At 39.1% G+C, this 121,896-nt stretch overlaps 3 protein-coding genes across 6 annotated transcripts; 2 read left to right on the plus strand and 1 right to left on the minus strand.

Moving 5' to 3' along the window:
- Positions 1-33,801: 33,801 nt before the first annotated feature.
- On the minus strand, positions 33,802-35,732 carry LOC306892673 (zona pellucida sperm-binding protein 4-like). The gene is made up of 8 exons (XM_079453868.1): positions 35,314-35,732; positions 35,043-35,230; positions 34,878-34,975; positions 34,651-34,808; positions 34,361-34,553; positions 34,150-34,297; positions 34,001-34,073; positions 33,802-33,936 (listed from the first exon to the last, which is right to left on the minus strand). The coding sequence occupies exons 1-8, from the start codon at positions 35,645-35,647 to the stop codon at positions 33,866-33,868; spliced, it is 1,263 nt and encodes a 420-aa protein (XP_079309994.1). The 5' UTR covers positions 35,648-35,732; the 3' UTR covers positions 33,802-33,865.
- Positions 35,733-44,897: 9,165 nt separating this feature from the next.
- slc25a36a (solute carrier family 25 member 36a) lies at positions 44,898-65,709 on the plus strand. The gene is made up of 7 exons (XM_079453276.1): positions 44,898-45,433; positions 49,782-49,946; positions 52,254-52,331; positions 55,329-55,429; positions 62,092-62,158; positions 62,299-62,588; positions 62,760-65,709. Exons 1-7 carry the CDS (start codon positions 45,393-45,395, stop codon positions 62,951-62,953), a joined length of 936 nt encoding a protein of 311 aa, XP_079309402.1. The 5' UTR covers positions 44,898-45,392; the 3' UTR covers positions 62,954-65,709.
- A 1,172-nt stretch (positions 65,710-66,881) lies between these two features.
- On the plus strand, positions 66,882-120,299 carry spsb4a (splA/ryanodine receptor domain and SOCS box containing 4a). 4 transcript variants are annotated; one of them, XR_013786424.1, is made up of 4 exons: positions 66,882-67,476; positions 92,643-93,514; positions 119,139-119,316; positions 119,654-120,245. XR_013786424.1 is itself a non-coding variant. In XM_079452627.1 (3 exons), the coding sequence occupies exons 2-3, from the start codon at positions 92,809-92,811 to the stop codon at positions 119,264-119,266; spliced, it is 834 nt and encodes a 277-aa protein (XP_079308753.1). In that variant the 5' UTR covers positions 66,882-67,476; positions 92,643-92,808; the 3' UTR covers positions 119,267-120,299. The 4 variants fall into 4 exon arrangements, 3 of the variants coding, with proteins under 3 accessions (XP_079308753.1, XP_079308755.1, XP_079308754.1); XM_079452627.1 differs by having other exon boundaries at positions 119,139-120,299; XM_079452629.1 differs by lacking the exon at positions 66,882-67,476 and adding an exon at positions 79,310-79,405 and having other exon boundaries at positions 119,139-120,294.
- Positions 120,300-121,896: the final 1,597 nt, after the last annotated feature.

Genomic DNA, 121,896 nt, shown 5'->3' on the forward strand with positions numbered 1-121,896 from the left:
TTGTAACTCTAGAGTCTGACTTTAAGGTCTGTCTGTTCTGAGAATAAACTTAGTTTATGTATGTTGAATAGATAGTTCACAAAAGAGCGTACGTTTACATAATCTAATGTCTTTTGACGATGACTGTCGGTCTTCCGTGGAACACGAAATGAGTTACTCATAGCAGAATGTCCAGTCTGATCTTTTTCACATAGTAAATGGTTAGATATTCAAGGACCTTTACTATATAAATTTCACAATGTTTAAATTGTTTTTCGACTTTTTTATTTTTACAGACACGTGGGTGAAAAGATGAGGTGGCTATAGAGTACCATGTCAAAATGTTATTAACTCTTAACTTTTGCTTTTGTATGATTCTTCATCCACGCTGATGTGTTAGTTTAACATCCAAAACCAAATTAAAACAAGATAGATTTCTGTTAATTTGATAAAGATGGGATTTACCTCACTGTAAATAAACTACTACATTCAACAAAAGATGAACTTATAAAAGCCAACATGCTGTAAATTTCTTCTTGGTGGGAGAGCAGCAGCTCACGAAATGCCAAACGCTCTAATCGTTTCTCTGGGGAAAAGCACTGTGCTATTTAACACAGCAATAGTCTTTCAACATATAAGACCCAATTTCCCACAGCTGAATGGCCCACGACAAACATTCGTGAGTCGTCCCCGGTGACGTAGCGTTCCAGACTTTGGAGTTTAATCGTGCTGCAGAGCTGTGTCTTATTCCCCAACAGGTGCAGCTAAACCGCACCAGCCTCACCCAACCATGGGACCGGTGTGTGCCAGCCCAGTGTGTGCCAAAGGCATGGTGGATGTGCCCGCTGCGGGGACATTGTGGAGCGGTTCCTGTCGGCTTTGCTGGCTCCCGTGTGCTGCCTTGGTTTGAGCTCCCTGGAGGACGTGCAATCATCAGCAGTTAGGAAGCTTCCTGTGCAACTAAGCATCTGTTGAAGCCGGCACAGACCTGCCAGGGGAAGACGGTAGGCACTGATGCCGGGGAGGTGGGGTGTTATGGGGTGTGTATGTGAGTGGAAGTGGGTAATTACGAGTCCTACGCATCATTAAGACCCCCAATCTGTCTGACAAGGGCCAGTTTCACACTCACTTTGGAACGGCTACACGCGTGTGCATCGTGATGTGACGCGTTAGCAGTGTATACAGTAATAATCCATGTGATGTGATTTATGAGTGTTCCTTATTTAAATGCACTTTTAAAGCTTTAGAGCAGTTCATTAGTAATTTACTGTACAACCCTTTGGTCCGGTTTCATTTTTATTTCATTGTTAAATGTTATACAGTATACTGTATATACTTGTTTTGTTTTGTTAATTGTAAAATATTTGTTTAACCTCTTAATTCGGTTATAAATGAAAAAGTTGTAACCCGCGTTGGATCAACATTGTTTTTCAAAGTGAGCAGAATCTCTGAGCTGATAAATTGCATGCAAAAAAAGCAAATGGTGACCATACATTTTTTTTTTAATCTTAGTTTGTTCTTCAAAAGCTGTCATATAGAGCTCAGAAGGCTTAAAATAAAGCGCTTTTAGTGGGATTGGTGCATGGTAATTTTTGTAATGCTTTCTGGAGCATTACAGACCTTGGTCACCATCCGCTTTCAATTGATCAAAGGCATCTGTTATGATATACTTCTGGACTTCCCCTCTGGCCTTCCACAGACGAAATAAAGTCATGCAGGTTTGTAACAACATAAGGTGTAAATGACAGAACTTTTAACTTTTAGGTGAACCGTCCCTTTAATCACAGGACACTAAAAGCCTGTCATACTGCAGCAGTGATATATCTGGAAAAAGTGTACGCTTTATGCTAATGATCATCTAAAACCACCTCATTTTGCGCTGATGTGGAACTCTGCCAGCGGCGACCGGTTTGTGCCTGTATGTTGAAAGAGGGCAAATTATCCCACCCACTGCGTTTACTGATGATGGAGAGAGAAAGCGAAATGAAGGAGAAACTTGTGAGATAGTAAATGTAACATTACTTAAATGAGCAATTAGCTATAAACCCAATCACCGGAGGCAGTCATCCAAACTTACGGCTATTCCATCAGATCAGAGTATATTTGTGAATATGTAACTGTCTGTGTGTATGGCTTTTCTATCTTTTGAGTGGAAAAGGCACAATGACAGATTCTCTTGGATGAAAAGATGATGTTTTCTTCTGTCCTTCCTTCAAGCCAGTCTCGTTTATATTATGTCGATTTTCAGACAGCCTGTCTGTCTGTGTTTTCGAGGGCGGGCTGCGTGCTACGTTAGATTGCCGTTGATGTGTGCAGATAATGTTTACCCAGTTTATAGTGCCAGATTTTCGCTCTCTGCTCTGACTCTACACGCACCAGTAACCTTGCAGACTAAGTCGTCATCGCACCAGCTCCGATATCGGCCCATCGCTGTGATCTTCTGGCTCCACGGCTACGGCGGCCACAGACAGTGAGGTTCTTGCTCATGACGTTTTCCTGTTCTGAAATACAGTGTGTTCAAAGGGCTGTCTTGATTTTCAAAGACATCATGCATCTGATCCTGGTTTAATGGTGTGGTTTAGTTTGCCCAAATCTTGCATGACATGTGTGTGCTGGAAACATCCAGTATCTAATAATGAGTATGCGTAGGGCTACGACTAGTACTTATTTTAGCAATAAGCGATTTTTTTTGTAAAGAATTATTAATGTAAAGATAAAAAAGTATAGATAAAACACGCAATACCTTTTCAATGATGCATGTGTTCAATACATCTTACGATTTGGACCACAAACTTGCAAGTACTCAAGTACTTTAGTAACATTAGAAGTATGTACACTCTTAGAAATAACCTAAAAGGGTCTATACAGCAATGCCATAGAAAAAACATTTTTGGATCCACTAAGAACCATTCAGTCAAAGATCACATACTCTTTCTTAATTTGTTATATTCTAAAGAACCTTTTATTGCCACAAAGAGCCTTTTGTAAAACAGAAAGGTTTCTTGAATGTAAAAGGTTCTTTATTGATGGAACAGAAACGATGGAACAAATTTACAGAGTGTGCTTGTAGCCGCTAGGAGGCTGCTCAGGTAGCAGTGGCAGTAGAATTTGTCCGGTTAAGAGTTGTTCTTCCACTGAAATAATTTTAGAGACATTATTTTGAGGTAAAAAAACTACGAAGTCTTGCTTTAAAACATCCAACATATTAATTATTTCCAGGAACGAAGGAACTAAGTTAATCAAATTAAATAAAAAGATTAAAGGTTAACCATGTGTACAATAATAGCACATTTATACTAAAGCTTTTGCTGTGGATTTGAATCTGCAAAGTTCGGACACCACAAACGCTTATTTAAATATGGTTTTCCAAACTTGTTTATAGTAGCACACCACACCGCTTCACTTCAGGAGGATGATTCAATTTATATGTGGAAAACGAATCAAATCTGTTTACTTTCACTTATGTTCAAGGATTATATCAACAACTTGTGAAAACTGGCATAAAGAGTCAGCATTCACACTGTGTAGCTTTCTACAGCAGAAAAACACATGTCAATGCTTTCTACTGGAAAAAAAGTGAGAGAAAAAAGCCATTGAAGTGTTGGACATAGAGGTTACCAACAAAAACAATACCGGTGAGTGATTGCACCATCAAGTCTCACAGACATTAAAAGTTCATCTGTCATCGGGCAGGTCTGCGAAAATTATAAAAATCTGGAAGCCATTGGCCACACAGCTGTTGAGGAGAGAGAGCCGGGGCTGAGCGCTCGGTCGGGGCCTCGAAGTGGGTCACGAGAGGGCCACCAAAATAAATCAGCAGTCAAGGGGTCATTACCACACAAATAATCCTATTAAAAGTAAACCGCAAGGATCGGCGCTCACACACCTGGGGCGGTTCAGCCGCGTGTTCATTACAGTTAGTGAAGTTAGACGGCGACTGGCGTGAACGAACAAATCTCAATGTACAGCTAAACACAGACATCTATTCATAGACGCATAATGCACTTGCTCATGCTCAGTCGCAGACACTCTCGAGCCCATATCGTATTCAAAGCAGTCCTTTTGTGAAAAAAAACTAACTGGCCAATTGGGTCTTTAGAGGATGCAGTCATCCATATTTCCACGAACAGCGCATACCGCCAGGGTACTAAATCCAGCAGAGCGCGGCTGTGCAATATGAAGTATAATCCATTTCTATTGTGATGTCCTCCAGGGGCCGAGGGCGGGATCATTATCTAATCCAAATCAAGGAGGCCAGCCTCATATCAAATTTTCAGGCTTGAAACTGATACTGTCGGTGAATTAATAACTAAATATTTGCTTGAGTCAAAGTGGGCTTTGACAACAACCTAACACTGGGGGTTGAATTTGTTGTCAATATCTGAAATGTTTTTGGAAGTAATTTTGGAAGCAAATAAACTGAAGTGCAGGCCTCTGTTTATTCAAAGTCTTTGAAGGTGGTCTTGTGAAGCAATATGAAAAGATATAACCAAATATTTATGGCACTTTAAAGATTTAAGTGGTGCAATTGGACTTTTATTTGAGATCTCATTTGTGATGTAATCCTCCACACATCAAAGTAAATTGTTCTGTTATCAGTTAGCTGACTTAGCCAAGGATCAACTTGATGATTTGTTGCATAAAACAATGTTCTCTCTCTGGTTCTTTCTTTTTCAGATTGACCCCGAGTTCCTCTGTGTTCTGTTGCGGTGGAGAGCTGGGGGAGACCTGATCTGCTGATATTTCAGTGTGGTTGGCAAACATGTTATCTCTCTCCCCAGTAAAGACCAATGAGCTCATGTAATTTAGATTAATGGCAGGGGGGGCTTCGATGTTTGGGACCCTGCCTGAAAACTCCCTTGAACACAGAGGATCAATTCTCTCTCTTCCTCTCTCTTTCATCTGATCCCAATAGCCAGGTTCTAGGTTTTAATGTCTGTCTTTTACTGGTTTGAAGGGATAGTTCACCCCAGAATAAAAATTCATACTCACCGTCATGTCTTTTCATACCTGCAATAAACAACGGTTTATGGCCTGGTTTAACAGACAGGCCTTAAGGCTAGTCCCAGACTAAAATGAATGTTTGACCTTAACTGAACATAACTTGCCCTGAAAAAAACAGATATAGCTTAATTCAACTAAGGCATATTCTTGGTTTAAGCTAAGCCGTGTCTGTGAAACCAAGTTTATATGTACCAGCTCTTTTAGCTTTAAATGTAACAAAACAGTACCAGTTAATGGATAATTGACCCAAAAATATCAAATATTTTATTTATCTCATGTCATTCAAAACCTGTATATTCTTCTGTTTATTCAAAAGAAGATATTTTGAGAAATGTCTCAGTGGTTTTGTGTCCATACAATGATCACAGCAGTCAGTGGTGTCCAATATTGTTTTGTTATCAACATTCTAAGTGTAAATGTTTCCTTCTCCACATCTCTTTCGTCCTCTGTGTTTTTCAGAGTCCACTGGCGTAGCTTGAATTGAGTGTTTGTCAAAAGCGCATTTTATAATCAGGTGAAAATGCACCACAGAGCAACACACCTAACCGCACTGCAATAATATGACACTTCCAGCCGGACAATCAGACTGTTCGGAGAGGTCACCTTTTGACATTTATGCATCCCATTATTATGCTTATGTGCCTCAAATATCAGCCCTGAGATTAAGGTGCTTTATCGCAAAATAACCCTCACCTCACAGGTGCAGTTAATGCTTCACGTGCTGTTGTCATTGCAAGCTCCACTCACACACGAGAGCGCCACTTCAAAAAACGAGTGGAAATGCTCTCTGACGTGCTTAATGAAGCCACATGATGTGAAGAGAGACTGCGGAGGAGAATGGAAAAAGAGTGTATTTTCCTGTTCAACATTCCACATTCTGCACTGATTGGTGCTTCTGTAAATAATCCGTATGTGAGAGATCGATGTGTTGGCCCCGCATCACCAAATGGCAACTGTAAACCAGGAAGGCCCTGAGGGGAAGCTTTTTCCCATCAGCGCAGCACAGCCCAGGACAAAAAGCGAGATTTATTTTCCAGGAGGAAAAACAAGGAGCGGGATTAGCTCCAGATCTGGGGGCCGAGCATTAGGAAACCAAGACGGGGTGCGATAAGATCGAGAATGGGAAAGCGACTAGGCGGGCGGGGGCCGCGCCTTCATCTCCTGTCCTGCTGAGATTGATCCTGATGCTCCCTAGAGATTCCTGCTACAACTAGGGTTCAAAGATCAGTGCGTGTATTGGTGACCACCTGCACAGATAAACAGCAGTAAGACTGAGGCTGTGTCTCCCGAATTATAGCTCCTGATGATGTGGACCGCATCAGATGATGTACTGCATCACTGCAGTAAAAGCCTAAAGTACAACTTGGTATATTCATATAATTTCAATTAATGTGCACAGTTTATATAATAGTGAATAGAATATACAGTGTTATACAGTATATTTCATCATGTCTATGCAAAGTCTCCATAAAACATTTGGAACACAGTAGTGTAGTGTCAGGTGGTAACCAAATGTTAGATTGGATAGGGTTAGATATTAGGGATCCACCTACATTGATGGTGATCAGCCAGCAGTCAAAAAATTGTAATCTATGCAAAAATCTCTCTTTAGCATTTAGTTGTTTTTCAACACCAATAAGATCGATTCACACACATGCCGTTCCTTTCTCTTTCTGTGGTGCGGGTTTCTCTACATTATGGTGACCCAAAGGGATCATTAAAGGCTAAACCACCTTGCTACCAACATGCCAAATGATGCTTTTTTGAAAATGTAAAAATGCAAAAAGGTTTCTGTTAGGATTCTCACGGTGTATAAAAACAAACATGATAGAAAGAGAGAGAGAGCAAGAGAGAATGTTGTCGATGTGTCCTCGGTGCCGCTCATGAGAACTGCGAAGGAACAGTCCCCTCTTTACTCTCTTCCATGTGGAGGGAAATACTTTGGGTTCGTCCCTCCCCTAAACTGTTCTGCCAAACACATGAAAGAGATGAGCACCACTTGTCTCTGTCTGCCAAAAGCTTCTTACTCTTTTTCTCACTGTCTTTTTCCAACCCTCTGTTCTCTTTTACGCTCTCCCTCTCTCTCTCTCTCTCTCTCTCTCTCTCTCTCTCTATCTATCTCACTCTCTCTCTCTCTCTCTCTCTCTCTCTCTCTCTCTCGAGCATGTGAGTGAGTGAGAGGTCGGAATGCTGGAGATGTATAATGACAGTGTCCTTCAAAAACACAAAGGCTCTTCATGTGAGCTAATGTCCCACCATTTCAGGCAGACAGCTCTGAATAAAGGGCCTGCTCTCCACAGCCCTCGGCTCACTAAACGCAGTGCGGTAAAGCAGTACCTCCCGCCTTTGAATGCAGCTGAGGAACACAGGGGAGAGGGGATGGTGCTAGTGATGAAAAGCCCTGTGTGATTGCACATTCGCTGACCTCACAGACAACAGCCTTTTATTATATACTTTTAAAACGTCCTTTGAGAGATATGCAATGCTGGAGAGACAGTATATTTCCCAAGAAGAGAAAGGCATACGTGAGATCTTGTCTCATTGCTTTTGAGAAAAAACTAAGATATTAAAGAGTCCAAATGGGGGATTTTTTGCTTAGGTTTCCTGGTTTTTGTTATGATAAATTGATACTGTAAAATCTGTGTCTCTTGGATTGGTATTATTTAGTTCTAAAGAGCAAATTTTCTGAGCTATGCTGTTTACACGATACTCTTATCAAATCCAAACAATTCACATGTTTATTTCCCCTGAGACATTTTAGGAGTTAAAAATAACTCCAGATACTTTAACTGGATATTAATAAAGTCTCCCGAGTTATGAATTGGATATTGTGGGTCCTCTCATGTCACGCTTTAATGAAGTGCTTCCCCCCTCCAATTATATCTGTGGTTTCTAATAAACCCTTGAATCAAATCCAGTATTGTGATATTGAGATTTGAGCAAATGCAACAGCCGAACAGGTGTGGTCACATTTGGCCACCAGATTCTCCTGCGACTGAGGCTCCGCATTTGTCTGGAAATGCTCCACGTCCCAGTTAAACAAATAGCGTAATTTGGTGGCTAACGCAACGGCTCTGCTTTTAACACAGATGTCCACTTGACACGTCCCAGCATTAACAATGGTCCACCCCAACATTAATGTCCTCTTAGTGCTCCCTATAGCTTGAGAGGCTGTCTGACCATCACAATAACTTGCATGCAGGTGATGGAGCTGAAGAGAGAGAGCCGTGATTAAAATGCCTAGCGGTGTCCGTAGTGGTTTATTAATGGCTTTTATACTTGGCTGAGCAAGCTTGCACCCTCTGAAGTCTGCTAGATCATACAGAAAAGGCTAGAGAAAAAAAAGAGAGTTGAAGAGAAAAGGTGGACCGAGGGAACCGTGGTTCTTTGATCAGCATCCCTCATTAGTGCTCTTGACTGAATGCGAGCGTAGTGAAAAGGCCAGGCTGCCCACGTTGGTCTGGAATCTGGCAGTGCTTGGATCACCAGAAAAAAAATAAAGCACAAATAAATGCTCTCCTCTATGCCATTTGCCTCCCGGGTGCTGAATGGGCAGCTGACACAAAAAAATATACAGTACATTTAAAAATTGAAATTTTCAGCCAACTGGCTATACAGTAAAAGCAGAGAAAGCTAAATGTGAGAGGATGATCTGGAAAATGGAGGCGAGGAGGTACAGTGGATAGCGGGACGCGTCTCCAAGCGTCTTTCATCTCTCTCGTGGCTGGTCTCCATTCCTCCAACAGAGGCCACCCACAGCTGAGCTACTGGACACGACAATCACACAGACACACAAAGAGTTCCTCAGAAAAAGCTAATACTCTTTAATAGCACTGTTTTAGGAGTAATTGGAAAAGGAAGTGAAGCGATTGCTGGCGTAAGAGAGGACCAGCTGGATAAAGAAGAGCTGAGGGGGTAAACTGCAGCACAGATTACTGTCAAGATTAGGGGGAGACTCCCACAGACTGACCTCTAACTGTTATTTCAGACGGCAGTCTGTCTGATTTTTGCAGAGTAGCCTAGACGCTTCGGTTTATAGACTTGCATGTAGGCCAGATGGAAGAAATAGTACAGGAAAATACAGTACATATGTTTTGTTTTGATTCACAATTTTTAATCGCTAGATACTAGAGACGGTAACCAAATAAAATCGTAGCAGGGCTAATGTTATTTTACATAAGCTAATTATTTAAAAGGGTTTTACTTGCTTATTTGAAATGATTCAGACCCTGCATGAGGAGTTCCTCATACTGTACAGAGAGTCAAAGTTCAAGAAACAAAGGAAGAAGAAATAATAGAAAACAAGAAGGTTAGAAGATCGATAGTTAATTCAGCAATATTAATTCATACATTCATATTCAAGTATGTGTGTTTAATTATTCAGTATTCAAGAACGCATGTTGATGTTTCATTTTTACACTGCAAAGATTAACCAATTGAACTTCAAAAGTTGAGTTCAAAAACACAAGTCACTTGAATTATATTAAACTCAACTTAATTTTACACATCTGTTTAATATAATTTAAGTTCAAGTGACTTAAAAAAGCCAGTTTAATTTAGCTTAAAAATGTAAATCAGCTTTTGAACTAGCGTTTCTTCAAGTTAAACTTTTTTTTGTAAACTGTATTTTTACTAATACTAGTGCAAACTAGTGTGCTAACTGTAAAAATAATTCTAAAAATAACTGTAAAAATATGCAGCACAGTATGTTTTAATGTTAGAGGCTGTATGAAAACGCAATTTAAGTAAGTAATCTGAACTTTAGATGACAGTTCAATAGAGATCTAATGCGCTTCTAATGTATTCTAACCACTCCAGCAAACAGGTCTGTCTGTTTTCCCAAAGCAGAAAAGACATACTGCTCCATTGCTTCTTTCACACCTCTGTAAGATGCAGCTGCAGGAAATACAGAGAGAAAGAATCCCCACACACACTTACCTATAGACACACATACACACATATACATTTACACCCACAGCTGCTTCCACAGCTTCAAACAGAAGCCATTACTGTCTATCTGCCTCACTGACAGGTGAGCATTGAGGGCAGGCCTGAGTGGAGATATACTAATGGGCCTCTCTCTCTCTCTCCTCTAGACTGGGCCGGGGCCATTGGGCTTTCTGCTTTTAGCAGTAGTGTTGCCCAATTAGCTGCCATCAGTGTATACATCGCTCTCCTGACCTCACCAGGCTTCTTTATGTATTGAGCACTGATATATACGAGGAACTACAATTCCCAGAAGCCCATGTTTATCTTATGCTTGGAGTTAATGAGGTCTGTGATTTACAATACATGTGTGGTTGAGATATATGCTGTGTTCCGAAACTTAGTGAGCAGCGTTTTAAGGCCACAGAGGTGTGCTTAAAAGCTGTTCAAAGAGCAGAAAAGTTAAGTGTTGCTTAAACATCTTTTATCCATGTTGTATGGCAGTATCACAAACATAGTATTTTTAATACTAAGAATAATACATATAAAAATGATATATAATTATTAAAATTATCAAATTAAAATAATGATAATAATAAAAATCATTTAATAATCAATCTAATGGAAAAATATAATAATACTGATATTAATCGAGCTGTCAATTACTATTTTGTGGCAAACATATGTCAATTAAGCCACGTCAAAATAATATCTATGTAACCTGTAATGTTTTGTTTCAAACAGAGATGGCGATATAGAGGCAAAAGTTACAGATTGCAGCTCTAAAAGATTGATAATAATTTTGATAAACATCAAAGGCTCGCAAGGAAGAGAAGACATAAAAGAAAAACACGGATGAATTAATAACAAAAAATGCTTCCTGATATTCTACACAAATTTGGTGCTATAGCACTAAACGTAGTTCTTTGCTCGTAATCTTATGGGAACCCCTTTTAGTAATATATATCACCGTATAGTTCTTCGACGGTTCTATATAGCACTGGAGTCCTCCCAAAGAACCGCTGAAGAAACACTGAAGCACTAAAATATGGTTTTATACAGCACTAAAAGTGGTTCCCCTATGATTACGAGCAAAGAACCACTTTTAGTGCTGTATAGCCATATATTTTTTTAAATGTATTGTTGAATGTAAAGCTTTTAGTTTCTGACTTGCGATTTCAAGTTATCAAGTGAAGAACAGGCTGGAATTCACGCATGAAGACTTTCCAAACAAACCCACCAAACTCCGACATGTCAGAACGAAAGCAATCAGACACATCAGACTCCACTCAGGAGAGCTTTTTCGGGCTGGGCCTTTAATGTGATGCATTTCAAAGCCTGACAAGCCCAAATAGCGTCTGCATCTCTCTGCCAGCTGTCATCACCTGTCTGCACAGGATGGCCTCATCCAAAGTTCAGAGGTCAGCCATCACCCACGAAACAGTGAGATGACACAGGAAATTGTCAGCGCAAGAGAGACGGCGTCTGTGGAGAGAGATCTATCACAAAAACGCCATCATCTCTGAGTCGGAGCAGCAACAACAGCATGGGAGAGTCTTTTTTGTGTGCTAGGTGACACTGAACCGTCTGGCGATGCACGAAGGAATAGTTTTCCTAATTTTTCACGAGATTCTCATAAATCTGCCATCAAAAAAGGAGACAGGGAACCAGTTTTAAGGGAGAGAGAGTAGAGAAGAGGTAGTGAGGGTTTATTCTACTATGTTGTTGAGTGATGACAGTGTGCATATGTGTGGAAACATGAGACAGGAAGAAGCAGTGACAGATAAGAACACAAAGGGAGAGAAACAGCAAGAGAGAGAGAGGAAAAGGTTGAGGAAGAGTGAGGTAGCAAGGGAAAAGGGGATAAGTATAAAAAACAGGCAACATAAAGTAACTTTGCACATAGACCACCAGACATGAAATCTCTTGTTTTACCTCAAGTATCTCAAACAAAGAAATTTATACAGTTTTGGAACAACCAATGTATATTTATTATTTGCCTAATCTGTCAGCAACAAAAATGTACACAGTGCTTAAGGTAAACCCAAAAATTACATTTCTGTCATCATTTACTCACCCTAATGTCTTTCCAAACCTGTTTGACTTTCTTTCTTCCGCAGAACACAAAAGAAGATATTTTGAAAAAGGTTGCAGACTCACACGGCACTCATTCACTTCTATTATATGGACACAAAACCAATTCAAGCGAATGGGGACCAGTTAACAACATTCTCCAGAAAATCTCCTATTGTGTTCTGCCGAAGAAAGAAAGTCCTACAGTTTTAAAATGAACAGAGGGTGAGTAAATGTTTTTGGGTGAACTATGACTTTAACAAATTAATAAGACAACCTGTCATAAGGAGAAAAACCTGTTTAAAACAAAAATTCTTATATTTTTTTATTTATTAAAAAACTGAAACAATAGCCTTTTTTCAAAAAACTAATTTGAACCGGCACATTCAACTCAGAAGTTAGAAATCAATTAAGCGTAACATCTCTATTAAAGACTAAAAATTAGTTTAGCACCTACATAGATATTTATAAATGTCTATACAGGACGCTATGGACAGCCACGGAAAAGATTAAGAGACGCTCCAAATTTTAAACCCAAATCATCATTTCTAGATGTTTTGTGTTAATTTCAGTCCTGTTTCTGTTGAATTTTAACAAACCTCTGCAGTGACATAAAGTCATCCAATAGTAATGTGAAAAACTGACAGCATGACAAGACCCAAGAAAACGGTAATATTGAGCTTATCACATAAAAGACAAATTTTCAACTTTTCCAAAATACATGTTGTATTGCTTAAAAGTGAAAACGAACTTGTTTTCTTTGCAGTATTGAGGTCTGACAAAATACAGAGCATATTTTCTGTTATTTTAACCTGTTTCTCCCTTTTTCATTTATATTTTCATGCAATATATTTATTTGACATTTTTAAATCAGTAAAACGGCCAGTGAAACGGTCTCCTTGGCTGTATGAAATATATAGGAAAAAGAGCAAAAGTAAAGGAATAGAAGGGAACATAAAGAGAGAAAGAGAGAGAGATGCTGGAAGGAGATTGCCCAAAGCAGGGAAATTAGGGGCACACTTTGCCTGTGGGCTTTGATCATCATCAAAGGATCACAGCCTGAAACATGGAGGAATAAGCAGGACAAATATAACAAATGTCACTCTTGTCTTGTCTACATGTGTGTAGGCTATGAATCTTTTCACAGGTGAAGCTTGCTATATTTGTGGTCAAAGAGGAGATTCTCTTCCCGACTGATTTGGAGAGACACTTGAGATTTTCTGATGGTAGAGACTGTAAACCCCTTGTCCTTAGCCAACCCCCTTCCAAAGACCTAGTGGAGTGTGAAATAGATCCAGGAGCCCTCAGGTGAGAATTCAACCTGCCGGAAGGAAAAGTACATGGGGAGAAACTTGGACAGTAAATAGCCTCATTATTTATGGGCACAAACACTCTGTTACCGTGGAGCGATGCGTATATGGGGCTTGGGAGGCTAAAAGCGTCTTAGCAGCATGTGAATGTTTGCGAAGACATTAAAGGCCTCGTGTGAGTCTTTTAAACGGGTGAGAAAGCATCAGATTGTTTCACAGTTTGTGGACACAGATGGTAAAGTGCAATGGTCCTTCCTGGAGCTCAAAAACAGTCCGTTTCCACCCTACAACACTTCAGTTGCTTTACAGCCTCTTCAGTTACCTCAAGAGCCTCTGAGACCTCACAGATAGCCTTTCATGATAAAAAGTAAATGCGATCGCAGATACTTCTCCTAGTCTATCAAGATCTCAAAGAATCTTTGAGAGGTGGTGTTGTGTGTTGAATTTGATCAAATTTCCTACTTTTACCAAAGTATTGGAGCATGAACAAATCGAATATCCTTTGAATAAAAAAATGTGTCCTTCTCCGCTGGTGCTTTTTCATTAAAATAATGAAATACATGATGTATACAGCTAAATTAGTCGGTTTATGACAACAAAAATTATTTTAAGTCATGTAAAATGATATGTCTACCACTTTTTTGCAATTTGCATCGTATCAAGCAGCTATACTGGAAAAGGCATTTTTAACAAACATAGTAAAAACGAAGAGAAGGGTTCCACAATGAGATTACTCAGTTTTTTATTCTAAAATCATGTTTTTATTATGTCATCATGTTTTTATTGTGTTTTATTGTGTTAGTATGCTGTATGTTTTTTGTTGTTGCTAAAATCAAAACAAAGGAACTGCATTTTGATATTCATTGGAATGCAAAAAGTCTAAAAACTGAGCTATCTCCTTTTGGAACCAAACTCTTCAAATATAGATTCCCTTATTAAATAATATAACATATAAACAACTAAAAAGAAAGTGAAATACATTCACAAACACATGCTGTATATGGAGTGAGCAGTTAGTTGTAAATCGCAACCTCACCACTAGATGCTGCTCAAATTCATACATACGTATTAACAATGAACAATAGGTTGCAATTGTGGCATCAGGAACAGCCATGCAATAGTTGATATTGACTTAAATATGTTTCACTCATTAATGGATGTACATTAGGTTAAACATATGAGCCAAGATCTGTTTCTCTCAACCAAAAAAATAAAAAAAAAAACAAATCCACTTCAAGTCTATGTAAGGCGAGGGACTGATCCAGCAGCACGGGTCGGGTCCGGTCACTGCAGGGTGGAGGCTCCTCTGGCTAGCACATCACAGTGAAACAGCATTTTACTGCTCTCATTGTTCTTTGCCTGTTTTTCTTTCCCTATTTTTACAACTGAAGCCCACCTCCCAGACGCTAACCAGAGTAGAATTGGCTCAGCCCAACAACACCCAACGGTCACATCACTTCAGCTGGGAAGAATCTAACAAAAGGTGTGGGTGGATGAAGGCACGCGGGGCCACACTTCCACCATGATGGGATCTGGAGGGTCTGGTTCATTAGTGGTGCTGCTTTGAGAGCCTCCAGTCAGGCAGACATCGCTGAAGATGAAAATCGGCATATGAGTTTTGTGTCTGAGACCATGTGTGTGTGTGTCTATAGAGTTGACATACTGTATATTGGTAAGACCCAACGTGGCAGCCGTTTGAGTGGAGCGCAGAGGAAAACATGTCATTCCATAGGAGGGAAAATAAACATGGTGAACGTTTGAGGACAGACAGACATGCAGAACTGTCGCCAGACATGTGAGCGGTGCTCAGACAACAGGAAGCCATCTTTACCCAGACACCCTGCAGCATAATCTAGCAGCCCCATATGCAGAGACCTGCCATGTGACTTTAGGCTATGTAAACACACCCGTCCTGGTGTCTGCCTGTGGTTAGATGTGATTATTAGATCATTATTGCCTGCTTTTACATGCCACACGTGTCTCACGTCCTGCATGTTATATCCAGACATGCATATGCTTTATGTGCGCTTTAGCTTTGCAGTGTTTGAGTAGGTATGTCAATTGATTCGAATTGTATTGAATTATTTACATGATATGCAGAGTACTTATATTATTAAACAAATTAAATAAATGGTTTAGTGTTTATGAGGTGCTGAAATTAGCAAAGATCACGAGTTGGTGTAGAAAATACACTTCCCTGTATATTAACTGTTTATAATAATATATATAAATACACACACACACACATATATATATATATATATATATATATATATATATATATACAGTATATACGTATATTCCAAACTTTTGACTGGAACTGTGTGTTTGAAAATATATTTAATTGTACTCAAAAACGCATATTTTTTGTTTAAAAATATAAGCACTTGTTTCCATTATGTGCAAATGAGTTTAATATAATCCATTATATTTTCTAGTAAATTCTTATATATTTCTGGGTATGGAAAATCTGTGTTGATACAACTGAAGAAAATGTGACTTTTTGCACTGCGGCCGACATCAGCTGACAGGCTTGTCGTTTTTGTTTTTTCTCAACTCACATGAATCTTTAGAGAAAGAAATAAGTTGTTTTTCTGACAGCCAAGAGCCCTCGGTGGAGCTTTATCCTGAGAGTAAGCAGGCCTGACCTTAAGCATTGGCACAGAATTCCTATATCCTTCCGATTGCTCTGGCAGAGGAATTTTTGTATCATTTGTCACCAACCATCCCTCCATCACTCTCTCTCTCTCTTGCTCTTTCAATCTCTCACGTTTAGCCTGGCTTTCCTTCTACACGGCTTTATAGATTTAAAATAGCAAATCCTTGTCTGTGCATGTCTCAGGTCTTTTCCTCACTGTAATCTCACACACACAATTGTCTGAATGTTTTTTGCTGGATAAGAGCACTTGTATCTTTATACACATTGTGTAATGCTATATAGAATAAAGTAAAACATTTAAGCATTTGACTTACAGCTCTGGGTTTACATCAGTATCCTCTATTGGATATGTATATGTATGCATATAAGTGCATATAATCATGTGCTCTCAAATGGCTCTAAATGGCCTGTTACAGCATGTGTGATTAGTGGTGCTTGCTAAAGCAAACATCACTGTTATTATCTCACAAATGTATGCTTTTTCTTCTCCTGAAAGTTTACTTGCGTTTAAAAGGAGCTCGGACAGATCATATTTCAGGGTCGGAATATTATATACAGATGTAGGGTGGGCTTTTTTGACCTCGGCTATTCAGGAACTCCATAGCAATATTTCTGCACCTGAATGTCATACAGATATGGAGGTGGTGTCTTTTCACTTATTACAACTTTTTCTGAAAATCTGCGAAATTGAATTTGTCTACTCTTTAAAGCAACAGCAAAGTCCATACGATGTGACGTTTCCAGCACACCGTTTCTGTCCGTGCCTGTGTAAATAAGTCTCGTCGATACGTAAGTAGGGTTTGATCTTCAAGCATGTCTCCCTCCGAAGCTGAAGCTCAGCCGAGGAATATCTTTATCAGTGACTCCTGAATTCTCATCTTACCCCTGCTACTATAATGCATTCTCTCATGCTCACTCGCGTTCTCTCCCCTGCCCTCTCTGAATGCTTTGAAGCTGGCAGAGTCCTTGAAAACCTCCCTGCAGACTGTTCATTTGCAGAATTCTAATAGAGTTCTCAAACCCCAGAAACATTCCTTCAGTCCATCACTTCAGAGACTCCCAAATCTCAACATTGGATATACGCTGTAAAGGTCTGTGACCTGTCTTGCGCAGAGATACCAAGGGAGAAAGATTAGCAAGCTGCAGGACAACTTTTCTTTTCATGAATCTTCAGTCTTTGCTTTCTCTGTAAAGCCGAATTAGAATGGCACATCAATCTGAGAATGACAGGCGGTGTCCTTGAGATGGTGTATTTCTCTTCTCTATAAAAAGTGCATTTCAGAATTACATTTAGATGAATGTCCTCGTAAACTAACGCAGGCCCTCCAACTCCGTAATGGATAGCTGATGTAATGAGATGAATATTCTTAAAATGCAAACAGGGAGAAAGTGAAGTTAAAGTTCTGCTGGCGGCCTGGAAATGAAAAGCTGATAAGAAAAATGTTAAAGGCTTAACGAGAAGAGATGGAGATAAGGAGAAAATAATAGAAATGAGAACGACATGAAAAGAAGAGAATATCTGCTCAAATGTTTACATACCACCTAAAATATGTGAAATGTTTATTATTGTTTTTTCATCTGATGAGATGAAATGGAGAAAGACATGAGACAAAACAAGATGAGATGAAAACGATAAGATTACCTGGAAATTATATTAAAATTTGACAAACGAGATGAGATGGAGAAGAGATAGAGTTGAGACAGAGAAAGGACATAAGACAAGACAAGATGTTACAGAGAAGAGAAAGCGATGAGACAAGATGAAATGGGTGTGCATGAGAAGAGATGAGATGACACAAGATGAAATAGAGAAAAAAAGAGAAATAGATGGCACAAGTCAAGATGGAGATGAGAAAGTGATGAAACAACACAAGATGAAATGGAGAAAAGAAAAACAAAATTGGATGAGATGAGATGAGATGGAGAAGAGAAAGACATAAGACAAAACAAGATTAGATGGATAAGAGAAAGAGAAAGAGAAAGAGAAAGAGAAAGAGAAAGAGAAAGAGAAAGAGAAAGAGACGAGTTGGGGTGAGAAAGGAATGAAACCGTACAAGATGAAATGGAGAAATTAAAGAGATCAGACAACACTATGAGATGGAGAAGAGAAAATAATGAGACAAAACAAGATTAGATAAAGAGCAAGACCAAATGAGACGGAGAAGAGAAAGTGATGAGATCTGAAAAAGATTCAACAACCACAAGATAAGATGGACAAGATAAAAAGACGAGAAAAAACAAGACTAGATAGACACAGTGAGGTAACAACAGTACATCAGATCTGGCTGAAGGAACATTCACACATTTAGTCTGTTTGCAGCTCAGTGGCAGGTGTGAGGAGGAGTTTTTCTCTGTTTCACACTGACTCTTCACCACCACTGATCCTCACTATGAGATGTGTACAGCAGTGTGATGTGGCCCAACATCAAATCATTTTACTACCAACTGGCAGAGTGACTATTTGTCAATATGATGTGTGCAGTGTATATTTTACAGTGCATGAACCCTCTTAACTTGTGAAATGACTTGGCTATGAAGGAACCTGTGAAAATGTACTAATTTATGTACCTGAAGTGTGTTTGCTTTGTCTCTCTTATCAGAGAGAGGCGAACGCTGATGTAATATTCTTTGATCCTCTACAACCCAGCACACACAGATGCTCTGTCATCTCTTTGAGTACCAGCATCCTGCTGAACACACAAGTGACTCTTTCAGACCAGAATGAAGTTAAATACATCCTCAATACGCTAGCCTGACTTTAGGTAAATAAATACCAGAGCGTATTCCACAGGGGACCGAATAGGTACAGAATGAGATAAAAGAGAAATGAGGAGAGAGAGAGAGAGAGAGAGAGAGAGAGAGAGAGAGAGAATAAGTAATCTTGTGGAATGGTATCCAATTGGAGGAGAAGGAAACCTTTTCGGTTCTTCTGAAAATCCCTGGCTTTGTTTACTGCCTCTTTGTAGCCGGGTATGGAAAAATATACATCTCTTCCGTCACAGACTCCCCGGTGGGCTTCTGTTGCTCCCCGAGAGGAGGTCCTGTTACAGGCATATGCCCACACTCATGATCTTCACAGAGCCCCACACCTGTTCTGAGAATCTGCGTCTATTTGTTTCTGTGCACATGCGGATGGGAAATCTCACCCACTTGAGTTGAGCACTGTGCTTAGTTTCTAGTTGTCAGCCATAAAGCGTTTAGCAAAGAGATTTCACGCCTCAGAGGGCAAAAATGTCGGTCTGCTTGCCATATGGAGCACAACATGTCAACAAACTGTAGATGTCTAAAAGCTTCTAGCGATAAAAGGAAAGTTTGCTTTTCACTTCCCAGAGAAATGAAAACTTTAATATATTTAAAATAATTGTTTTTCCTAGACAGCAAAATGAGACTTATTGTCTACGCCTCTATCAAGAGGAAGAAAATGTTTCTTGGGGAGGAAAACATTTCAGTTTCATAAACTGTGCTCTGATTTGCCAATACACAAGAGACTGCAATGAGAAGATTTTAATAAGTCCTTCAAGAAAAATAATTTGAAATTTAATTTACTATAACAATGATATCTCAACTACTGTAAACTGTATGTTTCTCATTTGTATTCTATATTTATTTCTTCTACTAATGAATTTAAAGGGAATCTGAAACATGATCAATACTGTACTTACATAAATAAAAAGAATGAACAGAGAAAATGAATGCTATTCAAAGGCTTGCTTAAGCGTGTATAGTATTCAATAAAACGGGTGATTAAGTTGAAAACATCCTTTCAAAACAGCATGGTAGAAGATCACAGGTCATTTTCCAGCCAAGCGTTGAGGAATGAGAGTGATTTTTTTTGCTTCGAAACAAATTAATTGAGCATACCTCTGCTTTTCATTCCAGCGTGCAGAGAGCCTGCGATGGAAATAAGGAACAATGGCAATGAAACCCAATCTCCAGGATGCCTGCAGGTCCTAGTGTTGAAACGTGTAGCCGGCCCACTACTTTGGCCCACTGATCAAGCAGATGAACAAGTGCTGGCTTTGTTTGGAAAGAGAAGGGGGAGTTGAGATGTCATAGGAAGCCATTGGCACACCGAGGCATGTGGGGTAAGTTAGCCGGAGAGGTTTGAGTTTCGCTCCTAAGTGCAGTTGTTTTGCCGTAGTTTCACCATGTCTGACCATAGCGACACTATTGTTTTGACAGATCAACACATCTTTTTTTGTTTATCAGGTTTGTATGCTTAGTAAATTGCTTTGCTGATAGCAGTGACAGATAATGCATCTGTTTTTTAATGCAGTCTGTGTTGGCTGTGAACTGTTTTGTTTACATTAGTCTTTGTCTATTATGTTTGTTTTTTCCACATCGCAATTCATAATGTGATACATATATCAGAACACCCTTGGTTCCAAAGAAGTTAATATTATGGTAAACAGAAAAAGTACAGCAGGTATTTGATTATTTTTCGTCTACGAGACACAAATGTGACTGGAAATTCACTTTGTTGAATCCTCTTGCTTCCGTAAGGGCTGTCACAACACCATAAACATATCTACCGATACTATACCAACTGAATTATCACCATACCAGGTAGTATCACAATATTTTGCAGTGTTGATGCAATTCGTAATTTAAATCGACGTAAATTTACAAAATGTTCCGATATGGTAACACAATATCACAGCAAAAACGTAACTTTTTAACGATGTGGCGAATTTCGGCTAATTCATTTGAATGGAGAGGCTCAGAGATGACGTATTTTTGTATGCTGACCCAGAAGTAAGTGCCGCGCTGGTTCACTCGACCGTAAAACTAATCACATAGACTTTTGGAAGATCGCAAAAAATGAGCTCTGTGATGAACAATGTTTTATGATGTTTACACGTTTTGTCAATCAAGATAATCTTTACAAATTAACACAACATTTGTTACCTTCCTAAAGCGGAAATACAATCGGCACAAGTAAAAGCAAACGCAATTCTATAAACAGACTACACTTAAGGTCGCTTGATATCAATGTCACCACCACCAGGCCTCCAAACTCTTTCAAACGTATTAAAACGTAAATGTTTTCCCCGGTAAATTACTCCGCATCTATGTTTAAGAAATTTGACCCCATGTTGCATCATTTGTGAGCTTTATATGTGTGATGACATCTAACATCGCCGCCAAAGTAAGTAGTCGCTTTTAGCAACCGCCGTTTTAAAGACACCATAAGGCTTTAAAAATATCACAAGCGGGTTATAATTGGTGTGTTTTATGTTACAGAGTAAGACGTGAAAATATTTACAGGTTTTGTTTACCCCAGACCTTTTTTAGGGTGATTAACTAAAAAACCCATTAAAAAAAACCTATAGACTTTGGAGGGATGGAACCGGAAGTCCTAAAAGGCCTACTCGCTTCCGGGTTTTGCCTACAAAAATACGTCATCCCTTCGGCTCCCTATTGGTACAATCTCATTCATATTTTTTTGTATGATTTGCTTTTTGCACAATTGACATTACTTTAGGGGTGGGGTTAGGCTTCAGTATTGCTTTTTTCTAGTAATCATACATTTTAGTAGAACATACAAATTCATACGTATTACCCACCTCTTCAAAACCTCTGAATTTTTGTTAAGTCTTAAGAATGACTCGCTGCACCATTTGTCTGAATTGTTCAAAACAAGGATTAATTTAGAAACAAAACATTGCTATTTGTTGTTTAGAGAAACAGAACGATTCTCCTTTGTTTGGAACTTATTTAACAGCTGTCCTGTTTTCACTTTGGTTGCTAGGAGAGGGAAGGTAATTGTGTAGAACAAAAACACACACGCTATGTCTTATGAGAGCTATAGAGAACCTGCAGCTCAAACATATTTAATAAATATGCCCCCACAAAAGACTGATTAAGAAATTATTAAATCTGTGTAAATTAATGTTGAAGAGCCTGAAATATTTCCAATAATGCGTGCCAGCTTTATAAAATAATTGTGTGCCCACCGGTTAATGTGCTTACGGCGCAGTATGAAGAGCGTAATTCACACTGCTGGGGAAAATGGCATGACAAATGGAAGTGACAAGCAGCAATGAAGGTTAGCATGGCCGGTGATACTGAGACACAGCACAGGGAGACAAGAGCAGATTTACCTTCACTCAAACTCTATCTTTTCCCTTCATCTACCGCACCGTGAAATCTCTCTTTCTCTTCTCGCTCGCTCTCGCACAAGCACGCGTTGGATCGTGCAGATCAATACCAGTCTTTCCAGTTTGCTACAGTCCATCGTATTCTCACAGCAAGCTAAAAATGATCTGATCTCTGGCATCTCGCTAAAATCACCGGGCACTTTTCTGGAAGCTGTCACGCAGCCACATCTGTTTGGTGTTTACACTTTTAGCGTTTGGAAAATGGAGCTATGAGGTCTTCCTGAGAGACTGCAGGGTCAAGGGCACAGGCTCACGTACAAGCATCTTGTATTTGCCCCTGTGTTTGTGGGATTTAAAGGAGTCTTTTGTGAAATATTCAAAGTACGCCTGGGCCGAGTGATTTTTTTTGTGTCTTGTAACAGCAGGGCGCTCTTATGAGGTGTAGCATGGGAAAAGACCAATGCTATCACTTTGAATGTGAAATTAAGTTTGTTATTTTTTACATTTCGAGCGGTTTTGGTCTGGTGTGTTTTTTTTAGTTAAACAAATATTCAAATTACACTGTAAAAATGTTTTGTCAGCTGACATACAAATGTGCTTTATGTGGCAATGTCCAAGCTATCTGGTTTAATACAAGTCAGAAATGTAATTGAAAATGAACAATTCAACCTGACTATTACATTACACTAATAAAAGGTATGGATTCGATGGATCATATCGTCGTTGTCCTTCTGTAATCTTGTCGAAATTCACAGCGTTTCAGGAAATGGAAAAAACACTGTAACTTAAATGAGTGAATATGTGTTATCAAAGTTGACAGGCACATTTTTAAAGTGTTGACTAATAATAATTATTTAATAAATTAAAAATCATTAAATATGGAGATACAAGGTTTCAGAAGGACAGGAGTGATATGTTAATTTTTACCACCTACAATTAAAAAAAAATTATAATAGTATAAAGGTTTGAATATTTATTGAGGGTGTGTGTGTGTGTGTGTGTGCGCGCGCGAGCGCGTGCACGTGCGTGCTTTCATTCATCTACAGTAACATTCTAAAAAATGCTGAGTTATTTTAATGGTTTGGTCAAATCATGACAAACCCACAAATAGGTACAGAATACTGAAACTATGGTTTGTGTATCATATTTTTCTGATTGTACCTTAATTTTGCCTTGTCTTTTGGGAATTTATTCATAAAGCCAGGGCAATGCTCTGTAAAGCCAACTACAATGCGTTTGTTGCAGACGTAAAATCCTTATTTGCCACTTTTATGAGTAGGCCTATGTCTAGATCACTGAATGCCAAAGCTATGAAGACTTCTTGGAAACATAATATTTGAAATTGTAACCTCATAGTTGTAATTCCTATTGCTTACTTGTTTGTTTGATTTTGTCCCCATTGCTATTATTATTCTATTCGTCTTTCGTGTATTATATGTTAAAAAAAACAGGACAAACCCAACCATTGTGTTATCAATTACTCTAATAGGCCAAAATGCTAGGTTTCCACCCAATGGTTGGGTCAAAAATTAACACTTTCTGGTTTAATTTAACTCTACAGTTTGGGGCTGTCCTTTTTTGACCCAAACCATGGGTTAAAAATAACCCGATATTTTTAGTGCAGGGCAATGTTTCATTTTCTATTATATTCATTTCTATTATATCAGAGGCGGTCGTACCTTCTTTTTCTCCCTTCAATCATTGCTGGTACTGGCAAAGTTGTGTTTGGATCAATATTTGATTCAGTAGTAATTTGTTTGACCTATAGCTCACACCACATTCGGACTTAAGTTACCCTGCAATACCTTACAAGGTGTTTTACAAATCACAACATAATTCCACAGAATTTTTGTGGACTTGACCAAATTGAGACATGTTTGCAATTGTAATATTTTATCCCCTCTCATTATATTTGGCATACAGACCAATATTCCTCCGGTCGTTTTTGATTAATCAAACTCTCGTAACCCACGTTTTGTGTAAAATGCCTGCCACTTTTGACTGCTCCCAGGCGCCAATTTATCACAGCACTTACACCTCTGGCAGTCCGAGTATCAATCTACGCAGAGAAGAGATTTTTTTGTCAAGGCAAAATGCACTTAAACTTTTCATAGATCTGCTTATGTTTTTCCTCCTTAACAAAACTTTAACGAGGTGTGGAGAGTCCAGGAATATTAGTCAGAACGAAAGATCTCCTCGAAAATATGGCAGTTAAGTCTCGGCATGGCAAGTTAACGATTGAGCTAGTCCAGACCACAGACCTGCATGCACAAGGTCCACCCTGTTACGTGCTGTGTGCAATTTTCAGAACCGAGGCTGTGAAGTTACACAACAGAATAAAAATAAGCAATTCACAGAGTTTCTTTCCAGTCGTGAATAACGTTTTAAAATGACGCCTGTAAATTGAAAAACTGACTGAGGGAGAGAGAGAGAGAAACAGAATATGTATGTCGTAAAACATTAAGACGCCAACATTAAAGTGTCACCAAGGTAGATTAAGGAAGAAAAAAGTAAAATATCCATGATCGTTAATTTTGATGACGTTTTCTGGAAAGCGTCCATGAGCTCCCAGACGTCGACTTCTTTAATATCTGGAGGAGGACTTTAAACTCCACAGAGGAGCAGGATGCGCATGAGAAATGTTTATTTACACTTATTCAATCAAACAACCTGGGAGGAGGGATGTCTCTTGCTTGTATATCATGGGGGGAGGGTTTATGTTACATATATCGTGTCGAGAAAGTACAAGCTAAACTGAGATACGGCGTGAGCCTTCACAGAACATTCCTAAAGGCTCTGCGCCATGTTACGATAACAATCAAAGAGTAGTAACAACTCACTCCCACAATACGTCTTCGCGTCTACCTCCAGCGAGCTATTCATTCCCCTCTGGCCAGCGGACAGACCGAGAGAGGGGGTGAGAGACGAAGGCAAACAGATAGAAAAATACATTCGCCGACCACAACGGGCCCTTGTAAGAGTCGACGGGCTTGTTTCTCACATAGATTTTAGCAGGCAGAGGGGGAGAAAAAGGTGAATCTTGTTTTCATTACAGGAGAAAATTGAACTGGCAGCTATTGAGCTCCATCAATCATGAATTCCATCATGGGCTGTCAGGGTTGAGTTATCACCCTGAATGGCATTCCCACACACACAGAGGGCACCGGCTCGACTCGGCACACAAACCGTCATCTGTCTCTTCCTCTGCTTCCACCGTCACCTTTTTTCACTTTTTATCTCCTTGCCGTACAATATGCATGATATTTGCCCATATGGTTTCCTAAAGTACAGAGGTCTGCTGGGAATTTGCCACAACAAAGTTATTGAATGTACAGCGGTGGCCAAAATTGATGTCTGAGGGGCACAATATTGTACAATATTGTACTCAGGTTAGAATAAATATATATCAACATATGGTACGGTGGAAAATAAACAAAAAACTCAACTTTGAAGGTTCAAAATTGGACAAAATTAATTGGCAAAAAGGCAAATCAAAACAATGTATTTGGAAATATCAGTTTTGTTAATATAGCAAAATAACTAAAATTTCAATGGAAATAAAACATACATTGACAACAATTTCGACAGTTATTAATATTTTTGTGGTAATATTATAGTCATTGTCGTGGACTGTTTCTTTATAAACTTTGCATGTGTTGTGTCATTTTCTGACAGCAAGGCAATGGCTGTTGTTCGGTTACCATGTACAAATTATCTTCTTTTATATTCAGCACAAGAAAGAAAGCCATAGAGGATTTAAATGACATGAGGGTGAGAACATTTTTAAAAGAATTGTTTTCCAGTCACAAAGCTGAGCTTCAGTTTAAACTACAAACACACCAATGCAACATGTAACGTGTAACATTCCCCCCCCCCCCCCCCCATTTGCAAAATGAGAAAAAATGTCAGTGTTCCAAAGTTGGACATCACTTTTGACCATTACTATAATGTTTGGAACCATGAATGAATTCATGTACTATATCTATATAGTGAATATATTATTTACAGAGGTATTAAAATGTTATACCACTGTCCAACCGTGATACTTTTACCTTTTGCTCAAATAGGCTGTTTCATTCTCTGCTTGTGTCTGCTGGTATCACAAACTTGGAAAATGGTTTCGATAAAAGTTCAAGGAAAGATAAAACAGGAAACTGGCCATCAGTATATTTAGTAGCATATTTAGTAACGTATAAGTAACGTTTCTTTTGCATTCCACAAACATTACACTGGAAATCATCAACTTGACCCAAAGTAAATGAATCCTTCTAAAGACATGAAAACGAAATGTTGGGCAGTGCCATTGATTGACAGCTAATTCAGACTCAGTCAAACAGTGGGGAGTGAAGTTTTCATTGGAATCTGATTCTGAACAATAGCTGGCAGGCAGTTCACGTATTGCTGCGTGGAGGTAATATTCGATGTTAAAGACACGGTTCAGTCCGGTGAGACGCACGTTCCCTACACCCATAAATAAACAGCAGCAGTCTGTAGTCTACGATCTGCTCCATCTTTTTCTCTTATTACCAGCTAACATCGATTTTTTTCATTACTTTTTTCTTCCCCATTTGCCCTGCGGGGCAGGTGCGTGAAAAAAATATGAAACGGAAGGATAGAATTTGCCTCTCTATATGTCTCTGTGTCTGTCTTTGTCTCTCTTTCTCTTTATTCTCTGCTTTTATCTCTCAGTTTTATCCGTATTTTTCCCCCTCCTCTTTTCTCTCTAATCCCCGCTGGCTCCGTCACCACGCGTTTGTGCATCTGTGTGTGTATGTGAGAGGCCCAACAGCCCTCTGAATTGAGTCGTATTGATTTGAGAGCACATTTTATTTCAGCGATGCATCAGCCAAGATGCACAGCATCAAAAGAGCTGAGGGGGATGCTTTCATGTCGATAGACAGGGTGTGTGTGTGTGTTACCGCCTGAGATCAAGGTTTCTGTACGTGTTTGTGTTTGGTCAGGGGGAAAAAAGATGCACAGTGTGAGAGACGCAATGGATAGTAAAAAGAGGGCATGCACTTCAGTTTTTAAGAGAGAGATCAGAGTGATTTTAGTAGCTCCGTCCATTCCTGTGATTATCTGCTGTTTATTTGAGCTTGTGACTGATCCCCGTTTGCTTACTGTCTATCAAATAAAGTATTTTAAGTTGGGTTAAGTACATTCCAGGTCATATTATGTTGGAAATAGTATGACAAAAGTCTCTGGATTGTACTGATGTCACCTTTAAAGGGACAGTTCTCCCAAAAATGTTCATTCTGTCATCATTTACTCATCATAGAGTTGTTTCAAATCTGTATAAATAGCTTTGTTCTGATGAACACAGGGAAAGATATTTGGAAGAATGCTTGTAACCAAACAGTTCTTTGCCCCCGTTGACTACCATAGTCGGAAAAATTACAACAGTCAAAAGTGCCCCTGAACTGTCGCTTTCCTACATTTGTCATTAGAACAAAGAAACCTATACATATCCTTTAAGTACTGTGTGCACATTTATGAGTGACGGATAATGGAGCCTATCACAACTTTTTTAGAATACACACACATACAGAAGATGTTTCCCAGAACATCCACCAGGTACAGCGTGAATTCAAGATCCACTACACTTGGTTGCACAACTAAAAGCGTAATAGTTTGTAACAAACCCATATTTTTTGTGTAGGGTTTCACATTTACTCTGGACACTGGCTATTTTCTATTTAGTCTAATCCATTTATTTATTCTCTCACATGAACTCACACTTTTGTAGATTTTTAATAATCAAACTTTTCTGGCTTTTATATATTTTGTTTCAAAACAATTATGTTGCATTACGTGTAGAGCTTAAGTGTGTCAGTGTATTGTTTTTTTTTTTGTGTAAATAATTTTATTCTTGAAATGATTTTCAGAATAAAAAATTTCACAAGCTTTTCCAAAACCAAAGAACAGCAGTTTGTGACGTTTATTTTTTCCACTGTTTGAGTTGGGAATACAGATCTGAAGTGTCCCCATCTGTTTTCAAAATGGAGAAATGTGAATGTTGAGAAATGTTGACCGAAGTCATAATGAAATATTTCAAAGAGAAACCACACATTTTGAAAAAAAACATAACTTCCACATTTTCAGTCTATGAAACCACAAGTGTTCATTTCAATTTCTTTCTTTTTATCTTAACCTAATTTCTATATTTCAGTCACTAATTTTATTTTAAATTCTTTTCATTTTAATTACAATTACATTGTATATATTTTATTTGCACAGTCGAGTATACCAGATTTCACTACAGGTTGTGGTGACAAATAAACGTCTTGAAAAATATGAGGAAAAGAGACTTTATTTTATCTTTGTGACATTATCTGATAAGAAAAGTCATTTCAGCGGCAGAGCAGGTTAGGACATTCTGATAAAAGATTCCAAACACTTCCTTTGGAGTAACATGCACAGATGAATTGTTCACAATTACAACCAAAAACATGTAGAAAGCAAATAGTTTATTTATGCTAATATTAAAGGAATGGTTTAGACTAGTGCTAATGTGAAAAGGAGTATCAAAAAACGAATTACAGTGTACTTAAAAAATATATAAGTTCCCATCAGCAACTGAACGCATACTTAAGTGTGTGAACTAGGATGCACTGAGCCTCAAAGATGTTGCAGCCACAAGGGATCAAAGTTCTCCAGCATGTATCAAGAGTGTAGCAGCATGTTATCAATTATACACGAGGGCGAGAAAAAGTTAAATAAAATCATTAAAAGAGTTTTATCTGAAGAAGAGCTGCTGTGATCTTAAAGTATGCTCATATAAAATTCTGATTTTAATTGAAAAACAGAACTCTTCTCGCCAAGTTGTTTGCATGGCAATGCTTACACAACACTTCAAACACACATTCTGCATGGCGCCAATGAGGAACAAACGTCATTAATCTATCAGAAATAGCCAACTAAGCGTTGTGGCATTACTAGAGTCAGGAACTATTTGACAAAGGGGGGGAAGTTTAGTTATTTTGCCTCATGCAGGTCAACATCACACAGGAGATATAACACCCTGCGGACTCATACAATACAATCGGGCTCATATTCTGACAGATTTTGACTCCTGTGTTGAAATACAGAAAATTAAAAAATTCATTTGAGAGAATTCGTTTTTGTCATGTTGAATGCCGAGCTGGCTGAAGAGTTCTTTGATTTTACCAGAAAGTGGGTATTTTATTCCACCGTGAATTGCTTTAAGAAATGCAAAGCATGATGCTTTGGCAGCTTTCTAACTATTGTCAAATTTCTGTTTACAGACTGTTGCATTGCATATCACCTATTTACTATTAACTTCAGCACTCGGACTTGACAAAATCATTAGAAGTCCAATTGCGTACATGTAAAATGGTAAGCACTTAAAATACTCTATTTAATATATAGGGCCCTTATAAAAGACACAAAAAGTGTCTGGACTGGAGTTTATCATTTAGAGTGCTTGTCTAAATGACGATCTGTTGCAGAGGGGTGAGAATACCAGAAAGATGAGAGTGGAAAACTTAAGTGAGCACGGACTCCTCTATGCTTATGGCTCTCTGCTGCAGAGGGGGAGGACTGTAGGGGGCTTCATACCATGACTGTTAGATCTAAGAGAATCGAGTCTGACCCAATTTACAGAGGACGGAGAAAGAGAGAGAGATTGTGGGAGGGGTGAATGAGGAAGAGATTGAAACAAAAGCTAGGCTGTGAGAGTTAAAGAGGGGAAATATAGATTTCACCATGCTCAGATTATAACACACACCTGCTTAAATGCTGTAAACTAAATATTGGTGGTGAACATGCAAAACAAGTTCAAGGAAGGGTGGGATGATAGATATCATAAGGATAAACCATAATTTTGGGATGAGTTAGATGCTGCTAGTGTAAAGTTGCTCCCATATGACGTCACAGGAATAAGACACCAATATTTATTATTTATCTGGGGTGGTAAAACTCCTCAATGTATCAAAGATCTAAAATAAAAAACATTCCAGCAGAAGTGAGCTGCTTTAAATGACATTTACGGTCAAATTGCGACACCGTGTGGTTAAAGAGGATATTATGACAAGAATGATAATATCGACGGGATCAGAGGTGTGCACGGACCTCTGCTGGTGCAGGGGTGCAAGCAAAGCCGATCCTTCCTATACGCAGACTACCCAGGGTGCGTAAACCACCAGCGGGCCCCTTGAGTCATCAAAAACACTATTGTACTACTATATAACTAAGGATGCATGATACTAAGCTCATGTAGTCGCACTCATAAAAGTTTGTGGAAAGCACATCATTTTTTTCATAATGTGTTTGAGTTGGAGTTGTTTGTAACTATGAAGCTATTCCATTTTTATTAGTCACACTGTGTTTTAAGACCCACTTGTGTGGTGAGATGCTCACATTGTGTTTTTTCCAAATGTTATTGTCTGCAGGACACTTACTACTAGCCCCTCTTAAGTCATAACATCAAAATGCCATCAAATAATTATTTATATTCCTACAGAATAATGCAAAGAAGACAAAGACTGTGTGGAAGCTGTCTGTCCTCACAAAAAGGGATGCTCTGGATGTAGACATGAAATATTTTTTTTTTTAAAGTTGACAGTTAAACCTGAAAAAGATTAAAGAAAAATTGCAATAAGACAGTGACACAGGACCTATTGATTCAACACTATTTAATAGTATGCTTTCTCTCCCAGCAAGCAGCTTCAACATACAATTAAATTATTTTATTTAACTGAAGGAAAAGTGAAAAATTAATGCCACAAAAAATTCTAACTCTGCCTGTCACCAAAAATCTGCTTATTTCCCCATTAGTCCTCCATGACAAATATCATTGGCAGCCTCTCTCTCCACAGGCAGTAAATATACAAAACACACAAGGCATCCCATTTTACCTTGCCATGTTTGGAAACTGTTGATCTGATATCAAATCAAAATACTCTAACACAGATGTATGACAACAGACAGTATATTCATATATTATTGTGGTCTATAATTTATTTACATTTTATTAATAATGTTTAATAAAGAGATATAATATCGCATCATGAGAATCAGAGATAATATCATAACATTAACGGCCGGTCAATGTTAACTGACCTCTAGTTAAGCAACCACTAAGGCTTAGCCTGACAGTTAGCCAGCCCTGGACCAGACTAGTTTCCCAGCATAAGTGGCTATAGTAACCGAGTTGGAACTATTTTAAGTTTGCTTTATGAAACCGAGTCGGACTTGCCAAAATAAGTCTGGTTTATTTTGTAATCTTGTTTTATGGAACATAATGGGCATTTTGCCCATTCACCCCTTCCACCAGGGGGTCCCCTCTCTCCTTATGGATATGAACTCTTTCGTTTTTATCAACACCCGGACTAAAATTCACACTACATTTCCCATAAGTCATTGCCTGAACTCATTGTTTAATCACCTCCACCTGTGTCTTGATCTGTGCGGCACCTCTACCTATTTAAACCCAGTCAGCTCAGTCATACGTTGCTGAGTATTATGTGTCAAAATGTTACAGTGCTACCAAGCCATTGTCTGTTATGGCTGCCTGGGATTTCATGTGTTTGACTTTTGCCCGCAATCTGTTTGTGATTTTGAATTATCCCTAATAAACGGTTGCGTTTGGATCCGCACCCAAGTGTCTCTGTGTTACACTGTGACACCAAGTTTAGCTGTTACAGGTTTACCAATGGAAGAGGGCAAAGATTGCTTTTTTCTAATACTAAAATACGAGACGAAATGTTTTAATATTTCTATTTTCCACCTTTTTTGTACAGTTATTGCATAATATAGAAAACAATTCTAATAAACCAGCACTAAAAAGACATCAAATTAAAACAACTTATCAAATTGTCCATGAGACAGCAGAAACCATCAGACCTACAGTATGAGACCGGTAAAAATCTTACGTGACAAGTTTTTTCTGACCCATCAGATGATAACTGCTTTGATGTCTATTGGGAGGTGAGTTTTGTGATGTCACAACCAGGTGGCACCTAAGGGCACAAATGCGAAATGATGAGAAATCAACAAATGTGTGTATGATACATCAGGACTAGATTGGGGTTGGACCACTAGAAACTTCCAGGCAGGTGCGTTTAAGGCACGGTCACCACACATGCATGAGAGTGAATGGTCCATCAGTTGTACCCTTCAACATCCATCATCCTAAACTGCCTTTGAAGGTAATCAGATTTGAGCACTACAGTTTGGAACAGACCTTCCATATAGTGGATGTGGCGGTTTCCATTTTGACAAGCATCTCTGATGTGGTTTTACTCCATTTGGAAGACACCCCTTGACCCGTTCAGTACTGCTGTAAAAAATGTGTACTCCAGCTTGAATCCTCCTAGTAGCATGTAAGCTAACATAGCCTTGTAAACTAACAGTTTGTGCATGATGACAAAATGTTTATATCCTCTCCAATTTGTAAGTCGCTTTGGATAAAAGCTTTCACGCCAAAAGCCGTCATGGTTTTAATAACCACTGTTATGCAGATGACATCCAGCTATAAACTGCTTGTCAGCCAGATTCTATCCACTCGATGACCTCATTATCTTCATGGGTCAGTGAGTCAAGTCTGAATACAATCTAATTTTCTAAACTTGGGTAAAACTGATTTTTTTTAACCTTGCCATTGACGCTACTTCTATTTTTCCATTGGCCACTGTTAGGAATTTTGGCATCACTCTAGACCCTTTACTAACCTTGGATGCCTACATCCACAGACTTAGATGCTTTTTTTCAGCTATGTCGAAATTGTGCAACTTCACGCATTACATCTGACTTTGAATATTGTAACTTCACTGGTTGCAGCTCACTCCATCTCCCGTTTGCAGTGCATTCAAAGTTCTGCTGCCAGAATGCGAACTTCCACAAAATATGCTCAGATCATCTATTTTATGTCATCTCCACTGGTTGCGGTTATCTTGAAGTTCAGTTTATCTTCAAAGGGTGGCAGGTCTTTTTCAGTCACGGCACCCAAACTTTGGAACTCGCTCCCATTAGCACTTTGTGAATTTAAACCAAAGCCTAAAACACTTGTTCACTCATCACTATCAGTTATAATGTCAAGTCCTCTGACAGTCTAACCTGGATAGCACTCGAACGTATTGATTACTATCATTTGCATTATGTAGTCATCTTTTGGTTCACCTCTTCGTCTATTGTATTTATTTGGCTTACCTTTTCATGTTGTCTTCATGACAGTATGCAATTGCATTGTGACTTGAGCCAATTGACACCTGGTAATTTCATGCAGACACTCATTGAAGCAACATTCTGTGGCAGTTTACTTGTGGTCATAGATCCCATCATCGAGAGCGCAACTTATTCTGCAAAGGCATGATGCCTCGAGAGCACAAGCGTTTTGGAAGAAAACATGAGTCATGCCTTTGGAAAAAGCAAGTCACTATCATTTTGGCAGAAGTTAACATTTTGCGAGTGAATAAAAGCTCGGATTCATATCCGTTCAGCGGAGACGTTTGTGGTCAAGTGTAAATGCGTCAGTTTTAATGAAAAGCCGATCAGAGAAAACGCATGAAGTGACTAGGTGCCTTGATTGGGCAAACGTCCAAATGCCCATTTATTTAGTAATGATTGAGTTTGTGTCCCTGGGAAAAAGTCCTTGAACCTGGGAAAGGCGGTATATAAATTAAACATTACTGCTGTAGAACACTCAAAACCCGCAGTTTGCAAGTTCTTAACCTCACACTACCTTTAGTTGCAGTTAATAACCAAACAACTTCACCTAATCCTAACTGAGAAAACCACAGCATGAACAAATGCTTAAGAGTCCAATGACTTTATTTAAAAAAAGGCAATGCAATTTACATTGTAAAGATGATCCCTCCACTGGAAACCAGGGTTTCTTCACGCCGCTTGTCAGCAACATCTCTCTCTGGAACATAAGAAAGTGTCAGGACGACAACAAACAGAAAATATAACCAAAGTGCAACACATACTATTCCTCGCACAGCTCGGTTCACAGGATTGCGAAGCAGGGTGGCACACCGCTGTACTACAGTGAATGTAGATCTGACAAACAAAGAATTTCAGCAACCAATACAAAAAGGCAATATAGATTATATTGAAGGCTGTAAGGAAATCATACAGTCTCCTGCAGAGGGGCCATTGACGCTGGATCCACAAACGTGAACATCTTCACAACAAAGCGCTTGTAGTGGGTTGGGAACTGAAGACCAGATGAGCCAAATGCAGAAACCAGTGTGGTCAGGTAGCGATCATCCTGGTAAGGGCATCTAAAACAGAAGTGACATTCAGGACTCGTTCACAGTGCAACAAATGCTTTGGTTTCTACTCACCCATCAACTAGAAGATCCCACTGGGGTAGACTGAGAGGACTAGGGGTTGATGTCGCCCAACAGCGCCCCAACATCAGGACTAGATTGGGGTCCGTTCTCTCCAAAATGCGCACCTCAACAGACACAGGCTCTCGCAGGACTTTTGTGACTGGATACTCATCCTCACTGTAGTAGGACATGTACGCCTCATCTCCTAAGGATTAACACTTGAGTTATGGTCTCTAGCTAGTTTTTGCTACAAGTATGACTCATTTCGAGAGGCATTTGTTTGAAGACTAGCACATCACTACCTTCTACACAGCCTTTAGTGACACATTGGCCATTTGCCAGTCGAAGTTCCACCCTGAGGGGTCCAGGAGCAGCTACAGGTGGAGGTGGTGGAACAGTGTTGACCTCCACAACCAGAGCTTCCACAGCAGTGGCAGAATACCTACACTGGAAGAGAAGTCTACACAAACAAAATGAGACCTTCTGACATCTGTTCAAGGATTCAGTCATGAGAAAACAGATGACCTACTCAAAATGACTGTCCCTTGTGATGGAGCCAAGGGGTCCAATCCCCACTTCATAGGATGAAGTCATTCTGTTTTCATACACCACATAACCATTTTCCTCCTGCAACCGGAAACAGGATTGACAATAAATCTGTTCTAGACAGCAAAGTCACCAACAGCAAACTCACCATCATGCTGGTGCCACAGGCAGTGACTGGAAACTGATATATGGCAAAGGAAGGTGTGTGATCAACAGGACTACAAGGTGCTTCATTTCCACCCAGCAGACGGACCGTGTCCAGACTCAGACTAGGCAGTGTGACATCTCTAGCCACCACTAACACAAACTGACCGTCTCTTATACACTGGACAGTAACTGTAATGAGAAACAGAGGAAGTAGTCAGTTATCAGAGAGTTATCACTTGAAAAGAAACGCGTAACTGGTCGAACGCCATTACCTGACATCCCATAATAACACTGCTTTCCATTAAAGCAGCAGTTTATAGCTTCACACTCAGCACCACTGATACCAGGTTGTCCACACTGGATCTGCTCATAATCAGCTACAGCACACTTGTCAAGAGGTTCTGACTGCACCACCGGCGTCTGAAGTGGAAACCTCTGAGAAAACTGTTGTTCAGTTTGCAGTTCAGGTAAAAAAGTCTGTTCACTTTGCTGGAACCCAAGAGCTTGTGGACTATGAGCTGGAATCCCTCTCTGTGGAACCGCTCTGCAAACAGAGCTCAGTAAAAGAACAAGTATGTGCCTCAGTAAATTTCTGTTTCCAGCCATTGGTCTACAACAACAGATACACTCCTTGTTAGTCTGAGACACTGTTTCTTGTTTTTGTACTCTGTAGATACATTAGTGATAACGAGAACCCCTCATCTGTAATTAACATTTATCACAGTCCAGCTCTGCACAATCATTAAGTTAAACAATAGATTTTTGGGGGGGATTGGCTCTTTCCAAACAACACAATGAATGTAGTGAACATCTGTACATATTTTCCAACACTGAGGCTTCTCCACAGACTAATTCCTGCACATAAAATCAAAATGCAAGGCTCCGTCTGAAATATGTTACTGTGATAGTACATACTGAATTAGATGAAGTACACACCTATCCAGGCACGTGTGCAGATATGGCTCAACCTGTGCAGAGCACATGTCCTTTTTGCCCTTACACTCTAAAGTGACCTTTTATTTTTAATTGTTTACCCTTTACCTCTGTCTGCCTGTTGAATGAGCTTGTGACTAAATCTTGTTGAAGGCGCTCTGTCTGTAAAACCATGTTGCACCACCCCACCCTATCTCTTGACCTAAATTCAATTCATTCCTTGAATGTCTTGCAAGGGTCATGTTGTTGTTAAATAAATATCTTGTTGTTTGAACAAGTACAGCGTTACATCTACATTGTTAATTTTTATGTATTTGAGGTCATTTGAGACATTTGGGACTGGAGAGAGTGGGCTTTTGCCTGCACTTATAGTAATAGCCTGTGCACACAACATTTCATATATTAAATTTTGGCCAAATGTATTTGACAACAGGAAAACAGCACCCATATAACTACAACTACGTAGTAACCTGTTGATTAAAACTGTGATCTCGCCATTGATGGACACAATGCACATCTGCAAGCATTCGCTGGTCAAAAACCTTGTAACGTTAACTGCATATGATTTTGACACAAAGCCACTGAGGGATCCTTGTCACCTAAGTAAAATATATCTAAGAAATAAAAATGTTTATTTATGATTTATGATACACTTAATGTATTAATCAATCATACCATATTCGCATGGTTAATTCATGTTCAGGCTGTAAAACCTTGGATTTGGAAAGGGCTTGAAACCAGCTTTTTATATGACATCAAAACCTATAATATGTACCATTTCACCATGTGATGTGTTTTCCAGACTTTTTCAAGATAACACGTTAAATATATTTTTGGAGCACATGCCCCTCAAAATTTCTGTGCACGGCCCTGCACCTATCAACTAATATGTTCTATGTAGTATGTGTGGGTGCGGTATGAATATATACAACATCTACCATGTTTTCATTGTCATGTGACCTTCAACCTCCTAAATTCAAATGTGAAGCGTTGTTGTATTACAAACTGCACTTTTCTTCAACATCTGTTGTCAATGTTTTTCTGCACTGCTATTATATGCTTTTTTGATCTCTCTCTCTATCCCCTACAGAAGGGATGAAGCAGATCCCAGTCAAATGGACCACATCAGAAGCAATGATTTACGGTACAGACACATTTACCCATGAAACAAGAGTCATCACCGATCTGCCCTACTGTATGCCTGCTGATGTTTTCATTTTGTATTATGTCTCACGGCTGTCATCTGGTGTTGGATCAGGACGCTCCACCATGGACGTGTTGGGTTTTGGAGTGTTGCTGTGGGAGACGTTCTCCAGAGGAGTCACTCCTTACATGAAACCATACAACATGACTAACCAACAGACCAGAGAAGAGATCGGGAAAGGTACAACTCCACCGTTCATGACTTCACGTGCCACACACGTGCTGTCCATTTTTAATTACATCATTCTAACGTTGTGTCAATGTTTGCAAAGCATATGACACCGGGGGGAATTCCAGAAAGCTGGTTATGTGACATACCCGGGTAAGTTTAAGGGTAGGTTCGCTGATAACCTCAACTTTCGGTTCCAAAATCAGAGGTAACTCTCTGAGTATGAAAGTAACCTAACTCTGCTCTGGAGGGAGGGAGATCCTGTAGACCAGGGCTATTCATTTGGCGGCCCGCGGGCCACATGCGGCCCAGAAGCAACCTCAGAGTGGCCCCGCAATAGAAAGTATAAAAGGGAAAATAGGGTCGCGTCAGCGATATTTTTCTCCCCACTATGGCCACGCCAAGACCCGCCCTTCAATAGCATTCACACACTACTATTGGCCAGGTGTCCATGTGAAATGCCTAACCCCAACCAATCGAGCTGCTTCGTAGGGCGGCTCTTGACGTGGCCATAGTGGGATTGGTAATTTTGCGTCCCGCCAAAACTACCAACACGTAAACAATGCAGAGCGTGCTGTGCCGGTAGTAGCCTACATTACTATCAATATGTCTTTCTCAACACTGAAACGTAAAATTGACAATGAAAACCGTCAGTTTAACCCTGCCTGGACTGACAAATACTTGTTTATTTTACCGCCACATCCAAATGCCAAACCGATGTGTTTAATTTGTAATGAGTGCGTTGCAGTAAAGATAACAATCTGCGGCGGCACCACATTGAGAAACACCAGACTTTCCGCAGCAATTTTCCTGAGGGATCTCAAGAGAGGGCTGCAAAAGTGCAGAGTTTGATTGCATCTTACAACCGGAGCAGTGTTACCATGGTACGGTCATTTACAGCCCAAGAGAGAGCTACCGCAGCATCCCTTTCGTGTTTCCTGGATATTGGCAAAAAAGAAAAGGCAATTCACAGACTCTGAAACCGTGAAGGACTGTATGCTGGCCATCGTGGATGAGGTGATAAATGACGATAAAATTAAAACGAGCGTGGCATCTGCTATAAAAAACGTACCCCTGTCAGATACTTCCAACAGTCGGAGAGTTGAAATTCTTGCTGCAGATGTGTATGAAACTCATAGCAGCGGCGAAGCAGCTCGTAATGACACATTTTAAAACCAACACAAACAAATTTATTGAAAAACATGTAAGGCTTACATGTTTTTCAATAAATTTGTTTGTGTTGGTTTTAAAATGTGTCATTACGAGCTACTTCGCCGCTGCTATGAGTGGCCCAACTAACCTTTCTCGGTTTGAAAATCTGGCCCAACTGAATTTGTAATTGAATAGCCCTGCTGTAGACCAAGGGTGTTTTTCACAACTGGTTTTACTTGACCTTTGTGCCGCATTTGATACCATAGATCATGCCATACTGCTAGATCACTTACAGAATGATATTGGTATTCAAGGACAACAATGGTTCAAATCATATTTAACGGACTGATATCAGTAAACTATGTATTACCTCAAGGATCGGTTTTAGGACCCTTCAGGGGCAGACTGGCCACCATGCGTTCCGCTAACGTATGGGGCCGGAATGGAGGCTTGGGCCGCTCAGAAATATGTATTATAAATGCGAGTGCACGCAAGGCGAATGCAGAAGACGAGTATGCATGCCACCCTGCACCTCGAATTAAAAATTATAGGGTTTTTGTATACTTACTTATTTTTGTTAATCACTCATTTGGTTAAAAAAACTGTTTCACAGCTAGTTTTTTTTACAGCTAGATGGTTCCATTAGATGGTTAATTAATTTCTGAATTTTATTTTAGAATTAATTGTTCTTACAGTCAGTTTAATGTTTTTTGTCTTTAAGTGTTTATTTGTTTAAGTGTGTTAATTGATTTATTATTTTTATTTCTTAATATACAGCTATGTTTATATCTAGTTTGAAATATAAATAACTGGAAGAGTTTTGAGGGCAGATCTGACCTGTTGAAAAGTGATGGTCTCATATAAAGGGTTTTATATTAAGACTATGTGCCATATTTCTAGACAGGAGGAAAGCACTTGTTTTGGGGAATTTTGGGTTTCTAGCCACCATTTGCCTAGCCCGGGGGGGCTTTGTGTGTGGGGTTTTGTGTGTGGGTGTGTCTGAATCTGTGTCTGTCTTCTGTGTTTTCACCTTTTTTTTGTTTTTACTTGTATAACCTTATATGTATTATGGTCAATATGTTTCTTGTACAGCTGCTTTGTAACAATGAAAATTGTGAAAGCATATATATAAATAAAGTTGACTTGACTTGAAATATGACAAGGTTCTTCAAAACGGTTTGCATAGGGCCCCCAGATGTCTAGGATCGGCACTGGGTGCAAGGACCAAAAAGGACACTTAAGTATTACTTTTTTGTAGATAACCTAATGTATTTAAAATAGCGGAGAGTAACAGTAGCTCAGAGAGACTTTTTTCATTTTAACTTTATAAATTGAATTTATGAATTAAAATGAACTAAACTGCTTGTTGATTGTAGTGATTAAATAGGCTACGTACTCACAATTAATGTAATATCCAAATTATGAAAACTGTGTTTTTTTGTCATGTTTAGTCACAAGTGTCTCTTTGGGATCTTTCACTGTTCCAACTTCATATCCAAATCAACCTGTAGGATTATTTTAATTTCACGTTCTTCCCATGTTCAGATAATTCATTTATGTTCATAAACTTTTCTGACTAACTTTTCCTGCGCATAGGCTAGTCATCTAGTTTGTTCTAGTTAAAACCCATTTTCTCAAACATGACAGGTAGGCCTATTCATTTTCACTAAATCAATACTTTTCAGTCTCGCTTCAGTTTTTTATATAAAACCCCTTCATAAAAAAGCTTGTCACACGACATTTTGAGTCAATGTCAAGAAGTCATTTAAAAATGAGAAAGCTTTCTGCAAGCCAGCTCGTAATGTACAGAGTTTGTTCTTACTGAAAGATCCTGTTGAAATGGGTTTATTGTGAAGAAATTATTATATGCTTCAGGCACATCACATGGGGTGAAAAATGAAGAAATGTTACATAAAAGGGTTATCATTAAGTTAGTCGAAAAACAGTTAGTGCCTTTAATGCCAGGCATGTGTGTTAGAATTCGGAAATTCTAAGCATGATCATTTTTGCGCGCTCAATGTGCATCTTTGTACCGTAGAGCAGCAATACTCATGACGGCTAGCAGGTGTTGCTCGTTGCACTTTTAACGCCATGCTCTTCTTTACCGCTAGATGTCGCCACATCTTAATAGAGAGAGGAGAGGTTCAGCTGTAGCAGTAACTTGAACACATAATCAGATGATTAATGATTTAGCAATTTGGTTGCTGCTGATGTAATAATACCAATCATGTAATTCATCTTTTATTTTATATTTGAATAACACAGTATTTCTTGCCTTGTTTTGATTCATCTATAAAAAAATCCCTTCTTAAAACGGTGCAGATGAAACTATAACCCTTACTTTTGTCTTGCTTATTTTCTGTGTCAACATTTCACGTGGTCTAAAAATTAACCAGATAACACACGAGAGAATAAACTAAAACCTTTGGAAGACTAACATACATAAAGTAGAGTAGCCTATTGGTGGACTGCACATATTTGAACTTGCTGTGACTTTGACATGTGCTTTACTTTGTTTTATGTCCTGTTATTTTGGTTATCATCATCATGTCAAAGTCTAACACAGGCAAACAAATAGACTAAACAAAAACATGACACTGGAAGTTTGTGATGCAGAAAAACAACATCAATGTTTCCAAGTATTTAAAAGATAAAAAAGGTACGTAATGGCATTTAAAAGTAAATAATATAAAAAAAGTATTTAAATATTTTAAAAACTTTACTACGGTACTTCTGAATCAAATTAAAACCTTTAATATACACCAATTAGCATACTTTTGCAAAAGATTCAACTCTGTCATCTAAATACTTTTTGATTATTTTGCTAGCAAACACCATTCAAGCAATATGCACAGATACAGACTAACAGATTTGGACCAATTCTGGATTATCCTAGTTTTAATGTTGTTTGTTGCTGTCTGTCATGTGAGTCCCAGAATGACAGATTATATGTAGTTGAACAGTAAAAAGCTTCACAAAGGACTAAGTCAGGAGTCATATGAGTTAAAAAACCTGCCTTCAGTTAGATGATGGTTTGCACCAGACTCTTGTTATCTGTTAGGGGAAACACAGGATGTGTGTTTTGGTAAAGTAACAGCTGTCTGCTGTGTTATTTGGGTCTGGTCAGGTAACAAAGACCTAGTTTAAGAAGTGTGTATGTGCGCTTGTGCATGCGTGTGTGTGTGTGAGAGAGAGAGAGAGAGAGAGAGAGAGAGAGAGAGAGAGAGAGAGAGAGAGAGAGAAAGACAAAAAGACAAAAAGACAAAAAGAGATAGTGGAGAGAGTCAATAGCATTGTTGAATCAGTAAATTATGATGTGTAAATTTGTCAAAAGTCTCAGATGTCATTATTATTATTATCTGTTGCATTCTTTTTACAAACAATATCCACGAGTTACTAATATAAATTGTTATTAATATAAATGTTAAAGAGGTTAAAGAGGCCATTCTTTTTGTATTAATGTCCATTTTGACCTCCAACAAAGAGGTCAGTTAATGTGCAAGCTGATTGTCATGAGCTTGGAATGTTCACATGTGCAATGTCTGACTGCCGGCTCTCAATTCATCTAAATCAGTTAATTTTGTAGCATATTCAGATCAGCTCAAGGATTTCCATTCCTAACAGAGAAGGCCTGTAGTCCTTGTTATATCTGAATAGAGGAATTGCTCATAACCGTTGACAGACTGAAGTTTAGTGACAGATAAAAGATACATTCAATGTTTTGCTGATATGCAATTGTAAAGTAAAGTAAAATAATTCATAAAGAATGAGAAACATGGCATATAAATTCCAAGAACGTATTAAAGTAATTTAGGACATGTTCAAGTGTTACGGATGGATATAACTGGGTATAACACTGAAGTTTTCTTCTTCTGGTACTGACCATAAAGATTTAACTATTTTAGTAATCTTATGGTAAACAATGAACATTCTAGAAGCTCTCTGGATGTTTCTTATCTGGTTTAATATTAAACTGATTGATATTATGACAAGCCTTATAGCCTAAGGAAGTGCACTAAAGATGTTCAAATTTGTTTTTCAGAACAGATTTACCGTGTAAATGACAGTGGAAATGAACCGCAGCCTGTTCGGTTGTGGATGAACTTTGTTCCCTATTGGCAAAGATGAGTAGGAAAAACGTGCCACGTTAATGTTGGATCCATTCGCTACACCACCAGTTTGGGATCATTGCTATGTGACAGTAGTTATGCAAGTTGTAATGGACACCAAGGCGCTGTGCATTAAAGGTTAATTTTATTCCAGTTTTCACTAATTAGATTTTACTCATAAAACAGGATGGAAAAGATAACTTAATTTTTTTAACTTATTTTTGGACTGCATACGGCAATTGGCTTGAAAGAGGATTTTAAACAATACTTGTAGAATATTATGTGAATGTGTTAAATGAAGGAATACTACTGGAATACTGAGCCTGGAAAGCATATTTCTATTCTCGAACAGTTTTTTATTATTAAATATTTTTTGCTGAATTTTCCTGTATAAAATGTTAAGATCCAATGCGCATTGAAAAAAAGTGCTATAGAAATCCATTGAATTAAACATAAAATTTAAACAACATAATAATGGTATGTAATAAAAATTGCTTCTATTGCTTTCCCCTACTTTGTAAGTCACTTTGGATAAAAGCATCTCCTAAATGACTTAATGTAAATGTACGTTTGTATGACATATCGCTTATTGCTTCCCGAACTCTTTGTAAGTCGCTATGGATAACAGCGTCTGCTAAATGACTAAAAGTAAATATAAATAAAATCAAACTACAATTTTACCATAAAACATGCATATGAATAAAAAAGTTGATGTAACTTTGTAATTGTTTATTTTAAAATATTCTAATCATTGTAGAAGATGTGTTAGGGAGTGTTCCAACAAGTTGCATTAACTCTGGTTTGTAATAATTTTCTTTATTTGATGCAGTTTTCTACCTTATTTAAAAAAATTGATAATTTAGTTTTACCCTTGTTAATGGAAAGTCTTAACTATGAGAAAGAAGTGATTGTCTGTTAACCATCTGAGCTATATTTACTCTGTGGAGGACACCGTCTAAACCTTAATGTATTTCATTAGGTTGGCATTGCAAGAGAAATTAGATGTTCCATGCGCATGACCTGAACTTGTTAAATTGTAACTCAAATTTTGAAACCAAGAACCGTATGCCTTTTATTCAGCTACTTACTTATGAAACCAAATAAACCAAGAGACGCTGGAACCCTGGTCAGCAGGGATAGATTTTGACTTCAAAGGGCCCCTGGGCCAGTTTCCTCCGAGGGTCCCCCCACAATTTTTCCATTCTTTCCCTTAGCTGTTATAGAAACTGAAAGTTAAGATGATAATGAATATTAAAACCTTTCTCGCTCTGTGTCACACGCATGACGCTAAAAAGAATCTGCACAGGGTTTAAAGAAGTCTAACATTAGATACACAATGAAAAATCAACAATGGACCAAATTAAGGCGTATGAGCCACACGTCTTTAATTAACTGTCAAATGTACACGTATTTAATGCATCACATAAATAAAAATGATTTCTCACCATAAAATTCCCCGTGACACATTTGTAAACATGAAATCATCAAGCAAAAGATTCAGAAAATGCCATTTATATGTGCTGTAATTGAATTAATAAGTTAATTTTTAATAAGTTAAATTGAATTTAATAAGTTAAAGTAACAAAACAATGTTGCCATGATTTGTTGATCGTTTCATTTTTACAGGGTCTCCACTCTCCACAGAGGCCTTATAGGCTATGGGACCTATATATTAAACAAAGATAAACATTTGTTCTCATTGTTGTTGGATTCTCCGTAACTGGATGGCGCCACCTTGAAGCACCTCGGGCTCATGATAGTCAAGGGCCCCTGGGCACTAGCCCCGTTGGCCCGGTCAGTAATCCATCCCTGCTGGTCAGCTGATGCAGGTTCTTCTGAGGGCTTGGTCATATAGCCTTCCTAAATGACATACCAGGACTCAAATCATTTTTTATATTTTTAACACCACAGTCAGCTGAAAAAATAGGTGTATGGCCGGCTTTGTGTGTGTTTCTGTCATACTGATAAAAAGGTGATTCTGCAAAACATCAAATTTGCCTACACTATCCTGAAGAGGACATATGTGCGCATTTCTTCCTCAACTCTACCAGAAACCAACATTTTTCATACATCCTGCAACGCATAAAAATACAGAGATGATCAAAATACACCATGACAAAAATAATTATTTGTAACACACAGTCCAATATGTATGCCGCCATTTATTCTTTCTTAGAACCGTTACATTCATCCCAAAATAAGTTGTGCAAATACACGATCTAACCTCTAAAACGGCACAAATCAGCATTTCGGATTTATCAATTGCCTGATCATGTGAAAGAGGGATGATGGGGCGGGAACAAGCGTCGTCACACATCCACTTGACCAATCACGGCCTCTGTTTTGCGGTTTCTGATTGGCTCGTAAATAGCGACCCCGCTGTCCGTCTCATCTCGCTTCTTAGCCGCAGCTTGAACGCACAACTGAACCACAGACGCTTTCGATTCTGCACGGATTTCGCGCTACAAAATCTACATCATTTGCAACCCTAACCTCTAACGTTAAGTCTGACAGACATCGGTGTTGTTCAACGGAGAGAACCGTTATCGAGCGAGAGACGAAACGGAGGCGTCTGCGCGCATCGAGAGCCGTTAGCGGACTGGGCTAGCAGCATCTCTCGACGCTTCTCGCCCGCCAGACATCGGGCTTATAAAACGCTTACTTTATCAATTCACATCTGTATCATAGACACTGATCGACACAGGTGAATATCGGCGGGTTTGGCGGAGCGTTCCGGCTCTTGCTTGCTCTGCAGGCCAGGGGTGGGTACGGAGAATGCTGAAGGATGAATCAGAGAGACACCCTGGTTCATCTCTTTGCTGGAGGGTGAGTAGCGAACCGCTAAACGGTGATCGGCACTAACAAGCGTAACGTTACAGACGTGTGTGATCTTAACACATCTGCGCATTTCTTTTCATTCACGTTTATTATAACACGCGACCACGCATCTATTCAAGCTAGGTCGTTAAACCTATTCGCATCGAGCGGAGAATAACGTTTGAACCTTTCCGTATATATATTAACATCACACCATGCTAATCCACACTGTCATGAAAGTGCTGTGCTTTATCTCCTTTGGTGTTGCATTGAGAAGCTCTTAAGCACGGACATGTTCTGCATTTCAGGAAGTGTTGATGCTTTTCACTTATCGCATTTTGCCTCGCTCCTCCTCAGACAAGAATGACGGGCTAAAAGTTAAATATGAACCCGAAGCATGTCGTTTCATGTGGTTTCAACTGTCAGCTTGACTCCATTGACAGCGGCTGGTTGTTTGACAGGGATCTCTCTAGTATTATACTACAGCTATTTTTGACCCCATTCTTGTTTCTGAATGGCCCTCGCTGTTCTTTTCTTCTAGAGGGGCTTCAGAGATATATTTCAAGTCTCCACAGCTTTTTTACAGGGCTTTGTTATGGGACTGTTTTTCATAATCACGAAATAAGAACCGAATCAACTTTCCTTTCTTTAATAGTGATGCAAAACATATCACTGTTTAACAGGCTAACATATCTCAAGGTCTTGGTGATAATGTTGATATGAGGTCTTCTAAAACGCCTCTAATAAGTGCACGTGTGTTTTTTGAGGATAAATACTCACAGAGGGGTCATTTCAGTCTGGGCGGTGAGTTTAAAAAGCTTACAATGTTGGCGAGAAGGAATAATAAACTCTTAGGTAAGTTCATTCGTACCTGACCCCCGTCTTGCATTGTAGTTGGACTTCAGTAGCTTGTTAAAGGAATCGTTCGCCCAAAATGAACATGTTTCTCATCATTTTACCCTCGTGTTTTTTCAAACCGGTATGATTTTCTTCTGCAAAACACAAAAGATGTTTTTGAAGAACGTCGGTAACCAGACACCATTTCTGAAAATGTCTTTTTGAGTCCCACAGAAGAAAGTCATACGGGTTTTAAACAGAATGAGGGTGGGTGAAGAAATGATGACACATTTTCTCTTGACGTAGCTGGACGTTTTGGTAAACAAATCCACGATACTGTGATGGCGATAGTCTTTACAGAATTCTCCCGTTCATAAATTGTACAAAAGCTAGAGGTTTCATATAGAGCTGTGCAATATATCGAAATTACCTAAATATCGCACATGTGAATATGTGAAGGAGAATTTAATTTTTCGAAAAGTTATGTTAGGTCAAAGTTTTAGGTGAATGCGGACAGTAGGCTATAGTATCTACAGTTGGGATATGCGTGCATGTGCATGATGGCGTGCGCATGTTCTGATGCAAGTCAAACAAGAATCTACGTTGCGAAGCCAAATTTGTTTTATTTATTTGTCTTTGTTTAAAATGTCAGATTTGTTTAATGCAACAGTAAAACACGGCTGTTCACTTTCAGAAGTTGTAGTGATGCTTTCTTTTTCCTAAAATAATGTTATATATATGTTGTTTATGTAATTTCTTTAATATATTTTAAAATAATTTAAATAGATTTTTGAAAAAGCAATTTCGTATTGCATATCGAATATCACATTATTTAGCATGCTATCGCATATCGCATTCTTTCTCAATATCGCACAGCCCTAGGCAGGTTTAATACTGATGATACAATGTAGAAAAAAATTTGCTTTAAAAAGGTTTAAGTTTGTTATGCTGCAGGACACTGCATGACTGTCCTGTCAATTTAGTGCTCCAGACAAACTTTTTGTTTACTAGGAGCACTGTATCCCCTGACTGAGTTTTTTTTAGCAGCGCAAGCAGAATATTTAGGGGCACACCTTAAATCAGTCTGCAATGCAATGATTGACATTTTTCCTCAAAATAGTTGTTTTACTGACAAATAATTTGGCAATAAATAGATTTAACTCACAGAAATTACAATATGCAGTTTTATTTTCATTTCAGAGGCATATGAGATAACTCGATCAATACCACGGTCATACGGAATCTGCTGACTTTTTTGTTAATTCTGTGCTCAAATTTGGGAAAAATTCTGTGGAACAGTTTTCAATGTGTTCACATGTATACAGAAATGTTACTATGTGTAAATGTTTTAGAATAGTTTTAAAATACTACCTGTCTATGCGTTTAACTGCAGGTGACCGTGGTTTGGTTCTGCTCATCATTTAAAAAGAGACAGAGCCTACAGAGAAGCTTTAAGGGCTAAAGTATATAGCCTATAAAAAGTATATTTTATTGTTTTTTGTTTATATATCTTTATACCTTTTACATTTACAGTCCTTACAAATGAAGGACACTTTTCCTCATGTTCACAACACAATGTAAAGATAACTTCACAAAAACATAACAAGAGCATTCACCTGTCGTTCATTCTTGTTGTGAACGGATAGGAAATGAGTCATTGCTGTTTCAAGGAATCAACATATAAATGACGTATTCTGAACTCCTGCGTTTAGTTTTTTTAAACGTCTCAAATTTCAAATCGTTCGTCCTCCGGCTCAAAAAATCCGCCACAGCGAAGCAAACCATTGTAATGTCTGTTAACTTGTCAATGATGAGCTGAGCTGTGACCTCTGCGGCACCAGCGAGAAACATCAGTCACCCAGCAGCGCACGCTGCACCGTTCCGTACTCCCCTTCTCACACACATAGGGCCTTCACTGGTGGGCTCGCCATCTACTCGTCTTTTCACTTGAGATGTAACAACTAGAAAAAAAATCCAAATTGGTACTCGAGTACTTGTAAAAAAAAAACACACGCACTGTCTCAAAATCTGCTAAGATAGTATAATTCTAAGGTAATAAAAACATAATGCTTCATTGCGTACGCTCTTTAGACACCTCTGAAGACAAAGCTATGTATATTATATTGCATTTCTATTAATAGATCATCCCAAAAATTACACATCGGACCTTTAAGTGGCGCTGGTTATTATAGCCAAGTCTTTTTCACTTTGCCCCTGGGAATTTTGTGCCCTTTGAACACCGCTGTGTAAACCTCATGTGCAAACCGTAAACTTCACTGAACTAATAATGACCAGGGGACTTTACTTTGGTAAAATGTTGGCATTTGCTTAATAAGGCTTACATTTGAAAGGAAGTACTTCTCTTTTTATTCAGAATCAAAACTCTTCATGTAGCAAATGTTTGAGTGTAGCATTCTGTAAGTAACTGTAAAGTTCAATATTTCTCGTGCAAAAAGCCTCAAGTTTTGATGGGAGGGGCAGCTGGGTTTTTACTTGTGATCATACTGATCATTGGCCAACCAGAGAGTGAGCACGAGAGCCTGAGCAGAAACAAACTAGAGGACTCCATATCTGGGCCAAAGTTCACAGCTGCTCCCTGTTTGTTGGGTGGCCCTTTGAAAGGCTGCACAGAAAATAGACATTCAGGGAAACTGTGTTTACAACAGAGGGATTCATAGTCCATTGCTTCGGTCAGCAAGTTTAACAGGTTGTCAACATTCAGTGTTTCCTCTGTCAACACCATTAAATCTCTTGGAAGAACTTCAGATTATAAGGATTTAGTTGTTTGTATGAGCTGAGGCGCTTGTGACAACTGGCAGAGTAACAGTAGGCATCTTGTTTGTTGAGGATTAGTAAAAGAAAAACTTACATTAGAAAAGAATGTAGTTTACAAACCAACAGCCAATTCTTGTTATGCCGCAGGTCTCACCTCTCAACATAGTGTAAGCCCACCTCTGTGAGTTGCCCCTATGCATACAAACAAGCACTTGCATGTTGAACTTGACCTATACATATGCTACTCAAACCTGCATTCACGAGCTTAGCAAACCATTCTGGAAACCAGCAGAAGGCTTTTAAAGTTTGAAATATATACGTTCTGTCTGCATTGAAAGAAAGGTCCTATTGATTGCTTTAAAACAAAGTTGAAGTTAGTATGAATTTGTTTAGTAAATATGTATGTTTAGTCTTTACTTAGTGAAAAATATATATTTCTTGTAAAACAATACTATGCTTTGTCCAGGTTGGGCATCGAATTGGTATTAGCAGTGCATAGATCATATGATTTATTAAAAAAAATATATTTGATGCATTGCAAGTCGTATGGATTTAAGTTTCTGCTAAATGCATACATCTAAATATTGGTTTATATGTATTTTTTAATTCAATAAAATTGGCTACAGTCACTTTTTAGGTAAAATTTTCTTTTTTATTTAAAAACGAATGATGTTGCTTAAAAAGTGGATAAGAAGTAATGTATCTCTCTCTCTCTCTCTCTCTCTCTCTCTCTCTCTGTGGCCAGCTGTGGGGGCACTGTGGGTGCTATACTGACCTGTCCGTTGGAGGTGGTAAAGACGAGGCTGCAGTCTTCCTCCGTGACTCTGTACATCTCTGAAGTTCAGCTAAGCACTGTGAATGGGGCCAGCGTGGCTCGTATGGCCCCACCAGGGCCTCTGCACTGTCTCAAGTAAGTATTACATAAGCAAACTTTAAGGAACTTAATTGTTCCTTTAAGGCATTTAACCAACATTGCAGACAGTGTTTCAAAAACTACAAAATCAGTACAGTTTGGACAACATCAAAATTGTTAATGGATCCTATCGATCGTCCATCATCAAGATTTTGAGCTTCAAAACAATGCTGTTGTCTGTAAATTTTTTGCACACATTAGCCGGCTTTCGAATGTCGAGTCAGACGTGGGCATGCTAGTGCGTAAAAGGGCGAGTTGCATTTCCACAGTCCCTTCCGGGGCATTATCGTGCCTATCCGGGGCTTTCTCGGGGCCAATGGCCAGCTGAGCCTTGAGAAGTGGTTAAAGTGAAAGTCGGAGATTAACTGGTGATGAACCGTGTCAGCAGCAAGATGCACATTTTACTTCATAATGATGAATGATAACTGCCTATTCAACTCAATATAGAGATTTGCAAGCATTGATGTAAACTTAAAATGCAAAAAACAAAATACTTTGCTATTATCTTAGAGGCTAGTGGGCTAGTTTAATCGTGGGATGCAGGCATAAAACGTCAAATTAGATAGTGATCTAAAGCTACATAAAGTTATGATAACAATTACTTATTTATGTCATTTTATTTATATATTATAAATGTCAATATTTGATTGATCTAATCCAATTACTGATCATAACGTAAGGAGAGTGGAACACATTGGCCTATGCCTGTTTTTGCAAATAATCCACTAAATTTGTGAATATTTTGTTTTGCAAGGTTAGGAAATTATTGTTTAAGTTAACAGTTTAACTTAATTGTTAAAGTTAAGTTAACAGTGCGTACAGTTGCATACAGTTTGTTAAGTAATTCTGCAATTTAACCATAGTATTAGACAACTGAGTGTAGGTCACAAAGCAAAGGTACACCGAAACCTTATTTCAAATTATTTATTTGTAGAAATGAAGAGTTTGGTTCCAAAATGGAAAATACTGTGCATTCTGATTAATATCAATCAAACAGCGTTTTGTTTTTATTTAAGCCATAATAAAAAAAACACAGCTAACTAACACAATAAAACACGATGACATTTTTGGTTGCGCTCTTATATAAGCTTTTTGCATAAACACCGCAGAACCTCCGTCGTCTTATTTTGTTGGCTCGTCTTTCACAAAGCGATGATTTCAATAAATGAACAAACTCCATGTTTGTTTTGTAATGACGAGATTGCGATCCAGCAATCCTCCTTCCCGCTTGAGTAGTGGGGTTTTCGTGACGTGTGGACCGGAGAGACGCATTTAAAGCAGGGTTTTAGAGCATCGCTGCCGTGCTACTGGCCTGAGACTTTATTTTGGCCTTACAGCTAGAAGCCTGAAGCTACAAGCTCGGCTCGGCTCGACGAAAGCCCTGGTTCGCCCTGTCCCCACAGTCGAAAGCGGCTATTGACATGTGACCATTAATTGAGATCATGTTTTATGCTGAATTCATACATTGTCTTGAACATACTTTTAGTTTTCTGTTGTTCTGTGTGGCGGTTTGAGAATAGTCTAGCTTAGGTTTTTAGAGTATAACTGTCAGTGGTCCGCAAAATTCTTTGGAATTTTCTCTGTCTCTGGGTGTAGTCTTACTGTTTTCTTTAGTGTTCTGGAATAACTTCTTTGGCCTCAGGCAAGAACAGATAAAAAAAGGATGAAAAAACATAGGCCAGCGGAAAATAAGTTACAGATGCAGTCTTTTTTCAATTATGTTATTTTTTAACTAACTGTAGAGGAGTAAGAACTTGTTGGTCTGTGTCTGCTGCAAGAATGTGATGCCACCGTGGAGTCAGGACGTGCTGTTTTTTTGCACTTCATCAGAAACATTCAGGAGGCACTAATCCAGTTTGTGCAATTTTTATTTGTCTAAATAACCCTTTTTGAGACCGGAAGGGCTAGACCCACATAGAATCTGCTCCTGCTGAACCTGGTCAAAATAATTGTAATACATTCTCTGCCACTTTGTGTTTTCTTTCTATAGTATTTGGGTTAATTTGATTTTTTCAGCTACTAAGAAGAGTCCAGTACTTTCAGTTTTCAGCTCATTTTACAATGTTTAAATCCATTTAGCTGGAAAGTGTTTATTTGGGACTTTCACAAGGTGCAACTAGATATACTGTAGGTAATAACAGTTCTCGCAGGATAGCTTATTGAAGACAGCGCAGCAAATGTTGGACGTCATGGCAACCACATGTCACATTGTTTCCTTCATAATTAAGTGTTGCAGATACAAAAAAGTTCACATAGGTTCACCAAGGCTTCTTTTACATTTCCTGTTATCTCTTTTTTTGTCAGGTTAATACTGGAGAAAGAAGGTCCTCGCTCACTCTTTAGGGGGCTGGGGCCCAACTTGGTGGGAGTGGCTCCATCCAGGTATGATCTGTAATGCAATAAATACAGCTTGAATGTGCTGGTAACAGCCAATTCATTTTGTCAACGTATTCTATATTCATGTGATCTGTGATATGCAAATAAAAATATGATTTATGTACTTCACAATCCATTTGTTTTTCCTCCCAGAATAGATATTTTATAAAAAAAACAGTATAGCTCTGTATAGACTGTTGACTATACAGACTGTATATAGACATAACGTTATGTGGCCCAAAAGTAACTTCCAGTAGACCTCAAAAGTATCAATAACTGTTGAGTAGTTTTAATTTAATTCAATTAATATGCAATTAAATATCAGTATAAATTTATATTAATGTAAGTTAAAAAAAAATTTGATTATAACCAAACACATATCGTAAGTTAACTTTGGGGCAGGTGCGCGCGTCCGATGAAACCATGCATAAGGAAGGGCCTGAAACCTAAATCCTTATTCACTACATTTTGTGATGTGTCAGTTTGCATTGCTTGTAATGTTGACCTAGTTTATAAGAAATTATTAGTTTAAGAGGTTTGTGGATAAACTGGTTTGTGGATAAACTCCCCTTTTTAGGCATTGAAAAACGAAAGTGTTTATTTGGAATTGCATTGTTTCCCCCAAACGGTTACATAAGATGCTGCTGATCATGTGTCATTGCTCTATTCTCAGCAGGGGAGATTGTATCTTGTCTTATGACACTGGCCACGGGCCCTATGCTGTCTCTCTGCTTGTTGAGTCAGTGTCTCCCAGGCATTTTATGAGGTTGTAGCACTTCCATAGAGTTGATTGCTAAACCTTTGTTTGTCACCTTTGTTCATTGACTGCAGTGTATCATCGCCGTGTTGCAGGCTAGCTGCTTTCAATCCCTCACTTGAGCGTTGTGTGTGATTAAATCACAGTTAAATTGGTATGTGGGTGATGCTGTTGCAACTAAGCCAATTAAAACGTCGCTATTTCTATGTTTTATGCACTCCCATGCTGCAGGAGGTGTGTGGGTGCGCATGTCTCCATCTGTGCTTGTGTTTCTCCATATACATGTCCTCTGTGTCCTCTATCCTCACAGCTGGAATGGTCACCACGTGACCATTAGCGTTACGTAAAGATTCAAATCTGCGTATATGAAAATAAGGATTGCTGTGTGCTTGGATGTTATTAACTTACTGTTTACTTTATAATTTCAAGGTGACGAAATATTAAAATAATGTAAAGTTCTATCTGTGGTCTGAGTAGTTTTGAGATATTGAGCTTTAAAGTTTTGGCATTTCATATAGCAAAATTATATGAGTAACAAATCTATATTATACATGAAAAAGATAGAGACCCTAAATGTATTCCAAATGTACAATATCATAATTTTCTTAAATTTGTTAACAAGGGTTTTTGGAACAGGTCAAACACAGATAGAACACTTTCGGTTTAGAATTATATGGTTCTATCTGCAAACATTTTCAAGCAACACAAACAATTTACTTATACATTTTGTTAAAACATGAAATAACACTTATGCATTTGGCAGACGCTTTCCTTTTTTTGTAGATAGACTCTTTTTGTTTTCTTTAAAAACTCAAAAAATGCATAATGTAAATAAGTTGTCACAGAATAAGATTATGTGAATAACTCAGTTTTGACCAAAATGTCAGCTAGAACCTTAGAATTCGAAGGCGATGATATGACTAAATAAAAAAAGTAAATCCACATTTAATTTTTTGTTTATTGCTTGAAATGGATACTTTTAATCATTTCACTTAAATATATCAATTTAAATCAATTTAAAATGGGCCCCAAAAACACCTGCTGTGAATATCTGTCCTCATGAGTTTGCATGGCCCTTTTTACTCCCATGGGGTTGGTGGAAGTCTGACAGATTTAACACGAGCATCTGATTGGCTGAGCAAACATATCAGGGCACTGATACACTCTCTCTCTCTCTCTCTCTCTCTCTCTTTCTAAGAGGGGAAGAATCACAGCATGCACAGGGTTTATCAGCTGTGGAATTAAATATCTTATGTGGTTTCGAACGGCTGCTCAGCCTCGCCATGTCACTCAATGCAGACTAGTATTCGACCGATATATTGCCAAGGCCGATATTTGGACTTTCTTTATTATCGCAGCGGCAGGTAAATCTTTCCGTTTGGCCGATAGATTCTCCGGTTAGGTCACGTTAGTGTATAAGCATTTTGTTCCGTAGGAAGATGGCTACACTCGACCCCACGCGGCACAAATTTGTCCTCATTAACAAAAATTACATTTCTTATATGGGCCACATTGCTTTCTCAAAACTGCATCGGCCATTAAAAAACCCATATCGGTGGGTTATGTTCCCTAGTTTTGTGCTGGTGAGAAATACAAAGTGTAGATTGAAAAGAAAAAACTCCCACTAAGGAAGAACGTGACCGGTAAAGTAGAAACTTTAATATGAATAATCATGTTTTTTGGTTGATTTGACCTGAGGCTGATTTGACCTGACTATGGAAATAAATCTGTTGCTGTTTTAGAGGATGTGATCTGATGGACACAACATACATCACCTCTGTCACCTTAATCTCCACCTGCATCTCAAATAGTCAATGTGACAGAATCAGGAGGGATCTCATAACATAACACAACATAGATTTATGACTATGTTTGCTTTAGTATCTTAAAGTAACCACCAATGTATAGATGCACAGCTTTACAAATGAAGTTTTTCATGTGCTACAGTTTGACAGTTGTAATTTAGGTGTCTTTTGATTGGCTGCCGGGTTTTATTGTTTAACAAAAATTGCAATGAAAATGAGTCTACGATATTGTTCTTTAGAGTTAAAAAAATCTTTCTAAATTTGAGAGAATACACCAATGTAAAAATATATAGTTATTGTTTTTGGTGTGAATTGGGCCTACTCTGATTGGTGGTCAATCTCTTTTAAAAATATGAATGTGTATAGTAAACGCTGTTGTAGTGATGCTTATTTACCTTAGAAACCAACTAACAAACACGTATGTCTCCATTTTGTCAACAGAGCAATATATTTTGCTGCCTACTCCTCAGCCAAAGAGAAGCTGAATAATGTGTTAGATCCTGACTCCACACAGGTTCACATGCTATCCGCTGGTTTAGCAGGTAAGAGTCTCGGCAAACATATTTCTCGTGCTTTGTAAATGCATTTTTTGACTTAAGTTTGCATTGGCTTTTTTGGTTGAATTTCACACACTGAATTAAAATGATACTCTCCTCGTTGTGTGCGCAGAACAACAGATTGCATCTATAGGGGGCGTTAATAATACAATGTTTCTCAGTCGCTTTTGTTTTTAGCAATGAAGAAACCGTGAGATAGTCTTCTTACAATATCATGTTTTGTCCTAGTGACCAGCTTTTACAAATGGGGGAGTTTAGCCATGGTTTTGCCCCATATTTCAGGTTTTTGAAGGTATGATAGAATCTAGACCGAAAGCACAATTGAAGACTTTCAGGATCAAAATGTTTCTTTTGAAGCAAATATTGCTCTGGAAAATCTGAAGAATAATGTAGTAACTTTATTACATTTAAATGATTTTCTTAGGATCTCTGTCAGCAGAGGAAGACAATAGATACAGACATAAAAATATAACATATTGAGAAATTTCTAAACGTAAATAACTTTCAAGTCTTTTATAGCCTGAAAGCAGTAACGAACAAACCATGTTAGCATATCAGGAAGACTACACGAAGAGAGACAAAAGGTCCTCAAAGTTTAGCTTGTGCTTTCCTTTCCCACTTTCTTTTTTTGTTTTCTTCTACCTTTTGAGGACTGGAGGACATAAGTCATTACATGCCAGTGTGCTTCTAAACAATCTGGCTTCACACGCTGTCTGTGCTGTGTGTAGTAGCGGCCGCTAGCAGGGCGCTACGCTAACATGTAGAGTGCCATGCGCGGTGGGCAGTCGCGACTGACATGGGCGGGATCGGGACGCCTCAGGTAGTCACGTCTCTACTCACCGGTATGATCATGATTCTCCTAATGATAATGCTGATTCATAATGATGGTTATTCAATTCATGTAGCCATTGTAGCTGGCTTGCAGTCTTTTAACCTCCTTGTGATTATGCAGTTTTGACACATGGCCCCCTTGCCAGCCTGTAACTCCCCGTAAAGGTAAATTCAGTGTAAGAACCACATGCACTTTTTTTCTTTTTTTGCAATCCTGAATGCTAACCTTGTCATTCGGTTCCAGTGCATCGTAAGAGCGGTTTGACGTTAACACTCAGCATGTGCAGTCTGTAATGTGAAGATAAGAGAAAAGGCGCCTTGCTTCCATCTCAACCCCACCTTACAGCACACGTAGTCCTGATGTTACCAAAGTAGTTAAATATAGCGTCTTGAACCCCTGTAATGGAAAATTGAAATTCAATAAGGGACAGTCCAATGAAATATTTATCACAAGTGTCGCTCTGTTCTCTCAATGAATTACAGCATAGTAGGCCTATACTCTTTTGTTTCTTGTGTTCACTCTTTGTGTCGGCATTAGTTTACAGCAGTGAAGCTACGGTTAGCTCGGTACCTGCATCACGATGCACATGAGTTTACAGTCATGTGTGGCCATTGCATTTGTTGAGGTTACAAACCATATAGAACGAGGCAAAATACACTATCGTAAATTACGTTGAAAACTTAATTTAAACCTCATTCAAACTAAAACTATGAAGTTTTGCGCTCCTCCTCAAATGCATCTACATAGTGAAAAGTTATTGCAGTGGTACTATTTTGCTGGCCCTGAATTACGTTTTAGATGAAATGCAGAATCTTTATTTCCTACATGATTGCAATGATGACTTTTGTCAACAGGAATGACAAGGTTAGCATTTTACAACCACATGCACTGCCTCTAATTCTCCGTAAAGTTATTGTTGATATAAAATTTGATCCCATTTTGAATTGTAAGCTGCATTGATAAAAGCTAAATTATTTAAATAAATAGTGTTGCTTCTTTGTAAGCGCTGCAAGGTCAGCTCTGTTCTTTACCTTTAACATGAAAAACACTGGTCTCCTTTAAAACTCAAAACTTCTGTCTTTCATATCTCTCTCTCTCTCTCTCTGTCTCATTCAGTCTCTGTTCCAAAACCTAGCGAACTTCCTACGTAAAGAGTTATTTAGACTGAACTTTTGAATCTGTAGTTTTCAGTATAGAATGTTAGTATTGAACTTGTTTATTTTTTATATATTTTACTACATTATAGGAATTTTACGATTTGAGAATCCATTATATTCAAATGGGAGATGTTAAATAAATTGAGATACATGTTCTGAATTGCAGGGGCCTCTGTGTTTTCTGCAAACTTTAGTGATATGTCTTAAAAAAGAAGATTCAAAAATCGATAGTATAAAATTTAGGAAAAGCAATGACAAAGTCTTATTCGTTTGTTTGCAATTTTAAAACAAATTCCAAATGAAATAATTTAGTTTTGTTATTTGACAAAATATTATATAAAGATACAAAGATTTGTCTCAACTCATTTTGTTATCGTGAAAAAAAACGACCTAAAACTAACTGAGATTATTATCGTGAGTCATATCGCATTGTGAGCTGGGTGAATCATTACATCCCTAGTACACTATATACCAGGGCTAGTCAACTGGCGGCCCACAAATCATATCTACCTGTCCCGCCCATTTCAAATAAGTGGAGAGACTTTAAGAATGGTGTGCTTTAAGAAATGCACGTCCTGAGACACCACATCTTTAAAGTCCAAAATACTGCTATATTCAATACGAAAGTATTCCTGCAGCTCAACAACAGTTTACGTTTTATAAAGCCACCTTATTTATTATTTACGAAGAACAGCCGTTCATCTCCCTCCTGAACTTGCACTTCAAAAGATCTGCCCTTCTATGTGAGTGGGACACATGAATGCAATTGGAATTCCCCCGAAGATTCGATAATATTGTTCAGTTTCTCAACTGATTCCCTTTATAATATGCCAGTTTAACGTCAAGGGGCAGGAATTACGTTTGTACTTCATGTATATGTGTTTTTACTAGTTTTAATTGGACAATTTATACTCACATCTTTGAAGTACTGGGGGAAGTAAATTAACAGCAATTAATTTTTCGGATAAACTAATGCATTAAGGAATATAAAAGGCAATTCAAAAGACTTTTAAATTGAGGCAAAAAATCTGGATGCAAAATGTATATACTTGTTTTTATATATGACCTTTAAGTAACAGCAACTAAAACAGTATAAAAGGAATAAAATGCAATAAATAACAGAAATAGAAAATAACAGACGAAAACGGGCATCCTATTTATACTTTTGGAATCTGGCCCTCAAAGAAAAGTAGGTAAAGACCCCTGCTATATATAATACTGCCTTCAAAATACTTTTAAAAAACTAGGTATCTTAGCATAAATAAAATGCCTAACTTGTAACATTCTCATCGGGGGAGTTTGTCATGCTATAAAATGCCGCTTGGCCCGGTTTTTTGGAACAGAGCTTCTCTTCTCCTTTATTATTCCCTTAACGTTGTCTTCAACTTCAAATCTCTCTCTCTCTCTCTCTCTCTCTCTCTCTCTCTCTCTCTATCCATAAAAAGTAATGGAAAATGCAAGCTCTCACTTAAGTGTTAAAAATGAGGGTTGGGAAGAATGAAATAGTCATTGTTTGATGTAACTGGTGGGCGGGGATTCATTGGGGTGGGCGGGGTTTATTGAAGTGTTCCACTCCCTCATGTGTTTGACATGACTCTGAGGGGCATGTGGACTGCTGCTTGTGATTGTGGTACAGAAAAGCCTGTGTCTATTTTAGGCCTTTACTGTAGCTTTCACCCTGCGTGAGGGTCTGTGAGCCAGCCTGCTCTGCCCCCCATATCTGCAGGCTTCGTCCTGCAGCTGTGAGGAGAGGAGCTTTGCCCCTCCCCTGTGAGTACTCGTCAGAGACACGCTCTCTCTATCTCTCTTATTCTCTCGATCTTTCATTCCCCCCTTCACCAGTTAAATGTTGTAGGCATCTTACCTTCTCTAGAGCTTCTACTCTAGCTCAGTATACCTGCTTATGGATTATTCTGAGAAAACAATGTTTATACTGAAGTTTTATACTGTATTGTTAAAAATGCATATGAATATCTTAAATATCCATTGTCTCTTTCGTTTTTTTTGTTTGAGGAATTCTAGTATCGCTTTATTGCTCCCTGAACTCTCTGTAAATCGATTTGGATAAAAGTGTCTGCTAAATGACTAAATGTAGTTTATTTTGCACCCAGCACCGCAAACCGGTCTCATCAATCTGTGTATAAATAACACGAGTTTACGCTTTCCGTGTAATACAAACGCCAAAATCCAGTATTTCCCATTAGCTTCTATGGAGAGCAGACGTGTCCACAACTCAATGATATATTATGTTGTAATTTTGCCATCATGACGTGTAGGGTGTGATTGTTGTATTAATTGGACATCATATTTTGTGCACGTTTATTATTTAGTAGAAATAATAAACAGAGAAAGAAGTGATACCCATCTCCGTCCGCAGTAAACTCGTATAAATAATAAACAGACCAAGAAGCGATCCCCTTCTCCGCCGTTTTGATTTTAAAACTGCATTGGCACTCATGTGTCTCATGAGTGGTCGCGTCATTACGTTAGCTTACGTTACGAAACTGCATTGACTGGCCTGCTCCAATTGCATAACACGCTAAGCTAGAGTGTATCTTCAAACACAGCGATATCGTGCGCCTTTAGAAGACTCTGAATGCAACTCATCTTGTTGGTATTAGGGCTGTGTATCGCCAACCACTTCACGAGACAATAAAAGGCCATGATACGGATACTTTTATTATTACAGATTTAGTGCAAAATATTCTTGTAGAAAATTGCCATTCATTACTACTTATCAGTTAATCTGACAAATCAATACATAAAGTCGTTTTGAGAAAGTTGCAAAAGATCAAGTCCTTAAACCGAGACCCTTGTTTCTAAAACAGGGTTTACAAATAGACAATATGTATAACGAATAAATATGAATATATGGATAAACGTTCTTTCAGAGATAATAGATTTAATTATAAAGAAATGTGTTGAATTGAAATGATATCAGATTTCTAGATATACCATTATAAATATGAAATGTATTGTAAGATTTAAGCAGGTCTTTGATCTTCACATTCAAATTACATGCACATTTACTGGGGCTCTTCCTCGTCTAACGTTTCAAACACGTCACTGTATTATGAGCGAGCGCCAAGAGACGTGTCACTACATCGCTCCAGCAGCGGGAGTTTCAATGATTCTAATCACATCCAATAGTTTTGAAGTGGATAAGGCAGAAGCAACGCTGCTTCATGTGTGTGTTGAATTAATGACTACACAACACTAACTTTACACTTTCATCTACACAACACTAACTTTACACACTTTTTGGCCCCTTTTCTCTTCTCGGATAAACTCGGATCAGATCCTTTACACCAATAATAATTGTTACACAAATGTTTTCTTTTTCAAAATGGCTGCAGAATCGATACAGGTGTATCAGGAGCTCATGCCGATGTATCGCCGTATCGATATTTTGAACACAGCCCTAGTTTGTAATGCCATTATACTGGTGTCGGTCAGTGTTTTCAATAAATACCTGTGGCTGACTTCAGTTTACTTGTTGCATGTTTTATGTCTTTGGGAAGCGAGTGGGTTTAGGGTAGGAGTGGGGTTAGGTGCTCTAAAATGTCTATTAAAGTATGAATAATATGTATTTATAAAATAAATCTGTTTTAGAAATGCAAAGAACAGAACGACTTTCATTATGACGCCAGGCGAACGACTGAAAGCAACTGAAGGATTGGCATCTCATACGTGCACAAAATTGGGCTTTGGCGTATGTATTACACACAATCAGAAAGCGTAAACTAGTTTTTTTATATGCAGATCGAGGAGATCCGGTTACAACCCAGTACACCGCGCCCAGGCTTTCTACTTCATTTTGCTGCAGTTGAATTCTAGAACTGACAGTTCCCCCCAGCATTAGGCAGAATATTTTGCTGTTGCTTTTAATTCTGTTAATACAATGCATTCATACATTTAAACATTAAATGCTTTTAGCACACACGTCATTTTTAACATTGCAACCTTAACTTGCATTTACATGTTGTACGGAAATACAGTAGATATATAATTGGTTGCTGTGCAAGTTTCACTTAATAATATTTTGTCATATCAAAAGACATCTTGCCTGTACATGCATGGCATGATATTAAAGAACATCACAGCGGTGGTATAATTCATTGCCCATGCTGTGACAAAAGCATAATCAAAAGTGTTTTAATGCATAGGGATTATTTTATCGCAATGTTTAGTTCGTTTAGTCTGCACTCTATGCTTTTTGTATCATTTTATTGGGATTATTTCAGTACAGACTAATTGGTTTCAGAGTTCAGTTATAGATAGAACACCATTTGGTGTTTTTTTGTAGTTGTGGCCAGTGCTCTAAGATGTGCTTATGGCTTTCATTTACTTAACTGTTAAGTATATGTTTTTTTCGGATGTTGGCATCTTTTCGGAGAAAACATACTCCATGTCACATCGGTGTTGGCCTAGGATGCTGTGATATGATGTAATATATGATTGTACAACTTAGAATGGGGTTTATAAACTGAAACAGCCAGGCCATAAGCATATTTTACAGACGTCCACAGCATTTCTTTGTGGAATTTCTTTAGGAAGACTTTGTCTGTTTTAGAATCATTAGACTTGCAAATTGTCCTGTGCTGAGTCACTTTGACTGTATCACTTCTGTGTCTCATCCAAACACCTTATTTTCCCAGGGTTCACTGCCATTACAGCGACTAACCCGATCTGGCTTATAAAGACACGCTTGCAGCTTGATGCCAGGTGGGTGGCACTCTATTTCGAGTGTTTATTTAATCACACTAGTGTCTCAAGGCCAGAAAGGTACTTTACGCAAACGTTACCTGACTATTAAGTGTTTACAACAGGAACATCCATTCGTTTGTTTTTCTGCTGTTTCTCAGGAACCGTGGAGAAAGACGCTTGAGCGCATTCGAGTGTGTCCGACGGGTCTACCAGTCAGATGGGTTACGGGGATTCTACAGGGGCATGTCTGCTTCCTATGCTGGCATTTCAGAGACTGTCATCCATTTTGTCATCTATGAAAGCATTAAACGCAAACTTATAGAGTGCAAGGCCAATGCTAATATGGATGAGGAAGATGAATCCGTAAAAGACGCTTCTGACTTTGTGGGAATGATGCTGGCCGCTGCTACATCAAAGACGTGTGCCACATCAATCGCCTATCCTCATGGTGAGTGCTGATTGGTCGCCTTTTTGTTTGTTGCCTAAAAATGTTGTAATCAATGTTAAATTATAAAGGTGGAAAATGTCACCGTTAATACTAGCAATTCAAAATAGCTTTGTTATCTAGCAAAGTTTTGAAGACATTTGCTCATTTTCCCTCTTTCTCTCTCCCTAACAGAGGTTATTCGCACCAGACTACGCGAGGAGGGCAGCAAGTATCGTTCGTTCTTCCAAACTCTAAACATGGTAGTCCGTGAGGAGGGTTACAGAGCGCTGTACCGAGGCCTCACCACTCATCTGGTGCGACAGATCCCCAACACCGCTATTATGATGTGCACCTATGAGCTGGTAGTCTACCTGCTCAATGGTTAACTTCTGGAGAGAGACAAGGAAGGGGAGGGAAAGATGGACATAGAGAGAGAAAGAGAGAGAGAGAGAGAGAGAGAGAGAGAGAGGGAGGGAGAGAGAGAGAGAAATGAACAGGGCGGGTAAGAGACAGCTAGATCAAGACTGGAAATGAGAGAAGGATTATCCCAGGCTTAGACCAAAGGAAGTAGAACACATCTATAAACGCATTGTTATTTCAGACCCCTAGAGGGGCCTGTAGTCTCGTAGTCACCAGAATGGATTTCAAGCCTGTCGGACTGGAAAGCATTTCACAAAGTAAGACTGAGTGTAAACAGACGACGCTAAAGCAATCTGTTTGTTTCTCTAGAAATGTTACGAAAGTCTGTTCTGAAAGGACAATCAAAGAGGGGAATGCTTGAAAATAAAAGAAACAACCGAATCTGCAGAATTCCTTGAGTCTTGGATTGATGTTCTTTGATGTTTCACAGTCAATTCATTAAAAAGATTGTTTTGAACTGAGCCAGAGCTTTTTAAAACTGATTTCCCCTACTTTATAGATATGACTCAAGGAAGGAAAAAACAATGCAGGTGTTTCTCCAAAGTTTTCTGTATTTCACACGTTGTTAGTTCAAGCATTCTCCTCCAGAGGTCACTTTCCACTCTTTCCAAACTATCCAGGCAGAGGGTTGTCCGCGCACAAACGTTCATTTGCTGTCATTCAATCGTGGTCACATGATCCGTGGCTTCTCATGTGCTTCAAACTGAAGTGTTTCTTGTTAGGTTCATATTAAGTTTAACCTTACTTATTTTGTGCGTGTGTGTGTTTTAATTTGATTGTCTGTCATACTGTTGTCCTAATATCCGTATATATTTTTAATTGGGAGATATTGACCTGTTTGCGTCACTGGGCCTCTTTACTCAAATGATCACTGCTGGGTGTTAGATATGAATTTCAACAATTGGCTTTGTCTTGAGTTCTGTTCCATTCCGATCAGAGTGGCTAACGCTAACCCTGACCTTGTTGTTTTGAAAACCATCAATAAACAACATGCCACATTTTGATATCCAAATTTGTTGTAAAGTAACAGTCATTTAGAATAAGTGCACCCCCACCCCACCAAGATTGTGGAGATACAAGCAAAATACATTTGCAGAAGTGTATCCCAACCCCTGGATCCCCTCTTAACGGTGACTTCTAAATGACTGTTTATGCACTTTGTGGCCTGTCTGGGCTTGCGCAAAACTTTTGTTTTGTTTCCTTTATTTCCGTATGGGACTATTTTAATCTTGTATTGTAAAACATGGTATTACTATGTAAGCAAGACAGTGTTTTGCTATGCAGTTCCCTTTGGAAGCTATTGTACAGTTCGGTGTACTAAACTTTTAGTGAAGGATATTCTTGTATGTGTATATACTGTATGCATATCAAATATCCAGTGTTCAGATCTGAAGTCCTCTGAATATGCAGTAGTTTGCAGTTCCAAAAGTATTATTTAAATGACTGCATATGTTTGTTAGAATATCACAGAAGAATGCTTTGAAACTATTTGTTGAATGTTATTTTCTTATAGTTTACGGAAATGTTTATATGATTTTTAAAATCACCCCTTATGCAAAATAATTTCCCAGTGTTTTCATCTCTGTTGGTTTACATTACTTTTGCACCGTCATAATATGAAGGAACTCTGTCCATTCTTATTGAGAACTTCAAGACTCAATGTAGGCAATACTTTTAATTCATTTGGGCTTCAAAATATATTTTTTAGGCATACACTGGGAAGCCTTATGCTGGTAGAATCCGTGTGCAGTTGAAAAACACAGACATCTTTAAATACTAACAGTAACAGTTCATACGTTCAACAAAGGCCATGATAGCATTGATCTGTTAGCCGGAGTGATGTTAATCTCATACAGTACATTTCAGTACATCTCTGTTTAGCTTGCTGTCCATTTCAAGTCTGTTTTTTTTTTGTATAGCTGTCAATATCCATAATGATCCACCCCCTCCACTGCTGGTAAAGTACTATAATGGTCAGCTTGACATTGGTTACCAACATTGATATTACGTATTTAGTGCTGGGTTATATGTTACTTCCAGCAATGTGATAGTCTATGTAAGCAATTGTCAGATTATTTTTCTCAATTTGACCAAACAGTTTTTTTCAGCAGGAAACCAGAAGCTTAAATGTGCCAAATGTCAGGCATAATACGTGTAATTATTGTATAAATAGAATATTGTTAAGAGAATAATTGTTATTGGATTAGTAATCATAGCCAATAAATAGTTGTGCTATATTTAAAGACGTAATGCCCTTGTGTTAGTAAATCTCGGAAACATGCATGATGCTTTAAGTTGGCAATACACAAATGCACTTCACAGTTTCACAGCTAAGAGACTTAAATGGCATAAAAGTACTTGGAGTGGCATTTTAAAAAAAGTATGTAAGGGCTGTCAGTAAATATCTGTGAGAGGCTAAATGGACAGAAGGCTAAAATAGAGAAAGTTTCTCTCAGCTGAGAATAACCATCTGATAAAAAATGTCCTCTTTTATTTTATACCATTATTGACATTCAGCAGTTTTAAAATAAAGTGTCTATTGCAAACTTCAACATGACCAACAATAACAATCTGTACGCCAACATTTTTAATTTCAATCTTTTCCTTTGTCTTTTTTAAAAGTCTAGTTGTTTAGGGTAAACATGTGGCCTATTTGTTGCTGGTTATGTGATATCATACCTCTTTTTGTACAAACTGTCAATAAAAGCAAATGCAAAACCTGTGGTATTTATATTCTTTTGATTGTAAAAGCTTTCGATAATCCAATAAATTAATCGATTACTTCGTACCAACTGATGGTCTTTGCTGTGCAACAGATTAAAGCCATATCCTTATATTTTCAATTTAATTAAATTTTTTACAACATGTGTCTTTGTTACTCCCAGGGAGTGTTTGTTAAGGAAATGGCATAAAAACTATTTTCTAAATTCACAAATCGGTTATGCGGCGTAGTTGTCATTTGCCAATCCCGCCAGAGGATGGCAGCAAAACCTAACTATAAAAAACTAGACAAAATAATATCTAGACTACATGACAGAACAGACAAACTACAGTATTTTTATTATACAGATGGGCCCAGTTTCACAGACAAGGCTTAAGGCTAGTCCCAGACTAAAATGAATGCGTGACCTGCTTTAACTTGCCCAGAAATATCTGCAAATATATCAGCGCCATTGTTTTGTCTCAAGATGCACACCAGTAATCTATTCTTTTAATGCATTTTTATAAAAAAGCGACAGAAATATCTTCAATATTCAACTAAGGCCTAGTCCTGGCTAAGACGTGTCTGTGAAACCGGGCTGGGGTGTATGGAGTCTCAAAGCCATAGTTTCAGAAACTTCTGGGTCCCAGCTGAAATACCTGCCCTGTTCAGTTAACATCTACATTAGAGACAAATGACTTCAACATGTTGCAAGCAAAAACCTACATCAGATACAGTTGCCACAACAGAATAAAAAGCAGCTGTGTAAACCTAGCAGGAGCAGAACACCTTGAAATAATAACTGTGTGTGAATGTCTCTCTTTGAGTTGCTGAAACTGAAAGTTCACGTGTTCACGAGTTCACTTTCATTTTATAGTTAGAAATGATGTTATTCCTTCTAGATCTATTTATTTGAATGGAAAAAAACAGAACAGAAAACAACAGAATACCGACTAGAGGTGATATGGGCAGTCTGTGGGCGTGTCGTCTCAGGCCTACACGACCAATCAGAGATCGCAACAGAAATAAAACCGCAAGTTTTAAAAAATATATATTTTTAAGTCAGTTATCGAGCAAGTACGTAAAATATCTTGATTCACAACGGTGAATGTATTAATAATTAAAACGAATTTACATATTTACGGAACATTTCAGATTGAGGTTAAAGATAGGTAGGCATGCAACCTGCAGTTGTACGTTTCAAACAGAGATGGCGTTAGAGAGACAAACCGCTGGAACTACAGCTGACTAAAACAGAAACGTATCGTTTCTCAGTTATTTATGTGGACTGTGTCGACGGGTAGAACTTTTAATATTCAGTTTAATAACTGTACGAACCATATTCATTGTTAAATTGACCTTATCTCTAACGGTTAAGGCTTTTTGCTCATGCTCGTGATTTCTCACGGACACATCGATGATAATACTGTCTATTTTCGTCCTCGCGGTGTGTTTAAGCAAGCCAAAAGTTCACTTCATCGATCCAGTTCCCACTCGTGTTTCTTATCACGGTGCATATATAACAGTTTCCCTCTTCGGAGGTTTAAAGACATTTTCAAAAGATACTTCTCCCGTCCAGTTTCATCATTCTCTCAGTGCTGTCGTGTGGATGATCATCGAGTCCTTATCAAAATGCAAATGTATTTCGCCGCAGGAGACTGAGCTGCTGGTGGGATTTCACTGAGGCTGAGAGTGGAGACTGAAGGGGCTTCCCCGGGTCCATTGTTTATCTTTGTAAAAGTCGTATTTAATGCAAGAGACAATGGTGTGAGACAGCTTGAGGGAAAGGTAAGAAAACCATCTGGCTAATGTAGATGTGTGTGGCATTTTAATATCTTTAACGTCTCTTTAAGATGACTTTGGTAAATGCAACTACTCCGTCTTAATGCATTATCAAACGCAAAAGGACATTTAAAGTAGTGGTGAAATAAAAAAATACAATTCCTGTTATATCATGAAATATTGCAGTGTTTGTTATAAATGGCTTATCAGTATTGGCCATTCACTTTTTTTTAATGTGTCTTTATAATCTTTAATCAAAATCTGAAAATGCACTTCTGCCTTATAGTTGCTATCCGTCTCAGATGACGTCAGTTAGATGGCTTGGGCAGGGCTGCTAGTTTCATTTCAAAATGCAACGCATGGTTTTATACATCGAATCAGATCGCAATGAAAAACACAGCCGTATGCGTTGAATGACCTTGACCTGTAACCGCATTTCCTGTAGCTCAGTGCTAAAAGCATTACGTTGGTTGTGGTTTGGATCCCAGGGGATTGCACATACCTACAGTATGTATAAATGTATAGGATAATGCAATGTAAGTCACTTTGGATAAAAGCGCTGCCAAATACATAAAATGTAAAAAAATTTAACCCCATTGATAAATGTAGGCCAGCAGTGTGGTTTAATCCATACTGCAGCCAGGGGGCACGGTGATTTTTTGGAGGTGTGTCCTGAGCTCAGCTGTTCAGGGTCCATAGGGATGGGGCCAGGTGCCATGGTAAACCTGTTTTAATTTGGATAATTTGATGTCGGTCTGTGGGAGGCTGACTGATGCCCTGTCATAAGGGGTGGGGGAAAGCTGCACCGTTGTGACAACGGCCATTTATCGTCTGCCTGATCACACAGAACGGTCACTACCAGAGTTCATGGGGCAGATGTGTTTTTCGATATCTATCTTTCGTTTGATTTCTTACAAATAGTTTCTTGGACTATTGCCACTTTTATTTCTTTTATAGATAAATATCGTGAGGAGAGTAGGATAAAAAATTGTGAGCCGGACTAACACTTGCAGTGCCCACCTGAGCAGCAGGGTTCAATGTATCAGATTTTTGTTAGGGATAATTCTGCCTTGAAATTGATCTGTGCATCATCATAATAATGGCTCCATTCTTTCTCGCTATCTCCCTTTTGACGTATTCTCGGTTATCAAAGTATTTCTTAACTCATGCTTTTATTTCTTTCAAAGGTTTCACACGTGTGCTGCTCCTTTTAATCTATTTTCCCTCACACTCGCTCTATCCTTCCCTTTCATCCTTTTTCCTTTTGGGAGTAATAAAATAGAATTACATGGACATATTCAGAAAAGAGACTGACAGATGGGCTCTCAATGTACGTGAGTCTCTGACTCTTTCTCCTTCTCTCTCAGGCAAAGCACAACACATAAAAGGGGCTCTGAATTACACACTGGATGGAAAATGATACGGCCGGCTCTTCTTTCCTTCCGGTGGTGCTAAATATGTCTAAGGCGTAACGGCAGAACAGGATGGGTGAGAGGATGGCTTTGTGTTGAAAACAAAGCCCATTGCTAGCCTGTTAAAAGCTTCTTAGATTGTATGTTATGGCATTGTCGTGTGTTTTACATAGGTGCTTATGTTTTGCTTAATGTAGCGCAGCGTCTTGGAAAACAATGAGGTGCTTGTGCCATTTACACACACCGTCCGTATTGTTTTATCGCTCGATTTAGTTAAAGGAATTATGCAAATTGTATAATTGTGTGACTGCACCCACAAAATTAGTGTTGAATGCAATTACCATGCCACGATTGCCCATCACAGGCCACTTCTGAGTGCAGCACCGTTTGACATACTTTACTGGGACTGTAAAGCATTGCTCTTGGTTATAATGTTTCCAAGATCAATTTAATAGATAAAGAAGATAAAAATAATCTAGGGTAGGAATAGCCAACAAGAACTGCTAAAGCATTGTGTTACCAATGCCAAAGTCCTGTCTTCAGTTTACAGGAACGCAATTGAAACGTTTACCTTAAATGCACTGTAATGTCACCTTGGATAAAAACGTCCACCCGGTGGATAAATGTCATTGTAACCCCCCTAATTCTTTCCAGCCAAAAGTGGTTGCATATTTTTGACTGGCTTGCCTCGCTCTACATTTACAGTCTACATTTAGCTCTGTATGTTTTTTAGTTCTCTGTTCTTGCTCATCGGGCAGTCAGAGTTTGAGCTACCGCTGTCAGGCACAGTGGGGGACGCCAGCTCAGCGAGTCCACACCACCAAACACATTTACACTCCAAACCCATCCATCCAGCCACACAAACAACAGCATTCAGTACTCTGCAACCTCGCCCCCTGGGAGTCCAATGCTAGTATACATTGTGGCTCTGACGCTCAAAAAAGGCCTGTCACAGAACAGACAGGGGGTCTTAGAGAGGTAGACTTGGCCCACGAATAAATATAATTGCTCATCTGTATTTTCTGCGTTCAGCTTTGAATGTTGTGTGGTCCTTCAATTGATATATTTCCATATACTTTTAGTATCTCTCCAGTATCATTAATGGAGAGATTTGTTTTTTGTAAATGTAATATTAATCTTAGGTGTCCACAGAATGTGTCAGTTTTAGCACAAAATACACCACAAATCTATTATTATACCATGCTCTAGATTAGGGCTTCCCAAACTTTTTAGCCCCCGACCCCCAAAATTACAGTGCTAGGGACTCGAGACCCCCACTGAGGTGGGTAAAGTATACAGACATTGCACGCAACTTTGCAGATGCACTTATTAGGTCTATCCAAACCCGTGCATAATAACACAAGGAGCAAAGTCTAACATAAAATGACTTAATAGTTATTTACTCGTTATTTTACTTGATCACTATTACTATAGATTGTCAAATTTCATCAAACTGATATGAGTTCTGATGGATGTCCTCTTTATGCAAGCGCCGGCCTCTTTTCGCAGCCTACCTGAGGACGATAGCCTTTCTGACTGCAGCACTTCTCCCCCCTCCTCTACTGGCCTCCCTGCATTGTCTTCGGTCGATATGAACCACGTTTAATTTTGAAAAAAAATCTTAATTTAGAGCCTGAAAAATAATGTGCGTGCACGTATGGGAATGTTTAACATGGTGCTATAAATTGACTTGCTGCACCTAACCTAATGTGGTTGCTAACGTGGCGTAATCAACCCAGGGGTCACGATCGAGGGTGTGGAAATTCCAAAGGCTGATGGCTTTTGCATGGTTTCATTTTTAACTTTACTAATGTTTTTGTTTTGTTACACTTATTGATATAATACGTTATTCCTTATAATAAAAACATTATTTCTGGAAGTCAATCTTGTGACCCCGCCCTCGCGGCCTTGCGACCCCTACTTTGGGAACCCCTGCAAACATTTTGGCATGTGAGGAGAAACACGCTGTTTTGGTGTGTGTCTCTAAGTGCAAATTAGCTGCTAAGTCTCCACCCACTTTTCAGCAGAAAGCGCAGCCAGGGCTTTGAGCCTGTACTTCCAACAAAAAGACAAACACCAAGCACCTTGGTTTCTATAAGCGAACAGACTCCTAACAAAGGCAAAAGTACACATGACAAACCGTTCGCGTATTTACAAATCATACACACTGCTTCCTATAAGTGAAGGTACTCAAGCCTCTCTAAGTGAAAGTAACGTTACACAGGACAATCCCGTCGCGTGTTTTCCAAGCCATACACATTGCTTGAGTGAAATCTGATCGGCTCGTTCTCCCACAGGCTTGTAGAGATAGGCTCACATAAACAGTTACCGGGTGGTCATTTTTCACGTTGGTAGATGCACCAGAGACCCGATTATAGCAATAAAAGGGCTAGTTCACCCAAAAATAAAATGCTGTCCTTGGACCCTAAACCGGACTTTTGACAACACTAGCTCTATGGAAGAGATCAGACATTGCAGCGTTGATGCGATGTCCGACTTGGACCCTAAACCGGACTTTTGACAACACTAGCTCTATGGAAGAGATCAGACATTGCAGCGTTGATGCGATGTCCGACTTGGACCCTAAACCGGACTTTTGACTTGGACCCTAAACCGGACTTTTGACAACACTAGCTCAATGAAAGAGATCGGACATCGCAGCCTTGATGAGTAAAGGAGAACACAAACGTCAGTGTCACTCACCAACATAAATAACAAGCTTAAAATGACACATCACTTTTTGATCTTCCCATTCTTTTCAATAGACTTTTACAACACTTGGCTATTATGCTGTTAAATGCAGCTTTTCCAGGCTGAATTTGTGCAGTAAACGAAACGCAATTGATTATTTTAAAGAGGGCAGGGTCACTCGATATATCTTGCACTTTGCATTTTTCAGTTGAAATTACGTCAGCACATCAAAGAATATTGTGCGTTCCAAGGCATTGCAGTGGGCTTTAGTGTATGAAATTTAGCGGCATCTAGTGGTAAGGTTGTGGATTGCAACCAATGGCTCACTCCACCCCTCCCTTATCGAAGCACTACGGCGGCTGACACAGGACTAATATGTCCTCATGTTTTTGCCCACTTTGAGAAGAGGATGACGTATTTACAAACCGCGCTCTGTAGAGCAGTTTGTCCGTTTAGAGATACTGTAGAAGCAACATGGCGAAATCGCTTGTTGCACAAGACGGTGAGCTTCCTTGACCCCAGGGACTAGTTTCTATGTAGAGGGACCACACACAATCTGCACAAACACAACGAACACAACGAACAATGACTGTGCTTACTCACAGGTTGTGGGTTTGGGGGTTTGTTGAGATTGTTTTGCTGTCCCATCCAATAGAAGTATAGATCACAGAAATGTTTTTATGATGTGACCTTTTTAATGTTGGTTTGCTCATCTGTTATGTACTCCAGGGGAATATTCTTCCCAACTCTGGCAGATGTGGTCTTATTTACATTTAGATGACAGTTTCCTAATGAAGGTTTTACTTTCGGTGCCCAGACAGGCATTGTTTAAGTTGATTGAATGTGTGTTGAGTCAGTGTCAAGGCGGCATAATGGCTAATTTAAGATGTTTGTGTGATAGCTGGTTAATGAGTTGTGTTTGTGCAGATTGTGTGTGTGTCAACCTGTGTCATTTGTCTGTGTGGAAAGCTATGCATTGTGTTAAATAAAGAAAACAAAGCTTTCAGTTTCTGCAAGGTCGCAAATGAATGTGCTTTACTAATGGCAGGCACATGCAGGTTTGTGGATGTATGTGCGATATGTTTGTTAATGACCTCTCTGATATTTTGTGCGTGGATTTGTTTGTATGTGCTGCGAAGTGTTTATTACAACGTGTCTGTTGCATTTGGGTCACTTGTACAGGAAGCAGCTAAGAGGAGGGGCATTAATCATTCACTATGCTCTCAGCCCAGTTCACCTAACAAAGCACAACAACAACGCGCTTTGTTTCTTCGAAGACTCCTGCACATAGCAGCTGATAATTTGTGTTGATAAATGAGCTGTTGCCAATTTAGATAAGCTATTTTCGTAACATAAATAATATGGTTAAATAATATAATAGAATGAAGCTTATTCATTAGATGTCAAGGCACAGGGCGAAATAGATTTGTTTCACTATTACTAAGGACATCTCATAAACTTCCATGCATACCAGGTTTAAAATATTATCAATTCTCTACCGTCAACATAACCCTCCCACAAGTCTGTCAGTTTGGAATTTCACTATTTGTGAGCATCTGTCAAATCATATCCAGAGGGAAAATACATTTTTCTGACTGCGCTAGACACGCATCTGTTTTGTACGGACAGTTTTAACTCCAAACCATAAACTTTCTGATGACATCATCCAGCGATGAGTATGAGAGAATGATCACAGCATTTGTTTGTGCCGATGGCTTTACTAAATCTCGGCTTACACTCCACCTCATATGTCTCTGACTAATTCAGGCGTCACCTATTGATTTCAGGCTGGGTCACCTTTAGCAACACGCTACTGTGCTTCAGGGAGGGAGAGAGGAAAAAAGAGAGAGTGAGAGAGAGAAAGAGTGAGAGAAAATAGCAGTCTGTGTGACGATTAAGAAGGTAAAGGAAGTGAGAGGAGGCTGATATAGAGATATGGTGAGAATATGAGATACTGAGAGAATCAAGACCTCACAGTCTTTTCTTTCATAAGCATTTACTGTTATTGAAATCAAGATTGAAATGATTCACATGCATTTTTCCTGAAACGCCTGTACAGTTGCAATTTTGCTTTACTGTATCATATATTGTATCATATCATATACACCTAAATCACAATATGCACAGCAAAACACGAAATGCTTCGAATAGAGAGACTTGAGGTTAGAAACACAGCTATCAATCTGTCACAAAAAGTATTTTTATCACAGTGTTATTATCTGGGGAGTCATCAGTCTGACCCATGTCACTGACCGTACCATGCGCCCCAGTTTACACAGGACTTGTCTTTGGTAAATTCAGGTTGAGTCGACGACACCTAAACCCCCTAGCACTTGTACATCAAGAAGGCTGGAAAGTGCAAAGCGCTGCTGCAAGGCCCCATGGGAAATTTTGAAGCGAATTGATGGGTCTGGTTGGCAGGGAGGGCAGCCAATGTGGGGCGACATGAGACGTCTGTAGTCCTCACATTCTGCCTTGCTTTTTATTTGTTCTACTTTTCTCGTACTTCTTATCATACTTGTCTCTCTTCCTCCGTGTCTTGCTCTCAACACCCCCCCCCTGATATCATGGGAGCCATTCTTGCAGTGTATGGTGCTTCGTTCTTTCCATGCCATCCTTTCACAGTTGTCATGGAAACATAGAAATTTCATGTGCTGAGATGTCAGGGTCAGTATGGAAACAAGATCCTACTTCCTTCACAGTTTTTTGTCAGCGTAATGTTTGGAAAGTGATTATATTTCATTTTTATCTGTGCACATATTCCTGGTAATAATAATATTTACAGAAACAAATCTTAGATGGATAGCATGTTTATTTTCCGTTTGATGATGAAAATAAATTACATTTTGATCGAAGTGATGGATTATTTATTCCTCATTTATTCACTTTCATGTTGTTTTCACATGTACTACTTTTTTATGCTGAGCATCTAAGGGAGACAAAATAGTAGGGACCTTCAGCCGTCACTTCGCTATTATTACAGAAAAAGGCCACATCAACCTGCTATACGTCTTTTTTCACACCTTATCAGTTTGAAACAGCATGACGGTAAGTGTTCATTTTTGCAACTCATACCTTTACAATGCATGCGTTATGCTAACTTCAAATAAAATAAACTAATTGCAAATAACTTTGTTATTCAATTGACAGGCCTAGTTTATACATTTAGCATTTTAATGTTTTCCCTTTACTTTTAGACCTGACCAAGAGAAAAAAACATGTGACCTCTGCCCCCTCTGGCCTGTGATTGTTTGTTTACATTCGCATTCCTTTGACCATGATGGAAGATGTGTCTGGGTCAAACTCAGCAGACTGTCCAACCGTACCGCTCATGCATGTGGTCTTGACAATCACGTCCAGCTCTTTCTCCATCTCATTCTTTCCCAGATTGAAATGCATTCAGCCAGTAAGTCTTGAGGTGTGAAAGAAACATTGATTGTTGAGTGTAAAGGTTAACAGTGATGTGCTCAGTCTATATCAATCCTTTCATGCTTCATTGTGCCCTGTCGATTCATATTCAATGCATAGCCTTATGTTTGCCCACTCAGTAGTTTGTCCTCACAATTTTGGCCTTTTCATTCATCAGGATCTTTTTGATTAGCATGAAGAACCCACAGATGGCTGTCCATGTTTCCAGATGATGGGAAAATAATCATTAACAGGATTTGAAGACTTTGCATATATCTGACTTTAGAGATAAATTGATATATTTCTATGCACATTTTTATAGAAGTGGTTTGGTTATTCTGATTTGATGATCAGCTGGGAGAAAACTAAGTTTGGAGACCTGTGGTGGGTAAGACTGGTCACTACGACCCCTATGATAAGTCTTATGAGACCCAGATGGCTGTCTTCTGAAAATAATTCAACCGAGGACACATGTCCCTCAAAACATCCGCTTTTAGTATAAGCAGGACAGATTTGTTTATTATACTGACCTGTACCAGTCCGATAAATAATGCAAAGGGCCGTGACTCTTAAAAAAACAGGTTATTCTCAACCCATGGTTGGGTGAAAAAGGGACAAACCCGACCATTGAACCAACCATTGGTTGGGTCAAATTTAGACATTCAACCCAACAAATTTAAATTTATAAGCTATATGCATAGACAAATGTGAGAACTCTCCATACTTGTTGCTCTGGGTGGAAAGTAGATCTACAGGCCCTCGCCTGCTGGCTGGCCAGGTAACAGGAGCCTCTGTGTCTCTGAATATTTCAGTGAAAGAGAGTGAGAGAGAGGCAGGAGAAGATGGAATGAGCAAATCAACCATGCCATCCGCTGCTCTCTGTACTGTATGTCAGGGCCCGGGGTTGAATTACAGGGGGGGCACCCTTAACACATGGTGGCTATTCGGCTTAATTAGAAGAGGGCTTTTGTTGTGATAATACTTGAAGAAAGGAGGGTGGATAACACAAACACATAGTATCTAGGGTATGTTTAGCGGTCTGATAAGCTTTGAACAATGCTAAAACAGAAGGTATATTCGTTTCTCTTGTTCTTGAAGAGATTGAAATATATGTCAAAATGAAATATACCTATTTTTGTTTTATTGGCCATTTAACATCTGTAACTTGTTTTAACCAATGGTGTTTCAAGTATTTTTCTCTGAACACAATGTGAATTTTTAAAGAAAAGGACATCTATTTTCTATATAATGAAAATGAATGGGCACTGGGGCTGCATTTATACAAAACAGCAAAAAAGTACAGTCTGACTGCTGTATTTTAAATCTTTACTTGTAATTTGTTCACTTTAAGTGAGGAACAGACAGTAATTCTAGTGGCTATGGACTAAAATATCTTGGCATCTGCTCTAGTTTTTCCTTTTGCTTTCATATGAGAAGTACAATAGTGTTCACTTTCATTATATGGAATAAAACATGGCATGATGTTCTACAAGAATTTTCATCACAGGTTTTTTCTTTGGATTAAATTATTTTGATTTGCAGTGTCATCGGGTTGAGATTTTATCAAAATGTATTGCTATTTTTCGCTCAGCTGTTGAAATAGCCATTTTGCAAGGTCTCAAAGATGGCGAAAGTTTGAGAGGTTGCCTTATTTCCACTGTATGCCAATCTCATCTATTCCACATGAGTGCCCGCGGGGCTTTGTGAGCATTATCCTTACATTTTGCATTAGGTTTTAGAGGCAGGATAGGTGGTTATAGGAAAAGTGGGTGGTTTTAGGGTCACACACAGATCAACAGCTGCCATGGGGGTCACAGGGGCTGGGGGTCATCAGGGGAAAAGGGATGAACGAGCGGCCATTAAGCTGATTAAACCCTGACCTCTTACCCCTCCCCTGACCCCACAAACAGAAAGACTTTATTGCCTCTGTAGGCCCCTGCTGTTGTGATAAGAGCTTCAATTCAGAAAATTATGACACACAGCAACGCTTAGATAAGAGAAGACATGCCCTCAAATGTAAGATCATTGCGGAAACACTGTAAACTCAAAGATCTTTTGTGGTGTATTACAGAAAAACACCAGACCAGTAGCACACTGGGAAATATGACTGCGACAATTTTAAAACAACAAGGCCCCGTCAGATGTTGATAAATCAACATTAAAAAGTCAAAATCGATTTATAGTCAAAATAAATTGCATTTTATAATGGTTAAAAACATTGTGTATATATTAAATTCGTGATTTTGGTTATTAATATGTATGTATTGTTTCTTAGCAACAATATTAAAATACACTAAATAGCATCTTTATTTTCTTTATTATTTTAGCATTATTTATATAAATATTTGTATCCTACAGTACCTTATATTTACTGAAGAACTGATTAGTGTGTCTGTTTTCAGTTTGGCTGCCTGTGTGTGCAACCATTTAACGTCATCGAAAAAGAACATGTCCGCCGCCTCAGGATAAAATGAGTATTACATTGTTTTTTGTCTCTAACGACAAATGCTAGTAGTGTAAGGCTATCAAACCGTATTAAGCCATACATCTCTCTATACTCTGAGTTCCCTTTAAAGAATGTAGCAAAGCAAAACGGTTTTAGGGCACTATTGACAACTATTGTCATTTTTTCTAGTACTATAGTAGGATAGTCAATGGTGGCCATGAAAGGTTTGGTTACAAGCATTCTCCCAAATACCTTTTTTCTGTGTTCATCAGGAAAAAATAACAGATTTGAACCAACTTGAGGGTGAGTAAATTATTAGAGTTTTTATTTTTGGGTGAACTGTCCCTTTAAGTTGATAACAGCCTTTTTAAAATATTCATGAATGTAGCAATGATTAGAAGGCCTAACATTGGAAGTGCAAAGAGGAACAAATATAAATAGTTGAAAATACAACAATATATTAGGCATGATATTATTACTGTGGAAGAAGTGAAATAGTTAAGACTAGCATACAATAAACTGACTAATGCTACTTTCAATTCCTCTTGAGAAGTTTAGTTCATACAGTAAGCAGATGCAAGTGATTATGGTCAGAATAAAATAGACCCAATTGGACAGTGTTATATTTTACTCTCCGTTTCACTTTGTTATAAGTAGAAGCTTTACAAGATATGGCTCACCAGTTCAGTCAGATCTCAGGAAATTCACAAAGAGTTTCCCACTGGCAATGTAATGAAAGTGAATGAGAACTTCAGCATGACAAAATATCACTATTAAAGTATTATTAAAAATGCCTGACTGGCATTAAAATTCTTCTCTTAAATACCATCACTCCGACTTGACTCTGCATATGTCCTTTATAGATGGAGAAAATTGAACTTAAACACGCTTGTATAGGACTATAGAGGCCACATGAGACTGAAATATAAGAAACGGATGAAAGAAAGCCAGGGAATGACAGGAAAGAGGAAGAACTCTGGCAGACAAAAAGGCTGCCTGTGCCAGAACTATCATCTATTTTCTCCTTCATCTCCCTGTCTAAGTTCTGCAGCACTTCTCCACCACTTAAGGACATTGATTCATTCCCTTTTACAATTTACGAGCCGATACTGTACTGCATGTGATCATAGTGCAGAATCATCGATAGAGTCAAAGCTAGGAGAGAGATGTTACAGAATGTAGCACTTGTTACCAAACTTCTCAGGTCAATATTTGTGCAGGCGGTGGTCCTTTAGATCTCGGTGGTGATGTCATTTGTTTTAGTCAGCTCTGGGTTGTCTGTGTGATTATGTTCTGAGATCTTTTATTTGGAATGTCTTTTGTTTGTTGTCTGTGTCGTATGTTTTGTGAAGTCTGTTTTTCGACATATTTTGTGTGATGTTTTTCTTGGCTTTGGTTTTGTCTGGCTTCACACTGTGAGTTGTGTTGTTGTGTTTCCTGTAAGATTTTTTTACATTAGCTATTTCTCACACTTCTGTTTTTGTGGACTTACGTGAGAATCTGTGTTTGTGTCTGTCTGTATGATTTTACTGGAAACCAGAAACTGGCACAGTTCAGCTGGAAAGAAAAGCTTTGAATTGGCACTTTAAGATTATTTCGGTTCAAACCTTCTGGTCTGGTTTACCTTAATGTTAGCTTTGGTGGTCTAAAGACTTAATGCACCTCACAAAACAACACTCCAGATTTGTTTTTAAAACAATGGCTAAATTGCTTTATGTAAAATGCATTGTTAATGTAAAAGCAATCCCGTTTGGATATACACCAGTATTGATTATGTATGTTTTGTAGAGAACATATTGATTGTGTATATATTGTGGAGTCATCTGACATTTATCATTTCCCCAAAATGACTCTCAAAGGGTTCCTGGTATCGACAGATAGTACACAATGTTTAGCAGAAATTGTGGCTGACAAATATAGAATGCTGAAGATCGAGTGGATCCTTTTGTAATTTCTGATTCAGCCGCTTCAATGTAAGGTAGAGTACTGGAAATTTGTACAAGTACTAATACATTGCTGAAAATGTACTCAATAACAAGTACAAGTAATACTGGTGTTAAAAAGTAATTTAGTAAAAGTAAAAATTTCTCTTCTCAAAAACTACTCAGAGTAGTAGTTTCTCATTACTTTTTAGGCGGTGTTATTTACTGAATTATGAAAAATCTAATTTGTGGATTTATATAGAAAATAGCTACTTTTAACAAAACGCATCTTTATTGCATCCTTACTGATAAAGCATATTACAGGATACAACTTACAAAATAGCTATTCAAGAATTACAATTTACACCATTGATTTTTTGAATATCTCTTAAAGTAATTAAAACGATCATATCTTATGTAAGTTAATGTACAGGCAGTCGGTTATTGTTGCAAGAATAAACCGAAAGTGTTTATTGTGCAATAACAGCCAGTTGTCTGAACATTTAATATTGAACTGCAGACCTTCAGCGAGGAAAACGCATTTATTTTCGTTTAAAGGGAAGAAAAAACGTTCAAATGGCAGGAAGAGGCAATTTAATTGAACCGTTTGTAAATATGATGTCATATATTTTATTAAAGGACATATTTATATAACTTTTTTTGTGTAACATTAAACCATGCCTGTCAAAATGATTTGTCGGGACACCATGTGTTGGTAGCTTTGAGCAGTTGTTATCTGGGAATATCATCATATGCCTTGTATGTAGCAATTGGCGAATCAATATCAATTATTCCAGAGCACCGTGTTATAATATTGCGTTATCAGGCCATCATGTTTGATGTGATCACATGTGTTATCATGTCCTCATTTTGCGTATTGCCGTAAATAATAAAACGTGAGTAATTGTGAAATTAAAAACAACCGGAAAGGCCAAGCAAGCATTGTTTTTTTCCATTTTTAGAACACTGCTTGCCTGGCAACAAGGGTGAACAGCTGCCAGTGGTACATACGTCATTGACGCAAGAATTTCGCAAACACACCACGATTTTGAATGATATCAGTGTGGATCCAGCTGGTCTGTTTGCACCAGGAGCATGGCTGGAGGGGGGTGGCAGAGTTTTCCATGTGCCGCCACACGCTGATGTAAGCGGCCATTGTGTCATACACAAAGAAGGGCCAATACAGTTGCTTCCTCATCTGTCCATCTGCGTGCATGTGACTTGTAAGCATAACCTGAAACTTGCATTATTGTGTGCTGTTAGTGTGATGAATAAGTGTAATCTATATGATGATACACAAAGAATTTGAATATACGTCGCTGTGTTTGCCATCTGTACACGTCGGTTTTGTAACTGCCAGATGAGCATACTCTTAAACTCCCCTCTCTTCTTTTCTATCCATTCACCTTTCCAGCCTCGAGCGCAGGAAAGCGGACAATTGCTCGGCTTTGTTTGTGAAACGCGTGTCGCCAGGAGGTGCGCCTGCCCCTCCCACTCCAAAGAGGCTATATTATAAGCGTGCCACTGAAATGAGTCCCCCTGGTCCAGAGGGCCATTATCTCTTTGTGGAAGGGGGTCTCCCCTATTGTCCTTTAGATTAACACAAACCCCTCCCATCTCCCTGTTCCCCTACCACATGCTGGCCCAAAAGTGTTAAAATGCCCTGAAGCAGAAAACGAGAAGGCAATTTACACAGCTGGCCACACGGCTGGGTGAAAGAAAAGAGGGGAAATAGACAACGAAAGATAAATATGAGTAATGGAATAGTTTGGTGGGAAACAGCTTTTTAAAGAGACACTGCATGTACAAAGAAAACACTCTTGTGTCACACTCTTTAGGTTGCTGTTTGAGGCCAGTTTCACTGGAGAAGCAGAGTTTTGGTGTTCATTTCCAACAATAAGCAACACAACTACTATTGTTAAAATGTAAGGTTGGGGAATTTGAAAAGCCCCAAGCTGCAGTTTTGTGTGTCAAACAGACAAGGCAATACAGTCAAAGGATACTGTTTGCTGCTTTAAGTGTTAAACTTTGACATGTAATGTTCTTAGATTATAATAGAGATTTTGGTGTTGATTATTTTGCCATTGGCCAATAAGCAAACATCCAGCACACAGAGAAACATGCACAAAAAACAATCAAGTTTGTTTTATACACTTTTATTGTACTTTTTTATATTCACTCCTGTCATAATATCTGTCATTGTTTACTCGCCCTCTTGTCATTCCAAATCTGTATGACTTTCTTTCTTCTGCAGAACACAGAAGATATTTTCAAGAATGTCGATAACCGAACAACGGGCGTACCCATTCACTTTTATTGTATGGACATAAAACCAATGCAAGTGAATGGGTGCCGTTGTTGTTCAGGTACCAACCTTCTTCAAAATATCTTCTGTTATCTTCTGCAGAGGTATGAAAGTCATATAGGTTTAAAATGACAAGAGGGTGAGTAAATTATGACAGTTTTTTCATATTAGGGTGAATTATCCTCAAATGCATTTCTCAAAACGAACTGTTAAAACTGCATTGTATTGTCCTCTAGATTAATTTGATCAACTTCGTACTTCAGATGTTGCAAGAGGCTTTGGATAAAAGCATCTGCTAAACGCTAGATGTGAATGCACAACATTGCAAGCATCATAGTGTGACTTTCAAGAAGCACTCACATTTTCTTTAGACAGGATTAATAGTTTTTCATGCAGATATCAAGGAGGAAAAGCTAAATCGTGTGTATTTTTTACACTGGGCATTAACTAGAGATCGAGTCAGAATGTCTAAAAACGACGGATAGAGATTTCAGTGAAGAGAGGGCAGAGCATGACCACAGGCCAACAATCTCAAACACTTTTCTGCAGCAGACCCTTCATTTTGTGTGTGGCCTTGGAGGAAATGGTCAGGATATTCACGTCACCCTGAAAGACTGAGTGCATTCAAGGTGTCTCAGAGGGATTTGGTTGCGTTGCACTTTGGGTTTGACGGGGCTTGCATGACGGACAGAGCTGATGTTTGTTTAAGATCTGGAGTCTGGCTGAGAAGCATGCCTGGCTAAATGCATGTCCTGAAAATGTTAGGGTTGCTGTGGTGCAGTTGTCAAGCCTAGTCTGTTATAGTCTGTATTAGTGCTGCACGATTAATCATATCGCAATCATGATGTCAGGCTATGCGATTACATGACGGCAAAATGTTGCGATTATATTAAAGAAACAGGTGCATTCGTGCACGCGACAAGACATCAATTCTAAGAGACATATGCCCATTTTCTATGCAAGAAAAAAATATTGTCGTCTTGTGTGGCGGTGGCGAGTGTGCTTGATCACGCGGCTTGCGCAGTGTGGAGATGGGAGAAATGCATGCAGAGCAGACCGACACTGAACTATTGCCCAGAAAAACCTCTGTTATTTGGCGATATTTTTGTTTCAGGATATCAGACACTGAGCAGAGAGAGGTACTGTGCAGAATTTGCAAATCTAAAGTTATAAATAAAGTACTAAATAGAATGTTTTAGAAAGAGGATTCAACCAGTGGATTGAGCAACAACCATTTAAAGTAACAACAAAGATTATAGAGGTTTAAGTTTTACAGAGTGAACCACACATTTATATCCAATTTCTTATATCCAGAGCTCATACAAATATGTTACAATCTGCTTAAATGTCCATATGTTGGGATTATTTGCCTAAAAATGTGTACATCGTATTAATGTTCTAATTGTTTAATTTACCTGTTCTGTTGATAATATATTTTTTTAAGTTAATTTAATTCAGTAATGCAAAGATGTTACTGTTATTTAATTTTATAGCATTTTATTTTAATTTGAAAATTTTGTGCAATTCTAGTTCTAGTTGCTAGTTTGAACTGTATATCTCAGTTGAGAAATACAAATTTCAGCATTTTCACTTATCTGTATGTGCATTTTCCTTGATATCATCCAAGTTGACTCATTATACCCAGTTTATTGTAATCGCAGTACCTCAATAATCGCAATGTGACATTTTCCTCAAATCATGCAGCCCTAGTCGGTGTTATACAATTTTTTGCTAAACACATCAAGTTAACTAAAAAACGAATCTACACAGTCTTTAGTGACACATTGTGGAATATAATATCTTGACCACACTAGTTTAGCGCCGTGACAACTTCGTTCAGCAACTTTTTGTTGCCATATTTTTGCTGTTATCTGATGAATTGGTTTAATTGTTTAAAGTAAATCGACAGCTAAGCTAACACAACCTTTGCTTGCCATTCCCTTTGTGCAAAGAGGTTAATGTTATCAGCAAGTCCAATTTATTCTCAAAGAATATTATTTCGATGCTGTTTTTGTTGAGAAGTGAATAGAAAAATTTAAGATCAAACAGAACATGAAAAAATATTTGCTTCAGTTTGTTCGGACATAATATTTCATTTCGTTTAGTCATACAAACAGCACAGTGTTCAATCCTCAATGTAGTTGGCACTCCAGCTGGATTTAGATTATCTTTCAAAACCAATATCACAGAGCGGGAGGTAACAGGCTGGAGACTCGTGGTGTGTGTTTCTGATTAGCTCTCATCTGATTGGCTGAGACTAAAGTGTGAAAGACCGTGGGGTGGAGAATGCATGAGTCGGGGGTGGGGTTAGGGGCAGGGCCTGTTTCTCTCCCTATCTTCTCTCTCACAGTTTGCCTTGTGTCCCTGCTTGATGAGCTCAGCGGATCACTTTTCATCATGAGACGGCTCTCACGCTGCCGTTCACACAACCGTCTCGCCTCTTTCTCTCTCTCCCTTCCTCTCTCTCTCTTCCTCCCTCCGTCCATGGGCTGCGGAGCCGGGAGTGTGCGAGGACTTTAGGAGCCGTTTGACGGGGATCCAGAGCTTGGAGTGGGACGGAGGGATTAACCTTAGGGAAGGGGTGGGGGGTTACATCTCTGGGGAAAAGCCTCTTTTCTCCTTCCTCAGCAGGGAGAGGGCGAGAAAAGAGAGAACGAAGTAGCGTGCGCTCCTCACAAAGAGAGTAGCTGCTCACGTCCTTTCTTCCTGCGGGTCTACTGATTTTTTCCTTTTACCCGGAGCGACAACAGACTGCAGGAGTTTGACAGACAGGAAGACCTTCACGACCGCATCCGTGTAAGCACCCTTGTGTTTGTGTTACGAGTGTGCAGAAGAACTTGATGTGGCACTCTCAAGTCCTGTGTGTTTTCATGCGTTTGTGAGTGGGACTACCTCTTCGTTCCACAAAGAAACTACTGTGGGATCTTTTAGTTCTTCTCTTCTTTCGGCGGTATGGGTTACCTGATTTGCATTCGTTTCTCTCGGCATGTGTTGTCCTGTATCTTTCAATTGCTCTATTAGAGGTGTGATCCACACTGGCAAGGATATCGTCTCTTTGTGTTGGATGTTACAACCATGCTGAAGCATGTTGGCTCCTGTGATGTTTTTGAAACTGGGATATCCATGGATTCAATACTTTCTGAGCTGCGGGGTGCAGTGAGGTTATAGAAACTCAATGTGTGTGTGGCGGCTTGGAGAAGGATATATTTTCACCTGAACCTGCGGCTCATGTTTTCTCAGCTGCCATGTGTGATCAGATAAGGTGATTAGTGGAGAGGGGTGACGGTTGGAGTCTGTCCTCTCTTTTACGCGCTGTGGCTATGGTTTGTCTTTCTCTTCCTTCTCTTATTTGTTGTTTTCAGAGGAAACGTTCAACGGTGCAAGGCGACTCTTAACCCGGGGAAAGGATTTGAATGCTTTTCATTGTGTCACTCCTGCTTGTGTGTGTGGGGCTTATGGATTTGCATGGGTCTGTATAGGCGTGTGTGGCCGTGTGTTTCCAAGGGTGGAGTATTTATGGAAACACAGTGTGTGTGTGTGTTCTTGTGTTATTCTATGCGTCCCTTTTAATGAAGATTTGTAGTGGCACTATGGTACAGTTAAAGAGACAGTTCACCCAAAAATGAAAATTCTGTCATGAATTACTAACCCTAAAGTTGTTCCAAACTTGTATAAATGTCTTTGTTTGATTGAACACAAAGAAAGATATTTGGAAGAATGTTTGTGTTCAACAGAATAATGATATTTCTACAAATTTAAAACAACTTGAGGGTGAGTAACTCATGTGTTCATTTATGGGTGACATATCCATTTAAGACGTATGGCACTTGTACTTTTTGTATATAACATCGTCTCAATTGACCACTATAGTATAGTATACAATGGTATTTAGATCTTAAAACAAAACGATTACGCACGAATGTGTATTGTGTTAATCTAACATAGTTTAGCATGGTAAAACGTGGTACCAAGAAGAAACACAACCGTACTTGTGAAATTACACCTTAAGTCATTTTTATGTGCTTTATTTCTAAATCAAATAATCATACTTAAAGTAAAGGACATTCAGTGAAAATATAACCTTGATATTGACTGTGTAATGCCATTTCAACGATTGAAATCATATTGTTATTAATGATTGAAATCGAACTTCGATGCTCATTATTTCAACATTAGATTATGAGACTTTAGCCTGGATTGCACAGACAGGGTCACAAATGGTCACTTAATGATACTATGGTACTAGTTGCAAGTTATAGCATAGCACTTTTTTATAAGTGATTTTTTGCTGGAGTGTATTTGTATGTTGCGAGCGGTGGGTCATGGACACAGTGTGTGTGATGTGGAGGGCAGTGGGACTAGAGTGTGTTGTCCGTGAGCATTGGACTGGAAAGAGCTGACTGGAGCTGCTCTGTAGAGAGAGGCTCTACTGGGAGAGTTTTGAACTCAGCTGTTAACCGCGTGAAGAGCTACACAACCATTTGCCTAACCCATTCAATGTCCCTCCTTTGGAGAGGGCCACTGGATTAGAGCCAGAAGGATTTGTGTGTGTGTCCGTGCTGCTGAGAGGACAGGAGGTGGGATCGCACATCTGCCACAAGGCAGTGTGTGTGTGATTACTGGTTTTGCGATGGGGGTGGACACTTCAGTTGTGGTGATGAATGGCTTTTGGGCTGTCAGAAGACATAGCCTTCAATGGCTGTCTTATATTTACACTCTCTCTGCTTATAGCTTGTATTTAAGGGTCTTGCTGCAGAGCTGGACTGCTTCTGAGCTTCTTGGACATGGAAATTAAATGGGGAGATTTTTGAAAAGGCTTCGAGGAACAGATCACCCAAAAATTTACTCACCCTCATGTTGTTCCAAATCTGTATACATTTCTTTGTTCTGAGCAAGATATTTAAAAGCTTGTAACCAAACAGTTCTTGGCCACCATTGACTAGTAGGAAACATTTCTTTATACATTTCTTTGTTCTATTAAAAACAAAAGAAGTATTTTTAAGAATGTAGGAGAGCAAACAGTTCTGGGGCACTTTCGTCTACCATGGTAATGTTTCCTGCTATGGTAGTCAATGGTGGCCAAGAAATGTCTCCATTTCAAGAGGGATGTTTTGAAGCTTTACTGGTGATAAAGAGATCCTCAGCATCCTTGCTCGGTTATTTAACAGAGTATTTTTTTGATACTTCATAAGATGGTTGTATTTTGTTATCATTAGTAAATGCATTAGGTAATGTGAACTTGCGAATTTTTTTATTTAACATCAATCTTACACCATTATTAATGTTACTTATTGCCAAAATGATTGTTCCTGATAGTTTGTTGTGCATTTATTAAATTCAACAGAACAACTTGTGTTAAATGTATAAGTAAATGCTGAAATCAACATAAATCAAGATTAATAAATGTTTGGAAGTATTTTTATTGTTAGGTCATGTTAGCTAATGCATTAAAGCAACCCTAGAGATCTTTTGCTTACGGTTACCCCATGTTCAACCACATGGGGTAACCGTAAGCAAAAGATCTCTAGCTTAGCTTAGCTTAAGCGCAATTGTCTTTAATCAGTGTCGTAAATATTGTCGCTGTATTAGCTTCCCCATGGGCAGCACAATACACGTGAATTTTCTGACTGAGCAGAAACCGCTGTTACATCATGTCACTTTATAAACTGTGCATGTACTAAATCTGCCTTTTGGACGCTTTGGGGTATACCACTGGGCTTTACTAATAGCTCAAACTAGATTCTGAGGTAGCCACTGGTTATTACCAGTTAACAAGTAGTACACATATTTTGTGATAAATCTTTTTGGGCCATAAATCCTTATTATTAATCAGTCTTTATGTTTGTCACTGGGTTTTGCAAATGTCTAACCAATATGAAGTGCTTGTCAACTTTGAAGGGCATAGGGATGAATACTGATTAATACTGTGATGTCAAAGTGTTTACCCTCTGGAGTGAGAGCTTCACAGGGTTGAAGGGTGTAGAGGACCAAACTACTGTTTCTTGAAGTGCCCTTCTGCGTCATCATCCCTTGCCAATAAGGAGTTGCCGTCGCCATGCAATAATCTGCGCAAAGAATCATGGGGGCGTGAAATGTCCATCAGTTGTAGCCTTCGAAATACATAATTGTGAAGGACCCTTTGAAGTGGCCAGTTAAGGGCACTTCGTTTTGGAACAACCCTTCAATATGGCGGCCATGATTGTTTTTACTCCAAAGTGCCCGTCGGAGGGCGATATATCCCATTTGTAGCACACAGAAGGTTTTAGAAGGACAGCCACACAGGTTTGAAAATGTTCCAGTTAATGCTAAAATGCTCTTAACTATTTAGCAAATGGCGTGGGCAAACCTTTTTCTGGGGTGAATACATTTAGAAATGTTGTGACACATGCCCTGACAAGACTGCATGTATGAGGAGTTTTTGGTGTCACCAGTAGTGGTGTGTACAGTGTAAACCGTACGACTTCTAATGTCTAATTGAAAGCAGAATTGCCATGTGGTTTGCATTTACCTTGTCTAGGCTCTGTTCGAATTTTCTACAGTTTCACTTTGATGTGACAATCTCCAAGAGTGGTTGCTTGATTCATCAGCTTATGTGTCACCTCAGAACACATCTCACCAGACACATCATTCACACTTGCACTTATTACCCATGTGCCCAAACATCTCACTTTGTTGCTCACACATCTATGCTCATGCCATGGCTGTGGCCATTGGCTCCTCTATATTTCAGAGTGTTCTGATCAGAAAAACAGCCCAGTCTGCTACAACAGATGCCTGTTGTCTAGTCTTTGTGCTTCTGTATGGCAGAATTGTATCTCCACGGGGCAGGTCTGTTTAATTAGGATTGTGTAGGTGGATGGGGGAGGAGGTATTGAACATGTGGCTAGACGGCTGTCTGTGTCATGACATACGTACTGCCTGCAGTGAGCTCATGCTTTACTCATCTGACACTAGGTGCTGTTTAAGTGATGGGGAGGCAGAGATTGATGGAGGGAAAGAGAGACCAAACATAACAATGGTTGAATAACAGAGAGATGGAGAGGTTAACATCATGTCTTAACATGGCGTGATGTGTCAACTTTCTAGCAACAAGAAAGTTGTGTTGTTTGTGTTGAATGTGAAACTGATGCAAATGTAATTCAAAAGCCAGACAATTCATTGAATTTGTGAATTCGCGTGACAGTCACTTTTTATTGTGTTGATTAAATTCAGTAGGCTTTATATTATGAACCTATGAACCATGATTTGCCTTTTAGCTGTTTGGAGGTTGCACTTGATTGGACAGAAATCTATGTAGTGCAGGATGAGTCATTAAAAATGATGACAAAACAGCAAAAAACCCCACAAAACTTTCATTTTCATTGAGTCAACAATAAGTGAGTCTGGTGAGCAAGTGAACGACACTACTTGAAGAGAAGTGAGATGTTTTAAATGAAAGGAGAGAGAATGCAAAGGTAAACAACAGATGGCGAATGTGTGCTGCTCCTCATCAAAGCCAATGGTGGCTGAAGCTTTATGTCCATCACGGCTCTGATGACCGTGGTAACGCAGGCAAGAGGCCAGGCAGCGGGCGCTCTCTCTATCACAGACCTCCCACCCTTCTGATGGAAAACGCAGGCACCCGTGTGCCTCAGAGCATGTGAGATTGAAGCCCTGCTGAGGGGTGATGAGTGCTGAAGCATAAACAAATTCATATGAGGATGTAGACGGTAAAGGGCACACAGCATTGCTTCACAGATTCACTCGTGTGTTATTGAAACAAAAAAGCACAAAAGGGTTATTGTAAACTACATCACAGATGCTGCACAGCAGTCTGTATGGTAATCTGGAATATGATTTTAAAGGTTCAGGGCATTACAGTTACTTGCCGTACAGGCCCAGGTAAATAAAAAACATGAACTTAGTTCAAAAGGCTTTTAGCCAATCAGATTGCATGTCCTGACTTAACTATTGTATAAAACAGATCAAGCCTTTAAGTGGACTGTGTGGTCTTGTACTAAGGTCTGAGATATTATCATTCCTCTAGTCATGCAGAACAGTTTTAAGCTCTTGAATGCTGGAGCGTTGTCCAAACAGAAAATTCAATTAGGCAAAACAAAGAAAACTATCTTTATGATGGAGCAAGCAAAACAAATAAAGCCCCGAGTGTGGAATAGCTGAACTGAGGAAAATGTTAATAACCTAAAAACGCTGCAGATTGAAGACTCTGTCAAGAACCTGCACATTGTCCCCTTTACGCTTAATCATCTGTATTTTAATAGTACAAAACAGTCACTAAAAACAAAAAGACACATTTGTTTTGATTGAGCGCTATGCGCTGCAGGAAAACACAGAGAAGCACAATTACACTTGGGTTGTTTTGACTCGCTTTGACTTATAGCCATAGCATCCGCATCCCAATGACACGCACACCGATGGAGTGCTATTGTGTTTCTAACAGATAAGTCGGCACAAATGGCTGTTTTACCATTCCGAATAGACCGCTTTTAGATGTGGCCTCGTCTCGCTTGGATTAGCAGGAGACAGCGCATAAGCACTCCATTAGAATGAGGTTGTTATAGTTGCATTAGTTGTGTCTCATATGGTTGGGGATCATTACCCATGAGAAGAGCGAGTGTTATTGATGTACTACACGTTTTTTCGTCTCTCTGTTTGACGTCTGCGTTTTATCTGCAGCGTGGCCCCCGAAGGCACAGTACAGTCATGCCGTATGGTCACCCTCGCTCACAGCGTGACTCAGTCACTGACACATTGAAACAGACTGGCCACTGTCCTTTCATGCTGTCTGTGTGTGTGTGTGTGTGTGTGTAGGGTGATGTTTGTGACTTTGCACTTGTGTGTAATTTTTATGTGTACACTGTGAACAAGTATACAGAAACGTTTGGGCTTCATATATTTGAGACTCCATATAGACCAAATTGCACATTACACTAGTCCAGACTCCAGAAGCACTTCCGGTTTCCATTTTTATTTATTCATAGTATTTTTCATAGTATCTTATAATTAAATCTAAAATATATTTGTCTGACATTTTAAATCCGTTATAAATATTCTGTTGGTTGTATTTTTTCCAAACGTCTGTGTGGTGTTAAAAAACTGAAAAAGGAAGTTCTTCTGGACCAGCGTCAAACTAATGCTGTTAACGTCATCCAAAAATGTCCATACAAGTGTCTGTCTACAAAAGTTAAACAATATGGTATTTTTCCAATATAATGTTTCCTAAACATTTACTGCAAACTGAGAAAACAAATAGTGAAAATCCTGCTATTTTGTGTCAATAACTGAGGTTTAGTATTCTGCTTTATGTAAAAATCAGTATAGCAATCTTTTTAAACAGAGGGCGTCCATTGGATTTTTAGAAGCATCGTAATGTCATATATTCAGTTTTATGCATTTTTCCTGATCCACTCCCGCACTTTACGTCTGGCTCTTAATGGGAACGATTGATCAGCAAAAAGCTTTTGTCATCAGTTTTTTTTAGCCGTTTCTTTTTTTAATCCACATTCAGGCTTTGTTTTACAAGTCTTTTTGCAATTACCTAATGTGAGAACAGTGTTCAAAAATCCGTCTACGACTCTCAGACTAACAACGTAATTATGTTTGCATCCGTGTTTATTACAGTCATTAGTGACTACAGCGGTTTGAGTGAAGGAACGTAAGCTGAACTGACACGCGTTTCTGAAGCAAACACGGCCTCAGTGACACAATTCTGTGGCTCGGCACGCTGAATGACCCTTTGTGTGTTAGCTTGGGCCTGAAATTCGAAACAGCAAAACTCACACCTAGACATGTTATGATAGTCGCCAGTGGCATGTTAGGGCAGCAGGCTCTCTCTTTCTTTTTTCATTCATTCATCTCTCATGCAGACACATGCACACTTTGTATTTCTCTTCTTTCGTGACCTCATTTATTTTCTCTTTGCTATCGGTAACACTTACTCAGGATTCCAGGCTCTGACTGTCTGGCCACCCTCTTTCCTGTCGTCTGAATTTGGCTGTGTGCTTTCCTGCCTCTCGCTCTCTCTAATGTATGACCTTAATGTGTTGTGTGTCAGATTGTCCACATGCAGTGTGTATGTTTGTGTGTGTGTGTCAGACTCTTTGTTCCATTGAGACCTGAATGGTTGGCTTCTCTGATGACTGTTTGTCTGACCGAGGATGTTTATATTTTCTGGAATCATTTCTCTCTGCATTCTCTCTGAGGGTAACTGTTTTGAGCATCTTCCCAGGATGAGATCCCTCTTATTCCTGGAAAACTATTTGCGTCACTTACTGTAGTAAGAAGTGCCCGCTAGCGTAAACACATTTAGGGATATTCCCCCTTTAATGTGTAGGTTTTTCTGTGACTAAACCTTTCCCTCTATTTCTCTTTTTCCTTTGTTATTCCCCTTTAAATCTCTAACTGCACGTTTATGACTTCGATACATAAATTGGAACACCTCATGAGCTGCAAAGTAGCACATTAAAACCAGTCAGCATACCTCAGCAACTCCCTGTCAGTCAAACGTATTCTATAACTGTGGTGTTTATCCCTTCGAGCAAGCAGCACTCATATTGTTTTCTGTTAATTTATTTATTGCATGCTTTTTAAGTGTCTTATTTGGAATAAATACCATTTATAATATTTTTAAATAAAATATGGGTATGACTGTATTCCTTTGTGTGTGAAGATGTATGTGATATGTCTAGTCATGTGAACATGTGATAATAATTGCATGTGTGTGTGTCATATAGAACGTGTGTCTTTCTCACCCGCTGCCCTCATTATTGCATCGTTCCCCATGGTGCTCTTGCACATGATGACAGCAGTCGAGCTCAATTTCTGTCCTATGGCTTATCTTCTAGTTTTTTTCTTTCATTTCTCTTCTCAAATACCTTTTCATGCTAGTTTTCCCCCACACACTCATATGACCAGTACATCAACCCCTGGGTCTCTGTTATTTCTGTTTAATGACATGGCGGATGTGTCTGTGTGTTTTTGTCTCGTAGGGTTTCTGTAAGGCTGGCGCACTCGCCATTGACCTGAATTCGGGGGCCTCAGGCTGACATCTTGGTGCTTTGATGAGGTAACGGCGGAGCCCGGAAACCCAGCCCCTGCGTCGCACCACCCCCATCCCTTTCCCCTCCTCCCTCCCCCTCACCACCTGACCAAGCCATGGGTCAAAAGATCTCGGGGGGCATAAAGTCTGTGGACGCACGTGGGGAACCGTCCTTTAGACCTCTGAGGAGAGAGCTGAGAGGGCCCGACTTCTTCAAGCCCGCCAGGTTGGACTTACTGCTGGACATGCCCCCCGCTCTAAACGAGCTGCAGCTTAGACACGCATGGAATCCGGATGACCGCTCCCTTAACATCTTCATCAAGGATGATGACAAACTTACCTTCCATCGCCACCCGGTTGCCCAAAGCACAGACGGTATACGCGGCCGGGTGGGTTTCACGCGAGGACTTCACGTTTGGAGGATCCATTGGCCCGCCAGGCAGCGGGGCACGCACGCGGTGGTGGGCGTGGCCACGGCAGATGCCCCGCTGCACTCGGTTGGCTACACGTCTTTAGTTGGCAGTGATGGCGAGTCCTGGGGCTGGGACCTGGGACGTAACAAGCTCTACCACAACAGTAAGAACAGACCTGCGTCTTCTTCCCACACCTACCCAAGCTTCCTGGAGCCAGAGGAGGCCTTTGTGCTGCCAGATGCTCTGATGGTGGTGCTGGATATGGATGAGGGCACCTTAAGCTTCATGGTTGATGGACAGTACCTTGGAGTGGCCTTCAGAGGCCTTAAGGGCAAAAAGCTTTACCCCATCGTCAGTGCGGTGTGGGGTCACTGTGAGATCACTATGCGCTACATCAATGGCCTAGATCGTAAGTAAAACAATTATTACATTTTCTCCACAGTGTCATCACTTCCACACCCTCATGTCATTCCAAACTTGTATGACTTTGGCTGTTTTCTGCAGAACACAAGAGAAGCTATTTTAAAGAACGTTGGTAACCAAACAACATTGCACCTCATTGACTTCCATTTTATGGACACAAAACCACTAGTACGTTTCTCAAAAAAATCTTCTTTTGTTTTCGACAGAAAAAAAGTAATACACAAGAGGATGAATTAATAATAACAGAGTTGTTAGCATAGGGATGGAGTCACCCAAGTACAGGGTTGTGATGTTTTGTGCCCTGTTCGTTCAAGACCACGCTGCGGAATAGATGTTTGGTTCTTCTCTCACGCTTGTTACCCTAAGGGAACTCGGGCATTGCTGCCGGTACACATTCATTATTAATGCAAGGAACAATGTAACACCTTGGCAATGGCGTCAGGACGTTTCTAAACATCGCTGAATGGAGTATTGGCTCCGACTAGCTAGCCTTGGCAAATCATTAAAGCTAATGCAGAGAGCTTCTCTTAATGCATTTAGATTTTCAGAGGAGACTAGAAATGAGATGCTTATGGCCAGTGGAAGTTTGCCCGTGCGTACGTAGGGGCACGTTCTGCGCTCGCATGTTTGTGCAAGTGATTATGCATTAGTTCGATCACTTGGAGCTGTAGGCTATTCTATTCTTTCTAAGGCTAAACACTGCACCTCTGTGTTTGTAGAGGCTTGCAACTTTCCTTCACCCATCATCAGCATGTGTTTTGGAAATACTTTTCCTAATTCGCTTCTGCCAGGCAGACACCATGTGTTTATGAAAGAGAGAGTTTCTGTGAGACAGCATTTAAAAGCCAGGGGCATGTTTTTGTAACGCTCTGAGCTGCATTTGATAGCATAAGCTCAAAGTGTTTTCTTCAGACATCTGACAGAATACCAAGTGACAAAGAAAATCACAGATCTAATGGATTTTGCCCTGTTCCATTAAATACTCAAGTTTACATGTCCAAACCTGTGCATGAAAATGGCAAATAAACATTGGACTTTTATAGGTAAAATCACTGTAATGTTTTAAAAAAGTAATAGTTGACAAATTTACTGTACATGTGTCCTAAATGTAGAAAACAAACTCTTAATAATATATATATTTTTATCATTAATATTTATATTTATGCATGTTATATATTATACATATTTTCATTCATAATATAAAAATATAAGTATGCATAATGCTGCTGTCCTTCTGAAACCTTGCATCTCCATATTTGCTCATATCTAGCCAATAAAAAGTGTTTGTCATCTTTTACAACACAGTATTTAATTATTTAAAAAGTGACTTGACAAACAGCGAATTTGGCTATCCGATGTTTTGGAAAGACATTTATTTTCTTAAATTTTTGTCGTCACACCATTGGACACATTTACAGTTTTTTGTCAGCTACCCATGTGTATTTGTTCATAATAATAATTACATACAATAGTTTGTAAAATAATATTTGGAACATTTTTGTAGCCTTTGCAGTATTTTTGTGGCTGATTGCAGTAGCCAGGCAGTTAAGTCCTGTTTACACCAAGAATGATAAGTAAATTATAACAACAACTATGACGTTTTACAAATGATTCTAAATTTAAGAGAATATCTCCACAACTATAACAATATTATTGGGATAACTTTTTTCCAGATGAAGGATAAAACATTGACAGCCTATCAATATCCTTTTCAATTCAATTTAATCAATTACATTTTAAGAGGTTGTGCTTTTATAACCACGGCGTATAAGATTAGAATTAATAATGTTATTGTCTGTTGGTGCGGACGTTAATATAGTTATCGTTCTTGGTGTGAATGGGTCTTAAATATATTGAGTACAATTTGATGGATTTATGGTCACAGGCAGGCGCGGATTAATCCAAAGGCTTGTCTAGGCTGCAGCCTAGGGGCCCTGCCTGTTAAGGGGCCTCTGATTGGCAGAGTTTTTATTTAAAATGTACTTCAGCGGGAACAAAAAATATGACCCTCATTGGCCCATGAGAAATATAAACTAAAAATAAGCCGGTAACTTGGATAGATGTGTGCAAAACAATGCAGGCTCACTCTTGCTCAAATGCCAGATGAATTACCAACGCTATTATCTCTTTCGTTTGTTTTATTGAAGTAAATCCATTGTAATTAGCTAAAGCGCATGCGCAAGGTTCGGTACCCTGGTGCGCACCTGAGTTCGCGTGACAGCTTTTACATTAGCGTTTTTTCATGCGAACCGTGCTTCATTCCGAACTAAACTGCAAGCGTGAAAGGCACCTGAAACCCACCTAAAGGGATCCTCAACCAAAGAGCAGCCTAGGGGCCATTGGCCACCTTAATCCGCCCCTGGTCACAGGTGTCTGTATTACTTACTTTATTACTTCACACCTATCAGAGATTTTAGCTTGAACTACAGTATCCTTCTTATAATTAAATTTTTTAACAAATAAATGACATCTTTGAACAAATGGTGTGCAGAATTTTCAGTGAGTTTCAAAGTGTGTGAGAGTGTTGGGGGGAGAGCGTGATATCCTTTTACAAAATTCATCATTGTATGAGACTTCAAAGCATTCATTTAATAAGCAGCAGTAAGCTCATAACCAGAATCCTATCAGTGTCATTTCAGCCCTGGTTTATTTGGATTAGGCCGCATTGGCTCCCCGGAGTATCTCGGTATCAGGGAACTGAGAGCAGAGTGGGACACACTCAAAGCCCCCTAATCTGAAGCTGAAAGAGCCTCTCTTTTCCTTTAAGAAAGAAGGGGTTCAGGCAAAGGAATTGTAATAGAGGAACTCAGTAGTAAGTGGGTTTACAGTAAATTACAAACAAAGTCAATGCAAAGATGCATATAGACACAAACTCGCGGCAGGCAGTGCGAATGACGCGAATCGGGCGGTGCGATTGCCGCATATGTTGAAAATGTCTGTCAGATCGCATCACTGGCATGAAAATAACAAACTTTTCCCGCAGGTAACAAAAAGCGTGCAATGGGATTGTTCGCGTTTGGTGTGAACCCAGCATAAGTCTGTTTGAAACCTTTTCAAAGCTTCTAGTAAATTGCATTAAATGTATGGAAGTTAAATCCTGCCGAATTTAAATAAATAAATAAGAGGAAAAATGAAAACCTTCATCATTATGGTCCGTGTACCTTCTGGTCATGTGTTTTTCAGTTTGAAATTGAACAAGAAAATGGTGCCATTTTCGATCATTAATAAAAACCGGAAAAAATAAGAATTCGTCATTTCTCTCATTAAACAACCGCACTTTCTTCTGTGCAACCTAACACGTTTCATATAAATATATTTCTCACAAATTTTAATGTAGTGTGCATCTTTCTAGCTGGGTCCAGGATTTAATCTGCGTGGGAAAGCTGCACGAGACACAATCGAGGTCCGGCATGGTTCAGGGGCACGCTCTTAATACATTTTATTTGTTTTTTAACTTCTTTTCAGACGTCTGAATAACTTTTCCCCCACAGCATAAACTAATCTAACGTTTTTGTGGGCGTTCCCAGTAGTGCGGACGCTCATCCTCAGTGAATAAGGAGAATAGAATAGAAAGAATAAGGTTAAAACTTAAAAGTACTAAACTGATGAAACTATAAAATATTTTATATAATATCGTGGTAAATACCGTGTTTAGCAGTTTTCAACGCATGTTAAAGTTTCAGTTGTCTGGTGTGTTCAATTTTGGGGCAAAACTTTTCATGCATGTCATTGTATTTTGTGCATTCTGTCTGAAAGTGCTGATACTAATGGTTGCGGAGAGAATCATGAGTAATGATGAATGCAGTAAGCAATAGGAACTTGGCCAAATGTAAGCTGTGACATTTTTAGATATGTGCAGAACAATCTAAATCCCAGGCTTAATTTTAATATATATGCAAGCATGCTCCCTGCTCGGACTTCTTGCACATCTCAGAGGACACGAGCAAACTGGTTTCATTAACACGCTCGTATCTGTCTGAATGAGGAAGGCGCTGTTGTAAATAGCTCTTAGAATAGCTACATCTCAGTTGAATTTTTCCTGAGTGGAAGATTGTGAAAGATGGCACTGAGACTGTGAAAAGAGAGAGATTTGTTGTTTCTCAACCTAGTGAGCTGCCCACTTGAAAGGTATTTTGGGGCCGTATAGATGCAATGTCTCCACATTTAACAAAACACTCAATTAAAAAACAGGATTTCATCGGAGACACTAGGAATATTTAGATTAGAAAGTGTTTATGTGAGTGTATTAGAAATGCAAACAGCCGCCCGCACACACGGTTTTGTGCGAAAGCTGCCTCTTCGTAGCTCACGTCTGTCTGTTTTGTTGAGAAGGTATCTGCACTGTAGAATGTTTATCACTGCCTGTTTGATTCATAGCATCATAAATGAAAATCAACAGGCAGACAGTGAAAGAGCTTTGCAAATTTACGTGACACAGCCATGGGGACAGCACAAGGGATACTCAAGTTATGGCCTGAAATGGCCGTGCAATGCAGATGGAGAAGCCAGAGCCAGCCGGTATATATGGTCCATGCTGCTGTTAGAATGATTATGTGCTTTTTCATTCTAGGCTATGTTTACAACCCCAAAGCCCATGCTGTTTCAAGGTCAACCGACTGCCGTTCTGTCTGCATAAAACTCTGGTATGCCATCAATAATGGGAAAGATGATCGGAGAACAGTCGACTGTGTGTATAAAGACACTTATTTCCAATTAACAAAGAAACAAGCACGAAATTGACATGTGCTGCCCCATTGTGACTGTAACACAGAGATGGCTCCATCTATCTGCTCTCTTTCTCTCTGACTGGCAGAAGACGTCTGTCACTATTCTCCGTACTGTGAGGGATTAAAACGCCAATTAGCTCTAGCGGTGATTCATCGCACAATAGCGTCCATTTTCCCGCTCCGCCAGCGCGTTGTCTTGCTTTCGGCTTCAGCAACCAGAGAGGACGAGTTGAGGGCAGATATACAGAGAATGTAGAACGAGTGCTACACACAGTAGATGATTAACATCTGCCATGATGGAGATAGACGGGAAAGAGACAAAGGCCGACTTGCACAATGCCTGTGTATGTAGTACGCCTCCTTCTATATTTGCCCGACCCTGTTTGAATGTGTGAGATTTGCAATTGCATTTGTATAATCATATTTCTTTATTTATTGACTTGAATCCTCAAGACTTAATTTTCAGAGACAGCTGAAGACCATAACACCCCGTTCAGACTACCAGCGACAAAGAGATTTGATTCCATTCATTTCAATGAGGAACTGGTGACTTCGGGCGACAGTGACCGTTGGCGACAGGAAGTGAGCGTTCTAGCGACGCAACAAAGTTGAGAATTGCTCAACTTTATGGAAATTGTGAGCGACTTTCGGAAGCGATTACCATAAGGAGTAAAGTAGCGCAGCCACGTCATCTGTCTCTCGTCATTTAGTGCAGGGTTTGTTTATAAATGTTACTAGAGAAACCAAAGCGGAGAAGCAATCAGAAGCAACTTTCTAACAACCTCGTAGCAACAGAGCAGCGATACCTAGCTGGCGGTGTGAACTCACAGTTAAGTTTACGTGTGTAGTTGCTATTTTTTAATACACGCTTAATTTCAGATGTGCTTTTGATGTTTTGCTGTCTATTTAAAATGGACACTACTTGGGTCAGTAGGTTAGCACAGCATGATGCAGCTGAGAGGATAGGCTGACAAATTCTGCATCTTATTGAAGATTATGGTCGTCAGGCTCTCTTGAGGATTGCTTATGTGTGTAGGAGAAATGTGTGACGCATCAGTGCCATTTGGACCACATCTGTTCTTTAAGACCCATACTATGTGTGCTAAGCTGTGCTTTATTCTTTACTTTTATGTTAGTAAATCTCTTAAGACACCTACACGAAATGTTTCTGAAGAGGAAGGCTGCTGAACAGGCCAGACTGGCATGCATTATTTATGCTGGTTTGGTGCTGGTGAACCAGGAAAGGTTGGGCAGCCACCATCAATTTTTGTGATAAGCTAGTTGACCTGCTGGGTAGAATACAGCAGGGTTGTTAACTTCATTTTTACTTTACTTAGTAAAGGAACAGTTCACCCAAAAATGTGAATTCTGTCATCATTGACTCCAAGTTGTTCCAAATCTGTATACATTTCTTTGTTCTGATGAACCGTTCTTGGCCGCCATTGTTTCGTAAATGTCTCTGTTCTGTTGAACACTAAAGAAGATATTTTGAAAAATGTAGCAAAACAAACAGTTTTGGGGCACTTTTGACTATCATTGTAATTTTTCCTACTATGGTAGTCAAAAGTGTGGCCGAGAACTGTTACAAGTTATTGCTCTGTTTTCATTAAAACAAAGACATTTATACAGATTTGGAACAACTCAAGGGTTAGTAAATGATGATATTTTTTGGGGTCACCTGTCCCTTTAAGATTTCCAATTTCCTGATATTAGTCCATTCCACTGCACTTCGGGCCACATCCCAATTTACATACTTATCCTATGTGTTAAAAAGTATGTACTTCATTTGTGATAGTTTATACATTTTTACACAAAAAGGCCTTGTAATCCAAAAAACATTATTTATGCAGTTTTATTGTTCATAGATTAAAAATATATGAAATCCAGGCCTTTAGCATACTATTTTTAATATACTATTGGCCACACTAATCTACTATTTTTCATAATGAGTAATATGCCCAATGCCCTTTGTGTTTGTATGTTTTGTTAGTATGTCTGTTTATTCTTCTTGTCTGTCTCTAATCGGTAGATGACAGCAGATGGCTCAGATTTTGTGTGTTAATCCAGAGTCTTGTTGGAAATTAGCATTTGGTTAAGGGAGTTAGTGACATCCTGCCATGCGTTTTAATTGGCCCATCAGCATCTGTCAGTCAGTGCATGGGCAGGGACGGCTGCTATGTCACATACGAACCCATATATCGTATGCACCTCTGTTTTTCGCTTGTGAAAGTCTATCCACAATTCCATCTGATACTGGGAGTGGAGGGAAGGAAAGCACCTGGGGTAAAATGCGAAGAACCAGATGGATATATATATTTAAAGACAAAGTGAAAATCCTTCTTTCAGGACAAACGACTTGGCTTTGTGTTAAATGTGAGCTGGTCATTAGAGGATTAGTTTGCCAGATCAAGTTTCATCTAACACCATACGGCTGATGCCTCATCCACAGCTGTTACATTCATCTTTAAAGTACAACAATCGCACACACGCTGTGAAGTCAAGGAAAGGTTAAGCACATAGGCAGAATGCCTCCGTAATGCCATAAGAAAGAACTGTTGAATGTTGTTTTTCGCTGAGACGATGTTGACAAGCTGCCCGGTCTTGCCGTTGTTGGTGCCTAGATGTCTTTCTCTATCCTGAAATGACAGATATCAAGAGTGTTATTAAAGCATATCATTACTCCACCATCACTGCGTGATAGGGCACCCGAGCTTCAAACCCGTAAGCACGTAATATGTTGAAATGAGGCTTGCCAATAAAAAAAGCTGATCTTGCGTTTCTCTGTGTGCGTACGTTCGTGTTGTGTGACTTTCCCTCCTGAGCACGCTCCACAAAAACTTCACAAAGCGCCGTTGGCTTACTAAGCATCTTGGGTAATCTCCCAGAAGGCTTATTTTTGTGGAAAAACAAAGCGCAGACAGAAGCTGTTTGTTCTGTGTATTGTTGGCACTTTTTATACCAAACCCAATGGCGTGTCGCTTTATATGCACGTTTTGTCCACACCTCCAACACAGGACTGGGGACTTTTTACACTAATGAACGGTCACGATTATCTCCAAAATTACACTCTGTTTAGATAACACTACACAAACTGAGTTTTAGCATTACATTTAGTCTGAAGGTTAACCCCAAAGTAGCCGATGTACCCAAGCCATCCATTCATAAATCTACTCTTTTGTTCCTTTTGTTCTCTCCCCACCCCAATCTTGCGGCACGTTCTGTCCTTTCCAAACCACTCTGCAATATTTGCACACCTAATTGCCTAAAGGAGTTTCCGTGGAAACAGACATCATTCAGTCCCTGACAGAGACGGAGCGAACAGAGAGCGAGAGTATGTTAAGTGATTGAGCTGTGGAAGCAGAATGTGCTCTGTTAATAAGTCTTCCCACTGCTTCTGCACTGTTCTTCAACCTCATCCAGCAGTAAGCCTGACCACACAAATGAGAGGATTGGGTGACCGCACACATGTAGACGTTTGGATTATGTTAAGCGTTATTATCCGCAATCTTAAGATACAGGCTTGCCCTTGCATTGCACATTGCGTTTCTGTGTGTGTGGGTTGCAACCTTTAAAAATGTTTTACCATCTTCCTCTGACCTGGTAATGATGAGATGCATAGATATGGAATACCTGGACACCGCTAATGACCGTAATACATCAGCGTGACTACCATATTGGAAAGGTCAAGATCTGCTTGTGAACAAATGTGGGAATTGACAGATGAAGCATGCAACAAGCATTATGCTGCACCCATTCGCTTCTGGTGTACACAAAACCAATGCAAGTGAATGGGTTCTGCCGCTGTTCAGTTACCAACTTTCTTCGAAATATATTCTTTCGTGTTCTGCAGAAGAAAGAGTCATGCAGTCTGACAAGAGAGTGAGTAAATGATGACAACATTTTCTTTTTTGGTTGAACTATCCTTTTAATTCTGGACATTCAAGTCGACAGTTCCATGCAGGGCTTGACATTATGCATTGTCATGTGGTTGTCATTCGCCCGAGTACTAATATTACTTGTCCAAAGATAAAAAAATGTTTTTTAATTGAAGTGTCAATATATATTTGTCATGGATCCTGATTGGTCAAGTTTGCTTTATATGATTTTTACCTCATGGCCACCTAAATTTGTTAATGCTCTAGTCTCCATGATTACTATAGAAAAAAAGGCAAGCAGTAATTATTATTATTAGTGTCAGGGCTGTACATCTAGTGGTACAGAGGCTTAAAGTTGTTGTAGCACAAGTATGAAACGTCTGTTGTCATCATTAAAAATATGCAAGTGTAGTTCATCACATAAATAACAAATGACATTAATGTTACATATAGATTGATAAATTAGGGACATATAATTTTAAGTTTACCTAAATTTTATTTCAATGTTATAACAAATGTTTACTATACAGTAGAGGTATAATTGTCCACATAAATTACAGAAGTAACTTGTATTATAGTGTTGTTTACTATAGTAAGCTGCATTTAAATTCCTAGATTCTAAAGTTTTTTTAACCTTACCATAGTATACTACAGTGTCTACTACAGTTGATCAATATAGTACAAGGGTATTACAATTTACCTTTAGCAAATACTTAACGGGACCTCTTTTTTAACGGGTGTCCGGAAGACTGAGTTGAGAAGTTGAGTTTTAGTGTGTGCTTGACGATAGCTTTACTCAAACAGTAAAATGCAAGAGCAACTCTGGAGATGAAGTTCATGTGGTAATAATTTTCATACATTGCAGACGCAGACAAATTGTCGACCATCACCCGTGTAGTATGTTAAACTGTGCACCTCATTCACTCAGACATGCAGAACAGCCGTTGGCATTTTTAAATAATAAGATTCCGCATCCATATCTAGTTATATGGACTCAATGCGCTGCGCCATTGATTATTGTCACACACTAACACGTGTGACAACCAGGACGAACGCAATTCACACAAACATCTGTCTTATGTACTTAGCACAGACCGATTTTTTTATAGCACTGTTATTATTTTGTCCTGTCAGGCAAGTAAAATTCTCTCTCACTTGCCAATACAAAACATTCACTTGTCCCCGACAAGTGTTAATGTGGAGCCCTGTTCATGCCACAAATGATTTTCCATCTCAAGAGTTTTATCAGTATTTACACACCCTCAAGTTTCTGCATGACTTTCTGATTTTTCCAATAGAACACAAAGTCAGTTTGTTCAAGCTGACAGACTCTGATTTACGCTGCGCTTTGTGCCATATAGTGCAACAATTAGAGGCTGACTCTTTCAGTTCCTATTACATACTGCCGAACATGTCCTTTTGTCTTCAACAGAACAAAGAAAGTCATAAGAGTCTGGAACAACATAAGAGGCTCTTGCACAACAGAGAAAGCATTTTTTTTTATTTTTAAAGAAAAAAAACTTTCGGTCACATGACGGCATCGCTTTCACAGCGCCTTCCCTTTAATCCTCATTGAAATCAATAGATTCTTAACGTTCTCTGAATAGCACAAAATCTGTTGTGTAGGCGCTTAACTCTATTGGAGTGCTTTAAAGTGCACAGATATGATTTCCTCGGGTCACTTTACCAGTGGGCGCCAGTCTCACTTTCTCTCTCTCTCTCTTTCTCTCTTGCATCTCACCATACTGATCTATCGATTATTTTTCGTCCGAATTCCTCCTGCGCTGCATGATCTCAAATCCATGCGAGCTTCTCCTTTCAGCTGTCGTCCTTTTAGCATCTTCTGATTGCTTTGCATAGTCACTGTATGTTGTCTGTATTTAAGCCAGTGAACAGACAACCTCGCGGTCTTCTCTAATAAGACTGTATTGGTTGGCGAGGCTGTTGTGATGTTAATTCTGCCAACTTGAAAGTGCTTTTGAGCAGAGCTAGTGCTATGGTATGACAAAGGTTCGAAGGCTAATGAAGGCCTTATTAAGTCTCATTTGCATTGGCCGTGCTTAATGTCAATTAAATTGCAATGAAGAGTTTGAATCCTACTGAGAAATGAGATGAGCCAGAGGCAACCGATATATTTTGGGTTTCCAGTCTTATAATAAATGTCATATTATAAGTGACTTTCTTATTTGGCATTCTCAGTAAGGTGCTTTTAGGTCATAAACGTCACAGTTGCTCCATTTCAACATCCAGCACGCCATCAATGAGCTTTGTGTGTGTGTGACAGTATGTCCCTGCATGTCAGTCTGGCTCTGGTACATTTGCTAACTGGGTCTGGCAGTTCTGTTGTTCAGGATCAGTGGCGTGTGGGTGGAAAGGCGGTCAGTAGATCACCTGGTCTAATGGGCACATTGTCTGTAACAGAACCCTGAAATAAAGACCTCTAAATTGACTTTTCACTTAGAGTACATGTTTCTGGATCAGTAAAGCCGTGCTCTCATATCTGCGCAAGGTCAGAGTTGTAGAACCTGTTTATACCCGGTATTAGATGTTTGAATGCATTTGACCTTCATGCATTTGTAGTGCGAAACCTAAACCGTGAAGGATTGACACAGTAATGCCAGTGAGCCAATGCAAAGAAACAATATACAACCACGGTAAAAAATTAAGAGCACATTTTAGTTTAATCAGCTTTTCTAAATGTATTGTGACCAGTCCAGTACCTATGATTTTCGACAAAATCAAACCTCAGGAGAGACACAAAGTCATCTAACAGCAATGTGTAAGACTGAGAGCATGACAAGAATTTAAGATTTTGAACTTTTCCTACAAGCATGTGCAAATATAACTGTTGCATTGCTTAAAAGGGAATATGAACTTGTTTTCTTTACAGTTTTTGGAAATCGTAATAAAAAAAACTGAAATGGTATCTTAATATTGTCTATGGGTGTGTATATATTAACTGCGTGGCTTTACATTTGGCATGCAAACTCGGGTGAGTGTCTGAATCTGTGGCCGCAGGTTGTTCGTGACTGTCTTTGAGGACTGTGAGACATGAAGCATCTTTAGCCTGATGCTGTTTCGATGTCTCTCTCATCGTAACAAGATGATGTTTGACATCCTGTGATGAGGAAAAGGAATTTCACTTTGAAAGCAGAATGTGTCTCTCTATCTCTCTCCCTGGCTTTGATCTGTTAAATGAATTCGGCCTCATCCCGAGTAGCATATTAAAAAAACTCAACACCTCAGATTAAGATGACTTGCAAATTGCATATCAATTAAAGTGACTGATCAGAGCTCTGCGCTGTGATGATATGGCCATCATTAACTTTAAAGCACTTTAATGTGAGAGGGGTGTGGATAGGGAGGCTGGGTGAATGATATTAAGTAAACAGGGCAAAGGTGAAAGATAAACTATATATGCAACAGGGATGAGGTAAATCAGAAGTTTGTGGCAAAATGCTATAAGTGAACAGTAGTACACAACACTGATGATGTTTTGTCTGTGACATCATTTATTTTTGACTGGGAAAAAATGATTGGAGGGAGTTAGTTTTACATAAGACTCTGTATGTTTTGCTGTATTATTGCACATCACAGCTCTGGTTCATAATCCGTTATATTATGTAAGATGTTATAAAGTAATCCTTTTATTGATTCCGCCCTGTCCTCATATAACATATAACAACAAACAATATTTTTCAGTGCTTTAAATAATTATTTTATATAGTATATTTTTATGTTGGCATATAAATTACAGACCCATATTAATTCATATAACATACCTATACCTGCACTTTTTCCAAAAGCCAGCGCAGATCTTCCCCAGACTCTAGGATGTGGTCCTGTATGCTGCGGTCATGCAGTCGATCCCCCAGCGTGAACACATTCACGGTATGCCTCCACACTGCATGGGTCTCTCCGAGCCACTAAATTGCCATTAGGAATGACCAAAAGAATAACGTGGAGTCCCTGCTCACACAGCGACAGGGCTTTATGTAGTGACACTTTTTCCTGCTTAGGGACATTATTTCCCCACCCGGACTCTCTGCTGTGATATCGTCTGTGTGCCACGGCGCTGTCCGTATCAAACGCATTTTTGCCCAGTAACGTGTTGCCCACAGAACTCCTTCCAGTTCCCTCCTGTCCCACCGTTAGCAGCTTCATAATGGGGGTGAGACCGTTAGGACCTGTTTGAAATCAGGTGTGGGAGTAAATATAGAACATTTGCATTCTTTGTGTGCATTTGGCAGTCTCACATGAACGAGAGAGTTTTGTTGAATATCAGCACATCTGGAAGTTAACATCTGGCAACCCACCCTTAGTTTATTTTAGATTTGTCTTGTAAGTGTATATTTACAAATATTGACAGCTTCTAAAATAAAGTTAGTAGGTTTACTTGCTTTCATAAGCAAATAATGCCTTTTGCTTTACATGTAGTAGTCTTACATCCATAAAATATTTCACTGTAGTTTACATAAAAAGTTGCATCTGTGTATCTGTTTATTACCTGTTACATGACAAGGCGGAGTGTTCGTGTATTTTGTTTTATTTTAAGCAATCAAAAATCTGAGGGGCAGTACATGTAAATGAGGGGGCCTAGGGTTTATAGCTTGCACTGTAAAATATGTTGTTTTTATGATAGCTATAGTTAGAATAGTAAAGAGACTACATATTTTAGCACTGAACATTTGGATTATGGTATCATAAAAACCGCCCAAAACAAAGTTCTGTTTTTTACAATCGTTGTGTTCTGTAGAAGTGACTGAAAGTGAGATGTTTGTTATGGTTATAAAGTCACTAGAGTGCTGTGAATGTCACGAGTTACATAAAGTACACTTTAGAGAAGAAAATAACAAATACATTTCATTTTTGAATATCAAGAGAACAGCATGACCACCTCAAGAGCTTTATTCACTAGAAACGTTTCTGTACACTATTCAGTACACAAAACTATAGAAGAAACTTTGTTTTTGAAGAAAAACGTTGGCATGAGCGTTGTGGTTCGCCCTATTGCAAACTAAATTGTTGTTTAATGATAATTGGTCTACAGAACCAGTTCCTCTGTGCTTCGTTAAATTTTTAACATTAATTATTAAGTAATCTTGACATTAAAATGCACAATTTAGAAGATTTAGAACTCTGCTATAAAAATGTTGTGGTTTTAAATCTTTGTTGAGATTATTCATCATTAGGGCATGCAAAAAAAAACAGGACGTTACAAATGAAAGATACTGTAATAGACAAAGGACTGTCCTTTCAAAAATATATTTTTAGTTTGTAAAATGTTTAATCACCATCTTGAAGGTTATTTCATTACTCCTGCAGCATGACAAATATATATTTTTAAAGTGAAGATAAACTTTTGCAAACTGTACTGTTTCGTCTGATCTGTCTGTGTTTCTGCTGCTGTTTGGGTAAATGCCTACACTCTGTTTCTTATAAAGAGATACTTCACCCAAATGTATTGCTTTCCCTCATTCATTCCAAGCGCATTTTATTTCCTTCTCCCTTGGAACACAAACGATTTTGAAGAATGTTGTTACAGCTTGCCAGACTTTTTTAGAAAACTCAGAAAGTTTGAGAGCCAAAATGTTTTTTTAGTAAATAACGTTCATTCTCCTTCCACGCCAAAATCGTCAGAGCGGGTGCATCATAGAGCACAGGTCTCAGAGTTCTTAAAGCCACTGCTGTCCTAAAGATTTGAGAGGCCATTTGTCATAATGAGTGCCTCTAAATGTCAAAGAAGTAAGAGTTTGACAGCTTGTCTGGGTTTTGTAGATTTTGCTGCTTCATTTATTATGTCTAATATTTCTCAGACTTTGTCTGAGGGTGCCAGCGGGCTTTCGCTGATTGGCCATTATTTGGTCTGATGCATCTGCTGAGCACTGAGTACCGAGTGCCAGACACCATCTTCAGTACAGCATGTACACCTGCGCGAGATGCGTCATTAGCTTCACTTATCAAACACTTATCGTTTTTAATTGTGCATACCTGTACACTAAGGTCACGTGCATTGTTGTGTCCTGTGACTGGTCTCATAATGTTGTTTGCTAATACTTCAACGCTGTAGATGTTAGAGTCTAATTGAAGATCAGTGCATAGTTTCTATGAGGGTTGGATGATCATCTCACATCCATTTCACAAGGGTCTTCATGTGTACCGAGCACATAAAACATGCATTAGTGCTGCATTATGCATGCTTCCTTGAAACGCTGGCCATTTTCTTACTCATGATCCACAGTCACTGCCATTGTTCGGTGTTGCTTGCGGTGTTTAGGGAAGCGAGGTAATGAAGCATTCTGAGTGGACGAATCCGTGCAGAACCTTGGTTATTTCAGTATTGATTCTCATTTAATGCCTTAAGGATTTTCTCTCTAGACGTACGTTGTTTACAGAAGTTAATCGTGCAGAAAAAACACAAATGCAGCAAAATAGAACAGGAAACAAATTGTCCCTTGCGGTCAGTTATTAATATCAGTGACTGTTCAGGGCTCAAGGACGGCCCGAGTCTAGTGGTGAAACAGTGTTTATATAACCATATTTTAAAGGGGTGATTGAATGCGATTTCATGTTTTGCTTTTGATTTAGTGTGCATGTAGAAGACGTCCAAGGTCAGTAAACTCAAAGTTTTGCACAAAATGATTTACTCTTAACTAAAAGAGAAGTCTGTTCCAGATCTGCCTAAAACGCCTCGATCAATCACCCCCCCACATTTCGACGTCAGTTTGTGGTAATGTTTGCAATGACACGGCCCAAATGTTTACGCAAAGAAGAAGGCGTAGTTTCAGTAATCAAAGCTGTGATCCTGCAGCCGCCATGTCACGGCAGTGTCCTTCTGGTCGATCCGTTGGTTTCATTCTTCTTTATAGGTTTGAAGTCAAAACTGATGCTGGTTTGACATTTATGTACTTTATGCTATTTCTTATAACGAATGGGCATTCGAGTGGGTGGTGAGGCGAACTGACGATTATACCGGCATTGGAGTTGCCTGCTCTGGACTTTCATACAGAATCGCCTCATCTTGGGGTGTGTTTCCAAAAGCATCGTTGGCCAACTATGGTCGCAAGTTCCGTCATTCCAGCATAGCATAGTTCAACGATTTAAGTGTTTCTCAAAACCTTTGCTCCAACGATCAATTGCAAGCAGCATCGCAAAGTTGCTGTTGTTAGAAGCATCGTTACTTATTATCATGTAGACTTACATGCATCAAGCTTTTGATGAAAGTAAGCAAGCAACGTCCAGTGCATTCTTCACTCGCCTAAAGGATTATTAGGAACACCTGTTCAATTTCTCATCAATGAAATTATCTAATCAACCAATCACATGGCAGTTGCTTCAATGCATTTAGGGGTGTGGTCCTGGTCAAGACAATCTCCTGAACTCCAAACTGAATGTCAGAATGGGAAAGAAAGGTGATTTAGGCATTTTTGAGCGTGGCATGGTTGTTGGTGCCAGACAGGCTGGTCTGAGTATTTCACAATCTGCTCAGTTACTGGGATTTTCATGCACAACCATTTCTAGGGTTTACAAAGAATGGTGTGAAAAGGTAAAAACATCCATATGCGGCAGTCCTGTGGGCGAAAATGCCTTGTTGATGCTAGAGGTCAGATGAGAATGGGCCAACTGATTCAAGCTGATAGAAGAGCAACTTTGATTGAAATATCCACACGTTACAACCGAGGTATGCAGCAAAGCATTTGTGTAGCCACAACACGCACAACCTTGAGGCGGATGGGCTACAACAGCAGAAGACCCCACCGGGTACCACTCATCACCACTACATTTACATTTATTCATTTGGCAGACACTTTTATCCAAAGCGACTTACAAGTAGTTTTAGTGTCACATTACTGCAGAGCAATCAGGGGTAAGGTGCCTTGCTCAAGGGCCCTTCAGTCATGACCTGCTGGCACTGAGATTAGAACCGGCAACCTTCTGATCACAAGCCCAACGGTCTACCATTAGGCAGAATTTGGCGTAAACAGAATGAGAACATGGATCCATCATGCCTTGTTACCACTGTGCAGGCTGGTGGTGGTGGTGTAATGGTGTGGGGGATGTTTTCTCGGCACACTTTAGGCCCCTTAGTGCCAATTGGGCATCGTTTAAATGAGACGGCCTACCTGAGCATTGTTTCTGACCATGTCCATCCCTTTATGACCACCATGTACCTATCCTCTGATGGCTACTTCCAGCAGGATAATGCACCAATGTCACAAAGCTTCAAATTGGTTTCTTGAACATGACAATGAGTTCAATGTACTAAAATGGCCCCCACAGTCACCAGACCTCAACCCAATAGAGCATCTTTGGGATGTTGTGGAACGGGAGCTTCGTGCCCTCGATGTGCATCCCATAAATCTCCATCAACTGCAAGATGCTATCCTATCAATATGGGCCAACATTTCTAAAGAATGCTTTCAGCAGCTTGTTGAATCAGTGCCACATAGAATTAAGGCAGTTCTGAAGGCGAAAGGGGGGTCAAACACAGTATTAGTATGGTGTTCCTAATAATCCTTTAGGTGAGTGTATATCCATCCAATTGTTGTTTTGAAAAGTGCGCATGCACTAGGACCCTAGGGAATCCCTGGGCAGGGTGACATAGGAGGACTCTTATAAAAGAATGAAATACAGTGAAATAAAGGATAACAAAAGCAATGTGTTGTTAATTGTTATCAATAGATAGATATGTAATGATAGATCATCAATACCTATGCCTATTTCTTGAAATGGTTAAATTTGATGTGGTTGTGATCACTTGAGTCATCTTTATGTTTTTAATCCGATTTTTACCAATTTCATAGATTAGTTTACTTTTCTTACAGTTTATATTGCTAATATACATCTTAAAAAAATACTGATAGACATGATAAATATGGTCTTACAAATGAACACATAATTATTTTGTGTTCTAGCTTTATGGTTTGAAACCGATTATAACTGCATAGATTAGTTTACTGTTCTTACTGTTTACATCGCTAATATACATCTTTAAAAATTACTGATACACATACTTTGTTAATAAGGTCTAACAAACAAATACGTCATTATTTTGCATTTTAAAACTAATTTGCAATAATGCTATTTATTTTAGATATTTATTTTCTTTTTGGCAGTACTGTATTAATATGTTTTTACCAACACAACATCACAGTAAAAACGTAACTATTTTTGGATTTGGCTAATTTGTATGAATTTGTATAATAGCATTTGTACATTTTTGTACAGTTTGTAAATTTTGGCTAATTTGTATGAATTCGTACAATTTCATTCATACATTTTGTACGATTTGCTTTCGCACAAGTGACGTTAGGTTTAGGGGCGGGGTTAGGGATGAAGCTTCAGTATTGCTTATTTTCTTTATTTTTATGCCTTATTGTACGATTCACAACGTACAAATTCATACCGATTAGCCACCCAGGTTGATATTTACTGTAAGCATTGCAAAATTATGAAAAGTGCTATACAAGTAAATATGATTTGAACATAATCTAATAGACTGGGCCAGCAGAAAAATCCTTCCTCTCGAGACCCTATACTGTTAGACTCCCATAAATTCCCACAGGGATTTGGGTATTGCAGGGCTGTTGAAGGAAGACGTTGAGAAATGTTGAAGGCTGGTAGTAGATGCCATGTTTCCTAAATTCCTCAGACATATTATTCCCGCAGTGAAACTGACAGACCCGGCACAATCATAATCTACCGAAGGTGACCCACGGTCTGATCCCTATACTCAGCCAAAATCAAACAAACACAAATCAATCTCACTCCCTTTGAGCTCGCACACAGCAGGTGTCCCACGCTCACCTTTGTTGCTTGGAGAGGCATGCTATTTTAAGTTAGCCCTCCCGCCTCTGAAAGAAAGAAATAGAATTGTAAATGTTAATGAGTTTGGAGCTGCATTAATATCTGAATCATTCAGCATCCCCTGAGTTAGATAGATTAATAAGTGTTGGAGCTTTGAATTTGCGGTTGGTTCTTTTCGTTCGTAGCCCACAGCGTCCATAAAGAACCCGCCTGCAATTCCCGCTGCGACCCTGTGATTCATCACCTGCGGCAGACATTAGCATGTAGTGACTCATTAATGTCTCAAATTGACTATTATCAGAATGTCTAAAAGTCAATTCACCTGGTGGGCCATATTAACGCTTCGCTATTTCCGAACATTTGATGTTGTGAATTATGGCTGTCGCGAGCCTTCATGCTAATTGTTTTAGATTAGCCTGAGGACTTCAGATGCTGTGATCTACTTCTGCTTGATCCATTACACTTAATTTTACTCTTTCATTAATGGACTTTTCAGAAGTTATGCTAGGATCAAAGCTTAACAGATCACCTAAATTACCTCCAAATGGCCCTTATATGTCTCACTGCTATTATCTGCATACAAAACCTTGTGCGTAAATCGTGGGATGTGTTTGATGTCTGTGTCTTTAAATCTGTTTCCTTGCTTCTCATAGGATACTTGGAAATATATGCTTGTGCCTCCAACGTCTAAGTGCTGCTGGGAATTTGTGGGCAATGGTGTGTGTCAGGCTCATGTGTGTTTGTGCGGGTGTTTTAGTTTGTGTGTGCCTTGGCTGCTTTGTAACGTGTATGTATGTCTTTGATTAAAGTTGTGAATATAAAGTGCATAAGGCCCTGCATTAGGATGCAGTGCTTTGACACCTCATTTTAAACATGTCCATAAACTGGTAAAAATTGCCTGTTTTCTGAGTGTGCCTTCATTACGTGTCTGGTTATCGAACAGGGGACCCAAGAAGTGGCTCATCGGAGTGCCGGTCCAGCACATGATAAATCTGTCTATTATGAAACCATCCGTTCCTGTAAGAGAGCTTCCCTTCCCTTGTGCCCTGCCCTCTGCAGGCTCCTGTCATCATGACAAAGCTGTTTACCTGGTTTCCCCAAATCCTGTTGTATCCATTCGGCCACTCACCAATTTTAATCTCTTGCAATCTCTGGCCCAGTTTTGAGCCTTGAACTGTGAAGGGACCCAGAGAACAAGACTGGGGATTGGCACCTGGCATTTGCCACAATCGATATTCAGCTACAGTCCATTTTGCTGAGTATGTGGGTCATTCAGCACGTAGATGGAGGCGTGGTTTGTTTGTGACATTGCAATTGGTAATAAAGAAAATGTATTACATTATCAGATCAACAATGATTTTGGATTTACAATGTAAGACAGGCACAATATACTACGGTTTAGTTTTAATTGGAATATCTCAGTGCAGCTGCTAAAAATATCTCTTGCTTTGAAGAAATGTAAAAAGGCTGTGTATAGTTGTCTAATAATGTTCCAGAAAATTCAGGTGTACATCTCTCTGAGGGAAACCATGAAACATTTGAATTTCTTTGAGCTAATGTTAATTCCCCACAGCGTCATCAGCAGTTGCAGTGAATTTGTCTGTTGGTTCATTAATTCAACTAATTGAAACATAATACCTCAGTTGTCATGTGGCTTATGCATTGGTCTGTATGTTGAGTAATATGTTCATTGTGCCGTGGACTCTGCCCATAGAGAGCACGTGTCTTTCAAAGCTGCAGGCACACTGACCTTACTGTGTAGATTTTTACAGTCTTAAGGGAGCTGTTGGAAAGATTGAGACTTACAAGGACCATCTCATGTACACTGCACCTCTGATGACCTTTTCAAGCTTTTCCAGAGGACAAAATGGGCGGAAATATACATGAGATACAAAAATATTAGTTAATAGATTAGTCAATACCTGTATTTTAAGGGCTGGTCTGCTCTGTAAGCGGCTGTTACACTGCAAAAAAATTTTTTCTTGCTAAGTATTTTTTCCTTTTCGTCCAGGATCTTGAATCAGTTTTGCTTTAAAAAATAGTTTTTATTTACCAAACAAGAACACAGTAACCAATCTGTTAACAGGGTAAGAAAAAAAACTTGAAATAAGTACATTTTTTCTACCCCATCGAAAGATATTTTACATTTACTACGTTCATTTTGTATCTCAAGTAGATGTATCTTGATTTGGAATTTTAAGATATTATTCTTGAAAACAATAAATGATTTTTTGCAGTGTATACTTAAAATGCTTTACTAGTGTTCGGTTTAATGCATAGTATATTCTGCATGCTGCATACTGTTTTAACTAGTATTTATAACATTATGCAGTGAAGATGAGAGCTGGAAACTGTTGTATTCTACATTGTTGTGGTGACCTGTCTAAAACGGCAGGTGACATCCAGGTGCCTCAGAATTATGGTTGTTTTGCATTTTTATCCACTTTTTGTTTAAAAATATCTTAACTTTGGTAGTCCTGTAATGAGATGTTAAAAAATTATAATATTTTTTCTATTCCTTGTCGCATTGCATTGCATTATGGGATACAGTAGATACCGCAACTAATGTGTGATCTGATTGTATGCATATTCTGGCAAATATAAAAGGTCATTTGACATTCACAGGTAAATGGAGTAGGTTTTCAATGAAGGCATAAGGTTTCCATAGCAGAATTATCCTGGCATCGATTTCAGACACATTCATTGTTTTGCCCTGCATCATATTCATGGATCAGGGCCAATGTGTACAACACATGTTTCAATCTGATCATCAGTTCTTTCTCTTCTATTATACAGCTTAGATCAGTGGTTCTCAACCTTTTCATGGTCGTGCGCCCCTGTAAACCCATTTAACAAACTGGCGCCCCCCCCATACTGTACATTGAGGATATAGAAGATAATGTAAAAATATGTTGGCGATATGGGGTGTTGTCATTTGCCGCTCGAAAATAGCACTTTACATCTTTAAATGTGAACAGCTTTAAACAGCGGGCCTAATTTGATGATATTAAGCTTTTCTGAGCAGCTTAAAATTGCACTGCGTTGGGCCTTCAATGAGTCTGTGCGGCCGCTCACGTTTGCAGCTTCAGACGGAACATTGCCCTCCGTCAATATGCAATCGCGTACCACGGTGCATTCCCGATCGAGTTCCTAAGGTCGGGGTTTCGGGAAACGATGTGCGCCCCACCTGCAGTACCTCTTCTCCCCCCCTGGAGAGAACTACTGGCTTAGATAATGTACAACACAGTTTCATGTATCATATAAAACCACTTACAGACACACGCGGAATCAATTAAACATGCATGTTCAGCTGTTCTTCAGCCCATTAAATAAACGTCATGTTCTGAAGTAACACAAGCATTAGGTTTAGTCAAATACTTGAACCGGCTAAGTACAGTAAAATCCCCTGTTACATAATTGAATCATTAATCAATGTGAGTTTTGTGAGTCACCTCTTTCAAGGACATTTCATGTCTTCATTATTTCTGCAGTCACAACGGCTTTTAAGTCCATCACAGGTTGGTATTAACATGATGAACTAAACTCTGAACTACGCATTATTCAGCTGTTTTGATCAGTCCACATTTATATGATCTTTACAGATCCGATGTTAATAGAGAATCATTCATAGTGGGATGATTATGTAACCACAACACAAACCCACAACAGAGTGAGTCTAAACAGCCATTGCTGCTGATCTTTGATTTAGCCATTAAGCCGTAATGATAGCTTGTGTACTATCTCTCAGTCTGTGGGCGGATCGCAGACTTGACGTGACCGCTGCAGATCTTTCAATTAATCACCAGCAGACGTTAATGAGTTCACAATGATTTGATTGAATTATACTGCAGAGTTTGATCTTTGTGGCTTATTTCTGTGGCCTGAAGCTTTTTCTAGAAGGTTCAGGGTCTCACCTCAAAAGCCTTGAGTCTCAACCCCCTCTGTGAGGTTGCCCGCCGCCGCTGAGAAGGAAGGGGGAATTAATTTGGTTTTGCAAAATGTACCCGATTTGATATTTACCATATGAATCCTGTTGCTTATTGGATCAGTAATAATGAACATGAAAGTGTAGGACAGAAATGGATATAGTTCTCTCTCAGCTCATTTATAAGGGACTAATGGTGGAGTCAGTGATGTGCAAGAGATGGAACTTGATGATTTGTCAAACGACTGTTAAGACTCGACTGTGCGCTTGTGAGCTGCAAGTACAGAAAATGAACTGGAATATGGGGTAAAATCTCAGACAGGTCTGTTAGATCCAGCGCACGTAGCGTCCGTAGGGTACAATAGCATATTTCAGTCGGTCGCTTCAAGATGCAGGTAGGATTACGGTCAACATATTGAATCAAATTATCCAAACACTACATTACACATCGACAACCAAAAAGGAGAAGCGCTGTAGGCTATCCGTTTCAAACTACGTGCCCAAATTAAAAGCCAAGTAAACTTTTGCACTTACTGATCACAGAGGAACGCAGCAATGCTCAGCTGTAGTGCTGTCCGTTTGCTGAAATTCTATTGTTTTCTTATCAAACACTTGATTTAGCACTCAGGGAAAAATTACCACAGCTCTATGAACATGGCTTTGCTGGCTGAGATTTTAGCAGAAGTACGTCATCGCCCCGTGTGCAAATACCCCATTGGTGCATCCACAACCATCAGTCATGACATCACAAATATCAGTTACTTAATTCATGAGTGTTGGTCCTGTGGTCAAGTCTGTTTAATTTGACTACTAGCAATGTCCAAATGTGAATACGCACGTATTGTAGGAGTATTCTGTAAAATACATGGTAAAAAGGTTTTAATGTGACCTTTCAATAACATAATATGTTTAGGTCCATCGAGCGTCAGTTAGCTCGTTTCTTGTATTGTTCAGATTGTGGTTTTAAAATATCTTTGGGTGAGCCAATGACCAGTTGACTGTCTGACCGTAGATGACTTTGCACCACTTTTTTCCCAGTGTATCCCTTAAGGGTAATTTGTCCATCTGGTGTGTCGTCTTAGTTTTAGGCTGAAGGACAAAGATTAGTAAATGTATATATGCCATTTTGAACTATCAGTTACGTCTTCATTTACTTATTTTGTCAGAATAACCTTATAGATAGGAAATTATAATCATGTTCCTGCCCAAGAATGATTCATAGACGTGTCCTGGTCCCATTTTACACAAAGAATAAAAGTATATAAATATATTTTCTAAAATGATCTGATAAACATCTTTTTTGCATTGCCACATTATTTTCATTATCTCATTACTGTACTGTATATCAGATAGTAAATGAACATTTAATGTGCTTTATTTCCTTTTCATGCCAAAACATTCAAATGTTTTCTTTTAATTTTGGAAGTGAAATATGAGCAGTAGTCTGTTTCATCAGTCATTTTATTATCCCGGTCTGAGAGTTTGATAACGCACGCAACTGGATCACATTGACATATCGGAACCTTGTAATCTGATTTATTGCATATAAATCACTTCAATTTGATTTGTTGCCATAAGCGACTTGTATGCAGCGCCCTAATGTGATTGAGCAGCGACGAGAAGCAGCCTGAGAATCACAAGCAATGACAGGTCACCGCGTGTGTTGTGTATTTCACCGAATTACGATGTGTTATGTGATTACTGAAGACTTCAGGCAGACCTTGAGCACGTCGGCGAACGTGTTCACACGTAGGCCGGGAATGAAAAATGTAGATTTACTGTGGTAGAAGTATGACCCCCACTGTTAGTCGTCTCTTCCTGACCCTCCTCTTATCTCCCAAACGCTGCCCACCATGTACAGCTTCATCAGATGTGCATGTGCTATCTGGTCAGTGCACTTAAGATAAGATAAAACGTGACTTTTACGTGATTAAGTGTATAGGATTTTCATTATGTGTAGTTGCAGGATAATACATAATTTTAATGGTCGTGTTGTGTGAGACGTATAATTTCTTTATTACACCGTCATGGCACTGTGCAGTCAAATATTATTTTATAATGAGTAAACTGTAAAATTGTCTGTTGTCCCAAGCAACCCATTTCCTTTATATACGTGCTAGTTTAATAGCTCTTGTATCGCTGAGGTCTCTTTCTTCTTACATAAATTATTTATTATTTCAATTAATGTTAAAAATGAATGTGCATTTATGTATTTATTGAGTAAATAGTACAGCAACACTCTGAACTTTGTCTTATGATTTTTTTCAGTACTGTACACCTCAAGAACAATTTACAATGATGTGCTGAAGCACTGTAGAGTGTAATGTAAAATTGCAAGGGAAAAAAGCCTATCCATCCAAAAAACATTTCTTTCTCGCAGGGCGTTTTATTTTTTCTCCATGGGGAGGCATTGTTTCATTTTGTGAACAGATATTACAATACTTCTTTAGTTGAGCGTGCCAGGATGAAGGAAAACGCATCTCACGACATGTTCTGTGTGGGACTCGATCACAGCTATAAATATTCAATGTGGATGTCTACATGCAAGCTGGACTGTAATAACTGTTCTTCTTCTGATTGTTAGCCTTACATACTTGATGGTAACCATCAACCAGTCGCTTGCGCCAGATTGCCAGATGCCGGTCGCTCTGCGATCCGATTATATATCGGATAAAGTCCCGATAAAGACCTAATGGCTGTTTTTGTGTGTTAGTATGAGATCTTGGCCAGAGTGGAAGCAAATGGGTGGGGGCACACAGCTCTGCGATGCAGGAGCTTGGTTGATGGATGCCGAGCTCTGGTGGCAGGATCCATCCATTATTGAACTGCTCTGTCAGCTTATGGAGCAGACACGCATGCAAACACTAGATACACACTGGGGTCTTTAAAGGAATAGTTGACATATTTGGTATGATTTACTTTCTTAGGAGAATGTTTATATGTATGCATTTGGCAGATGATTTTATCCAAAGCTGCTTGTACAGTGTATTTGAGGTATACATTTTATCAATACGGGAATCAGACCCAACACCACTTTCTTTTTTTATAATTATATTTATGCTTTATATTTTTATTGTGAGAGAAAAGCGGAGAGGTGGCAGGAAAGCAGGATAGGGGAGCAGTTTAGTTTGACATGAAACTGAAGATAGAATTTCTTTCGAGACCAAATGAGACTTTAAATACACTGTAAAAAAGTACAATGACCGAAGCTATTCTGAATACGGATTTGTAATTACATTACTAACATTTCCTTTTCTTCTTGTGGCCTCTCTCCAGCGGAGCCTCTGCCTCTTATGGACCTGTGTCGGCGTGCAGCGCGGCTGGCTCTGGGACGTGAGCGTCTGCAGGAGATTGAAACCTTGCCTTTGCCCCAGTCTTTGAAGAATTACCTCCAGTACCAGTGAGAGCAGAACTCAGGCCCTCATGATGGACACACACAGGGAGGACGCCTGAGGTGCTAGTGTAACGCCACCATCAGGCGGATGAGGGAAACATGTTTACATTGTGGCTCACTGGTGGAATCTTAGGGTTTTGTATTTGTTTGTTTTAGTTATTTAAATTTTTCCTCTTTATGAGTTGTTTAAATTATTGATGGCTTTGAAAGAAGCAAGGAAGAACAGTGTTATTGAAATTAAACTGGATGGTGTGCAGCGGCTCTTCAGCGCCGCCGTGTACATTTCGCCCTGGAGAATACAACAGGGAGCGGTGTTTCAGAAGCACAGTTATCTTCGGATGCCTTTGAAATCTCACAGTAATAATCTTGCGCTCTTTTCCTGGATTTTAACCTGCAGAGCACAGTCAACGCTCAAAGGAGAGGTCACCGAGACAACTTCTCAGTCCAGACAACCCTGAGAGGTGCCAGTACCTGCAAACAAGAACAACGGGGAACATTAATATATACGGGCCGACAGCAGACATTTCCCGTTTTTCCTGGGATGGATGTGCATTCCCATGGACACACATATACAGTACATACGCACAAACTGTATACAACCAACAATCATATGCGCATTTTAATTTTTTTTGTTCTTCCTCTGAGAGCTCGAGTCACTTTTTCTATCTGAACTTGTACCTCGATTTTATTGTTGGTGTGAATTTTTTTAGTTGATGATCTATGGAGATCTTTCTCTTTAATTTTATTTATCAGGTTCTAGTTTCTTTAATGGGCAGAACGTGCGAGCAAGCACATAGATGAACACTATCATACTCATCACATATGGCTTTCTATTTTAAACTGGGATGCTGCTGTTATTATAAAATGAATAATATTATTATTCTGCCTGGATGCTCAGACAGAAATCTGGTTTTCTGAGGCACAGTGGAATGTAAAGATCTCGCTAGCATTAGCATATTTGAAATGTGAATAAAAGCCAAGTGAATGAGATGGATTTCGCTTACATTTTTGTCTGGATCGAATAAAAAGAAGTGCATTCATACAGAGAGTAAGGCCTATTTACATAACACCTCTTTATTGCTTCTAACATCCCACAGAGGGTTCCCTCCTTTCCCAATGTCCCACTCCTTCTCACCTTTTTGCTGTCTGTCTGTTTCTCTCAGTTTCTCTCGCTCTCTGTCACACTCTGAGCTTGAAAAGTGTTATCTAACCCAAATCTGTGACAAACTGGAACATTCTGCACACGCTCGGCTCTGTTGAGATTCGTGGGAGGATTTTAAACGCAGACGCTAATCTCAGGTGCTTTCTTAAATTCCCCAGACATTCAGTTATGTACCTACACTTGTTTTTTTATTCTCTATGCTGTTATTGTTTTCCAGTGGAATATAAACGCAGAAATTAATGACGGAGCTGTTTACTCAAGAACCACATTTTCATTTTGGTTCGAACTTGAAAACACCATTTCCAGTCAAAATCTTAAGTGAGCATAAATTTTGCGGAGAGACTAACATGTCGCATCTGTGCCGCTTCCATTAAGATCAACAAACTTTAATCGGCTTTTTTAGAAAATGGGAAATGCATTTTTTGAGCCTTCACTTCAAATAGCGTGATACGACCTGTTTTAGTTTAGTGTATCTGGATACGTTTGGGAATATTGTATTGGAAATCAATGCGAGACGGCAAGACACCATCACGCGCACCAGCATGAAAATTGACTTATTTATTCTTGCTTCTTTCCTGCTGTAATTGAATAACACAGGTCCAAAGATAGGGCTCTGATCAAAGCATTGCTTAAATTCCGACGCAGGACGTTGGCTTGTGGTTCAAGATTGGACAATGAAACCTCCCAATCCTCCGTTCTTTGAAATCTTGTCTTAAATCATTTACAAACTTGACACAAAGGTTTCAGTGTGTTCCAGTCTTAAGAGAACGACCGAAGCATCTACGTCTGTGTACAAATGCTTACGTCTTGGGAATCACCGGTTGTTTATGTTTGCGTCCTTCATCATTAGCTGGCTATTGTGGAACTCTTGGAAGTGAGTATTGTACTGATTTCCTCCCAGTGTGGTTCTCCATACGCTGTGGAGACATGGACTAGCGGTCATTTCCTTAACTTACAAGGGTGTAAATAAGAGGGTAAGCCTGAAGCTCATTCACCACTGAGAGACCTTGGAGGCTGGCTAGACAGCCTTGATGTGCTTCCTTCCCTATATGGGTGTGCGGCTGTTCAGTGTGGTAGAGAGCGAATGAGGGTATAAATAGGGAGCCGTGGCAATTGGTGAAAAAGATCTTTGTGTCCTAAATGACCTCAGTTTCCACACAGGTGCATCCTGGCCTACAAGGGTTTACCTTACCTAAAGAACATGGTGGCTGCGATTTGTTCATTAGAAATCGATTTTCTATTAGAGGAAGTGCAGGAGTACAACATTTTTCTTTTGAGGGACAAATATGGAAAAGTGATTATGAAAAATCCTCAAAAACTATTTTTTTATGAAAAAACTGCTTTTCAATGTAACCTAATGTTATATTAAAAGTGATAGTTCACCCACAAATACAAATGCTGTCATCATTTACTCACCCTATTGTCATTTCAAACCTTTGTGACTTTCTTTCTTCCGAAGAACACAAAAGTATTTAATT

The sequence above is a fragment of the Barbatula barbatula genome, assembly GCF_947034865.1.
Source record: "Barbatula barbatula genome assembly, chromosome: 3".
Lineage (NCBI taxonomy): Eukaryota > Metazoa > Chordata > Actinopteri > Cypriniformes > Nemacheilidae > Barbatula > Barbatula barbatula.

Bases quoted from the DNA above. Each gene is read 5' to 3' on its own strand.
- LOC306892673 (XM_079453868.1), bottom strand. From the start codon at position 35,647: ATGGCTGGAAACAGAAATTTACTGAGGCACATACTTGTTCTTTTACTG. The intron at 35,231-35,313 runs GTAATGGCGTTC...TTCTCATTACAG, and splicing joins GTGTTATTATGGGATGTCAG to TTACTGTCCAGTGTATAAGA. The intron at 34,554-34,650 runs GTAGTGATGTGC...GTTAATCCTTAG, and splicing joins CACTAAAGGCTGTGTAGAAG to GAGATGAGGCGTACATGTCC.
- slc25a36a (XM_079453276.1), top strand. From the start codon at position 45,393: ATGAATCAGAGAGACACCCTGGTTCATCTCTTTGCTGGAGG. The intron at 45,434-49,781 runs GTGAGTAGCGAA...CTCTGTGGCCAG, and splicing joins GTTCATCTCTTTGCTGGAGG to CTGTGGGGGCACTGTGGGTG. The intron at 62,159-62,298 runs GTGGGTGGCACT...GCTGTTTCTCAG, and splicing joins CGCTTGCAGCTTGATGCCAG to GAACCGTGGAGAAAGACGCT.
- spsb4a (XM_079452627.1), top strand. From the start codon at position 92,809: ATGGGTCAAAAGATCTCGGGGGGCATAAAGTCTGTGGACGCACGTGGG. The intron at 93,515-119,138 runs GTAAGTAAAACA...GCCTCTCTCCAG, and splicing joins CTACATCAATGGCCTAGATC to CGGAGCCTCTGCCTCTTATG.